This window comes from Pipistrellus kuhlii, unplaced genomic scaffold (assembly GCF_014108245.1).
Source record: "Pipistrellus kuhlii isolate mPipKuh1 unplaced genomic scaffold, mPipKuh1.p scaffold_m20_p_5, whole genome shotgun sequence".
In the NCBI taxonomy this organism is placed as follows: domain Eukaryota; kingdom Metazoa; phylum Chordata; class Mammalia; order Chiroptera; family Vespertilionidae; genus Pipistrellus; species Pipistrellus kuhlii.
Genome location: NW_023425551.1, coordinates 79,797,752 through 79,906,732, shown reverse-complemented (window position 1 = coordinate 79,906,732; position 108,981 = coordinate 79,797,752). Strand labels below are relative to the sequence as shown.

The 108,981-nt window shown below is 41.2% G+C and overlaps 1 protein-coding gene and 3 pseudogenes across 1 annotated transcript; 2 read left to right on the top strand and 2 right to left on the bottom strand.

Moving 5' to 3' along the window:
• The first annotated feature begins 8,887 nt into the window (after window positions 1-8,887).
• On the top strand, window positions 8,888-10,085 carry LOC123651375 (annotated as a pseudogene).
• Window positions 10,086-22,415: 12,330 nt separating this feature from the next.
• SLC26A8 (solute carrier family 26 member 8) lies at window positions 22,416-106,439 on the bottom strand. The gene is made up of 19 exons (XM_036415154.2): window positions 106,232-106,439; window positions 92,826-92,965; window positions 86,850-86,966; window positions 85,000-85,181; window positions 68,405-68,569; window positions 66,881-67,030; window positions 63,209-63,291; window positions 49,268-49,415; window positions 48,037-48,150; window positions 44,666-44,743; window positions 41,842-41,937; window positions 40,398-40,504; window positions 40,250-40,319; window positions 39,758-39,850; window positions 39,515-39,643; window positions 35,502-35,849; window positions 27,185-27,239; window positions 26,901-27,085; window positions 22,416-22,862 (listed from the first exon to the last, which is right to left on the bottom strand). Exons 1-19 carry the CDS (start codon window positions 106,414-106,416, stop codon window positions 22,416-22,418), a joined length of 2,892 nt encoding a protein of 963 aa, XP_036271047.1. The 5' UTR covers window positions 106,417-106,439.
• LOC118705434 lies at window positions 69,100-69,648 on the bottom strand (annotated as a pseudogene).
• LOC123651348 lies at window positions 84,067-84,556 on the top strand (annotated as a pseudogene).
• Window positions 106,440-108,981: the final 2,542 nt, after the last annotated feature.

Here is a 108,981-nt window from a genome sequence, read left to right as displayed (position 1 = left end):
TGCAAAAGAGGACACCCCTTGTTGGCCACAGAAAACTGCAACCCAGTTTCCTCCCCACTCGGTAGGTGAGAACAAAAGAGTAGGAACACACACTGCAGCCCTGGAGGCTGAGGGTTCTGCTGGCTCAGGAAAATCACGTGTGGTTTAGGAAAGAGGAGGAGCTGTCGCTGAGACAAACCCCAGAATCGGGAATGTTTCCCCCTCCAGGAAGCAAACTCTGAGCGTAGGGACCCTGCTTGGGTTTTACTTTATGTAACCTTGGTGGCTAGCACAGAGTCCAACAAGTACAATAAATGATGTGCAGTTTATGACAAATGTGTAGATAAGAGAGATGGCACTCAGAGGGATACCATGAGAGCTGTGCTAAAACCAGATAAGTTAATGCAGAGCCATCAAAAAGGAAGTAATTTTAGCTTGGCGTGAATCAGACATACCTATTCCAACTCTGACAGACTATTGTTTCTCTCCCCTCTGTTTAAGGACTCCATTTGAGATTGTTTTCCAGAGTCCATGTCAAGTTCCCAAACTAAGTTCCCAGAATTGACCAGCTCTCCTTTTTCACCCAGCATGCTTCAGTTCTTCACACCTGTTCTCTAACTGTTTATATGAGATAGTTTGTATTCCCTCCCCCCCCCCCCATATTTTAAAGCCTGTATCTTGTTTTGTGCTTCTCGCTTTAAAATAACTTTAAAAAATCACTCCCTCCCCCTAACCCCCAATTTCGCAAACTTGTCCTAGTCTGGAATTTACCCTTCCAGAAGTTCCCTTTTTTTTTTTTTTTTTAAGTGAACACATCAAGATTTTATTGTCTATATACTAGTAATAAAACTATATACTAGTAATAAAACAAAATATGAAACTTAGAACAAGATCACTTGACCCTTTCTCTTCTTATCTCCTCCCAGTTCAAAATGCTTGCATCTCTTAATAGCCGGCATCCTCTTAGCTCTGCAATTGGGCTCAATGTATTCAAGTCTCAGCACAATCTTCTTTGTAGTTTTAGACTCTTCCCCCCCCCCCCCCCCCGGAAAACCAGCTTAATCCACCCTCCATGGCCACTCTGCTGCCTGCCAACCCACAAAGTGCACAGAGAAGGCTTGCCATTCTTGTACGGTGTTACTCTGTGGGGTTGATGCTGGCCACACTTCCTACAGAAAGTTTGGCGGGTTTAGGAACGTTCACCATGTTTGTGAGCTGTGGGCAGGGAAAGCCAGAAGTTATTCTTAAAAGTAGCGGCCATTTTTTGGTGTCCATTTTGTTACCTGTATACCCCTCTCCCACCGCTGTTTTTCTGCAAGTCCTTTTAAAAGTAGAATTAATTATTCAGAGAACATGAGCCATCGTACTGTTTACTGCTTGTGGGCAATGTCAGAATTTAATTCCTGAAAAGATCCATTCCTCTTGAGCTAACTTACTTTTTAAGACTGCCCTGGGGTCTTCCCTAATGCTTCTTGGAGATTTTTGACATCTGAGCTCCTAAAGTGTAGGACATACATTTCATTACAACCAATGTTCCCTGCCTTGGTTACCACAAACTCTTACACTTGGTCCAAAGTTTTTATCCAAACGATCACTTCCCCTAATGGCTTTCCCAGTGTCCTGTGAGATGAAATGGACCACGGACGAAAGTGAGAGCATATCAGATACTCTATTATGAATGATGTAAGATTCCCAGTAGATATCTACATAATTGGAGAACCCAAAGAACTTTATCTTGCCCTTGCGATAGTTTTGTGAAGTATATTGGAAAATAATTGTAATCTAAACTTGAGTATCTGGAAACACATGGCACATTCAAGAATAATTGAAGATAATTGAATGAACAGGTTGGGGTGTGGGTATGTTTAAGGGACACCCACAGAGATGATGAGGCATCCAGGGAGTAACAGCAGGACTCCTTACCACCTCTCGGCTTGAAGGGGCAGGGCTGGAGGTGTTTCCAGAAGCCAGCCACAGCTTGTATGAATCTACTGGAGTTGCCATCTCAAACTACCACAAACAGAAATGCACTGTCTCTCAGTTCCGGAGGCTTGAACGCGTCTGAAACCAAAATGTCAGTAGGGTTGGTTCCGTCTGAGGACTGTGAGGGAAGGATCTGTTCTCTTCTCCTTGGTTTATAGATTCTGTCTTCTCCGTGTCTCTTCGTATGTCTTCCCTCTATGTGTGTCTGAGTCTGTGTCCTCATTTCTCCTTTTCATAACGACACCAGTCACATTGGGTTAGGACTCATCCCAGTGACCTCCTTTTAACGTGGTCACCGCTGTAAACCGTATCTCCAAATAAGGTCTCTTTCTAAGGTCCTGTCTGTTGGACTGCAATGCATTTTTTTGGGGGGGACACTATTCAACCCCTAAGAGCTGTCATGGTAAAAAAGGGCTGTCTGACAGCAGCTGTGTCCTTTGACAAAGGGAAGTAATCGTGGTCCAGCAGGGAAATAAACACCCAACTTCTTTCTCCTCTCACCCTCTCAGGCTAACACCTCCCATTGACAAAACCCAACTGGGAGTCAGAAGGGTGCCAGGGTGATCAGTCTCCCAGCAGGACTGTGCCACCCTCCCCCAGCCTCTTAGGCACAGAGAAGGGTGGAGGAGGGAGGAGGGTGATTATGGAGGGCAAACAGATTAGCCAGCACAGCCTGTCTGGGCAGTCTACGGAAACACCCAAGGCAGCCAGAACTTTCCAAGCAAGTGAGCCACCTTCGTGGGCTCCCTGATCCTTGGAGAGGCTAGAGACCAGAAACCACGCAGAAATAACCCCCTTTCTGGCTTTGTTCTATGAAGGCTTAAGCTTCACAAGGAAACTGCTGGAGTGAAGGGGCGAAGGCAGTGGATGGAGGAGATGAGAGAATAAAAGCTTTGGTAGGGCAGGAAAGCATGTAAGTTCTCTGAGGTCTTGGCATTGGCAGTTTGGATACTCTGGCTGTGCGTGAAGGTTGGAGAAGGGGAGGGCATCCTCCAGGAAGGAGGATGTTAGAGAGATCCGTGGTTCCGAGGCTGGTAGGGCCCCTGCTCTGCTCCCTGGGAGTGCTCTGGGGAGGCAGCAAGGATTGCAAACTGACCTAAGCTGATCACGCCCAGTGCTCAGTTCTTCTTCACTGGTAACAAAGCCTGCTAGCGAAGTGCGAAGTGATGAGGATTTTCCCTGCCCACATGTATATCAAGAAAACAAGTGAGCTCTGATTGGTGGTCTCCGCGGTTAGAGCATCAGCCTGCACACTGAAAGGTCAAGGTTTGATTCCCAGTCAAGAGCACATACCTGGGTTGCAAGTTTGATCCCCAGCCCCCGGGGCCCATACAAGAGGCAACCAATCGATGTTTCTCTCTCTTCCCTCCCTCTCTCCCTCCTTCCCTTCCACCTTCTCTAAAGATCAATGGAAAAAATGTCCTTGGGTGAGGATTAACAACAACAAAAAGAAAACAAGCTAACATGTTAGACATTCATTAGTATCGTGTTTCCCCGAAAATAAGACCTACCGTATTTTCCGGCGTATAAGACGACCCCCTAATCTTACAGTTAAAACATAGGTTTAGGCCTATATTCGCTGTATAAGACTACCCCTCACTTCAAAGAAAAGACTTACTTTGCCATCAAGATCTGCAGGTAATTTTTGTGCAATTTTGGTTTTTTGCCCCCGATTTTCGGTTGACTTTTTTTCGTTTTAAAAGTTGTCTTATATGCCGGAAAATACGTACTTACAGGTTTCCTTCTGAGTGAAATATAAGGCATCCCTCTGAAAATAAAGCCCCCCCTAGGCTAAACATGAGAGATTTGGTCCACTGATTCTGAAAGAAATGGAGTCACAAGAAATTCACCAGGAAATTCAGGAATTGGATTGTTATGATGATGTTCCAGAAGATGATGACATGATTGTCATTGAATAAATGAGTAAATTCTTGATACTGTAGGATTCACAGTTTGTCTGGTTTGTGTTGACAACTACCGTACTACCGTACCGTATACAGGTAATAAATTTCCTTTATTTTCATTTAACAATAAATGTGTACCGTATTCTTCTTCATGGAAAAATAAGACATCCCCTGAAAATAAGACCTAGCGCATCTTTGGGAGCAAACATTAATATAAGACACTGTCTTATTCTCGGGGAAACAGGGTAGGAAGACACCAAAGAATTCCTATGCTCGTGTTCTGGGTCTCTCTGTCTTTTTGGATGCTCTGGCCACAGCGTGAATGACAGGTTCACTCAAGGCAAGCACCACAGCATCCCAGCCAGACTCTGTCTCCCGCAGAGATATCATCAGGCAACCAGAGAGGTAGACTCCGTCATACGTCATTATGCTGTTCCAATCCTGATCAATGCCAGAGGTGTTATTGAAACAGGTTTTCACGGCTGAAGTGAGTTGCTTGTTCATGTGTGTGATGGCTGTTATGAAAGAGCTCTGCTTGGCAAAGTTTGTGGTATTCAGTTACTCTGAGCCATTTTGTCAAAGCCACCTTCTGATTAGAATGGCTGCTACCCTCTCCTGCAAAGGAATTGCTGATTAGAATTCAAGCTGCACCTGGGTGTAACTTCCAGTAACTGGCAGCTACAAAGGTCCTGCCTTTGCCAAACGTTTTAATATGCCCAAGCATTTTGTTTTGAGAAAGTAGATTTTATTTTTAAATGCCAATTTAAAAGAAGCGGCAGTTCGGGAGTCTGACACAGCGGGAATGGCTAAGAAAGTTTACGGCATGTCTATGCAAGCTGCCAAAACAGGGACATGTTGGAGCCCAGCTAAGGCCTGGAAGGAGCAGAAGGCCTTTCTTACACATCTTCAGCAGAATATGCTTCTCTTGCCTTGATTCCAAGGATAAAAGCCAATGTAATTTAAGGTAAACTGCAAACATCATGAGCTGTGGTGCCCTAGGCGGCTGCCAGGCCAGGAGAGATGCTCTGCTATCTTTAACATGTTCAAAGGGCCATGCAGACATGGACAATAAAAGTAACAGACTGGCCCTAGCTGGTTTGGCTCAGTGGATAGAGCGTCGGCCTGCAGACTGAAAGGTTCTGGGTTCAATTCCTGTCAAGGGCACTTGCCCAGGTTGCGGGCTCGATCCCCAGTAGGGAGCATGCAGGAGACAGCCAATCAATGATTCTCTCTTATCAGTGATGTTTCTCCCTCTCCCTTCCTCTCTGAAATCAATAAAAATATGTTTTTTGTTTTTTTTTTAAAGTAAGGGACTGAAAACCAGAAGTCCTTTTCCCATTTTGAGCAGTGAGAGGAGCACCATAGGATGGGGATTTAATTTCTCCAGCTCAGCAAGCTCAGGGTCAAAGTAAAGACAATTTAAGAAATACATTGAGCCCTAACTGGTTTGGCTAAGTGGCTAGAGTACATGTGTCAAACACAAGGCCCTCGGGCCAAATCCATCCCGCCAGGCCTTGCAATGTGGCCCGCACCACGCTGTCATCACTGCACTCCGCTGCGTTTCCATCACAATGACAGTTTATGACTGTTCAGTAAACCATTCGGCCCGCGATTTAGGCTGGATTTTAGATTTTGGCCCCTTCTCTGATTGAGTTCGACACCCCTAGGCTAGAGCATCAGCCTGCAAACTAAAGGGTCCCAGGTTCAATTCCAGTCAAGGGCATGTACGGGTTGTGGGCAATCTCCTGTAGGGGGTGTGCAGGAGGCAGCTGATCAATGTTTCTCTCTCATCAATGTTTCTAACTCTCTATCCCTCTCCCTTCCTCTCTGTTATAATCAATAGAATATATATATATTTTTAAAAGAAATACATTGAAATGGGAAGCATTTTTCCCCCCAGATACTTTGCACCATGTTCACCCTCATGACAAACATTTACTGAGTACCCACTGCAGGCCAGACATTAGACTTAGGGCTCTGGAAAGCAGAGAAGAAAAAAACAAACATGGGCCGAGACCTGTAGGACTTAATAGCCAGCTCTTACATAATAATTACTGTTTACTAGACATTGTTGTCTCTCCACCCCTACCAACCCTACGAGATAGCTACTATTATCATCTGTCTGACAGATTAGGAAACTGAGGCACAAACAAAGTCACACAAACTAGTAAGGGGCAGGGTTTTGCATCGCATACTCTTACCCATACATCATCTCACCATTCTCTTATGCACCATATTACCATTCTCTTACCCACACATCATGTATCATAATCTTACCCATACATCATCTCACCATTCTCTCACTCACACTCCACATCACCATTCTCTTACCCACACCCTATCACCTGTTACATTAGTGGCGGGATGGATGCATAAGTAAATAATTGCATTGCACAATGGCATTGCACAAAGTACCACAGGCGCTCAGATAAAGAGGCCCACTGAGCTCAGGATTTGAGGAGGGGTGAGGAGAGAGGCGTTGCCTGAATGAGATGACACCTGGGCAGCATTTGAGCTTGGTGTGTGGGGTATAAAAACCAAGGGGAGGGCGTGTGGAGATAGTTTGCCCCACTAGTGCTTATTGGATTCCTTCTATGTGCAGGCACGGAGCTTAGTGCTGGGGCATTGCAGGGCATCTAAGGAACTTGAACTTGAGCTATCAAACATTTTGCTTCTTTGGTGGGTGAGTTACTTACCAAAGTAGCATTTTGAAACTACTCCCATGCGAAATACTCAACAAACTAGAAGGGAGCTTCCTGAGCTCATAAAGGGTCTGTGAAACACTCACAGCTCACATCGTGCCCCATGGGAAAGGCTGACTGTCTTCTCTCCTAATGGCAGGACCACGACCAGGTGTCTGCTCTCACCACTTCAGCTCAGTATTGTACTGAAGGTTCTAGCCAGGGTCATTAGCCAAGAAAATGATATGCAATGCATACAAATTGGAAAGAAAATTACATTTTAAAATAAAAGCGTGACCTCACAGTTTTTAATGCCATCCAATGGAATTTAAATATAATAGCAACTCTATACCATCATCCACTTATATATGTAAAACAAGTAATATCACTTTGTTAAGTATAAGAAATTTTATATTACTCCCCTTTCTCCTTGAACTTGTATTTCTATCGCATTTTCCTCCCACAGAAGTTTATCCTCAGGTAATAAAATTTTATGCTTGCAAGTCTATCATACTTCTACATTGAAATTTAATTTGTAAGAACATTTCCTGAGATCGTGATCCTTTATCAAACCCTTTTTAACCTAACGTTGCAAATATTATTACTGCACGATGAATCAAAATAACTTATAGTATCACTTTTTGATAAAGGGAAATCTATTGTAGATATAATATCTCAGTGCAAATTTTGCATCCTTCTATTCCTTTTTTTTTTTTTTTTTTTTTTTTGGCAACGGCTAAGAAAACTCATTCACATAAAATAAATGGGAATAGAAAGGGTTTTGCTGTAGCAATATCATTCCATTTCTTTGGAGCTCCTCCAAAATAATGTGCCAAAAATCTCATAGTAATCATCATCATAGCTTATTTTAAACTGACAACTCCGGGAGGTCCTTATTCAATTTTGTTGAAAGCAAGTGATCAGAAACCGTCTGACTTTCAAAAAGATGTGTTCCCCAGTCATTAAAGTTGTTTACTTTCTCGATCCAGATGCCCGCGTTTCTATACGTCCTTTGTTTGGACTCCGAAGAGGTTTCCGTGCTCCCTGGCAGAGCATCTGAGAGTGATCCTTTGGGGAGGGAGAGAGGCCTGGGTTTTTGTCTGTCTTGTGTGCCCACTGCTCCTGGGAATGACGGTGAGTTTTGTTCACGACTCTGTCCTCAGGGCCTAGGAGAGTGTCAGACACACAGGAGGCGCTCAGGAACAGCTGTGGGTGCCATGGGAGAATGTCATGGTGTGTGCAGAGGGGGCAGGGAGAGGATCTGGGTTTCTCCGTTCAGGGGCACCAAAAGGCCTCCTCTCCCCACGTCACAGCAGCACTGAGTAGAGGAGATCTTTGGCATCCAGCCTGGGGTTGAATTCTGACATTGACATTAAATGGCTGTGACTTTGAGCAGACTCTGGGGCTTGGCCTCAGCCTGGGTGAAAAGGATAATTTGGGGATGGAAAGAAGCACTGGAGGAAATGACCAGGAAATGTGACACTGCCGACACGGGAGCCGCACCTGGCACTCCCGCAGAACTGTGAACTGTCCTCATTCCGGCCCTGCTTGCTTTCTTTTGGGGGCACCACCCTTCCCTCTTACTGGGCCCGAAATTGGACTTGCCCTGAAAACCCACTGCTGCAAGATGTAGGCAAGATGTAGCTCGGGCCTCAGGTGGAATCTAGGCTAGAGGGACTTCCTGTACCAGTTTCCTCATCTAGAAAACAGGAGGAGTAGCAGCTCTCCCTCACAGGGTTGCTGTGCAGAAAAAGGTGTTAACGTTCATGAAATGTGTCGCAGAGAGGCTGGCACACAGGAAAGGGTTAAAAAATGAGTGTTACTATTTTGGCCTGCCTGTAGGCCACTGGTAAGTACATGTGCAATCTGAAAAGGGGCACCCAAGGTACACGGGAGTGGGATCTTCTCAGTTGCTCTGTCTCCCACACACCATTTATGAGCTGGGTTGAGATGTCACCGAGACCAGCGTCTACCGGAGGAGTGGAAACCGGTGGGCAAGTTTCAGTGTGTGTAGCAGGTTACGGACGCCCGGGGTAACTGGGGTCAGAGGAACCACACGTTTCTTTCAAGTCTCTGTCCCTCCAAAGCCCTGCCTGCTGTTGGTCCCAACCTTATAATCCACATGTGTCAAACACAAGGCCTGCGGGCCAAATCCTTGATAGCATGTGAGTTGGTTAGCAGCACTGTTAAGGAAAAGATTGTTCCACTCATTTTAAATTCACATTTCTGGTTAACATTGTCAGTTTATGACTGTTCAGTAAACCATTCGGCCCGTGATTTAGGCTGGATTTTAGATTTTGGCCCCTTCTCTGATTGAGTTCGACACCCCTATTATAATCAATGGATAAAGCGGGGAAAACATGGGCTAACTTCAGACTCAGGGGCCAGAATGTCTTCAGCTGCGAGGGAGGAAGCCGTGGTGAAAACGTGGACATGAACCCCAGCAGGTGTTTGTCCAAGATCACATCAGTAGAGGAGACTCAGCTCCTCAGCAACAAAGCAGTCCCGTTACAGACAATGTTTCTTTCCTGCTGGGAGTCGGCCCTTCAGAGAATTCTTCAAGGAGACACCCAAATTATGCCACTGAAATTCCTTAGATTGGCGAAATAAGCATTGATTCGTGTGTCAACCCGGAGCAAGACTTACAAGAAGAGATTGCCACCCTGACATGCCCCTTTGGGTGGGGAGAAAGTCATTCCTGTTCTACAGAGACTCGCAGCTCTCTGGATGCTGATAAAAAGTTTGGTAGAAAAAAGTGACGTCAAAGGAGAGAGACCACGTGGCGTAAGCTCCCCCAGGTGTGGGCGGTGTTCCCAGCACACCCGTAGGAGGGCGCTCTCTGAGACAGAGGGGGCAGGAGAGTGTGGGCTTGTGTTTCCCCACGAGAACGTACAAGCAATCAAAGCCCCTCTTCTAATACAAGAAACACACGCCTTTCTGAATGAATGCTTGAGAAATGTCTTTCCTGCCGGCTCAGATTTTGCCCCCACATGGCACTTGGTTAAACAGCACTCAGCTCCTGTGAGCCACATTCAACATTTCTTGATACATCTGATCCACCTTGGCTTCTACAGAAGATGAAGATAAGCCGAGAGAGAGAGAGAGAGAAAGAGAGAGAGAGAGAGAGAGAGAGAGAGAGAGAGAGAGAGAGAGAGAGAGAGAGAGAGGGAGAGAGAGAGAGAGAGAGAAAGAGAGGGAAGGCAACGTATAGAATGAGAGGTCTCAATGCAGAAACACATACATTTGAAGCCACCGCACGGGGTCATCTGTTACAGAAACTGGAACCCGCGTTGGCTCCTGGAGTGACTGCGATACGTGGGGACAGTTTCCAGTCCCACGCGCTCACTGTGGCTCAGGAGGACACCGCAGGCTGTGCTGGAGTCACGTGGGCAGCAGCACCTCCAGGTGCCTGCAGAGGCCATGCCTGCGCCCGCACACAGGACGCTTGGAAAGCTGCACACAGACTGATCACATACACTTCCTGTGCCCGATTTGCTTCAGATCACAGGCCATTCCTGTAGCTGGGGAGTGAACGTGAGGTACACATTTGCTTGGGGACGCTGAGCTCCCGCACCACAGCAGGTGCCCGCCAGCCCGAACTGGACAGTAGAATCACAACTTTAGTTCTGCTGTCCATCGCCCTGTGCATTTCACTCCTCCACGGTGACTTTTGGAACGTTATAAAGATCCCGGCTCCTGCACCATCAGTTGCTGTGTCACCCAATAGGACTTTCTCTTTTGGCCCCCAGTCTGTCTGCAGTGGGGTAATCTGCAGAGGCCCTGCGTGTGATGGACGGAGGACTGCCTTTGCCATCTATGTTATAGGACTTTTAAAAAGAGGATCATTATACACAAATGGAGACATTTTGAGGTCTTAATATGGATTTTTGTTTAAATAAAGCTTTCATTATAAGAATACTTGTTCCTTAATAAAAATCTATAAAATAACACACCAAAAAAAAAAAAAATCAGGGGGGGAAAGAATCCATATTAAGACCTCAAAATGTCTCCATTTGCTGATTTATAAAATAATAGAAAATTAATTGAGATTGAGGCTCCTTTGACTATGTTAAGTCCAATTTTCAGAGTACTTTGTGTAGTATTTAGAAATATTTTGTCTCGCCGAAGCCGGTTTGGCCCAGTGGTAGAGCGTTGGTCTGCGGACTGGAAGGTCTCAGGTTCAGTTCCCGTCAAGGGCATGTACATTGGTTGCGGGCACATCCCCAGTAGGGGGTGTGCAAGAGGCAACTGGTCGATGACTCTCTCTCATCGATGTTTCTAGCTCTTTATCCCTCTCCCTTCCTCTCTGTAAAAAAATCAATAAAATATATTTTTTTTTAAAAAGAAGAAGAAATATTTTGTCTCAGTTTTGGGGTGGGATTAGCCCTGGATTAAATGCTTCTCTGTCTTCACCTAACAAAGCATAAAAGTTTTACCTGAAGTGATCAAACTCTTTCCTGGTAATTTAGCCGCATCCCAGAACAAAGTTCAAGAATATTTATAGAAGCCCAGCTGGCATGGCTCAGTGGTTGAGCATTAACCTATGAACCAAGAGGTCACAGTTTGATTCCTGATCAGGGCACATGACCAAGTTGTGGGCTCAATCCCGAGTAGGGGGCATGCAGGAGGCATCAGTGATGTTTCCATCTCTCTCTTTCCATCTCCTTTCCTCTCTGAAATCAATAAAAAATATGTATTTTTTTTCAAAAAGAATATTTATAGGAATATACTTGTATCCCATTCTCAACTGTACAATATCTATCATGACTGGTCAAGTGTCCAATAAAAGTTAACAAGTTTGGCCAAAGTCGGTTTGGTTCAGTGGATAAAGCCTTGGCCTGTGGACTGAAAGGTCCCAGGTTTGATTCCGGTCAAGGACATGTACAAAATTACAAAATTACTACATCTATTAGGAAGTCTCAAATTAAAGAGACTGGACATAAGTGTTGATGAGACTAGAGAGCAACTGAGTTATCATACACTGCTGGTGAAAATATAAAATCATACAAACATTTTGGAAAATTCTTAAAACGTTAATCATATACTCACCTTATGACTCAGCCATTCTGCTCCTAAGAGAAATGAAAGTATATGTTCATACAAAGACTTTCACATTACTCTTTATGGCACCTTTATTTGTAATAGCCCCAAACTGGAAACTACCAATGTGTCCTTAAGCAGATGAACGGATAAACAGATTGTGCTTTCTATACAATGGAATACTACAGAAAGGGATATCAAGAATAGCAACAGAAAGGGATGAATTCTTGATACCCGCAGCAACATGTATGAATCTTAAAATAATTATGCTGAATGAAATAACCACCCCTCCCCAAAAGAGCACATACAGTATCATTCCATTTATGTAAAACTCTGGAAAAGGAGAGCCAATCTGTAGTGACAGGAAGCAGATCAGTGACTGGGAATGGAGATATGGTTGGAAGGGCTGGGAGGGGAGATTACAGATGGACAGACACAAGGGAACTTTTGGGGATGATGGATGTGTCTGTGAGAGAGCAACAGCCCTTGGTTGCCTTCCAATGCACCTGACCAAGGATAGAACCCAAAACCTGGGCCTGTGTCCTGAACAGGAATCAAACCAGTGACCTTTGGTGCAGGGAACAATCAACTGAGCCATACCGGCCAGATTGTGTTCATTATGGTGACTGTGGTCATGGTTTCGCGGGCACATCAAACTGGGCCCTTTAAAACTGTATTATTTATTATGTGCCATTTATGGCTCAATAAAGCTGTTTTAAAATAAAAAGCAACCTGAAGTCCAGGACAAAAAAAAAAAATCAAACAAACAAACAACCCTTTGGATCATTATTGATATTAGAAATCTCTGAGGTAAGTTCTTTAAAAAAGAAAGTTGTCAAAATATTTAATAACCATGTGGCCAAGAAAAGGGGAACTTAAGACTCTATGTTCATATATTCATACTTACTTCTAGTTTTATAAAGAAGAAGCCATCACTACTGTCTGAGAAAAACCTGGAAGCACACAAAAGAAACTAAGGATAGTGGTTATCTGAGTGGGGTGGGGTCAGGGGAGGAATTTGGGAATGGGATTGTGGAATAGGGCTAGGAGCAAGATTTTTCACTGACTGGCTTTTTAAATAGTTTTTTTTTTTTTTTTAACTCTAACTACTTTTACTATTTTAAAAGATAATTAAACAATAAAGTAGAACCCAGTTCAGGCTGAGAAATAGAAAAGAACAGGAACTATTGAGGAATTTGAGATAATGGAGTGTGAGTGTGTGTGTGTGTGTGTGTGTGTGTGTGTGTGTGTGTGTTGTGTTATAAAATGTGGACTAACGTCAAAAAAGAGTGCAGTGTACTGTTCAGGAAAACCTGGTCTCTCTATCTCCCTCCCTCTGTACCTTTTCTTTATTAAGTTTTGTGCTGTATATATCATATCATATTGTTTATTCTTCTATCCATCTGTCTTCTCGTCCACATTATGAATATCTTCTGGCAAGGAGTATCTTGAATGTTTGACCTATGCATGCATGGAGGATTAAGAGAATAAGTGAAAGGGTCGGTGAGTGAATGAATGAAAAGATTCAGATACTGCATGTGGAAAGCTGCTCCTAACACTCTGCTTGAGTAGAGATGAGAGAGGGGTGGGCTAAAATGATTTTTCAAGGCCTTTTTCTTGGACGATGCTCACAAACAACCCTTTGGAGTCAGTCTGAAACCTCAGAATGAGTGATATGTGTTTGATCTTCAAGCTCAAAGTCATCCTTCAGCAAATGTGTTCTGAGCACCTACCATATGCTAGAAACTTGAGAAGATTGACTCAATGAAAGGATAGTCAGACTCTGGATTTTTCTGACTCCCCAAATGGATATTAGGTCGTCAGCAGATGTGGCTCCCCTGCTCATCCTTGGTCCACTGGGAACCATGGGTTTATCTGTGCTGGGCTCAGCAGTCCCATTGAGACTTAAATTTATCCAAACTAAATAATGTATGAAGCATATTAAGTTTTCCCCCCCTTCCTTCCCCCTCCCTTATTTTTCCCTTTAGCGGTTTGGAAATGACTTGCTTTGTTTATTTTAGTGGCTACCTTGAAAATATTGCTACACATATTTAATTTGAAATCACCATCTCTATCTTCCTCCTGAAAAATACAAGGAATTTGGAATGTTCTGTTTCTGCGCTGAGACAGTTGTGTTAAAAAATCTTCAACCGTGCTCATAGATTTGCCTATTTCTCCTCTTATTTCTGTCACTTTGCTTTATATATTTTGAAATGATGGTAGTAAACGCATGGAGTTAGGATTGCTATGTTCTAACTGACCCCTTTCATTGCAATGCGGTGTGGCCTCTGACTCTTAGGGATATTTCTTCTCTCACCATCTGCTGTATCTGATGTTAATACGGCCACCCCAGCTTTCTCTCAGTAACTATTTGCTTGGCATATGTTCTCCATCCTTCTGCTTCCTACATCATTGCATACCGGTTATTTATTTTTAATGATTAACAGTAGATTTATTAAACAATAATACATAGAGTCATCATTGTTAGACTTAATCTGTTAAATGTTCCATCCAATTTTCCTTCTCAGGTAAGTTTTTCTTTCCTAACTCTGTCCGTTTTAAAATCATAACACCAGAAGGGGAGGAGCCCAATTCCCACCAGAACTCCTAAGAGTGGGTTCTTGGGAGTCGGGTCTGACATTGGGATAGACATTTGCTGACCTTAGGTAGGTCCAACGCGTCAAAGCAAAATCTCCGAGGGGCGGCTGCGGTCACTGCACAGACGCAGGCACCTCCTTTAACTGGGTCTATGGCCAACCTCTGGCTTGTGCTTGTAGGTTTTCAGAGCTGGGTAGGGGCAGGGTGGCCAGGTGCCAGGGATGGTACTTAGGGAAGGACATCTTGGGAACCTGGGCACAACTGCCTGCGTATTTATGTTTACAGTGTGGCTCTCATAAATACATACAATTGGATTAAAAAAAAACAAAACCCCTTCATTCAGAAAAATCTCTGTCTTTACATTGGAATGCTTAGTCTTTTTAGTTATTGATATAGCTGAGTTTAAGACTGCCATCTTGGTATTTCTTTCCTATTTGTCTCATATGTTCTTTGTTCTTTTATTCAATTTTCTACCACTTTTGGGTTATCGAGGGTTTTTATTATTCCATTAGTTTCCTCTATAATTTTTTTCTTTATTAATTTTTTAATTATGCCATTAAAATATGATTTTAGTAGTTTCCCCAGATATCATAATATGCATCTTTGACTTATTTTAATCTACCTTAAGTTAGTTCTTTACCACTTGATGAATAACTTAACTGCATTTACCACTATCTTGTCTTTCATATTTTTGTAGTCGTATAACATATTTTTACTTATGTTATAAAGTGCCCGAGATAGCTATTATTGTTGGTTTAAGCAATCACAGTCAATGTTCTTTTATATGGATCCACACATTTAACCTTTCCAACATTCTTCATTCCTTTGTGCAGTCCTCAGCTTCCCTCTGGAGGAGTTTTCCTTCACCCTGAAGAACGTTCTTTAACATTTCTCCTAGAGTGAATCTATAGGTAATGAATTCTCTCCGTTTCTGTTGGTCTGACATCTTTTTTTCCCGAGGATATTTTCACTGGGTACAGGATTTTAGGTCAGCAGGTTATTTTTTCTTTCAGAACCTAAACAATGTCATTCTGTGGTCTTCTGGTTCTCCACAGGTTGTTTAAAGTTAGCAATAGTGTTGTTGTTGTTTCTCTGAAGGTATGTGTATTCGCTCTGGCTGCTTTTAAGATTTTCTGTTCATCGTTGGTTTTCTGCAATTTGACTATGATATGCCTATGCTTGGTTTCCTTTCTATTTATCCTTCTATTTGCTAACCTTCTTGAGTCTTTGAATTGCCACCTTTCATGTTTTGCAAATTCTCAATCATTCTCTTCAAATATTGCTTTCCCCCCCTCTTCATTCTGGGACTCCTAAAACACAGGTACAAGGCCATCTGCCTATGTTTTACATGTCTTGAATGTTCTCTTCTGTTTTACTCCCCTATTTTTTCTGCATGTGCTTCATTTTGGATATTTCCTATTTGCTGCCTTTGAGTTATATAATCCTATCTTTTGCTGTGTCCAGTCTGTTATTAAACCTGTCAAATTAGTTTTTATTTTCCAATATTTTGTACTTCAGTTCTAGAATGTCCATTTGATTCTCTTTCTGTAGATTATAATTCTCTTTTGAAATTATTCATCTTTTCATTCGTTTCATCCATCTTTTACTCTACTTTCTTAAACATATTTATAATAGTTATTTTGAAGTTCTTGACTGCTAACTCCAACAACTGGATCATCTGTGGGACTGCTTCTTTTATATACTTTTTCTAATTACCAGACACCTTTCCTGTCTCTTCAAATGTCTTGTACTTTTCTTCTTAATTATATGATGGATATTGTGCAAAAAATAAAGACTGAAGTCAATATTATTTCTTCCCAGAGAGTACACATATTTCTCATTAGGCAAATAAGGTGAGGGACTAATCATTTCAATCCTATTAGAAACTGAGCTGTCTTGTGACTTTGGTTAGACGTAGTCCACCTTTAGTTTCAAATGTCTCAAGATCAGGATCCTTTCCCTTCAAGAATGGAGATTATTTGAATCAAGGCTAGACTTGTTACTTTGATCAACAGAATGTGTTTGGTGACACACTGCCTTGGGTGGCCATGCAAGGTCCAGGCATTCTCCTGGAGAAACCATGGAGAGAGAGAGAGAGAGAGAGAGAGAGAGAGAGAGAGAGAGAGAGAGAGAGATATATGCCTGGCCAGCCTTCAGCTCTTCCTGCCATCCCAGTTGAGGTGTCAGACATGTTGAAAAGTCATTTCAGCTGAAACCAGTTTGGCTCAGTGGATAGAGCATCGGCCTGTGAACTGAAAGGTCCCAGGTTCGATTCCAGTCAAGGGCATGCACCTTAGTTGCGGGCATATCCACAGAAGGGGATGTGCAAGAGGCAGGTGATCCATGATTCTCTCTCATCGATGTTTCTAACTTTTTATCCCTCTCTCTTCCTCTCTGTAAAAAAAAAAATCTTGATGTTGTCTCAGAGAATCCTAACACTATCTTCATTTGATTTGACTCTCAGGATCTAGTCTACTGTTGAATCCCTGTATATTACAGTGTATGCTCAATTACAACTGATCCTTTCCATTTTTTTTGGCATTCTCACTAAGATCCTTGAAAGTCTCGCTAAATTTCACTGAGGTTTCTAGAAAGATTCTTGACTAACCTTTTACCTGTGGTTTGAACTCTATATCCAGTAGTTTGCTTTCTTCCATTTCTTTCATTTGTGACATGTTTCTTTGTCTTCACATTTTGGCTGCTTCCCTGTGTTTGTCTCTATGTATTGGGCAGCTGCTAAATCTCCTTGAGTTGATAGAGTGATCTTATGTAGTAGGTGTCCTATAGGGCCCAGTGGTTCAGCCTCCCCAATCACCTGAAGAAGACATTCGTAATGTACCCCTTTCTGGGCTGTGTGCCCAGTTTTTTGTTTGTTTGTTTGTTTGTTTGTTTTTTTGTAGTTGAGCTTGATTGCTGTTGGTGTCACTGGGAGGAATTGACCTCCAGGCCAGTTGGCTTTGAGGACCAGCTGAGACTACAGTGGGAGAGCTGCTGTGCAGGAGACACCCTTATGGAGCAGTACTTGCTTCAGTGGGGCTTTGGTGCTTATTGAGTCTGTCCCTTGAGTGTGTCGCTTATGGATGTGAAGAGTTGTATTCTCACACTGACCACTGCGTATACTGGCTCTTGGGTCTCCAGGGAGTTGCAAAGCCAGTCACTGCATGGAGCCATCCAGCAGGAGCTACAGAGAGATTTGCAGATTCCACCTCTTTGTTTAGGGTTTGGAAGTGCCCAGATGATGCCTAGCTAAGAAGGCAGGCTGGTGCTGGTGCTGGGTCTTGGGCCTTTTATTCATAGGTTTGGTGCTCCCTGACCCAGCTGCAGTTTGACAGATTTTTAGCCTGAGAAAGAACAGGCCATTCATATGCAAAAGCTACTGTGCATAGCTTGTGTGGAATTGTAAACCGGATGAGGCAGGGTCTTAGGGAATCACCAGGTGGAGCAAACAGAAACGGCTGTCAGTCAGCCCTGCACCGAGGAGGTCCCATAACAGGAACAATGATCACTGTAAGTACCTCCATCTGGAAGAAAGCCACCCCTGAGTTCCTGCCCCAATGCCAGACAGTCCAGTTTCTCCCCATATGTGTCTGTGTCCCCCAGCGCCTCACCCTGGTGCTAGAGCTCAGAGGAAGCAGGACCTTGTAAGTTCAGTTTGTAGTGCTGGCCTTTTAAGAGGAACAGCTGGGAAGAATCCAAGATGTCTGCTCAGGTAGACACCTAGCCGCAGCCGCACACAACAATTTCAATAAAATACAACTAAATATAAAATGGACATTACCCAGAACTACAGGAAAGTCGACTGACTGGAAATTCTACAACGAGAAGCAAGGAGAAAACCAGAAGGAAGCGTGGAGGAGCTGGAAAAGCCCAAGGTATGGAGACACGCAGCGCGGAGAGGACGAAGCCAGAGAGGAGGGAGGCCGAGTGCCTGGCGGGCATTCCCTAGTGGGAAGGAGATAAAAGCTCCAACTGTGCTGGGCCCCAGTTCTGACTGCTCTGAACCCCAGTTCTAGGCCAGACCCTGGGGACCCAGGCTCACACAGAGGGAGCTGGGCTGTAAGGTGGAACCCCGGGGGAGCGGCGAGAGGAGGTCCTGGAGGCGCGCACACTGCTCAGAGAAGGGACAGTTGGCTGTGCCGCGGGATTGCCCCAGTGGGAAGGAGACTGGGGCTCCAGACTGCTCTGAACACCACCTCCAACTCCACCTCCAACTGAACTGAACCCCAATACCGGGCTCATTGGGGGAAAGCCTAGATTGTTTGGTAGCAGGCGAAAATCGAGGGCACCTTTCTCTCAGAGGCGCTTGCTACGAGTACTGAAGGACCCTGAGATCCAGGAGCTACATAGGGCGGGGCTGACGAAAGCCAAGGCTGTAGGCTCCACCCTGAAACCCTGTCCCATCTGTAGCTGCGAAATGCGACAACGAAATAGATCACAAACGAAAGAAATGGAGGACAAAAAGCGACTGGATATAGAGTTCAAGTCTACGCTTATAAAGTTTTTCAAGAATTTCCTAGAAAAGATCGATAAGACCTATGAGGATATGAAAAGAGATCATCTAGAATTAATAAGGACTCAATAAGAAATGATAAGGGATCAACAAGAAATGATAAGGGATCAACAAGAAATGATAAGGGATCAACAAGAAATAAAGAATACATTGTCTGAAATAAAAAATATTATACAGAGTCCTAAAAACAGAATGGAAGATCGCAAGAATCAAGTCAAAGATTTGGAACATAAAGAGCCAGAAGACACTCCTTCACAGAAGCTAGAAGGCAAGAGAATCCAGAAAATTGAAGATAATGTAAGAAACCTCTGGGACAACTTCAAGCGAACCAACCTCAGAATTATGGGTGTCCCAGAAGATGAGAGAGAGCAAGATATTGAAAACATACTGAAAGAAATAGTGACAGAAAACTTCCCCCACCTGGTGAAAGAATTAGACTTACAAGTCCAGGAAGCGCACAGAACTCCAAACAAAAGGAATCCAAAGAGGACCACACCAAGACAAATCATAATTAAAATTCCAAGAGCAAAAGACAAAGAGAGAATATTAAAAGCGGCAAGAGCAAAGAAGGTAGTTACCTATAAAGGAGCACCTATAGCACATGTGTCAAACACAAGGCCCGCGGGCCAAATCCGTCCCGCCAGGCCTTGCAATGTGGCCCGCACCGCGCTGTCATCACTGCACTCTGCTGCGTTTCCATCACAATGACAGTTTATGACTGTTCAGTAAACCATTCGGCCCGCAATTTAGGCTGGATTTTAGATTTCGGCCCCTTCTCTGATTGAGTTCGACACCCCTAACCTATAGGATTGTCAGCTGATTTCTCAACAGAAACCATGCAGGCCAAACGGGAATGGCAAGAAATATTCAAGGTGATGGATTGTAAGAACCTACAGCCAAAGATAATCTATCCAGCAAAGCTATCACTCAGATTCGAAGGTCAGATAAAGAGCTTCACTAATAAAAAAAAGCTAAAGGAGTTCATCACCACCAAACCAGAATTATATGAATTGCTGAAGGGGGTTCTTTCAGAAGAGAAAGTAAATAAAGATAAAAATTATGAACAACAAATACGTAACTATCAACAAGTGAATCTAAAAACCAAGGAAATTAAAAAAATCTGATGAACAATATTAACTGTTGAATATAATAGAATCAGAGGTATGGAAGGGGAGTGAACTGACGATTCTTGGGGAAAAGGGGAGAGGGGGATGTGGGAAGAGACTGAACATAAATTGTGCACCTATGGATGAGGACAATGGGGAGTGGGGAAAGGGCAGAGGGTGGGGTGGGAACCTGGTGGAGGAGAGCAATGGTGGAGGGGAGGGGGAAGGAACATTTGTAATAATATGAACAATAAAAATTTATTAAAAAAAAAAAAAAAGAGGAACAGCTGGGTCTCTAGCAGCCTCTGTGTCACTGAGCCCCAATCCACAAGGTTTTTACAGTCTGTAGTTCTTACTGCCCCCAGGGACTTCTTTCCCCAGCTCTGGAACCCTGGGCTGAGGGTGTGGTGTGGGGCTGGGACCCCTTGCTCCTCCATGCAGCCCCCACATAGGTGATCTCCCTCCCAATTAAAAAAGAGGCACACCCAGGTGCCAGCCCAGCCCAGTCCGCGTCTCCGCACCTCCTACCAGTCTCAGTGTGCTTTCTTCTTTTCTTCTCTAGTTGTAGTACTTCGATTCAGCCAGCTTTCTGGTGGTTCTGGATGACAGTTGTTCTATATTTTAGTTGTAATTTTGATGTTATTGTGAGAGGCAGCAAGTACAGGAGTTTATCTATGTCACCATCTTGGTTCTCTCTGAGACACCTATATTTTAACAAGGATTTCTTTATTCTAACAGAAGAGAGAAATTGACTGCCTGAGCAAGATAAATCTTGTTTATTTAGTGTAAAATAAAATTCAGGACTCCATATACCTTTGCCCAGGGATCAATATTTTTCTTCTGGTTATAACTTGATACTAGATTTGTTTTTTGTTAATCCTCACCTGAGGATATTTTTTCATTGATTTTTTGGGAGAGTAAAGAGAGAAGGAAAAACAAAGAGAGAAACATCAACGTGAGAGAAACACATTTACTGGTTGCCTCCTGCATGAGCCCTGACCAGAGCCCAGGCCAGGAAGGAGCTTGCAAACGAGGTATATGCCCTTGAGCAGAATCGAACCCAGGATCCTTCCTTCCACAGGCTGATGCTCTATCTGCTGAGCCAAACCAGTGAGGGCAATACTAGATTTTTTTTTTTTTTTTAACAGAAGAAGGGGAATTTGTTTTTTTTGTTTGTTAATCCTTATCAGAGGATATTTTTCCCATTAACTTTTAGAGAGAGTGGACGAGAGGGAGGAAGGGAGAGAGATTGCCTCCTGTACTTGACCCAACTATTGCGGGGGATCAAACCTGCAATCCAGGTACATGCTCTTGACCAGGAATCAAACCTGAGACCCTTTGGTACACAGGCCAAGGCTCGATTCACTGAGTCACACCAGTCAGGGCTTTTGTTTGTTTGTTTATTGGGGGGGTGGGGTTTTGAATGAATGGATTTGGACCAAATGTGTAATGATTAACTTTTTCAACTCCCAAGGGGTTTGTATCTGTCAGATTTTAATTTTTTAAAGATTTTTAAAAACTGATTTTTAGAGAGAGAGAGAAGGATAGGAGGAGTGAGAGAAACATCCATGTAAAGGCAAAACATTGATCACTGCCTCCTGCATGCCCCCTTGCGGGGATCGAACCTACAACCTGGGCATGTGCCCTGACTGGGAATGGAACTGGCAACGTTTTAGTGCGCAGGCAGGATGAAACACCCAACCAACTGAGCCACACCAGCCAGGGCTGTCACAGATTTTAACTAAATTTAATCTACCCAGAGTACAGACTCTAGATCAGCGCGCCAACCTCTCGGACGTCACAGACCAACAGTGGCCCGCAGACCACCAGGCGGTGACCACTGCTCTAGAGTGCATGTACCTTAAGCACCCATGGGAAAGAAGCAATGGTGACTCTGAAGCTGAAGACCAGGGAGAGTTCTACAGAGGTCACGTTCTCATCAACTGGCGCAGATGCCCGGCCTTCTGAAACAGTGGCAGTATAAGAAGCCGACCTTAGAGAGATGGCAAAATGCTTTCAGCCTAACCGTTCCTTGTATTGCATGCTTCAGAGGCTGGCCTGGCTTAACCTGCCTCAGTAAAGATGCCTTGCATATAAATTACAAATGCTACCCAGTTGTTGTTATTTTCCTAGCTCATCTCTTCTCCACCACGTCTACTTACTTCTGGTATTTTTCCTATACTCATTTCCTCAGACGTGCAGTATAGAGAGAAAGGAGAAAATGCAGGAAGGGTCCAGATATGTAACTAGAGTTATATATTTTATTTGAGCCTCATTTCTGTGGAGAAAGGGAAACAAACTGAGAGGAGTAAGTTAGAGATGATCTGATAAAAACACTAGAAGTGCAGAATGTACAAGAAGGAAATCTTTCATCAGACTATCTGCTGAAGGTAAAATGAGGTGCACCTGGAAAGGGGATTCAGAGACAATTCTTGGTATTTAGCACTGTGACCTGGGAGTGAGATCACACGGAGCAAGGAAGAAAGACAGCAGGTGGAGGAGTCCCAAAGCAAGTACTGCTGGTTTGTAACTATTCTAGGGCTTCTGACCAAGCGACCCTATCTGGGTAGGAGGATTTGTCAAGGGAATTTGACCCTTATTCCCAGTTCATCTCCTAGAGATCGTCAGTGTCACTCTCCCGAGATGGATATGGAATCATACTTGGTTGCCTCTTTTCCACTGACCGTGTCCTAGGCTGATTCTGACTTGGGGTGCCGGGAGGCCAGTATTGCTGCCGAGGATAAGTCTGAGGCCTTGGTATGGATTTGGGCATAGGCTTGGGCTTGAACTCCAGGTCCAGCTCATTCTCAGGTTTGGGTTCAAGTTCCAGGTTGGGCTCAAGCTCCATTTCCGGCTCCAGCTCAGACTCAGGTTCCAGCTCTGACTCACGCTCCATCTCGAGATCCTCATCCAGCCCATTGTCTGAGCCCAGTATGGGCTCCATCTCTAGGTCCAGATCTGAGTCCTCTAGTATGGGCCTTTGTATCCTGGCATAGTTGGGACTTATATTTTTGGGACCTTCTAGAATACTGCTGCTTAATTTTGGTCTTCCATCTGTATCCTGAAATACATATAAATAGATGGGTTAAAATTTCCAATTAAGTTTAACTTTTGAATAGTCAAGGAACTTCAGAATATAACAGAACTCTAGGTCCCAGAAATTATGAATTCCTAGGAAAGTAGAAAATATTTCTGGCCTAACTCTGCTTTTCATCTTCTTTGCACCTTCTGGTTCCTCAATTACTATTTTTTTAGGCTTAATCCATAACTCCTGATTTCTCAGGATTTTCTAACTAGTCTGGGTTTCACTGTCAACCACTTGAATAGCAATGGTCTTGGCAGCATTATGAAACATCCTGTCTCCCTGATCTTACTTGGCTTTCCAACCCCCTATAATCCTTAGCAGGGCATGTGAGGCCATTGTGATGTGGCCTCTTGTCACCTTCTTTAGCGTTAGCTCCATCTGTAGCCCCAACCTTTGCTCTAGCCATAAAATTAACCAAAGATGCCTGACTCCTGCTTACCTTTGCTCATGTGACTCCCTGTGTCTGCGCTGTCCTTCTCCATCTCAGCCACACACACTTATTCAATGGTCCAGATTCATACCAAAGATCACTAACCAGCATCGTAGCTTTGTGTTCCAACTGTGCCTCACGTACACCTCTATCATGACCAGTGATGTACTGTCCTATTCATTTAAAAATATATCTCCCTTTAGACTCTAAGCTCCCTGAGGCAGGGCAGCACCTGGTTCCTGATATGCCAGTCCCAGGCACTCTGCCTGTCAAGTAGCAACATTCCACAGAATTAACACCTTTCGTCCCTCTCAAAACATTCTTCTCTTCTTCCATATGACACTCTTTCGCTTTTCATTCCTTCCTGGCTGCTTCTTCTTGGACTTTCTGTTGTCTTCTCTACTTCTTCTGGACTTCTGAATGTTGACATGCCACAAGGCTTGGCCCTGAGACCCTTCTCTTCTCCATCTACACTGTCTTCATAGCAATTTAATTTAGTCCCGTAATTTTTGTTACAGTAAAACCTCGATAATAACGAACTATTGATAATTTGGGCAAGGGGGTGCCCATGAAAGCGGGAAGTCCATTATATAATAATATAGGTTCTCCCAATGCACATGTTAAAAATTTGACAAATTGGTCAAATTGTTTTTACTTATTTGGTCACATTTGTATAATTAAAATTACTAAGTATGTATGAAAAGTTTAATTTCATAGAACATTTTTCTATATGTCTTACAAATGCACATGGCTGGGCTGTGGTTTAGCACATGTGGGAACAGTGCCAACAGCCTTAAACTGCTGCAAGAAGTCACACCAGGAGATAACAGAACCACTTACCGCACAATACGGTGTGACCACGTGCTTTGTTTATCGGCAAGCAGTGACTCTTGGATTTAAGTATGTAGGCTATAATTGTAGATATGTCATACTTATGCCAGCAAAATTACTAGTGTTTTTTTTCCAACATTTGGCCTATTCACTAAAATTTGTTAAAAATAACAAAAAATAACTTGTTAATTTAACAATAACCAAATCTTGGTTATATGCATTTTAAAATTAATAGGGTGTTAATGTTCACATATGACATATGGACTGGAAATTTTATCTGTTAAATCCAAAGTATGTTTATCGAGGTCCACAAAATCGAGAATTTACTGTACTATCTATCTATGTGCTGTTGACTTTTTGGTTAAAACCATTCCCCTGATCTGCTGGCTCATATATTTATTTCCATTCTTGACATCTCCACTTGGATATTTAATAGACATTTTGAATTTAATACATTCGAATGGAACTTTTCCCCCTTCTATTTTTCCCTAGTTTAAGTGATAGGAAAAATTTGATATATTCAATACCAAGTCTTAAGTTCTGACAAGCTTGTTAATGAACTAGAAAAATACTTTTAAAAAACATAGCAAATATATAAAGTATGTCTTAAGCCAACTATCATTATCTTTATTCTTTTTTTAATTTTATTTTTTTATTAAATTATTATCTGTGTACATATTTTACCATTGCCCCCGCCCCCATTATCTTTATTCTTAATAAAGAGACATAAGAAGTTTTTCTCATTAAATTCAGGAGTAAGACAAGACTTGCCATTATCATTTAAATTCTTCTGGGAAGGCTAGCTAATGCCATAATATGTAAAACTGAAATAATAATTCTAGCAACTGGAAAAGAAGAGATATACACTGAGTGGCCAGATTATTATGAACTCTGAATGCATAATAATCTGGCCACTCAGTGTATATCCTATATAATAAAAGGCTAATATGCAAATTGTCCCTTTGACTAGGAGTTCAAACAGCAGGCAGGCCGACCAACTGCCCATGTCCCCTCCCCCTGGCCAGGTGGCCAGACCCCACCTATGCATGAATTTGTGCACTGGTGGGGTCCCTCAGCCTGGCTGTCTCGCCCAGTCCAGAGGGAGAGACCATGGGAGATTGGCCAAATTGGGGGAGAGACCATGGGAGTTTGGCTGTGGGAGCACACTGACTACCGGGGGAAGCTCCTGCATTGAGCATCTGCCCCCTGGTGGTCAGTGTGTGTCATAGCAACCAGTCATCCAGTTGTTTAGTCGACTGGTCATAATGGTTGCTTAGGATTTAATATATATATATACACACACACACACACACACACACACACACACACACTGAGTGGCCAGATTATTATGTGTTCAGAGATCATAATAATCTGGACACTTGATGTATATTATTTGTGGAAAATATTTTTTGTCTAGAAAACTCAAGAGAATTAACAATGAAACCTTTTTGGCTTAGTAAAAGATTTACAAAATGGCCAAATAATTTAATAAAAATCAATAGGTTTCCTTTATACCAGCAGTTGCCAGCTAGAAAATATAATGAAAAAGATTATTCCTTTTAAATAGCAATAAAAATGTAAAAAAGAGACTATAGAGTATCTAGGATTTGTCTATATGAAGAAAGACACTGTCCTAACTGGTTTGGCTCAGTGGATAGAGCATCGGCTTGCGGACTGAGAGGTCCCGGGTTCGATTCCAGTCAAGGGCATGTACCTTGGTTGTGGGCACATCCCCAGTAGGGGATGTGCAGGAGGCAGCTGATCAATGTTTCTCTCTCATTGATGTTTCTAACTCTCTATCCCTCTCCCTTCCTCTCTGTAAAAAAACAATAAAATATATCTTTTTTTAAAAAAAAATGTCAAGGCTGCCCATATAGAGAAATTATGTTCAAATCTAGCTATTGGGGAAAGCTATTCTGGATAGGCAGAGGCACCTAACCTATGAGAATTCTCAGCAATGGTAGGGAAATTCTTGGTAATATGTTACTAAGAAGAAGAAAAGGGCTATGTTTTACAGGCTTGGCTTTTACTTATTAAAATTTTTATAAACACTTGTTAAACCAGTAATTTCTTTTTGTCATAAAAAATTCAAGTATTATTGAAATGTAGTAAGTTGACAAATTGGGGATTTAATTAAAAATAATTTCTACTCATTAAGTGAGATTTTGGTGCCCATCTGTGTTTTAATTTTCTTTTTGGGAAAAAACCTTCAAAGATACTGGTCTGAAAACACTGGGGTAAGCCCAGGTCTTTACTTAGTATTAACAAATGGCTAAATGTGTTGACTTGTAAGTCATTCTCCTTTGCATTTGGTCAGGTTGAGTAAATTACATTATTCACAATAGAAATATAACCAAACTGTTAGACTGGCAGATCTTTCCCTCTGTAAGTTCATCAGTTTTACTATTCACCCCGAAGGTGGGGTGGAGAGGATTGTAAAGGCATGGACAGAGATGTTTAAAATATTTGATATGACATTGGCACTAGCCTAGCTTTCAGTCAAAGGGCTCTCGAAGCCTCAGCAGGTTGGGTAACCATCTCTTCAGTTGGGAAAGGGCCCTGGAGTTACCAATTGATAAGGGAGCATTTCAACTTTGAAAAGTCTGGCACAGCCATACTCAATAAATGTTGAATATACTTACAACCCTTTCCCGAATGTGCTCATCTCTGTCTGATCAGGGGTCTTCCCCTTTCTCTCCCCCCACTTTTCACCCCACTTCTCCCCTCACCCTAGATGTTTCACATCATCCAACCTTATCTGTTTCTGAGTAGGTTTCCTGTATCACTGTCTCAGACTCATCCACGCTTAAATCGGAGGAGTCTGTATTCTTCCTTTGCAAGGCAAACAGCACAGCATCATGGAGGGTGAGGAACAGTTGGGTCTTGGTGATGCCAGCATCAAAGAATTCATTCCTCTCCAAGGCCTTGACCACAGAAGCTACAAACCAAACCCAGAACATACACAGGGTCAGACACTGGGGAGGAGGAGTACCCAGGGTGCAAAGCACAGCCCTCTCGAAGGGTGAAGCATACTCACAGTGAGTCCCTGCAATGAGCACCAGAATGTTGGCATTGTGGAAGGCATTGCACATCTGCAGGGAGGGAGTAAACCAGTGTTAGGAACCCCTATACTCCCCAGGAAAGTTAGCTGGGCTGTAAAGTCCCTTTGGTTATTCCCTTGTCTGGGGTAAATGTACCTTTATGTCCAATTCAGCTCTGTAAACATTTGATGGGTGGACTTAATAAGCTAGGAAGTGTCTAAAGTGCTGAGAATGAAAAAGAGAATCAGACCATCTCATGTGGGGTGGGGAGTGAGGAGGAGGGCAGCCCATGGTCTCAAGGGGAAGACAGTTCACTTAAAGGGAAATGTTAAGAATCCACAAATGGCACTTGGGCAAATAGTGCTTCTATGAACCGAGGGATACATATATTCTTTCTGATTGGTGTTTTGGGATTCTTAGGATAAATTCCTAGAAGTAGGATCACTGGGCCTTGGTCATGCCAGCATCAAAGATGTCATTCTTCTCAAAGGACCTGACCACAGTTCCATTTTTTATTGTTTGAGGAAACTCCACACTCTTTTCCATAGTGGCTGTACCAGTCTGCATTCCCACTAGCAGTGTACTAGGGTTCCTTTTCCTCCACTTCCTCACTGGTATTTGTTGATGGTAGCCATTCTGGCAGATGGGAGGTGCTACCTCATTGTCATTTTAATGTGCATCTCTCTGATGATTAGTGACTTGAAGCATTTTTTCTTGTTCATCTGTACGTGCTCTTTGAAGAAGTATCTATTTAAGTCCTCTGTCCATTTTTTAAGTGAGTTGTTTGTCTTCCTTTTGTTAAGTTGCATGAGTTCTTTATCTATTTTGTGGAAATTAACACCTTATCAGATGTATCATTGCCAAATATGTTCTCCCCTACAGTGGGAACCATCATTTTATTGATAGTTTCTTTTGCTGTTCAGGATCTTTTTATTCTAATGTAGTCCCAATTTTTCCCCCTTTGTTTCCTTTCCCTAGGAGAGGTATCAGCAAAAATATTGCTATGGGAGGAAACAAGATGGTGGCCTAGGTAAGTGCCTGTACCTGCTGCCTCTAACAACCACATCAATACCACAACTGAACGGCAGAAAAACCACCACCCAGAACAGGGGAAAGCCTGGCTTAGTGGAAGTTCCACAATTAGAGAGGTGAAGAAGGTGCATTGAGACTGGTAGGAGGTGCAGAGGTGTGGAAAGTGCTGGCACCTGGGTGTGCTGCTCTTTTAAGCCCCTGTTTTCTCTGAACTCCAGTTCTGCAAGAGACTCTGGGGGGCCCAGGCACATTTGGGGAGAAACTGGACTGTCTAGCATCGGGACAGGAATGTGACGGCTGCATCTCCTTGAGGAGCTCGCTGCAATCACTGTTCCTGCACCGGGGCACAGGATGCAGAGAACCAGAGAACCAGGGACTTCTCTGGTTCAGGGCTATTGCAGCCATTGCTGTTTGCTCCGCTCTGGTGATTCCCAGAGACTCTGCCCCACCCAGTTTACAACCCCACTCAAGCTATGCACATCAGCTTTTGCATATGAATGGCCTGTCCTTTCGCCTAAAATCTGTGGAACTGCAACTGGGTCAGAGAACCCCAGAGCTTCCAAAAGAAGACCCAAGGCCCTGCTGGCCTTGCTTCACAGCTAGGCTTCATCTGGGTACTTCCAAACCCCTTACAAATGTCTCTCTGGCTCCTGCTGGGCTGCCCCAGACAGTGGCTGACCTTGCACCTCTTGGAGATCTAAGAGCCAGTGTACCCAGTGATCAGAGTGAGACCATACCGAAATACAACTCTTTACATCCATAAGAGACACACTCAAGGGGCAGACTCAGTGAGCACCAAAGCCCCTCTGAAGCAAGTCCTGCTCCATACGGGTGTCTCTTGCACAAGAGATCTTCCAGTGTAGACACAGTTGGTCATCACAGCCAATTGGCCTGGAGGTCAATTCCTCCCAACAGCAATCAAGGGTTAAATACAATAAGACTGTGCACACAGCCCACAAAGGGATGTACCAAGAGCATTCGCCTCAGGTGATGGGAGGCTGAGCCACTGGGCCCTGTAGGACACCAAGCACACAAGGCCACTCTATCAACTCAAGAAGACTTATCAGCTACCCAGTACATGGAAACAAACACAAGGAAGCAGCCAAAATGCAGAGAGTAAGAAACAAGTCACAAATGAAAGAAATGGATGAAAGCAAAATACTAGATATAGAGTTCAAACCCACGGTTATAAGGTTTTTCAAGAATTTTCTAGAAACCTTTAAGAAATTTAGTGAGACTCTCAAGGATATGAAAAAGGACCAATCAGAAATTAAGCATACACTGACTGAATGATGAATAATATAGTGAATATTATACAGATATCCAACAGCAGCCCAGAGGATCCCAAGAATCAAGTCAAAGATATGAAATATGAAGAAGCAAACAAACAAAAACAAAACAAACAAACAAACAAAAAAACACCCAACTGGAAAAAAAAAGAATTTAAAAATATGAAGATAGTGTAAGGAGCCTCTGGGACAACTTTAAGCATACCAACATCTGAATTATGGGGGTTCCAGGAGAAGAGAGAGAGCAAGATATTGAAAACCTATTTGAAGAAATAATGACAGAAAACTTCCCCTACCTGGTAAAAGAAATAGACTTTTAAGTCCAGGAAGGCAGAGAACCCCAAACAAGAGGTATCCAAAGAGGACCACACCAAGACACATCATCATTAAAATGCCAAGGGCAAAAGACAGAATCTTAAAAGTAGCAAGATAAAAACAGTTAGTTACCTACAAGGGAGTACCCAGATGATTGTCAGCTGATTTCTTAACAGAAACTATGCAGGCCAGACAGGAATGGCCAAGAAATATTCAAAGTTATGGATAGCAAGAACTTACAACCAAGGTTACTCTACCCAGCTAAGCTATCATTTAGAATTGAAGGTCAGACAAAGAGCTTCACAGACAAGAAAAACCTAAAGGAGTTTATCACCTCCAAACCAGTATTATATGAAATGGTGAAGGGTATTCTTTAAGAAGAGGAAGAAGAAAAAGATAAAGATAAAAAATATGAATAACAAAGTGACAACAGATACGTATCTATCAACAAGTGAATCTAAAAAATCAAGTGAATAAAAAAATCTTGTGAACAGAATAAACTGATGAATATGATCGGGGCATAGAAAGAGAGTGGACTGAATTCTTGGGGGAAATGGGTCTGGGAGGATGCAGGAAGAGATTGGACCAAAATCTCAAACCTATGGATGAGGAAAGTGGCAGGGGAGAGTGAGTAAGGGCATGGGGTGGGATGGGAACCAGGTAGAGGGGAGCTATGGGAGGGAAAAAGAGGGACAATTGTAATAATCTAAACAATAAAGATTTATTAAAAAAAATACAGCTATGACAGGCAAAGTGCCCATCAGTAGATGAGTTCATAAAAAGCTGTGATACATTTATACAATGGACTACTATGCAGCTATAAAAAAGGATCTCTTACCCTTTGAGACAGCATGAAGGGACATGGATAATATTAAACTAAGTGATTACAGCAAAAGAAACCATCAACAAAACAACAAGAAAGCCCACTATGTGGGAGAACATATTTGCAAATGATACCACTGATAAAGGTTTAATCTCCAACATCTACAAACAGCTTATACAACTAAATAAAAGGAAGATAAATAATCCAATTTAAAAATGGGCAATGGACCTAAATAGAACATTTTCAAAAGAAGACAGAAGGAAGGCCAAAAGGCACATGAAAACATGCTCAAAGTCACTAATTGTCTGAGAGATGCAAATCAAAACAACAATGCGGTACCATCTCACACCTGTCAGAATGGCCAACATCAACAAATCAACAAACGACAAGTGTTGGTGAGGTTGCGGAGAAAAAGGAACCCTCGTGTACTGCTGGTGGGAATGCAGACTGGTGCAACCACTGTGGAGAACAGTGTGGAGTTTCCTCAAAAAACTGAAAATGAAACTCCCATTTGACCCAGTAATCCCACTCCTAGGAATATATCCCAAGAAACTAGAAACACCAATCAGAAAGGATATATGCACCCCTATGTTCATAGCAGCACAATCTACAATAGCCAGAATTTGGAAACAGCCTACGTGTCCGTCAGCAGATGATTGGATCCAAAACTATGGTACATCTACACAATGGAATACAATGCTGCCATAAAAAAGAAGGAATTCTCATCATTTGCAGCAACCTGGATGGAATTGGAGAATATCATGCTGAGTGAAATAAGCCAATCAATGAAAGAGAAACACCACATGACCTCACTCATTTGTGGATAATAAAGAGCATTATAAACTGATGAACCAAAAGATATATATAGAGACAGTATATCAACAAGTAGACTGTCAAATTACAGCGGGGAGGGGAGGAAGATCTGGGGGAGATAATAGATCAACCGAAGGACTTTTATACATGCATATAAGTACAACCAATGGACACAAAACTCTGGGGAGGGAGTGGATGTGTGGGAGGGAGGGAGGGGGGCAAAAAAAAAATCAATAAAATATATTTTTAAAAAAATTATACTAAGTGAAATAAGCCAGTCAGAAAAAGACAAGTATCACATGATCTCACTTTATGTGGAATCTAATGAGCAAAATAAAGTGACCAACAAAATAGATCCAGAGACATGGAAACATGCAACAGAATACTGAATCTCAGAAGGAAAAGGTGCGGGGATGGGTGGGATGTGGTTAACCAAAGAACATATATGCATAACTCATGGACATAGACAGTAGTATGATGAAGGTCTGCAGGGTGGGGAGCCAGGATCAGGGTGCAGGGGGTCAATGTGGAAAAAACAGGCGAAATCTGTAATACTTTCAATAATAAAGATAAGCCCGGCCAGTGTGGCTCAGTGGTTGAGTATCAACCTATGAACCAGGAGGTCACAGTTTGATTCTCAGTAAGGGCATATGCCTGGCTTGTGGGCTTGATCCCCAGTGCAGGGCATGCAGGAAGAGGTGGATCAATGATTCTCTTTCATCATTGTTGTTTCTGTCTCTATCTCTCCCTTCCTCTATGAAATCAATAAAATTTTTTTAAAAAAAACAATAAAGATACATTTCAAAAGAGAGAGAGAGAGAGAGAATGTCACATGAGTTCAGTACTAGGATAGGGACATGCCAGAACTGAACACTGTCACTAGTAGTAAAATGTAAAAAGAGCTGGCCAACCTTAATTGCTCTGAATGGTCGGAGCAATTGTATGGTTGCATAGTTGAGATAGTGGTAGTTAAAGCAACTTTAATTTGTTAATCATATGTAAATTCTTGCTGACTTTCTGTTGTTGGAATTTCTGCCTAAAGGATGTCTTTATCTCAGAACCTCAATAAAAAGGAGGGCAAAAGGCCAGAGGATCAAGTAGTCCTCCCCCTAGAGGTGGACTCCTGCCTGGCCCCAATTTTCCCAAATTAACCTTTTTCCAGTTTTTCTTCATTTAGTGTGCGGCCTTCTCCAGAAACCGGACTCTGAGTGGACCCTGAACCATGTGGGTAGTGTTAAGGGATCCCATAGGGACAGGCACAGGTGTGATGGAAACACACTGGTCAGTCCTCAAGGACACAAACTATATCTCTAGTGATTGGTGTTTGCATGTGATCCCCTTCTCCATACAGTTCACTAAGCAGGGGAGGCAAAACATGGCCATAAAGTAACAACATGGCACAACTAGAGACGGTCAAATGATATAGTAGAAAATGGAATTCAAGGAGCCTGAGGATCATATTCAGATCTGCTCTGCAAAGTTGCATTTGACTTTAGTAAAACATCAGAAATATAGTGGTATCAGATTAACAAGCACCTGACATTGACCTCAACTTTACTTCAGCCAATATATACGGTATGCTCTGGGGCAATGAATAAAGTTCAATACAAAGCAAGTCAAGTAAACTTAATACTCTAAGATTAAATAGACCAATCCTGAGCACTGATTTAAAAGGTGAAACAAAAAAATACAAAACACAAAACAACTAAAACAGACAGACTCTACTTCTTTCACTTCCAAGAGGAAACAAAAAAGTCATTCTTGATCACATGGTAAATCATAAAGTCATTTGGCAAAGAGCCATCGTGGGCACACTCCAAAGGATAAGCCAATGAAATCCCATGAATTAGGGAGAAGCTTAAATTGAGTGGTTCCTCTAGTGAGAACTGCTGGCGGGTTTCTTAAGTTTTCAATTATAATGTTCGAAATTATTTCCTGCAATATGGCAGCATAGAACAATTGCAAAAGGAATGAAGAAACCTGTATTTTTAAAATGTAAAAGTGCACGGTGAATCTGAAAGCTGTAAAGTAAAGGTAGAGGCCTGGGGCTGGAGCAGAAAGCCATCAGCACAGGCAGCTGTGGATGGGTCATGCCTAGAACCAGAGAGGAGGCGGGGGAGGAGAGGATGGAACAGATGCTCCAAGTTCCAGTGATGGACAGGTCAAATAGTAGCTGTGAGGCCAGACTCTTAGGGAGAAACATGGCTTGTCTCTCAGGGCTGTGTGGGACTAATGGGATCATGTATATAAATGTACCCACTCAATGAGGCATACAGTAGGCACTTATTAATGTAAGAAGAATGAACTCTAAAGTAACAACTAGAGCACAAGCCTGCGAGAAGAGAACAGCCCAGTAGGACGTCCTAAGATGAAAAAGCCCACAAGATGACATTATCATATACTTGCATCTGAAAATGGAGTGGGAAAAAGGGTCTCAGGGACAGGAAGCCCTGAGCATTAGTTTCTCCATGCCTCTCACTTTATAGATGAGGAAACCAAGTCCGGATACAAGTTAGTGAGTTACCCCTGGTCAGATGAGCAGAAACCAGGGCAGAGCACACATCACAGACCACCTACCAGACATTCTTGCTGCTTTGAGAAGCTTCCTGTTGCCTCAGGCCAAGGAGGAGCTGGACTCACTTAAGAGAGAATCGTTTCCTTCAGGAATAAGAAGGTTTGATGATATAGGATCCTGGAATTAAAGATGGAAAAACTGCCAAACCAGCCTATCTCAAGGAAAGGTGGAAGTAGTCAGAGCAGGAAGTGGGCGTTCAGGATGTTTAAAAAGGGGCAAAGAGAGAGAGAGGGGGCTGGAAACTCAGATAAGCTGACTGGAAAAAAAGATACTGTACTATGAGACACTGAGCAATAAAACCAGCATGGTTAGTTGTGCATCTCCACCGTCCATAGTGTGTAAGAGTGAGAAATGAAAACTGGCAGAGAAACCAGAATGGGAGAGAAGTCAGGACCTAGGGACACAGACCTTTTCTTTTAATTGAATTTTGTTTTTTATTTTTTTTAGAGAGAGGTAGGGAGAGAGAAATATTGATCTACAGCCTCCCACAAGCACCCTGACTGGGGACTGAACTCATATCTGGATATGTGCCCTGACTGGAATTGAACTGTCAATCTTTGTTGTACGGGATAACACTTTAACCAACTGAGCCATACCGGCCAGGGAAGAGACACAGCTTTCGAAGGAAAAATTTTCCCTGCTCTTATCACCCAACGATGCTGCAGTGAAGAGAGAACTGGGGATGATCCTACAGGAACTGGACCAGACAGCCTCAAGCCCCAGGCTTGGGGCATCTTTTCATCACAACTTCTTCAAATTTGAGTGCCTCTTACAATGAGCAGCTGAAGAGAGGAGAATTCTTGGTGAGCTTTTGTTCTGTAGCACTCAGACCTATTCTTTAAGATTTGCAGCTAACTCCCAGGTACACTACAAGTTGCTGCGCGAGGCACAGATTGCTGTTGAGAGGGCAGGGCGGGGCGAGGATGGGCTCTGACTCCACTGTGGGGCAGGGTGGAGTTATCCTCCATTCTGAAACTGAACCCAAGCCCTCACCCAACCAATCAGGGTTAGCCGAGGCAGTGACATCACCACCGAGCGGAGTAAAACCCCTGGACTGGGCGAAATTTGCTCTCTTCCGCCATGCTGCCGGCGTGAGTGGGAGGAGCCCATGCTAGCATGGAAAAGGCTCTTTGGTTTATTGCATCAGACTCGGCTCCCTGGTGGTCCTTGGGGATCACGAAGTCTGGGTGTAAAGCAGTTTCAATGGTTTTAAGAGTTTCCCATTTCTCATCCCTCAAGCAATAATATGCTATGCTTAGGTAGCCACCTCCGGTTCAATAAATCAGAGTTGGTTAATTTTCTATTTATTCTGGTTGACCTTGAACTATCTTCATTGTCCACATTTCTAGTGGCCCAGGAGTCACATAGTAGCTGATCAGTGACTAATAGGACTTGGTCAGGGAGGGACTGAGAGGGTGGCGGTAGGTGAGGATCAGAGCTCTTGTTAAAGCCTCCTCAGCACCTACCTGTCTTAATACAACCACAGCCTTTGCGTCCACAAAATGTACCATGGAGAAATCCAGGATGATGGTGTGGGTGGTGGGTATAATAGACGATACATCTGATCTAGCCCTGATCTGACTTCCAGAAGCGTCAGGTGGCCTCGAGCTGCTACTAGAGATTTTAGTAGGAAGCCAAACGTTCTCATAGCTTTGCGTTCGATTTTTCTGAAACGTGGGAGACGCCCTGTGGGGTATTTGTTCATCAGATGAATATGGGTTCATATTCCCACTGTCCATACGTGTGCAGCGAACCAGGCTCAAAGAGGATGGCTTGGAGTTCTCTTTAGCTTCGTATCGCTCGGTGTAAACAATCTGTGACAAGAGGTAGGGGTGGGCTATGAAAAGACTCGAACAAGGGTGGTGCTATCTCTATCTAACTCCCTCCCTCTCCCTTAGGGAACTTCTGCACAGACCAGGCAGCTACAGCTTTTCCTTGGGTACCTCACGTCACTTCAAGCTCCCCGACTGAAAAACAAAGGACATTCACCATTCCTTACCCTCACCTCTCACAAGCCCCGCTCCCCCCAACTTCCCTACGCGCACTGATGACATCATCATGGTCCTGGTGAGCCGGAGTGAAAATCATCTTTGATTTATTCTTTTCCCTCATCCCTGGGTTCTAATTAGCCTCCAGTGCCTTCTCATGCTTTGAAGTATTTCTCCCAACAGTCCCCTTGCTCAACGCCGCCTTCTCTTATCAGAGAAATGTCTTCTGTCAGACTTCCTTACAAAGGCAAAAATGCCTTGAGCAGGGCCGTCATTACCTCTCACGCTTCTTCTCGCAGGCCTGGAGCCCGCACAGCCCGGGACCCTGCGCAGCCCGCAGAGCACAATGGCACGCAAGGTGCAGGGACCAGTTTTTACCTAGGGAGCGGGCACGCGTCCATTCAAAAGATAAATAACCGCCGAAACCGGTGTGGCTCAGTGGATAGGGCATCGGTCTGCAGACTGAAGGGTCCCAGGTTCGATTCCAGTCAAGGGCATGTACCTTGGTTGCGGGCACATCCCCAGTGGGGGTGTGTGCAAGAGGCAGCTGGTTGATGATTCTCTCTCATCGATGTGTCTAACTCTCTATCCCTCTCTCTTCCTCTCTGTAAAATATCAATAAAATTATATATATATTTTAAAAGATAAATAACTACATATATGAATAAAAACCCTGCAGCCCATTGGGAAAAGGAGAATAATTCATATGCTAATGAGGTATAATTTGGGTTGATGTTTCTTTAAAAATATTGTTCTAATGATGTTGTTCATAAAATTTAAAAATAGGAAAAACTGAAAAGATAAAAACTACATAAGGCAGTGGATATTGTACAGCAAAAAAAGAAAAAGTGGCGTGGGTAGATAATAACATTCCAGCTCAAAGGAGAGAGCTGTTCCCCAAGGCTTCTGGGTCACCGCGGCCAGGCTGTGGACTGACTCAGTGGCGGGAGGCGCAGGGTCCCTGGGCAGAGGAGTCCTCAGAGAGCCTTCCTTCTCTCGCCTTCATCCACTCTGCAGCCCTGTCCTTCAAGGGCTTTCCTAATCCACTCGTGCTGTGACTGCCTGAACTTACTCCTCAGATCAAGCCTCTTATCCTGAGGACCCCAAACCTAATGTGACCTTGGTGTCTTTGTGCAAGCCTGCCATGGACTGGGAGTCCACTTTTTCCCTACCTGACAGAAAGCCAAATTCTCTCTCCTGTCCAGCTCAAACTATTGCTACCTATGTTCCCCTGACTTTTTGAGCTCAAGCTGATCTCTCATTGCCTGGAGTCTTAGAGTTGTTAGAATCTAAACAGACAATGTCAAACATAATAATATATTGTATAGTATGATTTATTATCCTATTGATATTTCATCATTTTTAAGAGGCATCACCACTTTCTGTATTCTCAAGGGAAAAAATACTGCAAATTAAACTAAGACTTGTCATCAACTTCACAGTGCATCCAAATTTCAGAGATGTGAAAAAATGTCCATCTTAGGATTGATAAAACACAACAATGGCCTTATATGTCACATTAATAGAATCGTCTCCCTAGTTTGATTTAAATCTCTACGAACTGCTTTAAAGTAACCCTGTGATTTTGGGGAGTGCAGATGGGTGGGGTAAAGATGAAACAAGACTGGCTGTTAGTTGTTGAATCTTTAAGTGAATGCTAGGTGCACAGAGGCTCATCATACTGGTCTCTACTTTGGTGTGTGTTCAAAATTTTCCTTGAAAAAAACATTTTTAAAAAGAATAACCTGGATGGACCTTGAGGACATTATGCTAAGTGATATACTCCAGCAACAAAAGGACAAATACCCGATGATTCCAGGGATATATGAGGTGCCTGGATTAGTCAAATTCATAGAAACAGGAAGGAGAATGGTGGCTGCCAGGGGCTGAGTGGAGGGTGTAGGAGAGTGTTACTGAACAGGTACTGAGCTACAGTTTTCCAAGATGAAAAAGTTCTAGCGATAGAGGACAGTGATGATTACACAACAGTGTGAATGGATTTAACAAAACTGTACACTTAAGTATGGTTAAGATTATATATTTTATGTATTTTATACCATAATGGAAAAGAAAAAGAAAAAAAAAAAGAAGCCAGAGACCCTTAAAAAAGGATTTTTCTTTTTCAGAGTGTCATAGTTGTGGGCACATATAGGAGCTTCATAAATACCAGATGATCAAACTCTACTCTCGAGTGCACTTGCTGATGTTCCATGAATGCCCTCTGCAATACTCAGTGCAGTGTGGATATCACATAAAAATTAAATAGTTAATTCTGTCCTCTTGGCAAGAAAGCTGGTATTTTCAGGGAGCTCGTAGAACCTACACTCATTAGCAACCAGAGTGGGTGACCAGAGTGAGTGCCTGGTGTTTGCAGGGGCCTGCGTAGGAGGGGGACAGGAGGTGTTGCATGTGGGCATCCATCTGTGTGTGTGTGTGTGTGTGTGTGTGTGTGTGTGTGTGTAGATAGAGCTGCCCCTCCTAAGTGTGGGTGTAGTCTGGGAAGTGAGTAGGGGAAAAGAAATATTTAGATCAAGTCTGAGTTGAAGTAATGAGCACTTAGTTCGTCAGCTGAAATAATCTTCAGATGCTGTGAAACCTCCATCTGTGCTTGTCGTCCCCTCACTGCCATCGTCACCGCCCTGGTCCAGGCAGATGGCAGGAGATCCTTGAGAACCCAGCCACCTGGCCCTCCCCTAGTGGGAATTGTAAGACAATCTTTCAGTCCCTTATTTTCAGGAAAATAAGGTCAAGCAGCTAAAGGTCTGGGAAACAGGCACAGCTAGGGAATTACCATTGAGTAGGGACTCAAGAGTCACCATCGTTTCCTACCTGCTTTCAGTTCAAGATCTGACTGACCCTCAAAGGGGAAGCCATGTCTTCATTTCTGAGTAGAACTCTTTTTAAAAATATATATTTTTTATTGATTTTTTTTACAGAGAGGAAGAGAGAGGGATAGTTAGAAACATCGATTAGAGAGAATCATCCATCAGCTGCCTCTTGCACCCCCCTCTCCCCCCTCTGGGGATGCGCCCACAACTAAGGTACATGCCCTTGACTGGAATCGAACCCGGGACCTTTCAGTCCGAAGGCCGACGCTCTATCCCACATGTGTCAAACACAAGGCCCGCGGGCCAAATCCGTCCCGCCAGGCCTTGCAATGTGGCCCGCACCACGCTGTCATCACTGCACTCCGCTGCGTTTCCATCACAATGACAGTTTATGACTGTTCAGTAAACCATTCGGCCCGCGATTTAGGCTGGATTTTAGATTTTGGCCCCTTCTCTGATTGAGTTCGACACCCCTACTCTATCCACTGAATCAAACTGGTTTCGGCTGAGTAGAACTCTTTAATTTCCAATTACCTGTGGCCCGTCTAAGAGTCAAAATCCCTGAGGGGGGTTTCTTTTCTTTTTTAAAGACAGCAACAACTAGCTGCTCTTGTACTTCTTTCTGAAACGGAGAGGGAAATGCAGAAGAGAAGAAGTGCTAACCCTGGGTGGCGGTGCCAGTTCTTCACAGTCGCAGTAAAACTGACAGGCCCTTGCTGCCCGCGGGTCTCCACTGCTCGGGAACAGCCTGTGCATCTCCTCTTCCTTCAGAGGCACCCGGGTCATTTCCACCTGAAAGGCAGGAGGAGGCCTCAATGTGGGCAGGTAGATGGCAAGGGGCAGGAGAGAGGGCCCCTTGGGGGGCGAGGGGAGCAGGTGCAGAAGGGTGGGGAGGGCAGCCCTTACCTCCTCCAACACCCTGCGCTTCAAGTCGTACACGTTGACAAAGGTGATGGAGTTGCAGCACTGGAAGAGTTTCAGCCCAGGAAAGGTCAGGATCTGCAAGACAAAGGTCAAGTTCGGAGAAATTTCTAGCTCCTTCATGGAGGGAGGAAAATTCTTCAGAACCTCCTGAAGACTATATTCTTCCTTATAAGAGGCGAGAGCCAGCAAGGTCCTTCCTCCCATTTTCACCCCTGCTTTTCCTGCTTTCTTCTTTCCCCCTCCGATTTCCTCACTCCATCTTTTGGCCTTCCACCCCCTAGAGCACATTTTAAAATTATCCTTAACTGCCTGCGGGACTCTAGGACCTACCTGCCTCTTTAAGCGCCCACCCCTACCATTGTGCATCCCTCTCCCCACCTTTATCCAGCGTGTCTCTAGTGCAGCAAACAATAGCAAAGGGATTTTGTAAAACAATCTTTTAGGCGAAGAAGTAGGACTGGTTTGGATTCTTACCTCCCGATAGTCGTTGATGCTTCTATAGATGTTGGTGTTAGGGATCTGACCCAGGAGGAGAATCTTAGTTCTGAAAGGAAATGCATTTGCCTGTAGGTCATAGTTGCCCTGCCTGCCATGGCTAAGCTTCTCTTACCAGACTAAGTACCTGTGTGACTGCACGGTGATCACGAAGAAGGCAAAGGACACTGAAACAAGGAGTCCGACATCCAGTCCCAGCACAATTGCAGCTATGAATGTCATCATCCAAATAATCTTACGGGAAGAAGGGAAGAAGGGAAACGGAAGACCATGTAGCAGGCAGAGATGAGCAAGTCACCAGTCCTATCTCTCAGCTCGCCCTCCCTCTCCCTCCTGACACCTGGGGTTAGAGGACAAATTAAATGCCGCATGAACGGATGCCATCACAAAGGGCTGGCCCAAGGCTGCCCCGCAGTTCTCCCACGCCTCCTTGGTCAGTTCTCTCTTCAATTTGCTCTTGAACCTTTCGTTTCCTCGCAGGTAACACGGGGGTCTTAATATCTCCTTTATGGGCTTTGCTGGGATTAGGAGTGCCATTTGGAAAGCAGCCCCGAACTCTCACCAAATGGCAGTCACTGTTTTAAGACCTGTAATAGTTATTGGGAGTCTTTGACATCTCTCTGGGCAGGAGACTTGACTTTAACCTTCACAGAAGACGGACTGAACCACCCTCAAATGTTTACTTCCCCTCCCCCGCCACTGGTGAGTGAGCTGGAGCTGCTCCTCAACTCCCGGACCAGAAGCTCCGGCCGGCCGTGCTCTGGACCACATACCCTCTCCGCACCGCAGGGACCCACGTCCAAAGCGTAGCCCCCTTCACATCTCTCTGCCTCTGTCGGGTCCTTCTCCCCTCATCACATCCCCCATCTTCTGTTTCCTGCTGTTTCCCCTCTCTGTCCCCTAGCTCCGTGCTTGAAAGAGGAGGATGGTGCTCCGTCAGTTCCTCTGATAGGACACCTCCCTTTCTTTTCTTTTTAAAAAATATATTTTATTGATTTTAGAGAGGAAGGAAGGGGAAAGAGAGAGAGAAACATCAATGATGAGAGAGAATCATTGATTGGCTGCCTCCACACGCCCTCTACTGGGGATCAAGCCCGCGACCCAGGTATGTGCCCTTGGCCGGAATCAAACCCGGAACCCTTCAGTCTTCTATCCATTTGGCTCAATGGATAGGCTGACGCTCTATCCATTGAGCCAAACCAGCTAGGGCAACACCTCCCTTTCTTATTAAAATTTGTATCTCTAGGTTAGGAGTCAATCAAATCTGCAAGGCATGACAAAACCTCGTTATTAAATACGTATATAACTATAACCACTTAATTAATTATTTCTTATTTAATTTTGCGTAGTTGGAGTGAGGTCTCAGGATTTCTTTGCATCAATAGCTTTGACTCCTTGTTTGAAGCAAAAGTTAAGTACGAGGCATCAGAGTTGCTAGTGTCCTTCATGTTGATGTCCTTTATTCTCTTTCCCTCTGTCCAACCTTTCCCTGCCCTTACCCCTGCCCTTGCCCCTGCCCCTGCCCCTGCCCCTGCCCCTGCTCATGCCGCAGCCAGTGCATCTACACTCACAAAGTCATATTGGCTCTGCCTCCACAGATTGGGTAGGTAGTAAATATTTTCAAGGAAGGGTAGGACGTTGCTCACAATAATACCAGCCAGCACAGCCTGTGGGGAAAAGGGTGGACGTACAAAATTACTCATTGTTGTGCTATTTATAATGAAAATTCAGACAACCTAATTTTCTTTTTTTTTCTCTAATAATCTAATAATCAGAAAATAACTAAATAAGTTACAGTGTGAGCTATCATGCTATATATCAAATACAAACAAGAATACAAAGTTGTATGCCCGGTTAGGTTGAAACTATGCAAAGTAAATCAATTCATAGAAAATAGTATTGGTCAGATATATGCCAAAATGTTAATAGTGGTTCATTTGTAAATGTGGATGACATTTTTATCTCCTAGGAATTTTCAAAAGTTTTAGAAAATAGGCTTGTCTACTTTTCTAATGGAAGAAAGATTTCTTAAATATGAGAAAATGAAAATTTATACTCAGATGTAAAAATCATCAGGGCCTTTAAGTAGAACTAAGCTACTTTAAGAAACACTTTCTTGTGTTTATGAAGTCCCTGCACTGGCTTAATATTTCTCAGCATTTCCCTCGTCACCCTCTCCTCTGAATGCTCTGCCTGGGAATTAGAACCGACCCCACCACCAGGATGGCAGGATCCAAGCTTAGTCTGGATTTCCGAGGTTACTCAGTGACCAGTTGGACTCAACAGTAGAGGAGGGAAGAGCAAAGATAAAGTTAGCAGCAATTACTTCTTTTCCATTTTTATCTTCTTTCCAGTCAGGAATCTCCAAACTTTCTGCAATTTGCAGGGAGATGTGGTAAAAAGGAAAAGAATCTCAACTTCATAGGGTTTTTGCAAAATGTTTGGCTTGAGGGAAGGAGTATAAAGAGGAAACACATATTTTTATAAAACAACATACAATAAAAATTACCTTCTGAACAAAGGTTAGAGATGCTCATGTGTAAAGAAGAATTAATCTCAGATATAATTCCCATCATCCAAGAGATAACAATTATTAACATTTTGGTATGTTCTATTTTTTTCCTCACACAAATCAAAGCAATATTGAATACACTGATTTGTATCATGTTTTCTAAATTTTTGCCTTGATCCCCTTGCTAAGTAACTGAGATCCTAGCCAGGAAGTGCCAACAATTCCTCCAATAAGGGTTTTGCCACGAGCTATTCACAGCCTTTCAAGGAAGGAAGCAAAGTTTAATGCTCATAGAACCCCATTGGTATAGTACTCAGATGCTCCACTGGACAGATTGTGGTCACATTTTCTTACCCAGAAACACCCTAACCAGATGCTGCAAAAACAATGTGACATAACATGGGAAGCCAAAAGCAGGAGTGTTCTCTCTCTAACATATTTGCAATAAAGGAGTGCTACCTACTTCTATCACTAGCCTTCAGCGAATTCTGACAGATTTTTACATGTTTGGAGTTTTAAAACATTCTGATTCTTCTATCTATAAAGCCAAAAATAACTCTGTTCAAAGTAAATTAGTGAGTGGCTTTGCTAAAATAGACTCCATAGTGATTGCACCAAAGGTGCTACACAAACTCAGTTCTGGAGATGACTTATGCTGGGAATCGGAGGACAGCTCATGTGATAAGCACAGCTTAATCCCATCTCCAGGCATAGATTCCTTGGCTGGGGTCCAAGGTCCCAGAATCCCAAGGCAGCCAGAGTCTGGAGGTAGCCTGCTCTGTGGCAACCTGATATTCACCAGGTGCAACGGACATGTTCAAAAAGGATGGAGGTAACTGCCCGGCTGGCGTGGCTCAGTGGTTGAGCGTTGACCTATGAACCAGAAGGTCACAGTTCAATTCCTGGTCAGGGTACACGCCTGGGTTGTGGGCTTGATCGCCAGTGTGGGGCATGCAGGAGGCAGCTGATCAGCGACTCTCTTTCATCTTGAGTTTTCTATCTCTCCCTCTCCCTTCCTCTCTGAAATCAATAAAAATATATTTAAAAAAGAAAAAAAGAAAAAAGGTGGAGTAACATTTACAACCACTCCAGCTTCAGGACTGCCACCTCAGCGTGTAACCAAGCTGCAAGACCAGGAAGGAAACCTCTTCCCATTCTCTTAGTATTTATCTAGAAATGGCTAACGGGAACATGAAAGAAATTTAACAGGACGTCATGGTCACTGAGCATTGATCTCTACTGAGATCAATTCCTGATTATACCCAGGAATTAATGTGCCCGGAACCTCTCAACACACGGTGGTCAGTCTCACAAAAGGGCAGAAATGGCACATGAGCATATAGGAGCACCCTAGCTGAATACAGTTATAACTCACCTGTCAGGCCTGCCTTCTCGTATTGTAAGCTAACCAGAGCCAGCGGGAAGCAGGCGAGGGTTGAGTGGGCATGTGTGCAAAACAAGACCCTCGGCAAGCGGTTTGGGAAACCAGATGGCGTGCATGTGCACTGAGGGGCTAAGCCTGTGATAGTAATGGGCGTTCTGGCATCCCAACTCTGTGTTGGCCTCTTTAGCTGAATTCTTACTGTAAAGCTTACTTTAGCGCCTACGCGATTAAAAGAAGATTAATGAGAATAATAATAATGGCTAATGTTTCTTGAGTGCTAATTATTAGCTCAATGCTGTTCTCTCTATATTATATATAATATCTTATTTGAATCCCGATCCTGAGAGGTAGATGCTATTATTTTGAAGGAAAGGCACTAGAGAGAGGCCAGGGCAGGCCGTGGGGGCATGCTGAGTGCAGTTCTGCTCAGAGATGCCCACTAAGATGCAATCTGGACACTGGGCTTTCCGGGCTTGGTTATTCGATCGGTTCCACTTACATTTGGCAGGGCGTAGAAAAAGGTCTCCGCCTTCTCCATCAGGAGCAGCATCAAGCCTGCTCCTACCAGAGATGCAAACTGAGGAGACAGAGCCGGTTAGAGAGAGACCATCAGGATCGTACTGGACCCTGCCTGCAACTGAGGCTTCTGCTTGGTGGGAAGCATGTCAGTTTTTTTTAATTTATTTTTTATTTTTTTTAAATATATTTTATTGATTTTTTTTACAGAGAGGAAGAGAGAGGGATAAAGAGCTAGAAACACCGATGAGAGAGAGTCATAGATCAGCTGCCTCTTGCACACCTCCTACTGGGGATGTGCCCGCAACCAATGTACATGCCCTTGACCAGAATTGAACCTGGGACCTTTCAGTCCGCAGACCAACACTCTACCGCTGAGCCAAACCGGTTTCGGCAGCATGTCAGTTTTTCTTAAGAGGAATTGAGTGAAACCATCCAGCATTAAGTGGATTTTTGTTGACCTGACACTGTCTGGGTTGTCCAAGTGCTAACCACATGCTAGGTACTCCACACGTACTTGCTGAGTGAACCCATGCTGCTTTCTAAAGGTCCAAACTGTCCTGGCTGTTTAATCTTTATTGCCTTAGCCTATTGCTGCGAATCCGGGGTCTCCTAAATCCCGGCTTGCACTCCCCCCCCCCCCCCCCCCCCCCCCACTTGGACAGTTTAGAAAAGCCCTAGTAGAGCCATCACTGCCAGCCCTGAAATCACAATCATTCCTCCTCCCACAGCAATAAACACTCCTCACTCTGGGAGAGTAGGACAAGGCAAGGAGGCCAGGGCGTGGAAAGCAGGGAGTGAGGAGAAGAATCCACACAGGGAGCACAGTGGTCTGTAGGGAGCGGCTATAGGGTTAAGCCTCGGACTGACCTGTTGGCAAAGCCACAAACAAGTCCCAGCTTAGAGGGCAGAGCCCTCTTAGCATAATTAAGCTTGACCTTATGTCGCTCCCTAATTCCTTCCTGGGTAGCTAATGGGCTGTGGGAGGTGCAGCAAGTGCTGCCAAAGCAAGTGAAACTCACAAGAACATTGTAACTATGGTGGCCAATACCTTGTTTACCTCTGGCCATAAAATAAAGCGTCAGCTGGCGGTCTGGATCTTTTCTCTGTGGCCTTAGCCAGGCGTAGGAGCCCACCTAGACCCAGCTTATTCTCTTTGTCTGTCTTTTCTATGTCCTTCGCTGCCCACTCAGGCTCACTGAGCCCTTGGCTGTGCTGGCACGCACAGTGGTCAGGACTGAATAAGCAGGAAGACGGACCAGGAACAGCCCAACTGGCCACGAGCCCAGGGCTCTTCACATCCCCTCCGCCATGGGCTTGCCAACATGTCCGGCCCAGGCCATGGCTGGAGAGCTGGTAGGTTTGGGTGTAACGAGTAAAGACAAGTGGATTCTAGAGTGGGAAAATTAAAGAGAAATCCAAACACTTATACACAGTTGTATTCATGCCAGACAAAAAAATAAAGCTGCCTGGTAGGAGGTCATGTGTGAGAGGTTCAGAGCCAGACCTGAGCTGGTCTGCAGGCCTGGGGAGCGTTGAAGAAACAGGAGCTCGTGGGCAGAGTGAACCAAAAGGCCCCAGAGGAAGTGGTGGAGAGAACACACTGCTGCGGGATGAAGGGCCTTTGCCCGTCCAGATCAGAAACCAAAGGGATGGCTCCAAGGGTAGCTCCCAGTGTGAGTGGGGGCCGGCAGCATTCTCCGCTTGAACCGGTGATTTGCACTGCGCAAGTCAGGGTCTCCGGGAAGTTCACCAGCATCCCCAGGACACGCCTCCACCAGGGGTCCCTGCGCCGCCATTGGCAGGAGGGTGTGCTGCGTGGGACAGCAAGGCAGCAGCAGAGAACAGGAAGGGACGGGGGCTGCCTTGAGGAAGGCACTTTGGTCCAGCAGGCACTGGCAACTCCCAGGCTGAACCGAAGGCCTCCTCCTTCCCTCCATCTGTAGATATCTAACCCCCTGCAGCACTCCACAGAAATCCCGCTTCCTCCATCATTCTCCTTGCAAAATTGATGGCACTTTTTACTTATTGTACTTATTCTGCACTTAATTTTACTTACACTCTGATTTAGTTTTTCCTAATTGTGTGCATCTTTCTCGCCAAGTTTGTGCTTGTATACTGAATCAACAAAGTGTGTTGTCAAAAATTACTAGAAACTAAAACCTGGAATTGCCATCTCCATTTCTTTTTATCATAAAACTCTCTCATTATGATTTCAAAGTTCTTTCGCCCTTGCATAGAACAACCTTCTTTTTACATAACCCAACTTCCTTATTTCTGGTCAAGAGTGGAAAAGGGCTCCTCCTTAAAGCCAGTGTGTCCGGCAGAGGCTCTATGACAACGAAGCTCAGTCCACACTGACTGATCTGAATGGTCTTACTAGACACATGCTCTTGTCCCTGCCTAATCTTCTGATTTTATGAGCTTTCACCTTATATTTCACAAATTTAGCCATGCAATGTGACACTGTACCTTTCCCCACTAAAATTTAGTGTCCGTTCTTCTGACATTTCTGTTTCTGACCTGAAGAGAGTTTGCCCTAGATAATTTTCTATCATACAAAGGTAGAATGATCATAAATTCCCAAGGCTCATCTAAACAAAGACCTTACTCCCTATCATGGAAGCCCCTTGCCATACCCTTTGAGGAAGCAGGAAAGTTTCTGGTTTGGCTGCCGGGATAGAGAGAGTTGAATTACTGCTTTCCCAGAGTAGGACTGAGAATACATCTCCCATTAAAAAAAAAAGAAAAAGAAAAAAAAAAGGGGGGGTGGAAACCTGCTTGCCTCAGTGGGTACAGCATTGGCCTGCGGACAGAAGGGTCCCAGGTTCGATTCCAGTCAAGAGCATGTACATTGGTTGCGGGTACATCCCCGGTGGAGGGTGTGCAAGAGGCAGCTGGTCGATGTATCTCTCTCATCGATGTTTCTAACTCTATCCTTCTCCCTTCCTCTCTGTGAAAAATCAATAAAAATATATTTAAAAGACAAACAAACAAACAAAAAACAGTTTATAGGTGACTGTTAGTTCACCTGAAATATCTTTTAGCTTACATGGAAAATGGCTGCATGAAATATTATCTTTTAGGTTACATGGAAATGGTTGTTTTTGTTTGTTTTTGTGAACTTCTCATGTAGAATAAGACGTCTATAGAAAATGACTTTCAAGTTCCATATTGACAAATGCCTTTAAGACAAAAATCTAAACAAAAATGAAGGGAAACATGAGATCCTCCCCAATAGGTATAACATTGAAATAACAATGTGATTAAACTAATGTAACACCTTTCTATGAAAATGTATGAATTAACATCAATATTTTTAAATGCTAAAAATCAAATTCTATTTCAACATACCTGTTGTCTTCCTCCAGATTTATCCTGGATCACTGTCCTGACAATAGCACCAGTGAACACCCAAGATCTGAAACATGAGCTGACGACATTGCAAATGCCAATGACTATTAAGTCCTATAAAGAAATGGCAAACAATTTAGGCCCACTATTTGTTGAAGAAATACTGATTTAAGTTTGAAATGAAGGTATAGTGTCTGTTTCTTGTGCATGAGAATAGGTTGTTTATATCATTTCAAATTACATGGAAGTATTCTTAAAAGAACAAAAGGATGGCAAATCTGATTTCTAGATTAGGTTGAAACTTCATTTTAGTTAGTAATCACAAGGAAAACACTTTTTCAAGTGAGAAAATGAGACTTTTGCCTTATTCTCTCTCTCATGATCACTAGGACTTAGAATGATGGAGATAGCACAGTCCTATTTTTCTCTCTTTCTTCTAAATCAGTGATTCTCAACCTTCCTAATGCCGAGACCCTTTAATGCACTTCCTCATGTTGTGATGACCCCCAACCATAAAATTATTTTCATTGCTACTTCATAACTGTAATTTTCTACTGTTAATGAATCATAATGTAAATACCTGTGTTTTCTAATGGTCTTAGGTGACTCTGCTAGCAGTTGTCAAGTTATGAAGTAGCAATGAAAATAATTTTATGGTTGGGGGTCATCACAACATGAGGAAGTGTATTAAAGAATCACGGCATTAGAAAGGTTGAGAACCACTGTTCTAAACTATCTTAAAGGTAAAAATGGGATACCTCATGCATCCATATTTCCTTTTTGAGTACTAAGGAAAGTACTGATATTAAAAAAAAAAGATAAAAACTAATTCTGGGAGATTAACTTAATTATATTAGTAGCCTGGTTTTGCTATTCCATATCATTTCTTATTGCACCTTAGAATGTGCTTGACTTCTAAAGACTTGGTGGAAAGGAAGATAAAATTAAGAGGATAAGAACTCTACTAGCTCACCAACATGATGCTATATGCTACTTCTTACATCCCTGCACCATATCTGTTCTAGGAAAATATCACTCATGCTAATTCAGATGGGTTCAGAACTAGGTGTGCCACACTTCTCAAAAGGCCTTTGGTAGAATAGAGTTCAAATTATATTCTAAAAGGTTCTCTAGTTACAAAAGAATCCAGGCTTCATATTAGCAGGAGGCTCAGATTAGAATACAAAGACTTAAGGGTCAGAGAAGGTAATAGAAAGGCCTGTCTGCTCACCTGGTTGGAATTGACACTATAGTTATGGAAACTGGCAAACTTCTTGCCCAGAAATACAAGCAGTGAGGAGCTCACTAAAGCTAAGGAAAAGGCATCTACAACAACGTCCTGAAAATTGCCCATGTCTGGAAATACAGGAAACAGGAAGCTGGAAAAAAATGGCAGAATTATTCCTGGAGAGCAAGAGTCATTCATTGACATCTCCCCCACCTTTCATCCTTATTATACAGATCAGACTTCATACTTAAAAAACAAACAAGCAAACAAACAAACAAAACAAGATCTATACTAATAAAAGGGTAATATGCAAATTTTTCAGGACACCTTCACAGTAACAACCGGACAGCAAGCTGAGTGGGGCAACCAGGCTAACAAGGGGGTTAGTGAGGGACTACCAAATGATTAAACAGCAGGATGTGTGGGGTGACCAAGCTGGCAGGGGAGCAGTGAGGGGCAACCATGCCAGCAGAGGGGAGCAGTTAGGGGCAACTAGGCCAGCAGGCAGAGGTGGTTAGGAGTGATCAGGTAGGCAGGCAGGTGAGCAGTTAGGAGCCAGCAATCCCAGATTGTGAGAAGGATGTCCGACTGCCTCTTTAGGCCTGATCTCCAGGATAGGGCCTAATCTGCCAGTCGGACATCCCCCAAGGGGTCTTGGATTGGAGAGGGTGCAGACTGAGCTGAGGGACACCCCCTCCCCCCATGAATTTCATGCACCAGGCCTCTAGTATAAAAATAATTGAGGAAAGAGTTTCCCAAAACTGTCAGCAAACTAAGCCAAATTACAAAAGCCGGTAGGAGAACATGCTCTGCTATGTTCTAAGTTCAAGGATTCTGCCATGTAGTAAAGAGAACAGAACAGGTAAAACCAAAAAAGATGGATAAGAAATGGTTTATTTATACTATTGGAGATCATTAGTAAACAATAGGCAGATATCATATCTAAGATGGTTTATAACTAAACAGCTCAGTGAATTTCCTTCTATTCACATGCAAATCTTTTAGATTTGCAAATCTTTTCTCCTATTCTATGGGTTACCTTTTTACTCTGTTTATCGTGTATTGTGATGCACGAAAATTTTTAATTTTCAGGAAGTCTAATTTGTCTATTTTCTTTTGTTGCCTATGCTTTTGGTAACATATTCAAGAAATCACGGCCAAATCTGATATCATGAAGCTTTTGTCCCATGTTTTCTTCTAACAGTTTTATAGTGTTAGGCCTTACATTCAGGTTTTTGATGGATTTTGAGATAAGTTATGTATATGGTATTAGGTAAGAATCCAACTTCATTTTTTGTGAGAATATCCAGTTTCCCTGGTGCCGTTCATTGAAAAGATTGTCCTCTCCCCATTGAATGGTTTTGGCATCCTTGTCATTTGCCCATGTATGCAAGGGTTTATTTCTAAGCTCTCCATTTCATCTGCATTCTATATATCTGTATTTATGATGGTACCACACTGTTTTTAATTACTGTAGCTTTGTGATAAGTTTTTAAATTAGAAAGTGCGAGTTCTCCATCTTTTCAGGATTAATCTCTTTCAGGATGGCTTTGGCTATTTGGGGCTTCTTGTGATTCCATATGAATTTTAGGGTTTTTAAAAGTTTCTGCAATAGCGGCTGCCAGGCTGGGAGCGGCCAGGCCCGGAGCGGCCGGGCCCGGAGCAACTGGGCCCAGAGCAGCCGGGTCAGGTGCGGCCAGGCCTGGAGCAGCAACAGCCAAGTCCAGAGCAACTAGGTCGGGAGCGGCAGTGACCAGACCCGGAGCAGCTGGTTGTGGAACGAACCAGAGCAACAGAGGCCAGGCCTGGAGTAGCCAGGCCCGGAACAGCTCGCTCCTCGCCTGCCCCTGCCCCACGGCTGCCTCTCAGACATGGCTGGAAACTTTTGTGGGAACTTGAGGGTCTGCTGAATCAAGTGATGAAGGCTTAGATCTGGATGTGTTGAGTTAGTATAGCACTGGGGTGTTGATCTGTGAGTGCCTTGGGTGGGGCCTGGATGAGGCTGGTTGACCTATTTGGAAATGTCTTTTGTGTGAAGTGTATCATTGGGCATGTGGAGGTATTATTGATTTGAGATAATGCTAAGTAACAGATTTACTATCTGAAAAAGGATTTACTATCGGGGAAAGGGAGGGAGGAAGAGACTGAACATAAACTGTGCACCTATGGATGAGGACAATGGGTGAAGGGTGGGGTGGGAACCTGGTGGAGGAGGGAAGAAATGAGGAACCTTTGTAATAATATGAACAATAAAGATTGATTAAAAAAAAAGTTTCTGCAATAAACCTGATTGGGATTTTGACAGTGATTGAATTCAATCTGCAGATTGCTTTGGGTAGCATTGACATCTTAATAACATCTTAACAACATCTGAACATGGGATGTATTTCTATTTATTTCTTTAATTTGTTTCATTGATGTTTGTAGCTTTTATTGTGTAAGACTTTCATCTCCTTGGCTAATTCCTAAGTATTTCATTCATTTTATTAGGAATTTGTTGAGCTTCTTAGGTGTTTATATTCATGTATTTCAAAAAATTTTGGTTTTTTTCAGCTATTATTTCTTCAATATTCTCTCTACCCCTTCTCTTTCTCTTTTGCTTTTGAGACCATGATGTGTATGTTGGTCTTCTTGATGGTCTCCCACAGGCCCCTTAGTCCCTGTTCACTTTTCTCTAATCATTTCCCACTCCCCCACTGCCCATTCCTCAGATTTAATAATTTCCACTGTCTTATCTTCAAGTTCATTGAGTTTTTTGACTGCTCAAATTTGCCTATCTCTACAGCCATGTGTTGCTTAATGATGGGGATACATTCTGAGAATGTGTTATTAGGTGATTTCATCGTTGTGCAAACATCATAGAGTGCACTTACGTAAACTTAGGTGGTATACACCTAGGCTATATGGTGTAGACTATTGCTCCTAGGTTACAAATCTGTACAGCATGTTACTGTATTGAAGACTGTAGGCAATTGAAAATGGTATTTGTGAATCTAAATATATCTAAACATAGAAAAGGTATAGTAAGAATATGATATAAAAGATAAAATATGGTATATTTTAAAATATCTAATATAGGGCACTTACTATGAATTGAGCTTGCAGGACTGAAAGTTGCTCTAGGTGAGTCAGGGAGTGAGTGGTAAGTGAATACAAAGGCCTAGGACATTTCTGTACACTACTGTATACTTTATGAAACCTGTACACTTAGGTTGCATTAAATTTATAAAAAATCCTTTTCTTTTTTCAATGACAAATTAACCTTAACTTTTTTACTGCATAAACTTAACTTTTTAACTTTTTAACTCTTTTGTAATAACCCTTATCTTAAAATACAAACTCATTGTATAGCTATAAAATATTTTTTTCTTTACATTATTCTATAACATTTCTGTAATTTTTAAAAAATAGTCACCTGAGGATATGTTTTATTGATTTTAGAGAGTGAGGATGGGGGAGAGAGAGGAGGAGGAGAGAGAAATATAGATGTGAGAGATGTCGGCTCTCACAAGCACCCCAACTGGGGATCAAACCTGCAACTTTTTGGTGTATGGAACTATGCTCCAACCAACTGAGCCATCTGGCTAGGGCTATAACATTTTTATTTTTAGATTTTTAAAAATTTTGTAAATGTTTTGGTTAAAGGATTTTGTTGAGGTCTTCAAAAGCTTCTTTTAAACTTTTCAGTGCTAATTTTGTTGGGGGGGTCCTTCTTTTCTCCTGCAGTTTCTTTCACTTTTGCCTATTCTTCCTGTTCCAGTTCCAACAATTCCTCATTAGTCAATTCCTCAGGAATTGTGTCTGCAAGCTTATCAATGTCACCCTTACCCACACCCAGGTTAAAATTGTTTGCCATCTCAACCACAGCCTTGCTGATTTTTACAACCTTCTTATCCTTGGCAAAAACTTTGAAGTCATGGAAAAAAACTCTTTTTTACCCTATTACTTTATTTATCTTGTTTGATTTAAATTTGAAAAAATCTCTGGAGTGTCTTCTTCCAGATACCATTCATACACTCCTCAGTGACATCACCCCATACACACGCAAGGTTCTTATTGTGGTCATAGATGTAATCTTTCCAGAATTGCATCAGTGTCTTCTTAGCATCTAGGTGCAGCAATAGCCTGGGCCAAGGTCCTCCTCAGGTCGTAGGCCTTAAATGCTCCTATAACTCATCGATCCATTGGTTGGATGAAAGAGGTGATGTTTGGAGGAAGAGACACCACTTTGATATTGCAATGAAGATCATCAATAAAAGGAGAATATTCGGGAGCATTATCAACAACAAGGAAAATCTTGAAAGATATGCTATTCATTATCAACAACAAGGAAAATCTTGAAAGGTATGCTATTCTCCAAACAATGCTTCCTCATTGTGCTGGCAAAGCAATTCAAGAGGGCATCTTAGAAGAGGAGCTGGGTCACCCGTGGTGTATTGCTCCTGCAGAATACTCAGTGTGTGCTTATGATATGCTTGAGGGGCCTGAGGTTCTCTCTGTACCTGATCACAAAGAATTTCAACTTCCAGCCTGCAAGATTGCCCCCAAGCAAGACTGTGATCCTGAAAAGTCCTGAAACATGGAGTTGCTTTGCCTCCTGATGGATGGAAGTCCTTTCAGGCATCCATTTCCAGAATAAGGAGGCTTCATCCATACTGAATATTTGTCCTCTCAAGTAATTTTCCTCCACTATCAGCTTATCTAGAATTTATAAAGGTTCGTCAGTTGCCTTTACATCAGCACTCACAGATTCACCACTCACTTCCACATTATGAAATGAATATTGAATCATTTAAACCACCAAGAGCTAGTAATAAATGCAAAACTATAGTTGGGTCCAGTCTTTTCTTTCAACATCACAAACAAACTTTGTTCTGTGGCTGTGACTGCCATGATGCTGAGAGGGGTACACTTCTCTGTCTGGTGTTCAATCCAGATCATTAGAAGTTTCTCCATGTTGCTTATAGCCCTTCTCAAGTTTTTGTTAGTCTTACTGCCTTCAGTGAAGTAGATACTTTAATACCTTCCATCATTTTGTTCTTGCTTTCCAAGCTGTTGCATAATGGGTCATGTCTGACTTGAGAGCAATTTTTTCATCGTCATCCTTAAATCACTTTTAATTTTGTTTCCAGGTCAATCATTCAACATGGCCTCTTACTGACAACCTTAACAGTGGGTTTTATATACTTGGTGGCCACAATCAATGAAAACAACAAAAGATTAAATCAAGCACAGAAGGAAATTATGCAATTAGAGATGTAGTAAACATACGATGTATGAGGTTGGTGCTAGCATAGCACAGCACACTGTTTTACAGCAAATGTTTTTTTATAAGTATAAAGGGTATACTCTAAAATAACTATAAAACATACACAATAGAAAACATGTAAATGAGAAACAGTCATTTATAATCATCAAATTTTATGTGGTGTACTTAACTGCATGTGCTATCCAATATAAAATGCTAATATGCAAATCAATCGAATGGCAGAACCACCAGTTGCTATAATGCACACTGATTACCAGGGGGCATATACTTAATGCAGGAGCTGCCTCCTGGTGGTCAGTGCACTGGGGAAGCACTGCTCAGCCAGAAGCTGGGCTCAAGACAGATGAGCAACAGTGGTGGTGGTGGGAGCTTCTCCAGCCTCCACATCAGTCAGACATCCCCCGAGGGCTCCCGGACTGTGAGAGGGTGCAGGCTGGGCTGAGAGACTGTTCCCTCTCCACCCCCCAACCCCCCTCAGTGTATGAGTTTCATGCACTGGGCCTCTAGTACTTTCATATGACTGGCAATGCAGTAGGTTTGTTTATACCAGTGTCACCACAAACACATGAGTAATGCATTGCATTATGATGTTAGGAAGCTATGATGTCATTAGGTGATAGGAATTTTTCAGCTCCATTAGAACTTTATATGCAGTCTGTTGTTGAAATGTCATTATGTGGCACATGACTAGTGAATTTTTAATTTCAGTTATTATACTTCACAGCCCCAGAACTACCTCTTTCTTTTTTTTCTACCTCTCTTTTGATATTTTCATTTTATTCATCATTTTCTAGACTTTCTCCACTTTTTTCCTTTAGTTCTTTGAGGATCTTTAAGACAATTATTTTATTTTATTTATTTGTTTATTTTTAAATTTCTTTATTGATTAAGGTATTACATATGTGTCCTTATCCCCCCATTACCCTCCCAATTCCCCTCCCCCACTAATGCCCTCACTCCTCATTGTCTGTGTCCATTGGTTAGGCTTATATGCATGTATACAAGTCCTTTGGTTATCTCTCCCCTTACCCCCACCCTCCCCTACCTTCCCTCTGAGGTTTGATGGTCTCATTGATCCTTCTCTGTCTCCGGATCTGTTTTTATTCATCAGTTTATGTTGTTCATTATATTCCATAAATGAGTGAGATCATGTGATATTTATCTTTCTCTGACTGACTTATTTCACTTAGCATAATGCTCTCCGGTTCCATCCATGCTGTTGCAAATGGTAAGAATTCTTTCTTTTTTACTGCAGCATAGTATTCCATTCTGTAGATGTACCACAGTTTTTTAATCCACTCATCTGCTGATGGGCACGTAGGCTATTTTCAAATCTTAGCCATGGTGAATTGTGCTGCTATGAACATAGGGGTGCATATATCCTTTCTGAATAGTATTTCTAGTTTCTGGGGATATATTCCTAGAAGTGCGATCACTGGGTCAAGTGGGAGTTCCACTTTTAGTTTTCTTGAGGAAACTCCATACTGTTCTCCACAGTGGCTGCATCAGTCTTCATTCCCACCAGCAGTGCACGAGGGTTCCTTTTTCTCCGTATCCTCATCAGCACTTGTCATTTGTTGATTTGTTGATAGCCATTCTGACAGGTGTGAGAGGGTACCAGACTGTCATTTTGATTTGCATCTCTCAGATGATTAGTGACTTTGAGCATGTATTCATGTCTCTTGGCCTTCCTTCTGTCTTCTTTTGAAAAGTTTCTATTTAGGTCCGTTGCCCATTTTTTGATTGGGTTGTTTATCTTCCTTTTGTTAAGTTGTATGAGTTCCCTGTAAATATTGGAGATTAAGTCTTTATCAGTGATGATATTGGCAAATATGTTCTCCCATGCAGTGGGATTTCTTGTTTTGTTGATGGTTTCTTTGCTGTGTAAAAGCTTTTTATTTTGATGTAGTTCCATTTTTTTTTCCTCTCTGTCTTTAGTTTCTATTGCCGTAGAAGCAGTATGATTGAAGAAATTGCTTTGGCATATGTCTGACATTTTGCTGCCTGTGGATTCCTCTAGTATTTTTATGGTTTCCCATCTTACATTTAAGTTCTTTGTCCATTTTGAGTTTATTTTTGTGTATGATGCAAGCTGGTGGTCTAGTTTCTTTTCTTTTTTTTTTCTTTCATGTATCTGTCCAATTTCCCAACACCATTTATTGAAAAGACTGTCTTGACTCCATTGTATGTTCATGCCTCCTTTGTCGAATATTAATTGAGCTTAGTACTTTGGGTTGATTTCTAGGTTCTCTATTCTATTCCATTGATCTTTATGTCTGTTCTTATGCCAATACCAGGCTGTTTTGACAACAGTGGCTTTGTAATATAGCTTGAAATCTGGTATTGAGATCCCACCTACTTTGTTCTTCTTTCTTAGGATTGCTGTGGCTGTTTGGGGTCTTTTTTAATTCCAGATGAATTTTTGGAAAGTTTGTTCTAGGTCTGTGAAATATGCCTTTGGTATTTTAATGGGGAGTGCACTGAATCTATAGATTGCTTTGGGTAGTATGGACATTTTAATGGTGTTGATTCTACCAGTCCACGAACATAGTATGTTCCTCCATCTGTTTGTCTTCCTCTATCTCTTTTTTCAGTGTTCTGTAGTTTTCTGCATATAGATCTTTTACCTCCTTTGTTTATTCCTAGGTATCTTAATTTTTTTGGTGTGATGATAAATGGGATTGCTTTTTTAGTCTCTCTTTCTGTAAGTTCATTATTAGTGTATAGAAATGTCATACACCAATGTCTATGGCATTAATTTTGTATATTGCTCCATTACTGCATTCATTTATTAAGTCTAATGATTTTTTATGGAGTCTTTATAGTTTTCTAGGTACAGTATCATGTTATCTGCAAATAAGGACAGTTTTTCTTCTTCTTTTCCAATTTGGATGCCTTTTATTTCTTCTTGTCGTCTGATCACAATGGCTAGTACTTCCAGTACTATGTTGAACAGGAGTGGTGAGAGTGGGCATCCCTGTCTTGTTCATGTTCTTAGGGGAAATGATTTTAGTTTTTGCCTATTGAGTATAATGTTAGCTGTGGGTTTGCCATATATGGCTTTTATTATGTTGAGGTATGATCCTTCTATTCCCACCTTGCTGAAAGTTTTTTCAAGAAAGGGTGTTAAATTTTGTCAAATTTTTTTCTGTATCAATTGATATGGCTATGTGGTTTTTATCTCTTAATTTGTTTATGTCATGTATCATGTTTATTGATTTGTGGATATTGTATCATCCTTGCATCCCTGGGATAATTCCTACTTGGACATGGTGTATGATCTTTCTGATGTACTGCTAGATCTGATTTGCTATAAATTTGTTGAGGATTTTGGCATCTATGTTCATGAGGGATATTGGCCTGTAATTCTCTTTCATCGTGTTGTTTTTATCTGGTTTTGGTATTAGGATGATGTTGGCTTCATAGAATGAACTTGGAAGTGTCTCTTCCTCTTGAATTTTTTGGGATATTTTGAGGAGGATAGGTTTTAGTTTTTCCTTGAATGTTTGGTAAAACCCCTGTGAAGCCGTCTGGCTCATGCTTTTGTTTGCTGGAAGCTTTTCAATGACTGCTTCAATTTCTTCCATAGTTATCAGCCTACTGAGAAACTTCCTGATTGAGTTTTGGAAGGCTGTATTTTTTCTAAGAATATGTCCATTTCCTTCAGATTGTCTAGTTTGTTAGAATAGAGTTGTTTATAGTATTTTTTTTTTAAAACAATCCTTTGTATTTCAGTGGTGGTCTGTTGTTATTTTGCCTCTTTCATTTCTGATTTTTTTTTTTTTTTTTAATTTGGGTCCTCTCTTTTGCTCCTTGGTGAGTTGGCTAGAGTTTCATAAATCTTGTTTATCTTTTCAAAGAACCAGCTCATGGTTTCGTTGATCTTTTGTATTATTTTGTTTAGTCTCTATGTCATTTATTTTTGCTTTGATCTTTATTATCTCCTTCCTTCTGCTCGTTCTGGGATTTTCTTGTTGCTCTCTTTCTAATTCTTTGAGTTGTAGAGTTAGATGATTTATTACTTTTTAAAAAAATATATTTTATTGATTTTTTACAGAGAGAAAGGGAGAGAGATAGAGAGTCAGAAACATCAATGAGAGAATCATCGATCAGCTGCTCTTGCACACCCCCTACAGGGGATATGCCCACAACCAAGGTACATGCCCTTGACCGGAATCGAACCTGGGACCCTTCAGTCCCCAGGCTGATGCTCTATCCACTGAGCCAAACCGGTTTTGGCTTTTTTTTTTTTTTTTTTTTGAGGTAGGCCTGTAGAGCTATAAACTTCCCTCTCAGGACTGCTTTCATTGTGTCCAATAGATTTTGGATTGTTGTGCTTTTATTGTCATTAGTTTCCAGGATGTTTTTAATATCTTCTTTGATGTCTTTGGTAACCCAATCATTGTTTAATAGCATGCTATTCAGCTTCCAAGTGTTTGAACTTTTTGGATTGTTTTTATTGTAGTTTATTTCTAATATTATGCCATTGTGGTCTGAGAAGATGCTTGATATGATTTTAATTTTCTTGAATTTGGGGAGACTTTGCTTGTGACCCAATATGTGGTCTATTTTTTAAAATGTCCCATGTGCACTTGAGAAGAACATATATTCCATGGCTTTGGGGTGAAATGTTCTGAAGGTGTCAATTAATTCTATCTGACCTAGTAGTCATTTGGGATTGTTGTTTCTTTGTTGATTTCTTTTTTGTCTAGAGGATTTATCCAGTGATGTCAGTAGTGTATTAAAGTCCCCTACTATGATTGTATTGCTATTGATCTTTCTCTTGATATCTTCCAGGAGTTGTTTTTTTTTTTTTTAAATTTCCATTTGCTTAAAGATATTTTTTCCATTCCCTCACTTTCAGTCTGTGTGAGTCCCTTGTTCTGAGGTGGGTCTCTAGTAGACAGCATATATATGGATCATGATGGTTTTATTTTATTTTATTTTTTTATCCATTCAGCCACTCGATGTCTTTTGATTGGAGCATTTAGTCCATTTACGTTTAAAGTTATTATTGAAAGGTACTTGTTTGTAACCATTTTTATTTTTTGTGCCTGTGTTCCTTCTTACTTTTTTTTAAAAAATATATATTTTATTGATTTTTTACAGAGAAGAAAGGAGAAGGATAGAGAGTTAGAAACATCAATGAGAGAGAGACATCAATCAGCTGCCTCCTGCACACTTCCTACTGAGGATGTGCCCACAACCACGGTACATGCCCTTGACTGGAATCGAACCTGGGACCTTTCAGTCCGCAGGCTGACGCTCTATCCACTGAGCCAAACCAGTTTCGGCCCTTTTTACTTTTTTATTTCTTCTTTTTATACCAGTCCCTTTAGCATTTCTTATATTGCTGGCTTGGTAGTAATAAACTCCCTTAGCCTTTTTTTTTTTTTTTTTTGGCTGTGAAGCTCCTTATTTCCCCTTCAATTTTGAATGATAGCCTTGCTGTACAGAGTATTCTTGGATTCAGTCCCTTAATTTGTATCACTTTACAAAATTTTCTTCCATTCTTTTATGGCCTAATGTGTTTCTGTTGAGATATCACTTGATAATCTAATGGGAGATCCCTTGTATGTAACTTTTTGTCTCTCTCTTGCAGCCTTTAAGATTCTCTCTTTGTCCTGAACATTTGCCATTGTAATTATTATATGGCTTGGTGTGGGTCTTTTCAGGTTCATCTTGTTTGGATTCTCTGTGCTTGTGTGACTTTTTTTCTTCCCACATTAGGGAAGTTTTCTGACTTTATTTCTTCGAATAGGTTTTCTAACCCTTATTCCTCTTCCTGTTGTTCTGGCACCCCTATTATTCATATGTTGCTTCGTTTCATGTCCTATAGGCTCTCCTCCTAAAAAAAAGACAATTATTTTAAAGTCTTTGGCTGGTATATCTGTCACTGGGTCTTTTACAGGACAGTTTCTGTTTATTTACTTTTTTTTTTTTCCATTGAATGGGCCATACTTCTTATTTCTTTGTATGCCTTGTGATTTTTGTTGAACACTGGATATTTGAATATATAATGTGGCAACAGTGGAAATCAAATTCTTCCCCTTCCAACAGTTTGCTGTTTTTGTTGTTATTGTTGTTATTGTAGGCTGTAACTGTGCCAAGGATTAGCCTGAGTTATAAATTTAAGGTACTTTTTGGTCTTCTCTGAGTCATTTTCTGGGTATGTGTAACTTTCTAATTTTTCCTGTATATGTAGGCTTGTGAGAGGGTATTTTTTTTAATGTCCTAATCTTTTATGTCTGAATTCCAAAAGCGGGGGGGGGGGGGGGGGGGGGCGGAGTTCTGGCCCGTTAGATCTCATGGAAGTCATTTCAGCCAGAGGGGAAAGGGCTTGTAACAATGCAATTTACCATCCAACCCTTTTTCTAGAAATTGTAAGCCTTCAATAGGCTCTGGATTTCCAAAATATAATTTAGGTGCTTCCTTAACAAATAATTAATATTCACAATCTCCCAAATGTCGGACAGATTCTGCCAGTGCAGTTGTTTAAGTGGAGGGACGGATTCCTGGTGCTTCCTACTCCATCTCCCAGAATCCTCTCTACCATTCTATTGTTTTGAAGTCACTAGAATTTTCAGACTAATTCATTTTGCTGATAGTCCTGGTTACTTAATTCTACTAAGTTAATACATTGTTTTTATTAAGATTATGTCATTAAAAAACATTGCCAAACACACATAACCATGATCAGAACTTTCCCCAGGTATATCTCCTACCATACTGTTAACTAGAAAACTCTCCTTGAGACAGCAAGCTTTCTTCTTTGCCGGTACTTCCATCAGGGTGCTAACCAAAGAGTGAATGACCATCCTAATTTTTATAAGAATGATGCTTGTCTATTTGTGTATGGGTTTAGTAATGTTATCCAGAGTATCTGTTAAGTCAGCTTCTATGTAGTAAATTTTAGGCTATGATTTCTTAGGGGGTCAGAGTCTATGTTTTGGGTTCCTTTTATATGTGAGCAGTACAGTACCACTCATAAATATTTGATCTTTTATTTTAAAAATGTAAAATTTTCAAACATTTTCAAAAGAAAGGATAGTATAATGAACCCTGGTATACCCATCACTCACTTTCAACACAATAATTTATAACTAATCTTATTTTATTTTGAAGCAAATCCCAGGTATTATATAGGTTTAATTGTAAATATTTTAGCATAACTTTCTAAAAGATGTACACCAAAAATTGTTACAAATCTCTTAATATTATCAAACACATAATACTCAAAATTTCCTAAATGTCTCATAAATATCTATTTTATGTGTTCAAATTTTAGTCCAAATTTTTCTATACACTAAAATTGGTTTCTAAGTCTCAAATCTCTCTTACATTATAGATTCCTTCTTCTTATCTTTGTTTTTCTTCCCTGCAAATTTTTAAAAAATATATTTTATTGATATTTCACAGAGAGGAGGAAGGGAGAGAGTAGAGAGCTAGAAACGTCGATGAGAGAGAAACATTGACCAGCTGCCTCTTGCACACCCCCTACCAGGGATGTGCCCGCAACCAACATACATGCCCTTGACTGGAATCAAACCTGGGACCTTTCAGTCCGCATACCAACACTCTACCACTGAGCCAAATCGGCTTCGGCTTCCCTGCAAATTTTTTGTTAAAGAAACATTAATGAACAAAATAGGTCTAGAGATATGGAAGCATGGAACACACTGACAGATCTCAGAGGAAAGGAGAGGGGGTGATGAAGAGATTAACCAAAGAACTTATATGCATACTAGAGGCCTAGTGCATGAAATCTGTGCACATTAAAAGGGAATCAACTAGAGGAAATATTTTAATATTGCTAATTTGCCTTTCTCTATAATAGAAGTGTCAGAGATTATTAGTAAAATGCATATGAAAATCTCCCTCCAGTCAGAGCCTGGGGTGCACCGTGGGACCCAGAGTTAAGTCCCTGCCCACCTGTGCATGCCTCGAAATAGGGTGGTGAAGGCATGGGGTGGGAACCAGATTGAGTGGAGGGATGGAGGGATGAGGGTAAAGAGGACATCTGAAATACTCTCAACAATAGAGATTTATTTTAAAAAGGAAAAACTAAAATAAAAAAGAATAAAGAAATTTTAATTTCCTATCAGAAGCAAGAGTGATGACCCATAGTCACTGGTAGGAATTATAATGCAAATCAATTGTGAGTCTATAGGAAATCGATATGCCAGACTATGTGAAGAGAGCTTTCTACTCAGAGTAATACCATAATGCTGCTTAAGGACACTGATTCAGTCCACGTGGCTGAAGATAGGAGGAATGCTCGGGGCCTCAGGAGAGGCAATGAAAGCAGAGGCATCTCTCGTCTCATCCTTGAGAGTTAATCAGATAGGTGCAGAGGTTGAAAGGGGCCACAATTTATTGGGGAAAAATGTGTGAGTCTCTGGTATTCCATGTATCCAACAATTTACTTGGGTATGGGGATCAGTTCAACTATGGGAAGACAGCTGGAGGCTGATCAGAGAAGAAACGGGGTTGCCTTGTCCTGCTTCTTTCATGAACCTCAATGTTCTAAAATGAAGGTGAACTCAGCGACCCAAACGTGGCTGTGGCTAGAGACTACTCGTGGAGAATATCAATCAAGCTCAAGATATATGGTCAAGGGCCAAGAGAAGGTATCAGGAAGGGCAGAAATAGTCTTGAAAAGTGAAATTACCAACCTGTAGGGAATCATATCCTTGAATGTCTGGCCGCTGTCTGTGGCAATGCTGGTCTTGCTTGCAAGTGCGCTGAAGACCACAACCTGCAGGAGTTTACAAGAGGCAAACAATCATCTAAATATTATTTTAAGTATTGCTTCTAGCAGGGGAGGTGTCCTTAGACGCTGGCAGCACCGGGGTGATAAATGTTGGACCTTGGACAGTTGGAGGGAGAGGTTCAGTGCAGCAGGGAAGGCAGAAGCCCACCCCGACCGAGTTCCCGAAGCTGGTTTTAGCACTGGAGCCAGAATGAAAGCAACTCCAGCCTTGCTCTCTGCCACATAATGGGAGTGAATGGATGCACTGGACTTCTTTTTCCTCACCAGCTTTAAACATCCAGAGCAAATATAAACTTGTTTTCAGGTTATATCGTATCAAGGCCTCAGTTTTAAAAGTTTTTAGATCGAGGTACATTGTGCCAATATGAATAGGTCTGTTGGGGGATTACTGAGGTATATTGAGAATCATATCATTGACTAACCCTATGGAACAACCCTTGATAGCACAAGAAAGCAGTCTTCAGCAAGGTAATCACTTGCTGTTTTCCCTTCCCATTCATTGATTTCTAAAATGGCAAGTCTCCCTTGCATTACAACTAGAAGGAAAATAGATAACCTGGCAATTGTTATACCTTATAAAGATCTCAAACCAAAGCAAATTAAGCCAGAGACAATAAAACTTAATGCCTAGGTTAAATTTTTTTTTTTTAATTTATTGATTTGAAAGTGAAAGGAAGGGGCGGGGGTGAGGGGAAGGGAGAGAGAGAGAGATCCATTGTTCCACTTATGTATGCACTCACTAGTTGACTGCTGTATGTGCGCTGACCCAGGCAAAAATAACTTTTATCTGTTAAGACCTCATGGTTTCTATGCTGCTACAGTATAAGTAGCATATTGTCGGTTTCAATAAGCTTTGGGTATAAATTAAGTCACAACAAGGTTTACTACCTAAATTGCAATGATTCTAAGTCTTCAACTCCTTGCATTGCTGGGCCTCAGATGCCTCTGTTGCTGCACATCATGGTGCATCCTACTTATTTACAGCATTCCCCAAAGGAATGTCTCAACTGTGGCTCACAGTCCAACCCTCAGAATCCTCTACGCTCTTACTTTCCTGTCTGAATAGCCCTGGCTAATGTTCACTGCCTTTGAGGCTGCTTGAAGGAATAGCACTGATTCCTGTAGCTGATGTCTCTTAAGGGAGGGTTGATTTGTGACAATATGGATGAGTTTTGAAGCTATTAGGGTAAGTGGAATAAGCCAGGCAGAGTAAAACAAATACTGCCTGACATCACTTACAGTGTGGAACCTAAAAACAAAACCAGTCTCGCTCAAACAAGAAAGTGCAGAAAAGCGGTTGGCAGGGGCTGTGAGGTGGGGAAACAGGAAAAAGTTGATAAAATGGTATAAACTTTCAGCTATAAGATGAATAAGGTCTGAGGAACTAATGTATAACATGGTGACTATAGTTGAGAATTCTGTTGTATAATTGAAATTTGATAAGAGAGCAGAACTTACATTTTATAAGAATAATGCTTAAAGTATTCTCATCTCCCACCCCCCAGAAAGATAAACATGTGAGGTGATGGGTGTGTTAATAACTGGACCGGGGAATCCTTTCACAATGTACATATATGTCAAGTCACAGTGATGCACACTTTAAATATCTTGCAATTTTATGTCAATTTTACTCTAAAAAGCTGAAATGAGTCGAGAGAGAGAGAGAGAGAGAGAGAGGATATTTTTTGTCACAGGTGCACCTGCTGGTGGCCCCGAAGCCTGGTTTGCTAAGGTGCCAGGACAGGGCGGGTTCCATGAAAAGGATTTGTGTACAGTGTTTTGGAAAGTCTTTTGTAAAAGCAGCCTTTCAGCTCTGCCCTTTGTAAATTAATAGCTTTTCAACTGTTCCAAGAAGAGAGAATATGCACCTCTATAAGAGATGGACAACAGTGATAGACAGAGCTTGGTTTCCATTTCCAAAGCAGTTCGCATAGTCTTTTAATCATGAACTCTATAGATCTGAATTAGAAAATGTAGGGTAGGTATGCTGTGGCAACATACAAACCATGAGACCTTAACACATAAACATTATTTTTACCTGCACAGAGTCCACGTCTCTCTAGGGCAGCTCCTTTGCAAAGGGCACTTCAGGGATGCAAACTAGTTCCATCTATTATACTAACTATCATCTTAACAGACACTCTATGATTGTTACAGCAGGGGAAGCAGTACATGGGAACTCTTACCTAGTCGTCTACATTTACCTCCAAAGTCACATAGTCTTGTCTAACTACAGAGGTGGCTGGGAAATACAGGGGGACACATGGATATTTGGTGAACTTTAAGTATCTCTGCAACAGAACACCTCTAAAGGGGAAAAGAATTTTCAAAGACATCCAAGAATTCAGCAATCTTAATAAGAGAAATGCTGACTTTAAAAACCCTTAAGCTTTATTTATGAAAATGTCTTTATCATTATAAAAATGTTAGTTATAACTGCCAAAGATAAATTTTATCAGTGGATTTTTAAAAGAAACGAGTGTTATTATTAGACAGTAGTGAGGCCAGCTCTACCACTTACTAGGTAGTGACACGAATTAGGTAATGCATTTCACAATGCCTCTCCCTCAGTGTCTTACTGCAGCATGGTGGAAATGAAAGAGGCTGGATCACAGTATGATTGCAACCATACTAAAGTAGAAACAGAACTTCTGCATAGAAGAAGGTGGAAATTTACCAACACTGAGCATAAGCCTCTCATTTGTTTGGGAGAAAGAGGGAATAACTAACAATCTAGAAGTATCTACCCACTGTAGTTGACTTTGGCGGGGTGCAACTATAGGGGTTTCCTCTCTTCCTTTCATTTTTTCTTCTTTATGTTTTACAAAATTGTTAGGACGAACCTGTATCACTTTCATAAGTGGGGAAAATCTTATTTTTAATGGAATTTATTGGGGTAAAATTGGTTAATAAAATTATATAGGTTTAATTCTATAATACTTCATCTGTAATTATTATTAAATAGAATGAAAAAGGCAATAGATGAAAATCACTTGAAAATAAGTATGTTTTTTTTGCTACGTGAAATAAATCAGAGAAAGACAAATATCACATTATCTTATTTATATATGGAATCTAATTAACAAAACAAACTGATGAACAGAGTGGATCCAAAAACATGGAAGCATGGAACAGAGTGGGGAATCTCAGAGGGAAAATGGGGGAGGGTGGGTGGGTGGGAGGTAATCAACCAAAGACCTTGTAATCATATATACAGAACCCATGGACACAGATAATAGGGTGGTGAAGGCCTGGGTGGGGGAGGAGGCCAAGGGTGGGCTGGAGGGGGCCAATGGGGGAACGGGGGGGGGGGAGGGCATATATAATGCTTTCAACAATATAGAGAAAAACAATAAAGATTTATTAAAAAAAAGAAAAGAAAAGTATGTTTTACAAATATAAGCTAGCACTTAAAACTAAATGCATTTAAAGCTTTGTCACAATTCAACATATATATATTTTTTAAATCATTATTTTTTACAGTGTTTTCTTTCCTAGTTGCTTATTTATATTTTTTAAAAGACAGGTATTTTAAATTATCTGAATCATGAATTTGGGACATCAGAACACCTACCAGGAAAGCCTCCATGGGAAACTCAAGCGGGTAATGATTGAAGGAGATTCTGATACATTTGTTGACTCTCAGAATGACAACAGCAGCTAGAAATAGCAGGATGCTGGTGGAATTAGCTTTTGGAAGAGATATACAGTAGCTAATTATGTTCTGGAAGAAAACAAAATTACAGAGGCTTAGAAAGGGGTATATAATTGTCTAAGTCTAGAAAATGACACTCTTTCTAGATCAAAAAGTAGTTCTTGGCCCTGGCCATTGTGGCTCAGTGGTTAGAGCATCGGCCTGTGAACCAGAGGATGGGGGTTTGATTCCCAATCAAGAGCAAGTATGTATCTAGATCCCAGGCCCCAGTTGGGCCATGCAGGAGGCAACCAAATGATGTGTTTCTCTCACATTGATGTTTCTCTCCCTCCCTCCCTTCCTTTCTTCCTTTCATTCTCTCTCTCTAAAAAAGAAAAAAAAAAATCAATGGAAAAAATATCCTTGGGTGAGTATTAATAACAACAGCAAAAAAGTCCCTAGCCCTAGCCAGTGTTTCTCAGTGGTTAGAGTGTTGGCCGGCTCATGGAAAGGCCAGAGATTCAATTCCTGGCCAAGGGCACTTACCTGGATTACAGGTTTGACACAACCAACTGATGCATCTCTCTTCCCTTCTCTCCCTCCCTTCTACTCTCTAAAAATCAATGGGGGAAAAAATGTTCTCAGGTAAGGATTAACAAACAAACAAACAAACAAACAAAAAACAAAACAAAGAAAAAGGAAGTCCTTATGTAGTATTGCTAGACAAAAAAGTCTTGACCAAGTGAGTAGATATGTATTTTTTTAAGTTGAAAGTGATAGTGATGTCCAATAAAGAAAAAACAGACTTTATACATTTCAGTATAGCACAAAGGACCGGGATTTCTGTTTGTTAGCTTATTCTTTATTAATTCTCCTAGACGAGTGGTCGGCAAACCAAATATCAACAGTACAACAATTGAAATTTCTTTTGAGAGCCAAATTTTTAAAACATAAACTTCTTCTAACACCACTTCTTCAAAGTAAACTTGCCCAGGCCATGGTATTTTGTGGAAGAGCCACACTCAAGGGGCCAAAGAGCCACATGTGGCTCGTGAGCCGCAGTTTGCCGACCACGGTCCTAGACCACATATGTACCTTAGCTTGGCTCCTGAGCCATTTTTGTATTTGGGGATTACTTAGCAATTTACATTTTTTAGATGTCTTAGGGATACATGTCTGCTATGAGTCATGTGATGGGAAGCGTTAAGATAGATATGGTATCTTAAGGATCAAACGTTTTTGTAAGTCATGTAAGTTTAAAAAGCTGGGCAACATGGTTAATGAAACAGAAAAATGATCCAACTGGCACCTGTAATTAATCAAGACTGTAAATCTAGGAGAGACAGTATTTCCAGGGCCCTCCTGACCCGGCTGCCTGTGCAGGAGTCTCTCCACTTGGGTCCCGTCTGTTGGAGGACAGGGGATGGGGCATCTGTAATTTGGGTGAGAGTAGAAATTACTCACATAGAAGAAGGCGACAGGACCAGCGTTGAAGCTAATCATAATCCCGAAGATGAAAGTCATCTGGGACACTATGATGTGTAGGCCCACGGCTGTCAGGTAGGCATTGATTGCCGCCTCTGGAAGGTAGGCTGCTATGAAGCCAAAACCTAATATGCCCATTATTAGCTGCAGGGGGTTCAGAGGAAAAAGAAAAACAGAGGCAGAAAGTCATCAGACCAGCAATGGCATCGGTTAAGTTCTCTCCAAAGGGTTTCCAACAAGAAAGTTAGGTGAGGCCCCTCTGATAACTCCGGTGTCTCTTTCCCAAACCAGCTGCAATTGGTCCTGGTGTTCATTCATTTGGGGCTCCCTAGAGCACTAGACCACACTCTCTTTTTTAAAATATATTTTGTTGATTTCAGAGAGAGTAAGGGGGGAGAGAGAGAGAGAGAAACATCAATGATGACAATCATCCACTGGCTGCCTCCTGCAAGCTGCAACCAGGCATGAGCCCTGACTGGAATCAAAGTGTGACTATTAGGCTCATGGGTGGACACTCAACCACTGAGCCACATCAGCCAGGTCTGTCTGTCTTTCTTTGCAAGCACTTAAGCTTAATATATTGCCCTAGAATCTACTGACTTAAGGTTAACAGTCACAGACTAATCAGAATAAGCCATTGCCTTTTAAAAATTTATTTTCCCAAGGCGGAAATGCCAGATGGCAGAATTCTATGATTTTATTAACACAAAAACAATGAGTACACAATCGTTCTGCTCATTTTCTTCGCTGCACAGCCCGGCATTGGGACTGGAGACTCCGAGGGCCAGCTGGGCTGCTCTTCCCACAGTGGCTTTGCGGTTCTCCCAGGAGGAAACGCTGTGAGCAGTCTCAGCACAGTAAGGTTTGTTGCACAGCAGCAGCACTTCACGTTCTTTGACGTTATGGACCAGAAACTTCCAAAAACCACTGGGCAGCATGTGCTTTGTTTTCTTGTGGCTCCCATCACCACTGTTGGGCATCAGGATCTGGCCCTTGAATCTTCTCCGCACCCTATTGTCAAGGCCTCTGGGTTTCCGCCAGTTCCGCTTAATTTTGACCTATCGGTCTGACTGGTGCCGGGTGAACTTCTTGGTCCTCTTTTTGACAATCTTGGGTTTCATGAGTGGTCTGAGGGCAGCCATGGTGCCGAGTAGGAGATGGCTGCCACCTCCGTAGGCAGTGCCGAGGAAGAGAGGGGCAAGCCATTGCCTTTTTAAAGAGCCATTTCATTAGTCACTCTGAGAACCTTTTCCAGGAGATATTAACATTCTTGTGAGGAAAGCAGCCTTTTACAAAGGAAAAGACAATTTAAAAACCTGAGTTCCAGGTCACACTTGGCCTTTCACTCTTATCTTTACTAAGAATGATTCAATTGAATTTTTGTCTTCAAAATTATATATATATAATATATATATATATAATATATATATAATATATATACACACACATATATATATATGTTACATATTTATAATATATAACATTTAAAATATGTATTTCTATGTTATATATGCATATGTGCATATAAAATACAATGTTTTATATTACATATATGGATAAAACATTGTATTTTATATGCACATATGCATATATAATATAGAAATACATATTTTAAATGTTATATAATATATTATAAAATAAATTATACATATATTTCTAAATATGCAGAGTCTAAACTAGTGACATCAAAATATTAACAGAAGTTACCTTTGGGGAATGGGATAAAAGTTGGTGGCAATGCCCTAGCAGGTTTGGCTCAGTGGATAGAGTGATGGCCTGTGAACTCAAGGGTTCCAGGTTCGATTCTGGTCGAGGGCATATACCTTGGGTGCAGGCACATCCCCAGTAGGAGGTGTACAGGAGGCAGCTGATTGATGTTTCTTTCTCATTGATGTTTCTAACTCTCCCTCTCTCTTCCTCTCTGTAAAAAAAAAAAAAAAATATATATATATATATATATATATATATATATATATTTAAAAGTTGATAGCAATACTTTATCATTTATACCTCGTTATTTGAGCTTTTTGCAGTATATATGTCCATCTTTTAGAATAAATTGATGGATAAAGTGTGGGCCCCATGCACTTAAGAGGGTTGGTTAGAAAAACTGGCCCAGCCCAGTGAGGAAAAGGAAAAGGAAAACAAGTCTTGAAACCCATTACTGTCACCATTTCAGCTTCCACTGGACTGTAGGGCTCAGAAAACAAATTTTGAAGAGTAAATCTTTTACCTTTAAAATCTTTTTGTTTCAAAGCTTCCTGTCAGTTGGGGCTGTGTCTCCCCTTTAATCTCCTGTCATTACAACTCAGTACTCTACTCTAGTCAGGCCAACCTGCTTCCCGTCTTTTGTGTGAACGTCTGATTTCTATTTCTGTGCTTATGCAAGAACCTCTCCTTTTTTTTCTTCTTTTTTTTTCTTTTTTTTTGCCATCTCTGCCAATCTATGTCCATCACCTCTTTCAAAAGCATAATGAAACTCCCCTTCTTTAGGAGGTGTGATGAAAACAGCAAGATTCCTAGTGATGGAGAAATGTGACTTCAATCCTGGTTCTGACACTCACTGGCTGTGTGAGTTTGGACAAGTAAATTCTTATGAGCCTCAGTTTCCTAACTGTAAATTGTTAATACTCAGCACGGTGTTTTGTATGGATTACATTATACAACACATGGAAACACTTAGCTCAAATCTGAAAATAGTGACAGATACAAATACATATCACCCATCTTCATGCCATCCTTTCCTTCCACCTGGTAAATGGCAAGTATCTATAATTAACCATAGAGCTGTTTCATGCCCAGCTGCTATGTGGTATCAGAGTCTGTGTTAACATAGTTTTCTAGGCAGTTAGAGTTGTCCTGTGACATCAAAACTGTGCCATTCTTATAGAAAACAAGAACTAAATGTTCAATGAATGAAAGAAAGTCTCAATAAATAGTTATTTCCTTCCCAGACAACTCAAATCCAACTAAAGATTACTTCTTTGTTTCATATTCGTTTGATACTAAACCCTTCACTTTTATTAATGTTAGTTTCCACTTTAATTATCTAGAGCACATGTGTCAAACACAAGGCCCGCGGGCCAAATCTGTCCCGCCAGGCCTTGCAATGTGGCCCGCACCTCGCTGTCATCACTGCACTCCGCTGCGTTTCCATCACAATGACATTTTATGACTGTTCAGTAAACCATTCGGCCCGCGATTTAGGCTGGATTTTAGATTTTGGCCCCTTCTCTGATTGAGTTCGACACCCCTAATCTAGAGCATAAATTCTTGAGGTAGAGCATCCTGAGTCTGAATCCTAGTTTGGGATCTTACTATCTATGTGACTTTGGGCAATTACTTAATCTCATTATACCTTGTTTCCTTTATAGTACTATCCACACTCAAAAAGGGGGTCTTTTGAGAATCAAAAGACATCTTATTTAATCAAAGAGTAATATGAAAATCGACTGTCACTCCAACACATAAGATGACTGCCCCCATGTGGACACAAGGTGGACACCACAAGATGGCCAGCAGGGGAGGGCAGTTGGGAGGGACCAGGCCTGCAGGGGAGGGCAGTTAGGGGTGACCAAGCCTGCAGGGGAGGGCACTTAGGGGCAATCAGGCTGACAGGGGAGCAGTTAGGCATCAATCAGGCTGGCAGGGGAGTGGTTAGGGGATGATCAGGCTGGCAGGCAGAAGTGGTTAGGAGCAATCAGGAAGGCAGGCAGGCAAGCAGTTGGGAGCCAGCAGTTCTGGATTGTGAGAGGGATGTCCGACTGCCCATTTAGACCAGATCCTACTGGGATAAATTAGTCGTACATCCCTTGAGGGGTCCTAGATTGGAGAGGGTGCAGGCTGGGCTGAGAGACACCGCCCATCCCCCATGCATGAATTTCGTGCACCAGGCCTCTAGTAATACATATGAAGTGCTTGAACAGTAACTAACACATAGCAATAAATATTAGTTTTCTCATTTGGTTCAGAGTTCTTTAAATTTATACTTTTCATTTTTTGTAATTGTAGATTGATAGGCAGTTCTCAAAAACAAAACAGAGAGATCTGATGTACTCTTTATACCATTTTCCCCAATAGTAACATCTTGGAAAACTATAGTACAAACCACAACTAGAATATTGATGTTGATACAGCCAGGATACAACATAATTCCATCACCACAAGGATCCTTCTTTTGACCTTTCATAGCCAACACCCACTTGCCTCTCACCTCCTATTCCTAATCCCAATCTCCATCTTCCTACCTCCACTCTTATCCATAATCCTGTTCTCCATTTATATAATTTTGTCACTTCAGGGATTTTTACATAGGAATCATGAGTATGTAAGCTTTCCTATTTTCATTTTCATTCATTTTTGTTTTTCATGATTTTCTTCCTTTTGCTTATTTTGGATCTAGTTTTCAAAAATCAGGACTTTTTAAAAACGCCACGGGACACGGGACAAATTGTTAAAAATTGGGACTGTCCCACCAAAAGCGGGATGTCTGGTCACCTTAGCCTAAACGGGCTGTTGGACATCCCTCTCACAATTCAGAACTGCTGGCTCCCAACCATTCACCTGTATGCTTACCTAATTGCCCCTAACCGCTTCTGCCTGCCAGCCTGATCATCCCCTAACCACTCTCCTGCCAGCCTGATCAATGCCTAACTGTTCCCCTGCTGGCCCAATTTCCCCAAATTGCCCTCCCCTGCAGGCCTGGGACCCCCCCCTACTGTCCTCCCCTGCAGGCCTGGTCCTCCCCAACTGCCCTCCCCTGCAGGCTTGGTTCCCCGCCCCCAACTGTCATCCCCTGCTGGCCTTGTCTCCCCCAATTGCCCTCTTCTGCCAGCCTGGTCACTCCTAACTGCCCTCTCCTACTGGCCATCTGGTGGCAGCCATCTTGTGTCCAAATGGGGGCAGCCTTCTTTGACCACATGGGGGCGGCCATTTTGTGTGTTGGAATGACGGTCGATTTGCATATTAGATAGGATCATGTCCCTCCCTACTTCTGGTAATTTTATTAGCTCTGAAGTCTACTTTATCTGATATTAATACAGACAATTCTACTTTCCTTTATTCATATTTGCATGCTATATCTTTTCACTCTTTTACTTGCAACCTGTCTATATAATCATACTGTATTTGATGTTTCTTATAGACAGCATATTTTAAAATATATCAATCTCTATCTTTAGTGTAAATGTTAGGGCTTGTGTCCCCTATTTTTCCGTTTGTTCTGATGTTTTCATTTCTTTTTTTTTTTTCCTTACTTCTCTGGGTTACTTGAACATTTCTAGAATTCCATCTCTATTTATCTACTAGAGGCCCAGTGCACAACATTCGTGCACTGGGTGAGGGGGGTCCCCCTCAACTTGGCCTGCACCTTCTTGCAGTCCAGGATCCCTAAATTGGTAGTCAGACATCCCTCTTGCAATCCAGTACCGCTGGCTCCTAACCGCTCACCTGCTGCCTGATCACCTTTAACCACTATGCTTGCCTGCCTAATCACCCCTAACCCCTCTGCCTACCTGCCTCATCGCCCCTAACCAATTGCCTGCCTGCCAGATTGCCCCTAACTGCCTTGGCCTCAACCTGCTGCCACAGCTTCATCCAGAAGGATGTCTGGAATGATGTCCAGAAGGTCATTTGGCTGTCTGGTATATTTAGCTTTTATTATTATATGAAGTTATTATATTACACTTTTATTATTATAGAGGATATTGCTTTTTGAGTGTATATCTTTGTATAGCTTATTTAGTGCTTGCCCTAGATACTACATTATCCTATCTAGTAAAGAGGGAATTTGCTAATTGACCCTCATGCTGTAACAAAGATGGAAGCACCCACAGCCAATAAGGAAGGAAATATGCTAATTGACTGCCCCATCCTCAAGGATGTCAGCACCCACAGCCAATAAGGAGGGAATGTGCTAATTGACTGTCATGCCCTCAAATATGGTGTCACCCAGTCCCCTCAGGCCTGTTGAGGCACCTACCTCAGGACTCCCCCAGTCCTCTCAGCCCCTAAGCCATCCAGGGCCGGTCAAGGCAGCTGCTCAGCCACTCAGGACAGCCTGAGGCTCAGGTAACCAGGGTCAGCTGAGGCTTGGGCTGCTGGCAGTGGCAGCAGCAGAGGTGTGATGGGGCATCGCCTTCTCCTGATCACCAAGTTGCCTTCTGCCCCTGAGGGCTCCTGGACTGTGATAGGGGACAGTCTGGGCTGAGGCCCCTCCCCGCCTCCAGTGCATGAATTTTCATGCACTGGGCCTCTAGTATGTACATAACTTATTACAGTATACTAATGTCAATACCTTACCAGTTCAAGCAAAGTATAGAAACCTTAGTTATTTATAAAACAATAGTTTTAAATATTTCTATATAGATATTTTTCTACATACATTTTTAACTACATCAGCCAGTGTTATAATTTTGCTTCAACTATCAAACATAATTTAGAAAATCCAAGAGAACAAGGAAAATCTATCATATTTATCCATATTTTTACTCTTTCCATTGTTCTTTTTTCCTGGTGTTTCAATATTTCTTCCTTTATCATTTCCTTTCTTTTTATGAAATTTCCTTTAGTCATTTTTTAGGGTCTACTTGTGACAAATTCTCTTATTTTTCCTTCATCTGAGAATGTCTTGACTTCTCCTTCATTCTTATTATTTTTTAAATATTTTCTTTTTCTCTCTTGCTCTGAATCCCAGAGAATAAGATGTATTCAGAGAACATTATGTATTATTTTTAAATATATATGTTTATTGACTTCAGAAAGGAAGGGAGAGGGAGAGGAAGAGATAGGAACATGAAAGATGAAAGAGAAATCATTGATCAGCTACCTCCTACATGCCTGTCAATAGGGATCGAACCTGTAACTTGGGCATGTGCCCTGACTAGGAATTGAACCACAACTTCCTGGTTCATAGGTTGACACTTAACTACTGAGCCATGCTGGCTGGGTGTCCATTCATGAATGGTATTATGATTTTGTATTGACAATTCTTTTCTTTCAGTGAACAAGAAATATTGTGCCACTTCATTCTGGCCTCGATGGTTTTGATAAGAAATCTGCTGTCATTTGAGTTGTTTACCCATGTAGGTAGAGGGTTTCTCTCACTGCTTTCAAGATATTGTTTGCTGTTTTTTAATTTTCAGAAGTTTGACTATGATTTGTGTTGGTGTGGATTTTTATGGATTTATTTTCTTGGGGATTTTCTCAACTTCATGATTCTATAGGATTACATATTTTGCCAAATTTGGGAAGTTTTAAGAAGACTGATTTAAAATCTTTCCAATTCTAGAATCTCTGTCATCTCAGTGTTGGAATCTTTTTTGTTGTTGTTGTTGTTATTGTTTTTATTAATCTTCACCTGAGGATATTTTTCACATTGGTTTTTTTAGAGAGAATGGTGGGGAGGGAGAGAGGAAGAGAAATATCAGTTGGTTGCCTTCCCACATGCTCCAGCCAGGCCAGGGATCAGATCGAGCCTGCAACTGAGAAACATGCCCTTGACCAGACTTGAACCTGGGACCCTTCAGTCCCCAGGCTGTAAATCTTTTTACTGAGCCAAACCCACTAGGGCTTGTTATTGTTTTTTAATTCAAGTTGAGACCTAACTGGTTTGGTTCAGTGGATAGAGAATAGGCCTTCGGACTGAAGGGTCCCAGGTTCAATTCCAGTCAAGAGCATGTACCTTGGTTGTGGGCACATCCCCAGTAGGGGGTGTGTAGGAGGCAGCTGATTGATGTTTTTCTCTATCGGTGTTTCTAACTCTCTATCCCTCTCCTTTCCACTCTAAAAAAAATCAATAAAATATTTTATTTTAAAGAAAAAGTGTGGGAGGAGGTAAGATGGCGGAAGAATAGATGGGCAAATTCTGAGCCCTCTCCTGAAGCAGAAAGAGAGCAGCCGATGGTCTTGAGCTGTGAGTGTTTATTAGCAAGCTGGGAGACAGCGAACACCAGAAGAAACTGCTGGGGGGCCGCTGACAGAGGTACCCCTCACAGGGAAGCACCCACGCGGGATACGTCCCTGCCTGGAGCTATCTACCGGCTTGGACGGGGAAACCTCGCCATCTTGAGAGGAAGATAGGATCGTGTCAGAGACCTGAATATCCACAGCTGCAGTGACCACCAAGCAGCTGAGACCCCCAGAACGCAGATCCCAGGCGGTGCGAACACCTGGCTGCACTGGAGTGCCCCACTGCTCGGCGAAAAGGAGAGATGGGGAGACCAAAAAACAGCCCGCATATGAAAGAAAAACAGGCTTCACCAGAAAAGGAAGTAAACGAGATAGAGGCAAGCAACCTACCAGAGCAAGAATTCAGAGTAATGATCATAAGATGGCTAAAAAGAATGGAAGACAAATTTGACAATATGAGTAAGAACCAAGAGGAAATGAAGAAGAACCAAGAAGAAACAAAAAATGACATCGTTACTGTAAAGAACTCAATAGAAAGCATCAAGAGTAGATTAGAAGAAGCAGAGGACCGCATCAGCGAGCTAGAAGACAAGATGGAAAAAAAGACACAATTAGAACAGCTTCTGGGGAAAAAAATTAAAAAACAGGAGGAAAGTCTAAGGGAACTTTGGGACAATACAAAACAAAACAATATTAGAATAATAGGGGTTCCAGAAGGAAAGGGAATTGAGAAAGACATGGAAAATGTATTTCAAGAAATAATGACAGAAAACTTTCCTGAGATAGAGGGAAAAAAACCCCACACAAATCCAAGGTGCTCGCAGAGTCCCAAAGCAGAATGAACCCCAGAAAACCGACCCCTAGGCACATTATAATTAAGCTGTCAAACACCAACGACAAAAAAAAAAAAAAAAAAAAAAAAAAAAAAAGAATTTTAAAAGCAGCCAGAGAGAGACAGAAAGTTACATATAAAGGAACCCCTATCAGACTAGCAACTGATTTCTCCACAGAAACTTATCAGGCCAGAAGGGAATGGGATGAAATATACAAAGTCATGCAAAGGAAGGGTCTGAATCCAAGAATACTGTACCCAGCAAGGCTATCAATCAAAAGTGAAGGTGAAATCAGGAGCTTCACAGACAAAAACAGACTAAGGGAATTTATCTCCACCAAACCAGCAATGCAAGAAATGCTAAAGGGTCTACTGTAAAATTAAAGAAATAGAAAGCAAAGAAGGAACACAGGGGTATAGAATAAAAATGGCGTCTAATAATTATCTATCAATAATAACTTTAAATGTAAATGGACTAAATGCTCCAATCAAAAGACATAGGGTGTCAAATTGGATAAGAAAACAAGACCCATATATCTGTTGTCTACAAGAAACCCACCTCAGAAAAAAAGATGCACACAGACTGAGGGTGAAGGGATGGAAAAAGATTATCCAGGCGAATGGAAATGAAAAAAAAGCTGGGGTAGCAATACTTATATCTGACAAATTAGATCTCAGAGTGAAGAACATAACAAGAGATAATGAAGGCCACTTCATAATACTAAAGGGAGCAATCCAACAAGAAGAAATAACCCTGGAAAATATATATGCACCCAATACGGGAGCACCCCAATATATAAAAAAACTGCTGGAGGACATTAAGGGAGAGATTAATAGCAATACAATCATAGTAGGAGACTTTAATACCCCACTATCACCCTTTGACAAATCATCTAAACAAAAAATCAGCAAAGAAATATCAATCCTAAATGACTTGCTAGACCAGATGGAATTAATCGATATCTTCAGAACATTCCACCTCAAAGCCACAGAATATACATTCTTCTCAAGTGCACATGGGACATTCTCAAAGATAGACCACTTTGGGACATAGGCAAAGTCTCTTCAAATTCAAGAAGATAGAAATCATATCAAGCATCTTCTCAGATCATAGTGGCATAAAACTGGAAATTAACTACAATGAAAAAAATCCAAAGAAATCAAACACATGGAGACTAAACAGCATGCTATTAAACAAGGACTGGGTTACCAAAGAAATCAAGGAAGAAATTAAAAACATCCTGGAAACAAATGACAATGAAAACACAACTATCCAAAATCTATGGGACACAGCAAAAGCAGTTTTGAGAGGGAAGTTCATATCCCTACAAGCCTATTGAAAAAAACTAGAAAAAATGGTAACAAATGATCTAACTCTACAACTCAAAGAGTTAGAAAAAGAGCAACAAGAAAAGCCCAGTGTAAGCAGAAGGAAGGAAATAACAAAAATCAGAGCACAGATAAATGACATAGAGAATAAAGAAACAATACATAAGATCAACAAAACCAAGAGCTGGTTCTTTGAAAGAATAAACAAGATAGATGGACCTCTAGCCAGGCTAACCAAGAAACAAAGAGAGAGGACCCAAATAAACAAAATCAGAAACGAAAGAGGTGAAATAACAACAGACCCCGCCAAAATACAAAGGATTGTTACAAAATACTACGAACAACTCTATTCCAACAAACTGAACAACCTGGAGGAAATGGACACATTCCTAGAAAAATACAACCTTCCAAAACTCAATCAGGAAGAATCTAAAAATCTCAATAGAGCAGTGATGTGGGAAGAAATTGAAACAGTCATCAAAAAGCTTCCAGCAAACAAAAGCCCAGGGCCAGATGGCTTCACAGGAGAGTTTTACCAAACATTCAAGGAAGAACTAAAACCTATCCTCCTCAGACTTTTCCAAAAAATTCAAGAAGAAGGAACACTTCCAAACTCCTTCTATGAAGCCAGCATCACCCTAATACCAAAACCAGATAAAGACAACTCAATGAAAGAGAATTACAGGCCAATATCCCTCATGAACATAGATGCCAAAATCCTCAACAAAATTCTAGCAAATCGGCTCCAGCAGAGCATCACAAATATCATACACCATGACCAAGTAGGATTTTATTCCAGGAATGCAAGGTTGGTACAATATCCGCAAATCAATAAACGTGATACATCACATAAACAAATTGAAAGATAAAAATCATATAGTCATATCAATTGATGCAGAAAAAGCATTTGATAAAATCCAACACCCTTTCCTGATAAAAACTCTCAACAAGGTGGGAGTACAAGGATCATACCTCAACAAAATAAAAGCTATATATGATAAACCCACAGCCAACATCATACTCAATGGGCAAAACCTAAAATCATTTCCTCTAAGAACAGGAACAAGACAGGGATGCCCACTATCGCCACTCCTCGTTGACATAGTACTGGAAGTACTAGCCATTGCAATTAGACAAGAGGAGGAAATAAAAGGCATCCAAATTGGAAAAGAAGAATTAAAGTTATCCTTATTTGCAGACGACATGATATTGTATATAAAAAAACCAAAAGACTCCATTAAAAAACTAATTGGCTTAATAAATGAATTTGGCAATGTAGCAGGATACAAAATTAATGCCAAGAAATCTATGGCATTTCTATACACCAACAGTGAACTTACAGAAACAGAGACTAAAAAAGCAATTTCATTTATCATCGCACCAAAAAAATTAAGATACCTAGGAATAAACTTAACTAAGGAAGTAAAGGACCTATACACAGAAAACTACATGACACTGAAAAAAGAGATAGAGGAAGATGTAAACAGATGGAAGAACATACCATGTTCTTGGATTGGTAGAATCAACATCATCAAAATGTCTATACTTCCTAAAGCAATCTATAGGTTCAATGCACTCCCCATTAAAATACCAACGGCATATTTCACTGACCTAGAAAGAACTCTCCAAAAGTTCATTTGGAACAATAAAAGACCCTGAATAGCCACAGCAATCCTGAGAAAGAGGAGTAAAGAAGGAGGGATCTCAATACCAGACTTCAAACTGTATTACAAAGCCACTGTTCTCAAAACAGCCTGGTACTGGCACAAGAACAGACATATAGATCAATGGAATAGAATCGAGAACCCAGATATCAACCCAAATCAATATGCTCAATTAATATTTGACAAAGGAGGCACGAATATACAATGGAGTCAAGACAGTCTCTTCAATAAATGGTGTTGGGAAAATTGGACAGATACATGCAAAAGAATGAAACTAGATCACCAACTTACACCATTTACAAAAATAAACTCAAAATGGATACAGGACTTAAACATCAGACAGGAAACCATAAAAATACTAGAGGCATCCACAGGCAGCAAAATCTCAGACGTATGCCAAAAGAACTTCTTCACTGATACTGCCCCTAGGGCAATGGAAGCTAAAGAGAAAATAAACAAATGGGACTACATCAAAATAAAAAGCTTTTTTACAGCAAAAGAAACCATCAGCAAAACAACAAGAAAGCCCACTGTGTGGGAGAACATATTTGCAAACGTTACCACTGATAAAGGTTTAATCTCCAACATCTACAAACAGCTTATACAACTAAATAAAGGGAAGATGAATGGTCCAATTAAAAAATGGGCAATGGACCTAAATAGAATATTTTCAAAAGAAGACAGAATGAAAGCCAAAAGGCACATGAAAACATGCTCAAAGTCACTAATTATCCGAGAGATGCAAATCAAAACAACAATGTGGTACCATCTCACACCTGTCAGAATGGCCAACATCAACAAATCAATAAATGACAAGTGTTGGCGAGGTTGTGGAGAAAAAGGAACCCTCATGTACTGCTGGTGGGAATTCAGACTGGTGCAACCACTGTGGAGAACAGTGTGGAGTTTCCTCAAAAAACTGAAAATGGAACTCCCATTTGACCCAGTAATCGCACTCCTAGGAATATATCCCAAGAAACTAGAAACACCAATCAGAAAGGATATATGCACCCTTATGTTCATAGCAGCACAATCTACAATAGCTAGAATCTGGAAACAGCCTAGGTGCCCGTCAGCAGATGATTGGATCCAAAAACTATGGTACATCTACACAATGGAATACTATGCTACCATAAAAAAGAAGGAATTCTCATCATTTGCAGCAACCTGGATAGAACTAGAGAACATCATGCTGAGTGAAATAAGCCAGTCAATGAAAGAGAAATACCACATGGCCTCACTCATTTATTGATATTAAAGAACATTATAAACTGACAAACCAAAAGTCAGATATAAAGACAGTAAAGCAATAAGTAGACTGTAAAATTACAGCGGGGAGAGTAGGGAGATCTGGGGGAGATAAGAGATCAATAGAAGGACTTGTATACATGCATATAAGTACAACCAATGGACACAAAACTCTGGGGAGGGGGGGTACGCATGGGAGGGTGGGCAATGTTAAAATATGTACACAGATAATAATTTAATAAAAAAAATTAAAAAATTTAAAAAAAGTGTGACATTTAAAAATAAAATAAAATTCAAGTTGAGACTTTCCTTGTTTTTGGTATGACAAATAATTTTCAATTCAATCATACATTTGGGTTACTATGTTATAAGACTCTGAATCTTATTTAAACCTTCTGTTTTATCTAGCTTATTTTGACAAAGTGCTGGGAGGGGGAGGAGAGGGTGCCACCTTGTTTTGCCCGGTAGAGGTAGAAGTCCAGATTCTCCTCCCAGCCTCCGCTGACACGGGTGGCACTAGAGATTCTCCAATATTGCTGGGCAGGAGTGGGAGTTCTGGCTCCTCACTGGGCCTCCCCTGGTACTATTCTGGTTGGGATAGAAAGGAATGCCTTTACTTCTCCCCACCTGGACATCCCAGCAGAAAGGGTTCTTGTCACGGTGAAAGACCTGACTCTTCACTAGGCCTTCTCTGGCACCGCCCCAGCATGGCGCAGGAAGGGGGTCTCATTACTTCCCAGTGGGGATGAAAGTTCTGACTCTCCACTGGCCTTCTCTGACAATACTCTAGTTGGGACTGAGTAGGCACCTCATTACAGCTAAGTCAGAAAGTCTAGGCTCCCCCCTTTGCCTTTGCTGATATAAATGGTGTCGATATCATAATTCTGTTTTTTCGTAGTGTTTGTCTGGAGTAGATAAGTTATTGTAGAAACATTTTCAGTCTTTTTTTGTTTGTTTGTTTTTGTCTGCACCTGTTGGTACTTTGGGTTTCTGGCCTCTTCGGCACCAAGATTAAAATAAATGAGTTGAAAAGAAAACCCAGGGAATGCACTTCTGTGTTGGTCTTATGTCCTGAGGTTCTGGACCTGCTGACTTTCTCTCCATCAACCAGAGTCTTCTTACATTTGTTTTATATATAATGTTCCAAGATATTTTGTTGTACTTAGCTGGAGGAATAGGGAAAAGTGCATCTATTCCATCCTCCTGAAAATGAAATGTCTCCTCCTTTATTAAAGGGGAAAAAACAACAACAACAAAAAAACACAAAAGCTTTAAAAAGGGGACAGACATGTCCTAGGCCACTTAGCTAATTAACAGGTTACTGACATATTGCCTGTTATTTTGTCTTCTCCTACAACATTGAATTTTTTTGAGTACAGACCTTATATCTTCTTTTAAAATTTTGGTTTCTGTTCAAGTATCAAATTTACTTCTTTGTATCCAGTAATTATAATTTATTGATACTTACTAAGTGACAGGCTCTGGGCTAAATATTTTACATGCATTTTCTCACTTAATTTTCATAAGAACTCCACAAAACCAATGTTATTATTTCCACTAGAGGCCCGGTGCACGAAATTGTACACGGAGGGGCGGGGGTGTCCGTCAGCCCAGCCTGCACTCTCTCCAATGGGATCGGGCCTAAATGGGTAATTGTATATCCCTCTCACAATCCAGATCTGCTGGCTCCCAACCGCTCACTGGCATGACTATCTGATTGTCCCTAACCACTTCTGCCTGCCAGCCTAATCATCCCCTTACTACTCCCCTGCTAGCCTGATTGATGCCTAACTGCTCCCCTGCTGGCCCAATTGCCCCTAACTGCCCTCCCCTGCCAGCTTGGTTACCCCTAACTGCCCTCCCTTGCAGGCCTGATTGCCCACAACTGCCCTCCCCTGTCAGCCATTTTAAGTACACATGGGGTATCCATCCTGTGTTGGAGTGACAGTCAATTTGCATATTACTCTTTTATTGGATAATATTTTATGCATGAGAAAACTAAGGCCCACAAAGGTAACATAATTTATGTTCATACAGCTGACAAATGGGTCAACCCACTGTAACGTAATTTATGTTCATACAGTTGTCACGGGTCAACCCATCGTAATAACTTGCTTTTGCAGGCTCCCAATAAATCCTTACCAAATGAAAGATGGTTCCAGTGTAGAACAGAGACAATTAGCTAGGGAGTGGGTTAGTTGAGAAGAAAGAAAGAAATTTGAAATGTGTGATTTTAGTTAGGTGGATTTAGCTTTAGATAGTAGAGTCTCTGAGCGAAATGAAAGACATTGTCAAAAATAAATTCTGATATTTTAATGTCATTGATATTTGTGCTTCAGCTGTGGTCCTGTCATTGCAGAAAAAGGATTTCAGGTAAAGCTCCAATGCTTACTAACCCAAAATATAGTATTTGAATCTATCAGTGCTATTCTTGTTGAAAGAATATAAAGAAATTTTTAAAAATATATATTTTTTTATTGATTTCAGAGAGGAAGGGAGAGGGAGAGATAGAAACATTAGTGATGAGAGAGAATCACTGATTGGCTGCCTCCCGAAATCCAGCATATACCCTGACTGGGAATCAAAATGTGACCTCCTGGTCCATAGGTCAACGTTCAACCACTGAGCCAAGCCAACGGGCTAAAGGAATTTTTAAAACATGAAATCATGTCTAGAACTCTAGCCCATAGTTCCTAGGACCCCTTAGTCTCAGAGAAGGGACTGGTGAAAATGTTTTGTGTCTCATCCAAAATCAGTGGTGGATGGCTTTTTCCTCTTCCGGGAACGGCGACTTCAGGCATTCAGAATGGTCCAGCATTTGTCATATTAGGAGGCTGTCCTACAATACAGCCTCTAACAAAACTAGGCTGTCCCGAACCCCTGGTAATAGAATTGTTTCCCTTTACACCAAGAAGATTGGAGAAGCGCAAAATCTGCATGTGGCGTGTGCCTAATCCAACTTCACAGAGTTTGTGCTGTGAGGTTTCCTAAAATGAAAAAAAACATGTCAGCAGTACCTGGCGTGGATCCATGTGCGCTGAATGTGTCCATGAAAGGATCAGGCATGCTTTCTTCTTTGAGGAGCAAAGAATTGTTGTGAGAGTATTGAAGGTATAAGCATAGAGTCAGAAAGCTAAATTAAAAAAATAAGGCCGTTTTGCTGGCTGGAGTGGCTCAGTGGTTGAGCAGTGATTTATGAACCAGGAGGTAACAGTTCAATTTCCACTCAGGGCATGTGCCTGGGTTGCAGGCTCGACCCCCCAGTGTGGGGTATGCAGGAGGCAGCCGATCATTGATGTTTCTCTTTCTCCCTCTCCCTTCCTCTCTGAAACCAATAAAAACACAGTTCTTTAAAAAATAAATAAATAAAGATGTTTTGAATAATAAAAACAAAACATAAACTTCCAAAATCAATGGTTGATGGTTTCTGACATGGGAGAAATTTTATCACAGTCTATCCACAGATCCTACAAGTTTTCCAGAAATAAATCACTGGAGTATTTTAATGGACAGTGGGAGCAATGAAAGGGAGGGGTCTATTTGTAGCCCCTTTATTTAGTTCTTCCTCAGAGGTTCAGAGACTCAGATCCTACCTGCAAAATCCCAGTAACAAATGTTGTGGTTGCCACCACACTCAGGGATCGGTTGTAGCCCGTGAAGAAGAGGGGATCAGAGAAGTCCTCTTTGAGGAAAGTTCCCAGGACCAGGTGGCCACTGTTGAATGGGTATAAATTCAGGACATCCATCAACAGAGCGCTCACAAGAAAGAAGGCACCTATGAAAAAGAAGTAGGCAGAAGGTGAGGATTTAAGTCCAGGTAAACTGAAGCTATTGACAAATCAAGGCAGGATCTTATGTTGTTTTTGTCCTTGATCCGAAGAACTTTTCTTATTTGAAAGTGGCCATTGAGAGTAAGAAAGAGCACGGAAAGAACTCTGGCCTCACAAACTGTGACCAAGTCACAGAATTTAGATCTTGGTAGTCCAGGTATTAACCTCTTTCATTATGGGCACATAGTGTGGGCTGCAGAGAGAAATTGACTGGAAATATGTATCAGGTTCAGCTGCTGTGTCTACTCTTAGAGTGATGAAAAGTGATGTGGTGGTGAAAATATCAGAAGACAGTAATAATAAGAAGAAAAATAATACCCAACACTCAGGAAGGATTTATTTACTAGTGCAAAATGACACTCAGCTAAATCTGTTTCAAACATAACTTCATTTAGTCTTCACATCAACATATAACAGAAGCAAAGGCAAACCTTACTCTTAAATTACCTGATAGCCCTGGCTGGTGTGCTAAGTGGTTAGAACACTGGCCTGCACACTAAAGGGTTGTGGGTTTGAATCCCTGTTAAGCGCACATACCGAGGTGGCGGGTTCACTTCCTGCCTCTGGTCGGGGTACAAGGAAATGACTTAATGTATCTCTCACATTGCTTCTCTCTCTCTCTCTGTCTCTGTCTCTGTCTCTGTCTCTCTTCCTGTCCCCCTTCCTTCTACTTTCTCTGAAAATGGAAAAAATATCCTTACAACAACAACAACAACAAAACCAATAAATTACCCGATAGACACAAAACTCTAATCGCTCTTATTACCAGTCTTTGGAAGTAATTGTAATGTGCCTTGGGAATGAAATTACTCTCTAAAGTTTAAAAGTAAAATTGACACAATGAATTTTAGTGCAGAAAAGGCAGAGTAGCACTACGTACTTAGAAGAATGGGATGGTCCCAGATTGACAAACACTCGGAGAAGATATGTCAGTCTTGGTTGTGTGGGGAAGGCCGGAAAAGGCGCTTCACGGGTGAAGGTTGGCAATGCCCTTCCTAGACTGTTGGGGTATTTCCTAGTTTGATTTCTATGCAGATTCACCTAGTATATTTGCTGATTATATGACCTTTAACTAGCTTGGTTCCTGTAACAGTCATTTCTGATATAAAAGAGTAGATGGATTCTGACCCTGAGAAAGAAAGTGCTCCTCCTATGGATTTAAGTGCTTTGATTACCATGATGGTATTTTCTCATTGTAAAACTAATACAGTAAGAAAATGATAATTATGAATCAGGCCCATGGAGTTTGGTTATCCTGGGTCCAATGGAAAGATGGATCCACTCTAAAAGTATTGGCAGAATTGCTCCTGGACCTTTCTGGCTCTGGGCATTTAGATTCCAATGCGAGGTAATCTCCCAAGGAAAGTACTTCTGTCCTTTCATCCCTTTGGGAAATAGCTTCCTGGCCTTTTCACCTGGTGGTGACCTTGATAATGACATACTAGAAGTTTTCAATTTCTAAAGTCTAAGCACTAATCCTGTGGCTAGAATGCCCATCTTCTGTCTCCTTTCTTTCTACCTTGAACAGAGCTTTCACTTGGGTTCCTTAGCAATGGGTAAATAATTGAGGTGGGGACTTCATCCACCTCCTCCGGTTCCAGAACTGAACTCACCAATAGACATTTGATGACATGATCCAAAAATTACATAAATTACTGTATTAGTGAAAGCTGCATATGAGATGTTGAGAGGAGGGATCAGTTGCCTTGTCAGCAAACTATACGTCAGAACTGAAAGGCAAAATAATTTAGGTAAGAAAAGGTAGCCTGGCTTTTAAAAGTTACCTTACATAAAAACTGTAAAGAATATTTAAAATGAAAATGATCTATGTATATGGCTGACTGAGCATGACATACAGCCTTTAATTAGTATCTTTTATTGCCTCCTATGATTCCTAGCTTCTCTTCCTATTGTACCTCAAGATTTTATACCTCTATTCTAAATCATAGGCTTAACCACCTTTCCCAGTGTGGTCTTCAAGCTAATCTTAGAAAGCAAACATCACAGCAACCAGGCTTCAACTTCCAACAGCTCAGGAGCAGCCCACTTGCACCCTAGCCTAGAACAGAGGCCCTGTTAATGCTCTAGGATGGAGGACAAAGCTGGAGAGCAAGGCAAGAATCCCACTGAGCTGACTTGACTCCCAAGTTGGTATGTGTTGGCTCTTTACCATATGCTCATCATTCTCATCTCTTCTTTTAACTCCTTCCTCAATATTTTCTTTTCTAAAAAGCACCCTGAAAATCAGGAGATTTGAACTGAGGCACTCAACTTAGATCATTCTAATGAGCCCACTGAGCTGATTTATTGTCTTAGACAAGCAAGGATCTTTTTTTTTTTAGTGGAAAAGTTAAAACATATACAAAAATAGAGTATAATTAGCACCCATGTATCAGACAACCCTTCAACAATGGTCAATTCGTGGCCAATCTTATTTTACTTATGCACCAACTCCTCTTCCACTCCATGTTATTTTGAAACAAATCCAAAGACATGATCATTTCATCAGTATATATTTCAGAATGTATCTTTAAAAGAATACCCTCCTTTAATGTAACTACAATATCATCATTAGACCTAAGAAATAATGGTTCTTTAACAGTATCAAATATCCAGTCAGTATTCACATTTCCCTGCTTATCTCATAAGTGGTTGTTGTGGTAGAGGATGATCTGCAATGGCTAATTGGTTTTCATGCCCTTGTGTGATCCCCACCCCTTATGTGTGGGATGGATCTTATAAGTTGCTTCCGATAAATAGAATACAACAAAAAATGATAGGATGTCACTTTTGAGATTGTGCAAGAAGACTGTGGTGTCTCTCTCCCTCTCTCTCTCTCTCTCTCTTTCAGGTCACCAGCCACCAGAGTTGACTTCAAGGGTGTGACTGATACAATCACATAGAGTCCTGGGCTTAGAAGCCTCTACTCTTGGCTTCATGTTCTACTCTGACCATCTTGAAATTCTGAATAATTTTTGAACTAAGGGCTCTGCATTTTCATTTTGCATTGGGTCTCATACATGCAGTTGGTCCTGCCAGCTGTCATGTTGTGAGGACACTCAAACAGCCACATGGCAAGAAAACCAGGCATGTCAGCAAACATATTGTTGGAAACTGACCCTCCAGCCTCAGTAGAGCCTTGAGGTGACTGACACATTGACTGGAAATGAAATAGGTTTAAATCTAAAAATGAAATAGGTATAAATCTAACAAAATATGTATAAGATCTGTGTGCTAAAAACAATAAATGCTAATGAAAGAAGTCAAAGAAGACCTAAATAAATAAAGAGATATACTGTGGTCATGAATTGGAAACTCAACATTATTATCTGCAAAGTTATCTATGAATTTAATGCAACAGCTATCAAAATCTCAGTAGAATTTTTTGGGTGGATATAGACAAAATATTTATATAGAAGAATAAGCTAAAACAATTTTGAAAAAAAAAAAAAACAAAGTTGGAGGAATCACTCTACCCAATTGTAAGACTATCTATAAAGACATAATAATTAAGATATGACATTGGCAAAGGATAGACACATAGATCAATAGAACAGAATAGAGAGTCCAGAAATAGACCCACAAAAACATGGCTATATGATCTTTGACAAAGTGTAAAAACCTTCAATGGAGGATTCTTTTCTTTAAAAATAATGCTGAAAATGCAACAAAAATAACCTTGACCTACGTTTCTCACATTACACAAAGATTAACTAAAAATGGATCATAGATCTTAATGTAAAACATAAAACTATAAGACTTAGAAGAAAATATAGGAGAAAAATTTTGTGACCTGGATTTAAGTGAATAGTTCCAATATATGATTGGGGGGGGGGGGGATCTGTAAAAGAAAAAAAATTGGGCTTTATAAAAATTAAAACCTTTGCTCTGTGAAAGAAACTGTCATGAATGAAAAGATAAGCTACAGACTGAAAGTATTTGCAAATCACATATCTAGAAAGAACTTATATAACATATCAGAATATATAAAGAATTCTCAAAAAAGAACAATAAGGAAACCAAAATTCCAATTTAAAAAATGGGCAAAGGACTCGAACAGGTACTTCACCAAAGAGAATATTAGGGTAGCAAATAAGAACATAAAAATATGTTTGATCTCATTAGCAATCAGAAAAATGCAAATTAAAACCACGATGATATACCACTACAAATCTCTTAGAATTACTAAAATATTAATAAAAGACAGTGAAAGCTAAGTTTTGTTAAAAAAAAAAAAAGTTTCTCTTTAAAATACTTTGTTAAGACAGGCTACAGGTCTGGCCAGGTTGCTCAGTCAGTCAGAGCTTCATCCCTACACCAAAGGTTGTGGGTTTGATTCCCAGACAGCGCTCCATCCTGGGTTGGAGTATGTATGGAGGCAACTGATTGATGTTTCTCCCTTACATTGAAGTTTCTCTCCCTTCCTCTCTCTCAAGTCAAAATAATCATGTCCTCAGGTGAGAATTCAATCACACACACAGTCTCACAAAAGAACAGGCTGCAGGCTGGGAGAAAATATTTGCAAAACACATTGACAGAGAACTAGTATCTAAAATATATAAATAATTATTAAAAATAAACAGTGAAAATGTAAACTATCCAATTAAAACCTGAGCAAAAGACAAGAAGAGCCATTCATTGAAATATATAGATGGAAAATTCCCATATGAAAAGATGTTCAGCATCAGCAGCCATTAGGGAAATGCAAACTGAAACCACAGTGAGATCTATCAGAATGACTAAAGTAAAAAGTAGTGACAACACCAAATGCTGGTGAGGATGCAGAGCCACCAGACTCCTCACAGATTGCTGGTAGGAATATCAAATGTTGCAACCACTCTGGAGAACAGCTTGACATGTCCTTAAAAAATTAAACATGCAACCACCCTCCATTCCAACAAATACACTCCTGACTATTTATCCCAGAGAAATGAGGACTATGTTCACCAACCTACACACAAATGTCCATAGCAGCTGTACTTGTAACAGCCAAAAGCTGCAAACAATTCCAATGTCCTATGAGGGTGAATGTTTAAACAAACTGTGGTACATCCATACCATGGAATGCTACTTGGGGGGGGGAAAAAAAAAAAGGTACACACAACAGCCTAGAAGAATCTCCAGAGACTAAAGATATTGAAAAAAGCCAATCCCAAAACAAAGGTTTGCATATGTATGACTCCATTCATATAACTTTCTTGAAATGTCAATGTTATAGAAATGAAGAACAGATTCGTGTTTGTCAGCGGCTGAGGAGGGAATGGGGACAGGAGGCAATTAGGGGTGATCATCAAAGGACAACAAGAGGGATCCCTATGGAGGTAGAAATGTACTATATCTTTATTGTATCAACATCAATAACCTGGTTGTAAGATTGAACTATAGTTTTGCAAGTTGTTACCATTGGGGAAAACGGGTGAAGAATATAAGGGATTGCTCTGGGGTTTCTTATAAGAGCATTTAAATCTATAATTATCTTAAGTAGATGGTTTAATGAAGAAATACTAACAGTATCAAGTGCTGACAAGAGTGCGGAAGAACTAGAATTCTCATACATTGCTGGTGGAGATGTAAAATGGTAGGTACAGCCACTCTGAAAAAAGTTTGGCAGTTTCCTATAACGTTAAATATACACTTTACCAGCCCTAGCCGGTTTGGCTCAGCGGATAGTGTCGGTCTGCAGACTGAAGGATCCCAGGTTTAATTCTGGTCAAGGGCACATCTTGGGTTGTGGGCTCAATCCCCTACAAGATATGTAGGAGGCAGCCAATCAATGATTCTCTCTCATCATTGATGTTTCTATCTCTCTCTCTCTTCCTTCCTCTTTGAAATATATATATATATATATATATATATATATATATATATATATATATATATATGCACTTTACCATATGACCAACAATACCACTCCTGGGTATTTAATATCTGAGAGAAATAAAAACATGTTCACATAAAAATCTGTACATGACTATTCATAGCAACTTTATGTGTAATGGCCAAAAACTGGAGACAAATTGTCCATCAACAAGTGAATGACTAAACCAACTATAGTACAGCCATACAGTGAAATATTACTCAGCAATGACAAGGGACAAAGTATTGATGCACATAACCATTTGCAATAATTTCAAAGGCCTAATGCTGAATTAAAGAAGCCAGCCCTCAAAAGTGACATACAGGATGAGTCCATTTATATGATATTCTCAAAAAGACAGGACTTGGTGATCAAGAACAGATCAGTGATTGCAGGGGTTAGAGGTTAGGGGAGGATGTGACTAAAAAGGGGTGGCACAAGAGAGATTTGGGGCTGACGGAACTGTTATGTATCTTGATTGTGGTGGGGGTTACATAAATCTACATATGTGTTTAAATTCATAGAACTTACACCAAAAGGAAAAAAGCCAATGTTACTGTATGATAATTTTTTAAAAAAAGATCCCTTTCCTCAACTAACAGCTCTGTGTCAGAAAGCTACCACTTGGCCCTGTGTTGGTCTCTTCTGTGCTAAGAACAACCTGTGCAATCCCAAACTTCAATCCTGCCTGGTTGAAGAACAGAGAAACAGAGCTGTTTAAAGGCTGTGTAGGGAGCTGTGAACCACTGCGAGTAAAAGATTAACAAAATCCTTTCCCTTTCTCTGCAAATTGGATAGTGGGTTAACTTTCTAGATTTTTTTTTTTTTGAAACCTGATAACAGTGGAATATCAGCTGTGTTACCAGCCAATATTGGTTATACAATATAATAAAAACGGGCCTGATTCACCCTGGTTGGTGTTGCTTAATGGTTAGAGCATTGGCCTGGTCAAGGAAGGATCACAGGTTTGACCTCTGGTCAAGGGCACACACCTGGGTTGCAGGTTTGATCCCTGGCCTGGGTTGGATGCGTGTGGGAGGCAACCAATTGATGTGTCTCTCTCGCATTGATGTGTGTGTGTGTTTATCTCTCTCTCTCTCCCCCACCTCCTTACCATCCCTTCCACTCTCTCTAAGAATCAATGAGAAAAAAAAATATCCTTCAGTGAGGATTAACAACAACAACAAAAATAAAAAACAAAAATGTAAAATGAGCCCGATTAGTATACTCCGACTGGACCAAGAGGACTGAACGAAAACCAATATCCAGCGGAAGCCCTAGCTTCAGCTTCTCGGAGCACAGTGATCTTATAACTGGGCGCGGCACTGTTGGACACTGCAAGCAAGAGTCAAAGAAAATGGCAAGAGAGCTTGGTTCCTATTTGGGAAATGAGGCTTCTAAGCCTAGCGAGCTCCCGGCCTGTCTGCATGATCTAATCTTAAATCTGGACTGCCATCCCGAAGACCAAAGAGTCGCCCCTGGACTGTGAGCGTGACTCGGTGAAGAAGTGCCAGCATGCTATGTTTCACCTTTCTAAGAAAAACCAGTGCCAATAAGGTCTGCTGTAGTCATGTGAGTATGAAATGACCAGTTAAGCAAAAAATGACCATGAATGGGCCTTGTGGATAGATTCAGGGTCCCAAACTAAACTGAGTCTTTTGGAACCATACTGAGTTACACATCTGTCAGGTAAGGTAAGTCTGTGGGTGAAAAGGCTTCGATTCTTCCTTACCTTGGGGAATTTGCACAAGGCCAACACTTACACCTGCAAGTAAGTCCCCAAGAAGCCACTCCTTGAATCGATACAAACACATCCACCGTAGGAAGGGAAAGATTGTAAGCATGCAATTTAGGAACGTGTCCCATGAGCATCTGTGAGAAAGAAGAACAGAGACTTGGTTAGTTCTCCAAAGAGAAAGCCCACAGAGCCAAGAAAAGACACGGTACAGAATTCTTCCCACACCGCAGAGTTCCTCATTCGCATTGCCAACGCTCTGATAGACGTGGCCAAGCTGTCCCATAGGGATAGTAATGCTCATGGAGTTGTGAGAGTCAAACATACGTTAGTTAAATTACTTCTCTTCTGAGCATGAAAGAAACAGACATTGAAGCTGTAGCTATGCATTCTAGGAGGTTTAGCAGCATCACACTAGATGCCCCCTCTTCTGGGTATGACACCCAAAAATGTCCCCAGACATTGCTAAATGTTCCCTGGGAGACAAAATCGCCTCCAGTTGAGAGCCATTATCATGCCTATAACAAAATCTAAGTCTTATAAGTCCGGAGTATAAATCAAGTATGTGTTTTTATTGGATGTTTAAAAAGATATAAACTTACCAAGTTTCCAGTGGAAAATGGACCGTTATTGATTTCTCTTGATAAGGACAGTTTTCTTTGTATGTGATATTGGTGGTGGTGGTGAGGAATTAACACATTCACATCATTCCCATATTCTAAATTTTTACTGAACACTGACTCTATGTGGCTTTGGCCTATAATATGTAGAAATTTATAGAAAATATAGGATATGAAGTTACCATACTTAAGGAGTTAGTCATGTAAATAAAAAGCAGTAAAATAAAGACTGTTATCCTTTACTCCAGTAGATATCAACCAGAAGTAATTCTGTTCCCCAGGGGACACATTTTTTATTGTAATGATGGGCATCAAGTGGGTAGATGCAAGGAATACTGCTAAACACCCTAAAAGGTACAGAACAGCTCTTTATGAGAAACAATTGTCTGGTCCAAAGTATCAATGATACTGAAATTGAGAAAACCTATTTTAAACTTTAGATCATCTAAAACAGAAGAATGACTATCAATCAATCAATCAATCAATCAGTAAAACTAGTTTGGTTTTACATTGATTTTTGCTACCTACATTTTAGTATGAGCTGAAAGCAAAGAGTATGAAGATTTTTCATATATGAGCTGTAGTTGGATAACTGGGCTTTGACTGTAGCAAGGCTAAGATGTATGCTCAGAAGAGAAGTAATTTAACTAACGTATGTTTGACTCTCACAACTTCATGAGCATTACTGTCCCTAAGGGCCAAAAAGGTCAGTAGTAAGTGTGAGCAGAGCTGGGGCTAGAAACCAGGTCTCCTGCTTCCTAGTTTAGTGTTCCATCCACTCAATTGCTGCCACATTTCCTATCGACAGCTGTCAAATTCTGCTCAGGAGCCAAGAGCAAGACCACTGGTTTGAAAGGAACATCATATCGCTATTTATACGAGTCCTGGGTGTAAGGCAGGTGCTCTGTCCTTCTATGGAAGTGAGTAAAGCATGGCATTGGGACAATTTGTTTCTTCTCCAAGTCCAGTCTGCCTTCCTCTCCTGCTCTCCATGTGCCACTTGGCAAAAGACTAGCTACCGTAGGCAAAGTTATCAAAGCTCTTTAGCATGGCAAAGTAAAATGAACATGGAATAATGAGGATCTAAGACTGAAGAAAATCAAGGTGGGTGTTAGAGGAACAGCCATTGAAGCTGTAACTAAGGCATCTTAAAAGTGAGGAATGTAAGTCAATGTGACAGCAAATGGGAGATTTTGACCAGGAAGAATGTATTTTCAGTTGCTAACTAAGAGGGAGAAAATGGGAAAAGAGATTAGATTTGCTGCAGAAAGGAAGAGATTGAGTTAAAAGATTGTGAGCTGTTGTGTGTTTTGTTTTGTTTTGTTTTGTTTTGTTTTTTTAAACAAAAACTCCATGTATACTCCATGTGCTTTTTATTTACTTGGTGCTTTACAAATACTTTTTAAACCCTCCCAAATTGAGAAACCTTTAGCATACTCATCGAGAAAATGAGAGAGAGGGGGAGGGCACAAATAAATAAAAACAGAAATTTAAAAAAAGGGGTTACAACCAACACCACAGAAATACAAAGGATGATAAAAGAATACTATGAACAATTATATGCCAACAAATTAGACAACCTAAAAGAAATGGATACATTTCTAGAAACATACAAGCCTCCAACACTGAACCAGGAAGGAGAAAATATGAATAGATCAATTACTAACAATGAAATTGAAGCAGTAATTATTATTATTATTATTATTATTCCCAAGAAACAAAAGTCCAGGACCAGACAGCTTCACTGGTGGATTCTACCAAACATTTAAAGAATAATACCTATTCTTCTCAAACTATTACCAAAAAAATTTGAAGAGGCAGAAACACTTCCAAATTCATTCTACATGGCCAGCATTGACCTGTCACCAAAACCAGACACTTTAAAAAAAAGAAAATAAAAAAGAAAGAAAATTACCAAATAGATGTGAAAATTCTCAACAAAACACTAGCAAACAGAATTCAACAATACACTAAAAAGATTATATATTATGATCAAGTGAGATTTAACCCAAGGATGCAAGGGTGGTTCCATATCTGTAAACAATTAATGTTATGCATTACATCAACAAAAGCAAGAATAAAAATCATATAATCATCTCAATAGATGCATAAAAAGCATTTGACAAAATTCAGCATCACTTATGACAAAACTCTTAAATAAGTGGATATAGAGGAAATTTACATTAACATAATAAAGGCCATATATGACAAACTCACATCATAGTAATGGTGAAAAGCTGAAAGCTTCTCCTATAAGATCAGGAACAAGATAAGGATGCCTACTCCTATCACTGTTATTCAATACTAGTGACCTGGTGCACAAAATTCGTGCGTGGAGAGGGGTTCCCTCAGCCCAGCCTGTACCCTCTCCAATCAGGGATCCCTTAGGGGACATCCCTCTCAAAATCTGGGACCTCTGACTCCTAACTGCTCACCTGCCTGCCTGCCTGATCTCACCCCCAACTGCCCTTCCCTGCTGGCCAATTTGGTTCTAATTGGTTTGTTTCTATGCCAGTCAGCATCAAAAGCTCTGCGTCTGAGGAGAAACCAAGATGGCAGCATCAGTAAACACCTAAACTGCTGCCTCACACAACAATTTCAAAACTATAACTAAAAGACAAAACATCTATCACTCAGAACCACAGGAAAGCTGGCTGAGTGGAAGTTCTACAACTAGAAGGAAAGAAAAAAGAGCATTGAGACGTGCACAAGCGCTGAAAAGCTGAGGTTTGGAGGTGCGGGAATAGGGCTGGTGGCAGGCAATTGCAGGTGCTGCTTTTTTTCAACTTGAAGGGAGACAAGCTTCCAATTACTCTGAACTCCAGTTTCTGGGGAGACACTGGGGACCCAAACTCCTATGGGGAGAAACTGGACTGACAGCTATTAGGTAGGAAAGTGAGGGTGACTTTCTTGCAGAGGTGAACCCAGCAATCATTGTTTACTGCGCTGGAGTGCAGGATGCGGGGACTTGGAAACACAGAAACACAGAGATGGCTACCTGGCAGCCATTGCTGTTTGTCACACCATAACCTAGTGATGCCCTGAGACTCCGCCTGCACAATCTACACACCCACCCAAGCTCCAAGCAGTGGCTTTTGCATATAAATGGCCTGCCCTATAGCAGCTTAACCAAACAAACTGCAGCTCCAGTCAGACAGCTCCAAAACCTCCAAACCCCAAGCAAAGAGGAGAAAATAGTAGTTCTCGCTGTAGCTCCTGCTGGGTGGCCTCAGACAGTAGCTGAATTGTACCTCACTGGAGATCCAGAAGCCAGTGTATTTAGTGGTCTGTGTGAGACGACACCAGATTTCAACTCCTCTCATAAGGGACACATTCAAGAGGCAGACTCAGTGAGCACAAAAGCCCCACTGAAACAAGTCCTGCCCCATAAGTGTGTCTCCAGCACAGCAATTCTTTCATTATAGACACAGTGGGTCCTCACAGCCAATTGGCCTGGAGGAATTCCTCCCAGTGACACCAGCAACAATCAAGACTTAACAACAACAAGACTGTACACACACTCCACAAAGGGGGGGCACCAAGAGTGTCCACCTCAGGTAACTAGGAGGCTGACCCATTGGACGATATAGGAGACCTAGCACACGAAGCCACCCTACCAATTCAGGGAAGCAGTGAAAATGAGGAGATGAGGAAACAAATCACAAACAAAAGAAATGGAGGAAAACAAATGACTGGATATAGAGTTCAAAACCATGGTTATAAGGTTTTTCAAGAATTTCCTAGAAAAGTCCAATAAATTTAATGAGACCCTCGAGGATATGAAAAAGGACCAACTAGAAATTAAACATACACTGACTGAAATAAAAAATATTATACAGAGACCCAATAGCAGACTAGAGGAACGCAAGATTCAAGTCAAAGATTTGAAACACAAAGAAGCAAAAAACACCCAACCAAAAAATCAAAAAGAAAAAAGAATACAGCCAGGACCGGTTTGGCTCAATGGATAGAGCATTGGCTTGGGGACTGAAGGGTCCCGGGTTCGATTCTGGTCAAGGGCATGTACCTTGGTTGCGGGCATATCCCCGGTAGGGGGTGTGCAAGAGGCAGCTGATCGATGACTCTCTCTCATTGATGTTTCTAACTCTCTATCTCTCTCAGAGCCTTCCTCTCTGTACAAAAATCAATAAAATATATTTTTTTAAAAAGTGGGGGGGGGGAGAGAAAAAAGAATCCAAAAAGTTGAAGATAGTGTAAGAAGCCTCTGAGACAACTTCAAGCATACCAACATCTGAATTAAGGGATGCCAGAAGAAGAGAGAGAGCAAGATACTGAAAACCTATTTGAAGAAATAATGACAGAAAACTTCCCCCACTTGGTGAAAGAAATAGACTTTTAAGTCTAGGAAGCCAGAGAACCCCAATCAAAAGGAATCCAAAGAGGACCACACCAAGACACATCATTAAAATGCCAAGAGCAAAAGACAAAGAGAGAATATTAAAAGCAGCAAGAGAAAAACAACTAATTACCTACAAGAGAGTACCCATATGATTGTTATAAGATTTCTCAACAGAAACTATGCAGGCCAGACGGTAGTAGCAAGAAATATTAAAAGTGATGAATAGCAAGAACCTACAACCAATATTACTCTACACAGCAAAGTTATCAGAAAAAGCTAAAGGAGTTCATCGCTGCCAAACCAGTATTATATGAAATGCTGAAAGATATTCTTTAAGAAGAGGAAGAAGAAGAAAAAAGTAAAGATAAAAATTATGACTAACAAATACATATCTATCAACAAGTGAATCTAAAAATCAAGTGAATCGAAAATCTGAGAAACAGTACAAACTGGTGAATATAGTAAAATCAGGGGCATAGAATGGGAGTGGATTGATAATTTTCAGGGGGAAAGAGGTGTGAGGGGTACAGGAAGAGACTGGACAAAAATCATACATCTATGGATGAGGACAGTGTGTGTGGGGTAAAGACAGAGAGTGGAGTGGGAACTGGGTGGAGGGGAGTTATGGGGGGGAATCTTTATTGTTCAGATTATTACAATTGTTCAATTGTAATAATCTGAACAATAAAGATTTATTAATTTTTTTTTAAGTTTCACTTCCTAGACAGCCATTGGCTCCTCACAGTTCACCCAGATTTGATTTTGATTAGTTGGTTTGTATGCCAGTCAGCATCTCCAGGCCTGATGAGAGAGGCGGGGCTCATCAGCAGCCCCCATGGAGGCCTGGAGGGAAACAGAGGTGTGGTTGCTGGCAAAGTCTGGAGAGAGAGAGGCAACAGCTGATCAAAAGCTGCCACAGAGACTGTGGATCAGATTCTGCCTCTCTCTCCGGGCCTCTCTGGGCCTGATCCGCAGCCCCCTCAGCAATCAGTGCTGGGTTGCTGCATCCTCATCAGGGGCAGTCAATGCTGGGTTTCCATGGCAACCCAGCACTGACTGTAAGACTGACTTCCAGTTTCAGTTAAGCCTTCAGTTGGTCGATACGAACCCTGGGTTTTTATATATTAGGATGGTATTGGACGTCTTAGTCACAGCAATCAGACAAGAAAAAGATAAAAGGCATCAAAATTGGAAATGAAGAAGTAAAACTGTCACTATTTGCAGATGACATAATACTATATAGAGAGGACCCTAAAGACTCTACAAAAAAATACAATTAATAAATAAATGCAGTAGAGTAACAGGATATAAAATAAATATCCAAAAATCGGTGGTATTTCTATACAGTAATAACAAATTATCACAAGAAGATATTAAGAAAACAATTCAATTAATATTTGCATCAAAAAGAATAACATACCTTTGAATAAATCTAACCAAGGAGGTGAAGACCCATACTCTAAAAACTATAAAACATTGAACAGCACACAAAAAATGGAAGGCTATATCATGCTCATGGATTAATATCTTTAAAATGTCCTAAAACAATCTACAGATTTGATGCAATTCCTATTAAAATATCAATAGCATTCTTCTCAGAACTAGAACAAATAATCCTAAAATTTATATGGAACCATAAAATACCATTTAGAGTCAAAGTAACCTTGAGAAAGAAGAAAGTTGGTGGTATTATTCTTCCTGTCTTGACTATAATAATCAGAACAGTATGGTAGCAGTACAAAAACAGACACACAGATCAATGAAACATAATAGAGAGCCCAGAAATACACCCTCACTTGTTTGGTCAATTAATCTATAAAAGGAGGCAAAATATACAATGGAGAAATTATATAGGTATAGAAAAACCTTGGTATATAATGGACTAGTTTAGGCAAAGGGATGTCTGTTAAAGCCGAAAGTCCATTACATAATAAAGTAGGTTTTCCAAATATGTATGTTAGAAAATTGACAATTACACCTGTCCATTGACATATATGAATCAGGAGGTCATATTTTGATTCCCAGCCAGGGCACATGTTCAAATTTCAAGCTCAGTCATAGTGGGGGGGGCATGCAGGAGGCAGCTGATCAATGATTCTATCTTATCATTGATGTTTCTATCTCTCTCTCCCTCTCCCTTCCTCTCTGAAATCAATAAAACATAAATCTAAACAAACAAACAAAAACCTGCTGCAGAAAGTCACACCATGGAAAAACAGAACCAATTACCACTCTGGCTGCAGTGAGCTCACACGCTAACTAATCATTCACCAAACACTGTTTACAAGTGGTGACTCTTTAATTTAAATATGTAGTCTATAGTTGCTGATATGTCATATTTATTTATGTAGGTAAAATTACTACAGTGTTGTTGTTTTTAAACATATGGTCTATTTGCTAAAATTTGTTTAAAATAAAAGTAATTAATAATAAAATATAGCCCTAGCCAGTTTGGCTCAGTGGATAGAGCATCGGCCTGCAGACCAAAGGGTCCTGGATTCGATTCCAGTCAAGGGCCCATACTTTGTTATAGGCTCCTCCCCAGCCTGAACCCTGGTTGGGGTTCATGCAGGAGACAACCAATTGATGTGTTTCTCTCACATCAATGTTTACCTCTGTCTTTGCCTCTCTCTTCCACTTTCCTTAAAAATCAATAGAAAAATATCCTTGGGCAAGGTTTAAAAAAATAAAAGCCTGTTAATAAATATAAGCAAATCTTGATTAAACACATTTTAAAATTAATAAGGTGTTAATTTTCACATATGACATATAGACTGGAAATTTTGTCTGTTAAATGGAGGTTCAAAAAACTGAGGTTTTACTGTAATAAACCCTTGACATCAGTCTTAGTAATAAATATATATTGATGTGTCCCTTGGGCAAGTGCAACAAAAGAAAAAAAATTAACAAATGGTACTACATCAAACTAAAAAGCTGTACCATGAAGGAAGCCACCAGCAAAATGAAGACAACCTACTGAATGAAAAAAGATACATATTCACAAATGATATAACCAATAAGGGGTTAATATTCAAAACTTTTGAAGAACTCATACAATTTAATAACAAAAAAGCCTACAATTGATTAAAAAAATGGATGGAGGAGCCCCAGCCAGTGTGGCTCAACTGGTTGGAACATCGTCCTGTGCACCAAAGGGTTGTGGATTTGATTCCTGGGCAGGGCACATAAGGGAGGTAAGTGATTAATGTTTCCATCAATGTTTCTCTGTCTCTCTCTTCCTCTTCCTCTCCCTTCCTCTCTCTCTGAAATCAATTAAAGCATATCCTCGGATGATTTTTTTTAAAATGAACAGAGGACGTAAAAATGCATTTCTCCAAAGAAGACTTAAAGATGGCCAAAGACATATAAAAAGATGTTTGTCTTCACTAATCATCAGAGAAATGCAAACCAAAACCACAGTGAGAGACCACTTCATACTAGTTAGAATAGTTATTATCAAAAAGTAAACAAACAGCCGAAACCTGTTTGGCTCAGTGGATAGAGTGTCGGTCTGTGGAATGAAAGGTCCCAGGTTCAATTCTGGTCAAGGGCATGTACATTGGTTGCAGGCACAACCCCGGTGGGTGTGTGCAGGAGGCAGCTGGTCGATATATCACTCTCATCGATGTTTCTAGGTCTCTATCCCTCTCCCTTCCTTTCTGTGAAAAGCAATAAAATATATATTTTTTAAAAGTAAACAAATAACAAGTGTTGGCAAGGATGTGGAGAAAAGGGAATCCTGTGCACTGTTAGTAGAACTATAAGTTGGTACAGGCATTAGAAACAGTATTGAGGTTCCTCAATAGACTAAAAATAGAAATACAATATGACACTTCTGGGTGTTTATTTGAAGAAAACAAACAAACAAAACATTCAAAAAGATATATGTAATCATATGTTCCTTGCAGCATTATTTACAACTAGAGGCCTGGTGTATGAAATTTGTGTACGGGTCAGGTTCCTAAGCCTGGCCAGCAATCAGGGCCGATCAGGTTCCCCGCCTCCCCACCTACTCCTTTTTTCCCCTTGTCACTTGTGTCTGCTACCACCCACCCCTGGTTCCCTGTTTTAGCCTGGGGGTTCAGCCCTGATCTGGCGATCAGGGCCTACCAACCAGGGGGAGAGACCAGGAGGTTGGTTGGCAAGCCCCATTGGCAATCAGAGTCCATGGCCAGGGGCAGCTCCTGAGTTGTCTGCCCCATGGTGGGCAGTGCATGTCACAGTGACCAGTCATTCTAGTTGTTTCATCCTAACGGTTACTTAGGCTTTTAGATAGATAGATAGATAGATAGATAGATAGATAGATAGATAGCCAAAATGGACACAACATTGGTGTCCATTGATAGAGGAATGGATAAAGACATGATGTAATGAAATATTACTCAGCTATAAAAAAGAATAAAATCCTACCATTAAAGGATTTCAACACTGTATTATGCTAAGTGAAATAAGTTAGAGAAAAGCAAATACCACATGATTTCACCTGTATGTAGAATCTTAAAAAAAGAAACAAACAAACAAAAACACACACAGAAACTAACAAACAAAGCAAAACAAAACAAAAACCGATTCACAGAAACAGAGGCAAACTGATCATTGCCAGAGGGAAGGTGGCTAGAGGGGGGATGAAAAAGGTGAAGGGGAATATCTATATATATAAAAGCCTAAGTGATGGTTCAAATGTTCGACTGTTCGACGGTTTAACCAGCAGCTGTTACGTGCAATGACCACCAAGGGGTAGACGCTCAACACATAGGCATAGAAACATGGAACAGACTGATGACTCTCAGAGGAAAGGGGGGAGAAGGGAGGGCTGGAGGAGATTAACCAAAGATCTTATATGCATACTAGAGGTCACTGGTGCACTGGGGGGGTCCTTCAGCCTGGCATGTGGGGACTGGGCAGAAACCACAGTCTGACATCCCCCAAGGGGTCCCGAATTGCAAGAGGGTAGAGGCCAGGCCAAGGGAATCCACAGGTGCACAAATCTATGCACCAGGCCTCTAGTAGTTAATAATACTGTGGTAACTTTGCCTGGGGACTTTGTAAGATATCTAAATGTAAATCACTATGTTGTACACTGGAAACTGATATAATACTGTATACCAACTATACTTCAATAAGAAAAATGAGTAAATCCTCACAATCACCTTATGAAGTAGGTGCTATCACCATTGCCATTTTACAGGTGAGGAAACTGAGGCACAGTTGAATTGGATAGCTTACCTAAGGTCACACAGCTGGGAAGCAGCAGAACTGGGATTCAAACCAGGCAATCCGGCTTCTGAGTCTTGCTCTTAACCACAGTGCCTTTCAGGTAAAATTCAGAATTGGCTATAACTGTGTGTTTCAGAAGTAAGGACTAAGAACTGAGAGGCAGAACTGGTCAGATTTACGTGTTCAAGGGCTGGGCAGGGGAAGGAGAGTTAGAACCTGCTTATGATGAGGGATAAGTCAGGAAAAGACGATCCTTTTACAAAGACAAAGCCAAACTGGCTCCCAAATGCCCTGTTCAACACATTCTGAGCCATGGTGAAGCAGAGAAAGTGAGAGTAGTGGTGTAAGACTGGGAGGGGCATCCAAGACCACAACTTGCAAAAGGCAGGATATGGATAAAGGAGAGTGCCTCAGAGAGAAGGAAGTCTGCAACAGGGCTGTGTGGAGGCCTTCCTCATTTGTCACCCAACACATGCCGATTGTGGGTGATAAATCCAGAGTGTGAGTGAAGGCAGCTTGAGAATTAGGGTTAATATCATGATGTAGGTCACGAAAAAGGGGTTCCTAACCCTAGGTCTATGGACCCCCTGAGACTCTAGATAAAATTCATGGGATATGTGAATTTAGAAGAAAATATATCTTTATATTTACTAACTTCCTAATTGAAATTGAGCACTTCTCTCAATTATGAATGTTAACAACAAACCAGAGTAGTATCAGCAGAACTTGATTTTGTCACCAATAGAAATCACAAACATTTTCATATTACATTAAAATTGCTGCAAACATATTAAAAATATTATTTGTATTCATGACCATTTTAAAATTATGATAGCCACTAGGTATACATTATTAAACAACATACTTTTGGGATTTTCATATTTTGGTAAACTATGTGTAGAAAAACTGGTTTCTTTATTATTTTTACCAGAGGCCCAATTCACAAAATTCGTGCAAGAGGAGACCTTCCTTCCCCCGGCTGCCAGCACCGGCTTCCCTCTGGCACCTGGGACCTGGGCTTCTTCGCAGCCCCAGCTTCATCTGGAAGGTCGTCCAGAAAGACATCTGGCCTAATTAGCATATTACTCTTTTATAATTATAGATGTATTTTATGCATTGAAAATAATTCTGGCCAAGACCATTCAATGGGAAAAAAATAGTCTCTTCAATAAATGGTGCTGGGAAAATGAGATATCCACATAGCTATGAATAAAGTTGGATCCTTATTTTATACCTTACAAAATTAACTAAAAATTAATGGGTCAAGGGTCTAAATTTAAGAGCTAAAACTATAAAACTCCTAGAAGAAAATATAGGGGGAAATCTTCATGATCTTGGATTTCACAACAATTTTTTAAATATGATACCGAAGTCACAGGCAACAAAAGAAAAAAATAGTTAAATTGAATTTCATTAAAATTAAAAACTGTTGTGCACCAAAGGACACAATCAACAGAGAAAAAGACACCCTACAGAATGGAAGAAAATATTTTCAAATTACATATATGATAAGTGTTTGATATTCAGAACATATAAAGAATTCCTACAACTCAACAACAGAAGAAAAACCACCTAATTTTTAAAAGGGCAAGGAAGTAAGTAGACATTTCTCTAAAAAAGGTACACAAATGATCAAGAAGCACATGAAAAAATGTTCATCATATTTAGTTGTGATGAAATGGTAAAACAAACAAATAAGCAAAATCCACAGTGAGATACCACTTCACACCTACTAGGATGTGTATAATTTTTAAAATGGTGGATAGCAAATGTTGGAGATGGTATAGAGATATTGGAATATTTCTACATTGCTGGTATGAATGTACAATGGCGTAGCTTCTATAAAAATGTCTGGCAGTTCCTCAAAAAGTTAAACATAGAATTACCACATAATCCAACAATGCTACTCCTAGGTATATACGAAAAAAAAAAAATTGAAAACAGGGACCCAGTAGATACTCCAATGCCAATATATATGGCAGCATTATTCACAATAACCAAAACATAGAAACCACCCAAGTGTCCACCAGCAGATGAATGGATAAACAAATGTGCTGTCTACATATAATGGAATATTATTAGCCATAAAATGAAGTACTCATTCATGCTACAACATGGACAAGCCTCGAAAACACTATGATAAGTGACATAAGCCAGACATGAAAGACAAGTACTGTGTGATTCCACTTAAATGAAATATCAAGAAAAGGCAATTCATGGAGACAGAAAGGAGGAGAGAGGTTACAGGGCTGAGGGCAGGGGCAAGTGGGGAGTTATTGCTTCACAGGTACAGAGTTTCTGTTTAAGGTGATGAAAAGTTTTGGAAACAGATAGTGGTGATGGTTACACAATATTGTGAATGTCACGAATGCTGATTTGTACACTTTAAAATAGTTAAAACAGCTATGTTAGTGTCATATATTTTATATCACAGTAAAAAGAAATTATGCAAAGGTTCATAAGCTTTACCAGATTGCTAAAAGTGTCACAGCACAGAAATAGGTGAGGTGCCTCTGAACTGTGGAGCCTACATGGTCACAGCGGGTATCACAGGAGGAGGGTCCCATGCTAATGATCACAAGTACTACGTGGGCACAGCTGGGTATGAGTGTAGAAGGATGCCATTCTCTATCACTAATTAGTCCGTCATGGTTGCTTTTGGTTGTTGTTGGTAAGAGACTGGTAATGGTGGTCAATCAAACAATTTATTTACTAAATATCATCCCTAGATGCTATGGGGGACATCCAAGAAGTTTACAATCAAGAAAGTGCTACAAACCCTAGCCAGTGTTGCTCAGTGGATAGAGCACTGGCCTGAGGACTGTAGGGTCCTGGGTTCAGTTTCAGTCAGGGACATATGCCTGGGTTGTGGGCTCAATCCCCACTAAAGTGCGTGCAAGAGGCAGCCAATCAATGATTCTGTCATCATTGATGCTTTTCTCTTTCTCTCTCCCTCTACCTTCCTCTCTGAAATCAATAAAAATATTTTTTTAATAGAGAGAAGATGCTATAAGACAAAGCGCACACGTGCTCCCTCTCCCCCCCCCCCCACACACACACAAAAAAAAAAACCTGAAGAGAAATCATAATCATGCTGTTCTGATGACAGGGATTCAGAGAAGGAAGACAGAACTAGGCACTAAAAGGAGTCAACTAGAGTAATGGTGCTGTCAGTTTGTGGCAGGTAAATGGCCACACACACACACCTGCACTGGACATGGTGTTGAAAAGTGGTGATGTCAATGTCCAAGTTCCCAGAGGTGCCAGACTTCCTTCTGTAATCCTGTTGAAAGGTCTCCTCATTGTACACATCTCGCTTAACATCATACGAGACAGAACTTTCCCTGTATCTAGGTTCAAAACCGTGAGAGCTCGTTGATAGCTGCATCATTCCTGGATAGATGGAAACAGACAAACAGAAAACAATTTTAAAAATATAGACCCCTTTGTAAAATTTCCTTATGATGATACCTTACATTTGCATAACACATTGCAGTATTATAAAACTTCCTCATGTGTCTTGTAGTTTTATACTCAAAACTTACCTATAAAGAATGCAAAGTGAGAATCAGTCTAATTTGGGGAAACCAAAGCCCAGAAGTTTTAAACAGAGTTGACTGTTAAATAATTAGAGTCAGAACTGGAACCCAGGTGTCCTTCTAGGAAGCCTGGTTTTCTTTATATGCAGTTATGTTGTAGAGAAATGATTATAAGGTAAAAGTCAGTATAACCCCCAATTTTCACTAACATTCTAAGGGTTAAGTGGTCAGTCAATACAGTATCTTCTAACTCCTCGATGGGAATCACACACATATCATTACCCCTTTACCTTTCCTGTTCTTCCTAGCAACTGCTCATCTGACCACTGTCGGATTCCCATACTAAAATGTAAGTCTAAGAGACTGAACTTTGGCTGTTCATGCTGTATTCTCAGAGCCCAGAATAGTGCCTACACTTAGTATGCCCTCAACAAATATTTTTAAAATATATTTTATTGATTTTTTACAGAGAGGAAGGAAGAGGGATAGAGAGTTAGAAACATCAATGAGAGAGAAACATCGATCAGTTGCCTCCTGCAAATGACTACACAGTATCCAATAGCAGAAAAAGAACTGCACAGATTCTCAGGAGAACAGACTTCTGGCCTTAGCTGTTTTCCTAACTAGCTGTCTGATTTGGGGACTAGTTTCTTAGAAAATAAATTTCAGTTTCCTTGTCCATAAAATGTCATAGTTGGATCAAACGATATCCAAGGGCCACTATAAGCTTTAAAACTCTAGTTTTAAACTCTCAAGACAACGAGGAGGAGGAGTTAATGATGGATATAGATCCACCTCTGAGAGAAAGTAGAACCATTCTTGATAGTCTGTGTTTTTAAATAACAAAAAAGGCATAAAATCTAAAATTCTTCCACATAGCCCCATCAGTGTGGCTCTGTGGTTGAGGGTCAACCCATGAACCGAAAGGTCATGGTTCAATTCCCAGTTGGGACACATGCCCAGGTTTTGGCTTGATTCCCAGTGCAGGTGGCAGCTAATCAATGATACTCTCTCATGATGTTTCTATCTCTCTCCCTCTTCCTTCCTCTCTGATGTCAAACAAATAAGTAAATAAGTAAATAAATAAATAAAATCCTCCCAGATAAATGTAAAAAAGTATAACATAAAATACTTATGAGGTAAATGTCATATCTATATATATAAAAGCCCAGCAACCATTACAGCAGAATGACCAGAAGGCCGGATCCCTATGATGCGCCGGCAGCAGGGGCCGCCACCAGCACCGTTGCCGAGCACGAGGGCCCCTAGGCCAGTTGCGTGGCCATCGCCAAGGCACTGGTAAAGAATGCAAAGGTGACCAGCATGAGCGTGAAGCTTGAGATGAAGGCTCTGTGGGACAAGTTCAATCAGCTGGGCACTGAGATGATTGTGCCCTTCTCCTTGCATGAACATACAATGAAGTCAAGACAGTCTCTTCAATAAATGGTGTTAGGAAAATTGAACAGAAACATGCAAAAAAAAAAAAAAAATGAAACTAGACTATCAACTTACACCGTACATAAAAATAAACTCAAAATGGATAAACAACTTAAATGTAAGACAGGAAACCAAAATAATATTAGAAGAATCCACAGGCAGAGAAATCTCAGACATATGCCAAAGCAATTTCTTCACCAATACCAGGGCAATGGAAACTAAAGAGAAAATAAATAAATGGGACTACATAAAAATAAAAAGCTTTTGCACAGCAAAGGAAACCATCAACAAAACAACAAGAAAGCCCACTGTATGGGAGAGCATATTTGCAAATGTTATCACTGATAAAGGTTCAATCTCCAACATTTACAGGGAACTCATACAACTCAATAAAAGGAACATAAATGACCCAATTAAAAAATGGGCAATGGACCTAAATAGACACTTTTCAAAAGAAGACAGAAGGAAGGCCAAGAGACATATGAAAACATGCTCAAAGTCACTAATTATCCAAGAGATGCAAATCAAAATGACAATGCGGTACCATCTCACACCTGTCAGAATGGCCAACATCAACAAATCAACAAATGACAAGTGCTGGAGAGGATGTAGAGAAAAAGGAACCCTCGTGCACTACTGGTGGGAATGCAGACTGGTTAGCCACTGTAGAACCCAGTATGGAGTTTCCTCAAAAAACTAAAAATGGAACTCCCATTTGACCCAGTAATCCCACTTCTAGGAATATATTCTAAGAAACTGGAAACACCAATCAGAAAGGATATATGCACCCCTATGTTCATAACAGCACAATTTACAATAGCTAGGATTTGGAAATAGCCTATGTGTCCATCAGCTGATGACTGGCTCAGAAAACGATGGTACATCTACACAGTGGAATACTATGCTACTGTAAAAAAAAGGAATTCTTACTGTAAAAAGAAGGAATTCTTACAATTTATAGCAGCTTGGATAGAACTGGA

Coding starts and splice junctions, on each gene's coding strand:
- SLC26A8 (XM_036415154.2), bottom strand. CDS start 106,416: ATGATGCAGCTATCAACGAGCTCTCACGGTTTTGAACCTAGATACAGG. Junction 48,151..49,267: donor ATAGTGTCAATTCCAACCAG/GTGAGCAGACAG, acceptor ATTTCTTTATAG/GACTTAATAGTCATTGGCAT. Junction 39,851..40,249: donor GCATCAACGACTATCGGGAG/GTAAGAATCCAA, acceptor TTTGTCTTGCAG/ATCCTGACCTTTCCTGGGCT.